The 119,821-nt window shown below is 33.6% G+C and overlaps 13 protein-coding genes and 1 pseudogene across 13 annotated transcripts; 5 read left to right on the top strand and 9 right to left on the bottom strand.

Moving 5' to 3' along the window:
- The first annotated feature begins 7,641 nt into the window (after window positions 1-7,641).
- Window positions 7,642-8,601, top strand: LOC107499106 (olfactory receptor 1044). Its single transcript, XM_016122978.2, has one exon. The coding sequence runs from the start codon at window positions 7,642-7,644 to the stop codon at window positions 8,599-8,601; it is 960 nt and encodes a 319-aa protein (XP_015978464.2).
- A 2,655-nt stretch (window positions 8,602-11,256) lies between these two features.
- LOC107498997 (olfactory receptor 5AL1-like) lies at window positions 11,257-12,237 on the top strand. The gene has a single exon (XM_016122735.2). It carries the CDS (start codon window positions 11,296-11,298, stop codon window positions 12,235-12,237), a length of 942 nt encoding a protein of 313 aa, XP_015978221.2. The 5' UTR covers window positions 11,257-11,295.
- Window positions 12,238-21,725: 9,488 nt separating this feature from the next.
- Window positions 21,726-22,718, top strand: LOC107499111 (olfactory receptor 5AL1). The gene is given in 1 exon segment (XM_016122991.2): window positions 21,726-22,718. A coding segment is annotated over 1 exon segment (993 nt).
- Window positions 22,719-27,631: 4,913 nt separating this feature from the next.
- On the bottom strand, window positions 27,632-28,606 carry LOC107499118 (olfactory receptor 1038). The gene has a single exon (XM_016123001.2). It carries the CDS (start codon window positions 28,604-28,606, stop codon window positions 27,647-27,649), a length of 960 nt encoding a protein of 319 aa, XP_015978487.2. The 3' UTR covers window positions 27,632-27,646.
- Window positions 28,607-30,371: 1,765 nt separating this feature from the next.
- On the top strand, window positions 30,372-30,490 carry LOC118603636 (annotated as a pseudogene).
- A 9,909-nt stretch (window positions 30,491-40,399) lies between these two features.
- Window positions 40,400-41,356, top strand: LOC107499126 (olfactory receptor 1038-like). The gene has a single exon (XM_016123015.2). It carries the CDS (start codon window positions 40,400-40,402, stop codon window positions 41,354-41,356), a length of 957 nt encoding a protein of 318 aa, XP_015978501.2.
- Window positions 41,357-46,957: 5,601 nt separating this feature from the next.
- On the bottom strand, window positions 46,958-47,902 carry LOC107499000 (olfactory receptor 5M9). Its single transcript, XM_016122748.2, has one exon. The coding sequence runs from the start codon at window positions 47,900-47,902 to the stop codon at window positions 46,958-46,960; it is 945 nt and encodes a 314-aa protein (XP_015978234.1).
- A 5,437-nt stretch (window positions 47,903-53,339) lies between these two features.
- LOC107499131 (olfactory receptor 5M3) lies at window positions 53,340-54,374 on the bottom strand. Its single transcript, XM_016123029.2, has one exon. It carries the CDS (start codon window positions 54,337-54,339, stop codon window positions 53,407-53,409), a length of 933 nt encoding a protein of 310 aa, XP_015978515.2. The 5' UTR covers window positions 54,340-54,374; the 3' UTR covers window positions 53,340-53,406.
- An 8,564-nt stretch (window positions 54,375-62,938) lies between these two features.
- Window positions 62,939-63,874, bottom strand: LOC107499138 (olfactory receptor 5M3-like). The gene has a single exon (XM_016123043.2). The coding sequence runs from the start codon at window positions 63,869-63,871 to the stop codon at window positions 62,939-62,941; it is 933 nt and encodes a 310-aa protein (XP_015978529.1). The 5' UTR covers window positions 63,872-63,874.
- Window positions 63,875-69,254: 5,380 nt separating this feature from the next.
- Window positions 69,255-70,205, bottom strand: LOC107499144 (olfactory receptor 5M8-like). Its single transcript, XM_016123056.2, has one exon. The coding sequence runs from the start codon at window positions 70,188-70,190 to the stop codon at window positions 69,255-69,257; it is 936 nt and encodes a 311-aa protein (XP_015978542.2). The 5' UTR covers window positions 70,191-70,205.
- A 5,658-nt stretch (window positions 70,206-75,863) lies between these two features.
- Window positions 75,864-76,818, bottom strand: LOC107499159 (olfactory receptor 5M8). The gene has a single exon (XM_016123078.2). The coding sequence runs from the start codon at window positions 76,800-76,802 to the stop codon at window positions 75,864-75,866; it is 939 nt and encodes a 312-aa protein (XP_015978564.2). The 5' UTR covers window positions 76,803-76,818.
- Window positions 76,819-86,809: 9,991 nt separating this feature from the next.
- Window positions 86,810-87,751, bottom strand: LOC107499008 (olfactory receptor 1030). The gene has a single exon (XM_016122760.2). The coding sequence runs from the start codon at window positions 87,746-87,748 to the stop codon at window positions 86,810-86,812; it is 939 nt and encodes a 312-aa protein (XP_015978246.2). The 5' UTR covers window positions 87,749-87,751.
- Window positions 87,752-96,959: 9,208 nt separating this feature from the next.
- LOC107499013 (olfactory receptor 1030-like) lies at window positions 96,960-97,898 on the bottom strand. Its single transcript, XM_016122773.2, has one exon. It carries the CDS (start codon window positions 97,896-97,898, stop codon window positions 96,960-96,962), a length of 939 nt encoding a protein of 312 aa, XP_015978259.1.
- Window positions 97,899-111,594: 13,696 nt separating this feature from the next.
- On the bottom strand, window positions 111,595-112,625 carry LOC107499164 (olfactory receptor 5M10). The gene has a single exon (XM_016123092.2). The coding sequence runs from the start codon at window positions 112,562-112,564 to the stop codon at window positions 111,626-111,628; it is 939 nt and encodes a 312-aa protein (XP_015978578.2). The 5' UTR covers window positions 112,565-112,625; the 3' UTR covers window positions 111,595-111,625.
- Between the last annotated feature and the right edge of the window lie 7,196 nt (window positions 112,626-119,821).

Raw genomic sequence — 119,821 nt, forward strand, 5'->3', positions numbered from 1 at the left:
TTTCTTGTCCTAACGTCTATTTTTTAATTTTTTGACTTTAATATAATTATTCCAGATTGAGTCAGGAAGCTCAAAGTTCTTTTGAATTTTGAATTTATGCAGGGCAGCTAAGGTCCCTCAACCTTCCATTTTCTTATATATCTAAGTCAAGGTGATTGGCACATAAAGGGACCTTGCATTTAAAAGATGTAACAAATTTAAGGCAGCTAGTATTTAGGAGTTAAAACATAACTAATTTTGCTTTTAAATTAGTCCTAAAGTAAAATAGTATTTGCAATCCATACTATTAATGCTTCTTCCATGAACCATCTTAGATTTCTTCTCAAACTTGAGCATATGTTACTGTCAACTGGAAGATTTGTTAAAATGTAGACTGCCAGGTCAAACCCTTCGGGTTTCTTGTTTAGTAAGTCTACTGTGGAGCCAAAGAATTTGTATTCTCAACAAGTTCTCAAGTTCTCTTGATTCTGCTTGTCCACAAACTTCGATAAACACTGTCTCATATAATTTCTTCACCGTATCTGTATACAGATCCTGGTGTGATTTTGTTCTCAAGAGACAGTGCCTATTCCTCTGCTGGAGAACTGCTCCAGGCTTCCTGAAGCTGTTTTCTGTATGCCAAGTGAGCCATAAGTTGCTGGGAATTTGTATTCCATAGGAGACAGCTCTTGGCCAACGACAGAAACAAGTACAGGAGTATAAATACCCAACTCCTTTTCCTAGCTTCTCATTGAAGCTGTTCCAAAGTTTGACCTTCCTTGTCCCCAAAACTCTCCCATGGACTCTAACCAGAGTCCTATTGTGGGACTTCGATACCATGCTATTGCTTGGCCTACTTTCTTTCTAAGTTCCACTTCCCATTCAATGTAATACCTGTTCTTGGAACAATAATAAACCTTATTTACACAAAACATTGATTCTGTGTCTCCTTTTTGGGAAACTCAACTCAAGATAGTACTACAATTTCTATATACTATATTATTTGTATAATTTTTTAGAAAACAGTGCTTTTTGATAATAAACATATTTTGAAAAATTCTAATTGTTTGACATTCATCAACCTTCCTCAAAGATTGAGTCTTAATTGAGTATTTTCAGCACTACTTACTCTTACATGATGACTTAGAGGTTTTAAAACAATATTCTGAAAAAATAAAAGTCTGAAGAATTCTTTAGTATATATAATAATGCCTAGTTTGCTTTTAGTCACAAAGTTTTGGGTTCTTTTTCTTCAGGGAGATAGAAATGAATACACATGGATGTCAGTAGGTATGAACCTGAATCCTGTTGGAACCACAAGCTGTATTACTTTTGGAAATTCATTATTTTCCATTTTAGGTGTGAGTTTTCTCATGGAGAAAATGATGGGATTGTGTTAGGTATGTAGTTTTAAATTTTTTTATAGACTTATTTGCTCGCAAATGAGTTCTTAATATTATTAATAACTAGAATACAGTTATCTTTTTAAAAGTGTTAAGAAGTATAATTTTTCTTTAATAATGATGCTAGTGAAATCATGACATTGTGAAAATTATTGTGTGGGTCAAATTAAAGTTCTGATCTCATGTGTTATGGAAATGAGGTCAATTTTAATAACATACTCAGGGTTCATGGATTTCCATTGTCATAATGTATCATAATTTGTTGTCATAATTTATTTCACAGTATGAAAAAACTAAAAACTGTTAATATAGCTACTTAATTATAGAGACTCAACCCTTAATTCTCACAATGCACCCTCTTGTGGCAGCTCAGAAAGAAATATGAGATATAAATGAGTGCCAGTGTTCTTTTCTCATGAGAGATGCCATAAAACCTTCTTTCAAGTTCTCCTGAGCTTTCAAATGTGGATTAAGAGAGGAAAAAAAGAAAAATAAATTCCCAGACTCACACTAAGAAGTGAAAATCACAATGTTGAGGAAAAAATTTCCAGCGAAGAACCTGAGTAAGCACGGTGTGTATCTTAATCCAAGCCTGAGTTTAGTCTGATATCATTCATTCTAATCCTGTACCACAGGAATCATTCTAGCCTTAATTTCATGCTTATCTGTAAAGTCTCTCCCCAATAGCAAAAAAACCTAGATTCTTCCACTTAAAAATCATTTACTTATTTATTCAACTGCAATATACATTTACACCAATTTCAGAATTAACTTGAAACTCCATGAGAAACAAATTTACAAACTAGAACAAGGAATTCATCTACAGTTCCTTTTGTGTATAACTTTAGACTTTTAAATGAAAACACCAATTGTCCAAAGTTATTTAAGTCAGTTAATACACACACTTTAGTTTGGTTGTATCATATATTTATAATACAGTTAAATACATTTGTTATAGTATACATATCTTCCTGGCATTTCTGACAATGTGGTTCATTTTTTACTAGTTTACATATAAACCTTACTCTTTGTGATGTACGGTTCTATGAACTTAAGACGACTGCATAAATTCAAGGAACCACCACCTCGGTAAGGGGCAGAATAGTTCTTTGACCCTAAAACTTCTATGTGTCTCCTAGTCAAATACTGTCCGCTCCCCCAAACTTTGATCAATTACACTGAACTCTTTTACCTAAAGATTAAGAAAAGGGAAGATGAAAACACTGGGAAGAACATTTGATGACATATACAAAACTAATGTTGAAATAACATTATAAAAACACAAGTCTAACAAATCGTGTGTAATAACTTCTCTTCATTGTCATTTGAAGTCAATCTAATTTATTTATGCACATGAATTTTCCTAGAAGATTTCTTCTTAGTTATTGTTCAAACATCTCAGCACCAAGTACCAAGTCATGGCATTTTATAGCAAGATATCAAGAAAAATAGGACATTTTTCATCTATATTATGTTTGCCATTTTACAAAAAAAATCGAGTACCGTGCATTAACAAAATGATTAATGTTTCAAACGTAATTCATGCTCATAGACATATTCTGATTAACACTTACACAATGTAACCATGTGAAGGTGTGAGCTCTAAGGACTTGTTTCGGATGTGTTAAATACATCACACACAATGTTAGATACTGATAGTTCCCACTCCAATGTATTGAAGCCCAGTGATAACTGAAAATTTATTTTATAGCAAACTATGTGTTAAATTTTATATTCAAAGCCAGTATATGAAACAGACAGGCCATCACTAATTCTCCACAAACTATACTTGTGATAATTTGCTTATCCTTCATCAAATCCAAAGTCCCTAAGGATGTAATCTTCTATTTGTTTTGGAACCCAGGGTTTGTACCAAATGCCTCAAAGAACCTCTCACATAAAACTTTTAAGTTCACCATGTATAGCTCACTTGTGTTTTTCACCCACCCTGTGCATCTGAAACGTCTTGAAGATATACCTATGGTATCTGATGCATCCTCTGTTTAATTCTGGCCTCCCTAAACTTCCAAAAAGACAACAGAAAATACACTATGCTGGAAAAAGAAAACTAATTTTTTAATTTATTTCCTTTCCCCCTTTTTCAGTGGAGAGGATTATTTTGTTTCCTCAGGTATGTTCCCTTTTACAGGTCGAGATGCCATAACAAAATTCCATAAACTGGATGGCTTAAACAACAGAAATTTATTTTCTCAGTTCTCAAAACTAGAAGGCCCAAGATCAAAGTTCTGGCTAGTTTGGTTCCTGATGAAAGTTCCTTTCTGCTTTGTATGTTACCACTATCTCACTGCGTGCTCATGTGGCCTCTTCCCTGTTAGTGTGTGTAGGAAAAAAGAGAGAATTCTTTAGCATCTCTTCTTATAAAGACAATAATTCCATCACATGGGCTTCATCCACATGACCTCCTCTAACTCTAAGTACTTTCCAAAGGTTCCATCTCCACATACCATCATATTAGAGGTTACAGATTCAACACAAGAATATAAGAACTTGGGAGAGATATAATTCAGTCCCTAGCAGATCCTTGTTCTCTAGTTACATATTAAAACCATGTTCTACTTGTGCATTTTTGTTATGGCCATGGATTGACTAAGAAAATAATCTCAAGAGAGCTCCTTAGACCAGATTGCCAAGGAAATTGCGTAATAACAGATAGTGACTACCTAGAAGAGGAAAAACACTTCAAGAACTTTTCAAAAGCAAAGCCAAAGAATGTTATGAAATGTTCAGAAATAGGTGCTTGGGAGAATTAGATATTCACTTATTTGAGAGATATGTTGCAAGAAAGTTCACAAGGCAAGTCTTATTTTTCCTTAAAAGGTAAATTTAAACTCTGTCACTAAGCAACAACAATATGAATAATTAAAACAAATAAATAATGTTCAAAAAATAGGGAACGTTAAGGTAATAATGTCACACTATAAGCAGAGCTGTAGATGTGTGGTTCCTCAAAACCAGTGATAATGTTAATTGATCTCCAGCCTGCCTTGGGATCCTTAAGGGGTGTGGACTGTAATTTTTCTGATGATCTTACTTGCATCATATTCCTAAGTAAGATCCCTTGGGGCAGAGTCACTGACAAAACCCTGCAGTTTGCAGCAACCCAAACCCACTTGGAGAAGTAATAGGAACACCCTCTGCGCAGGTAGTTTCCAAGGCTGTATTTTAAAATTGGGATCAATCAGCATTTTTAAAATAAAGTAAGAGAGAAGAGAATGCTTTTAAAATAAAATGTTTTAGGTGGAATTTTTAAAAAATAGGGTAAAGAGTCTTTTCTCTAATTTTATTTCCATATGTATGTATGTATGTATGTATGTATGATATTAGGTAAGATGTATTTCTTATTAGTTTAAAATGAAAAAATGATTTGATATCACCTAGTTAGAATCTATTATGCTGTCAGGCACTTAATTCACTAAACCATAATCTATGTCAAAACCCTTCCCATTTTTGCAAAAGCTAGTCATTTTATCTGTGATAGGAAGTGAACATATTAGAATCAAGACATCAATATATTCTTTCATACATTTAACATAAGTAAAGGGAATGAATTATGAGAAAGGGGAATGAATATCAAAATATTATTATAAAAATTAATCTTTAATTCTCCATTACCAAGCATCTAGAAGGGGTTATAGGAAGCTATGAATGAAAAAGTCATGACTTTTACCTATGAAGTCTATAATCTACCAAGAGAAAAAATATGGAAATTAATGGCTGCAAAAATGTGAAATGTTATATCAATCAATGAGTTATGCATAAGGTGTTTCTCAAATACAAAGATGAAAACTGTTAAGAACTCTTATTTAAAAAAAAAAAAAACAGAAAACTATGAAGTATCAGAGCATGGAAATTAGAAATCAGGGAGGACTTCATAGGAGAAGTGGGATTTGGGGTAGGCCTTAAAGAATAATTAAGAGTTTTCTCTCCAATTCTCTATTCACCATACATCTGGTAGAGAGAGTTGAGCATAGGAAAAAAACATGTGTGAAAGTAGGGAAGAAAGTAAGGTCAGGTAGTAATTAAGGACTGCAAAACAATTATTCTGATTAGATTACTGTGTGTTGTGGCAGAAGAGTTGTGAATATAGTTTGAATATAAAATATTATGTATTTAATGGTAAAAGGTCATATATAATATGCTTCCAAATATATTTGCATGTATATGCACCAAGTTAAGATGAGATGGCATACTGAAGTTTTTACAGCTGCTGCACAGTGAATTAAGGCTTACCTGGTGTTTTGGGACTTGAAACCAAATTTCCAATCAAATGGTTGTTTATTTGTTTCAAAATGCATTTTATATATTTATAAGACCACTAATTAACCTTCTAAAAGCTTTAATGGTTTACCCATCCCATGTAATGGTAACTGGCAGCAGTGACCAATAATTAGTGTTTTTATTTTCTTCAAATAAATACCCAGAAGTGAAATTGCAGGATCATATGGTAGTTCAATTTTTAATTTTTAGAGGAAACTTCATATTGTTTTCTATAGTGTTTGTACAGATTTACTTTTTCATCAATAGTGCATAAGTGTTCCCTATTCTCCACATTCTCACCAGCCCTTGTAATTTCTTGTCATATTGACAATAGCCATTCTAACTAGTGTAAGATGATATCTCATTATGGTTTTGATTAGTGTTTCCTGTTGATTTTTTCTGTTGATTAGTGATATTGAGCATCTTTTCATGTGCCTTTTGACAATCTGCATGTCTTCTTTGGAAAAATGTCTAATATTTCAATCTTCTACCCATTTGTTAATTGGATTGCTTTGTTTGTTTGTTCGTTTGTTTGTTGTTATTGAGTTGTACGAGTTCTTTAGATATTTTGGATGTAAATTCCTTAATATATATGATTTGCAAGTAATTTCTCTCTTTCAGTAGGTTGCATGAAAACTTTTTGAGATTATCTGAGCAAGAGTTGTAGCAATAAAAGCCATTAGTCATTGAAAAGACAGTTAGGAAATGTGAGTTATTTTCTCTGTATATTATTTATATCAAGTCATGTGCACTGCATGAAAAACAATTTATTAGTTTCCTCAAAGTAGTTTTTAATGTTTTATATGGAGAAAGACAAAGAGAAATATGACATGACATTAAAACTGAGTAACAGAATCTTTATTTCTATATATGTTACCTTGCCCTAAACTAAACCTTATATTGATGCTCATATTCTAATTATGAACAACAGTCCAAAAAGGATAGGTAAAACATTTAAAGATATTCCACTTAAAATAATATAATCAATAAACAAAAAATAACATAAAAATAATCCGCATCTACGTGTCTTAAAATAAATGGTAAAGAGGTAGGAGCGATGTACATTTATATAAATCTATTCAAAAGCAGACAGCATTTTTATTTTAAGTAAGCAAAATGTTTTGAAATTTTGCATGTATTCATTGCATTTGAACAGGTAAGTTGATGCTTTCCATATGAAGATAAGTGTGAAATGCTATAATGAGAAACACCTGGAGAAATTGAGGCAGGCAAGAACACAATTCATTGGGTATATTGAGAATATAAGTGTAGGTGGCATCAGAAAAACACAGACTAGCTGTCTGAGCTTTACCATACGGGCTTAACCTCTCTGAAGGGTCTATGTCTCACCTGTAAAATGGGCACGAAAGGATAGAAAATAAATAGACACCTTCAAAACTGTGTCTTTCATAAAGTTCTCCATTTTCAATATTTTCATTATTAATACAATTACGAATTGTAGAGCAACCTGTGGTGACCTCTCTCCAGATAGAAATGAGAACAGAATAGACTGTATCTGTCAGCACCGCAGCAATGTGGAGTTTGTATTACACAGGCATGATGACAGGTTTGTCAGAGATGTCACTGCAGAAGATTCATTGTTTCTTTTGGTTATTAATGTTAAGAGTTTTTTAAATAATAGTTTTCAAGTTTTGAAAAATTAATATTAAATTTTAAATAATGTAATACACAAGAATTTGGAACAGAGAACCAATGTGGGCTGGATCCTTCATATAGCTCTTTATTAGTGCAATTGATTTGAGTGAAAGAAATGTCTTTCTTTCAAAATATCTACTTTTGCCCTTTCTCCCATCCCAGACTCCAAGTATACTATTAATCATTTTAATATTAATACCTTATGTTAATAATAAAATTGTTTTTCAAGATTCTAAGGTATAAAAAAACTATTATGAAGGTTTACGATTAATTTAATTAAGCTGGATTTAACTTTCCTCTCTTTATCCAGACACACTGAAGATACATGGCCCAGATCAATTGCACCCAGGTGACAGAATTTATTCTTGTGGGTCTGACAGATCGTCAAGAATTAAAGATGCCCCTCTTTGTGATTTTCTTATCTATTTATGTCTTCACAGTAGTAGGCAACCTGGGTTTGATTATAGTCATTAGAACAGATGCAAGACTCAAAACACCTATGTACTTCTTCCTTAGCAACCTGGCTTTTGTCGATTTCGGTTATGCTTCTGTCATAACACCCAAAATGCTGGGAAACTTCTTGTACACACAAAACATTATCTCCTTTAATGCATGTGCTGCTCAATTAGGTTGTTTCCTTGCCTTCATGACAGCTGAATGCTTGCTTCTGGCTTCCATGGCCTATGACCGGTACGTGGCCATTTGTAACCCTCTCCTCTATATGGTTGTAATGTCTCCAGGAATCTGCATTCAGCTTGTGGCTGTCCCCTATAGCTATAGCTTCCTAGTTGCCTTATTTCATACCATCCTCACCTTTCGCCTCTCCTATTGTCACTCTAATATCATCAATCACTTCTACTGTGATGACATGCCTCTTCTCAGGTTAACTTGCTCAGACACTCACTCCAAACAGCTGTGGATCTTTGCCTGTGCTGGTGTCATGTTCATTTCCTCCCTTCTGGTTGTCTTTGTCTCCTACGTGTTTATTATCTCTGCTATCCTGAGGATGCGCTCGGCTGAGGGTCGCCGCAAGGCTTTCTCCACATGCGGCTCGCACATGGTGGCAGTCACCATATTCTATGGAACTCTGATCTTTATGTACTTACAGCCGAGTTCTAACCATTCCCTTGACACAGACAAGATGGCCTCTGTCTTCTACACAGTGATCATTCCCATGTTGAATCCCTTAATCTACAGCCTAAGGAACAAAGAGGTGAAAGAAGCCTTGAAGAAAGTCGTCGTCAGTAGAAACCAGGCTTTAGTGTTCATGAAGTTAAGAAAGTGACTTGAGTAAATAAACGTGAATTTTCTTCATGGTCTGATTTCTATCTTCTCAAAAAACCATGAGAAGTTCTAGTCTTAAAATGTGGCTTCTCTATATCTGTTCATTGTATAATAAAATTTCTTAAGATGTTCACTTAGAATGAGATTTAAGATGTAAAAGTAATCATAAAAATTTATACTCATTCTCTCATTTTTCAAAAGGAAAATGTATTAAAAGTAATTAATTATTTGGTCCATAAGAATCTATATCAATTTTTCCATTTCTCAAATGAAGAATTGTGTAAAAAACCATTTACTGGATATATAACTAGTTAAAGGCAAAACAAAGACTAAAGTTCAGGCTCTCCACCTCTCCAAAGCCCCTGTTCAAAATTCTCTGGGTCCATTAATAATATTCTATGAGAAAAGCAAAGATGGATAGTCTAAATATTTTTTTTAATTGCTCATTTCTTGAAAAAAATTAAGACAATATAAAATGTTTCGTATTTACACATTTTACAAATCATCTTTATTAAAGAGAACAGTACCACATCCTAACTTTACTTACAACACTGATCGAACATGGCTTTCAACTGACCTGGAAGTCTGGTTTGAGCTCAAAAGACTAACTCTTTAAGAGAACTCTTTTTTTTTTTTTTTTAAATGCCTGTGAGGCCTCATTATATTTTTTCCAGTTATCTTAAAAAATAATAATAATGTAATTAGAATCCCAGGGGGCATCATACTTTCCAAACAAATATGTTTGAAATAATTGAAACATAAACCATTTTGACAGTAACAAGGCTCAGATGCAGTTATATTGGGCAAACCTTAGGTAAGTTGGTCATTATTAAGTTATAGCTTATGACACAATGAACCCAGCAAACAAAGTAACCAAGTGAAAAGAACATATGCTTGTAGTCAAAGAATGGCTTTGTACTGTGTATGGGCTCTCATAAGTTAATCAATTAAATGACAATGTTAGTTAATTTAGAACTTTTATAAGATCAACCAGTATGAAAAAAGTAATAGTAAATAGTAGGCACTTAGAAATCAACTCCTTTTCTTCTACGAGTCTAAAAACCTGATTTCTTGTCCGAACTCTGCTAATGAACTTGAGGGAGCTATTTATAAATGAGGATTACCATACACAACAAATAATTATCACGTAGGAAGATTGCTAGAGATAGATATGTGTATATAATAAATGCAATGATAATTTTACAATTTTCAATTACACAGAAAATGGTTTAGAGTTTGTGATTCATTCATATCATTTAACGATTTGTTTCAAATCTAAGGACCACTCGAATGCTTAATGACGAAAGACTAGAAAGTTATTTTTAATGTTCCAAGAGTGAAGATTATTTTCTTATAAAAATATTTTTTAAAAAAAGTCTTAGGTCAGGGACCACTTGGATTTTACTATATTTTTTGATGAATTATAGAGACACAGAGTTAGTCTGATCCACAGTTCTCAAAAGTTCTTTCCTCATCTTTTTTTTAACCACATTTACCTACCATTTAAAGATTTCAGTGGCTCCCTGTTTTCTCACAAGTCTCCTGTAACAGATTTTGAGTCTGTAATCTGTATGCTGAAAACTTATCATTAAATCAAGGGAATTCACAACCTCCTATTGCATTTCAATATGTCACAGCCATACTATTAAAGACCATAGGTTGTTTGGAGCCTAAAAACCTAAAGGTGAATACTGGATCTCACATTTAATGAATCAAAAGATCTCAGACAATTTATTCCACTTATGTATGATTGAGTCTCCTCAGCAGTATGAAAGGTGAAGACAATATCAGCTTTTAAATCTATTGTCATAGAATCAAAAGAGACAATGGATTAAAAACATTTAAGAGTTAAAGACTTTTTAAATTGATAATTTTCACATTTCTGACTTCTAATTTTAAAATGCTGAATGTTTATAAAATTATCCAAAGTAAAATTTAAGAATTTCAAGTTAAAACTGAAGACTTGCTACATAACTATTAATACAGGAGGAAAAAAAGGTGTCATGATTTTTTCTTAAAATTTGATGATGATGTCTCTTCATTATTTAAAGTTGTTTTGCAATCTGGAAAATTATTCACTGGTGTGTATTTTGCCAAATGACAAAGCCAGAAAATTCACAATCTTATTTTTCCTTAATATCAATATTATATGTATACTAGAAAAAAAAGAAAAATTTAAAATTATACCAAATAGTATGCTGAAAGATAAATAGTGTTAATATTTTGAGTTTGACTTTTATTTTCCATCCTTTGTACTTGATTTTAGTAATTTTTAATGTTCTTATGAAAAAATAAAATAATAATTTTATGATATAAATGTACGACATAAGAAATTTTATATATTCTGTCAAAACCACTTACATTCTTAATATTTTTTAAAAAGCATAACACAGACTTTGCTATTGTATTGTTTATAAAATTTTAATGGACATACTCTTTTCTTTTACAGCTCTGTAATGTATTTCCTGTCTTGGAATTTCTGCCTGGGCCAAATCCTTTAACACAGTAAACATAAGAAAAATCCACACATAATCCAGAGCTCTTGCTTATCAGGAGTCTGCTCTGACTGAATTTAACACACAATCTTGGTAATCCGGGCTATCTTCTCATATTTAATTGATTATATTTTACAGAGCCAAGATTATTCAGAGTGTGTGCTCTGGAAGAGTTTATTGTGGAATCGTTTATCTATTTCATGGCAAGAGGTAATCATTCCGCAGTCACTGAGTTCATCCTCTTGGGCCTCACAGATAATCCAGAGCTCCAAGCCGTTTTCTTTGGTGTTTTTCTACTAATTTATTTAGTTACTGTTTTGGGTAATCTTGGTTTGATTATGCTAATCCAAATCAGTCCTCAGCTTCACATGCCTATGTATTTTTTCCTCTGTCATCTGGCTTTTGTTGATTTTTATGGTACCTCCACTATCATACCAAACACCCTTGTGAACTCTCTCCGTGAAATTAAAAGTATGTCATATTATGCATGTGCCACTCAAGTGTGTTGCTTTATCACATTTTCAGTCTGGGAATTATTCATGCTCTCTGTCATGGCTTATGACCGGTATGTGGCCATCTGCAGCCCTTTGCTCTATGTAGTTCTCATGCCTAGAAAACTCTGCATTCAAATGGTCACTAGCTCTTATATTTATGGCTTAACTGTGGGACTCGTACAAACAGTAGCAACATTCCACATGTCTTTCTGTGACTCTAATGTGGTCAACCAGTTCTACTGTGATGATGTTCCTTTGATTGCTCTGGCCTGTTCTGACACCCAATTTAAAGAGCTAATGTTGTTAATCATTGCTGGATTTAATGTTTTTGGTTCTCTCATCGTTGTTCTCATATCCTATGTGTTCATTGTTTTTGCAATCTTAAGGATCAATTCTGCAGTAGGAAGAAAGAAAGCTTTTTCTACCTGCGCTTCTCATCTGTTTTCTATTACTATGTATTATGGGACCCTCAGTTTTATGTACCTGCAGCCCAAGTCAAGCCATTCACTAGATAAAGACAAATTTACCTCAGTATTCTATGCAGTGGTGATTCCCATGCTAAATCCGTTGATCTATAGCTTGAGGAATCAAGAGGTAAAAAATGCTTTGAAAAAAATTATTGAGAAAGTTTATTCTAGTAATCGATAATGAATTGTGTTGCTGCTAAAGAAATGCTGAATATGGAGTTAGGAAATTTTAAATAAAAGCTTATGCAGTGGTATAGGGCAATAACTATTGGAGATTTTGTCCTCTGAGACTCAGTTTCCTGATCTCTAGTTCCTTTGAAATAAATATTTCATTGGTTTTGCTTACACATAGTAGATATTTCATAAATATGTGTTTAATTGTTGAATTTGTAAAAAGAGATAAAATAATCTATTCTCTTTGACCATGAAATGTTTCAACAATGGAGATGAAGAATAAAGCACATTAAAATCATAACATTATCACGTTTTACTGTGATATTGAGAATTTTAGGTTGTCTTGAGAGATGAGGAACTATGCAAATATTTCAAATACCAGGTAAGATTTTCTCCCATACTTGAAAAGAGGGAAAAAAATAACAAGATGCTGATTTAAGGGTTTTTATTTGAAAATGTCAAAAAAAAAAGTGAATGTACTCTTTATTTTACAATGCCCCTATTGATATAGTTTAACATTTGTGGTTTACAACGAAACTGAGAGAGAGGTACAGAGATTTCTTGTATACCTCCTACTGCTACACATGCATCGCCTCCCATTATCAACATCACTCACCAGAATATGGTTTATTTGTTAGAATGAATGAACCTATATTGACATATCATAATCACTCAAGGCCATACACAGTTTAGCTTAGGGTTCACTCTTGGTGTTGTATACTCTACAGAGTGAGACAAATGTATAATGCCTTACATTCAACATTGTAATATTATAGAGTATTTTTATTTTTAATGTTCTAAAAATCCTCCGTGCTCTATTCATCTCGCTCCTACTGCCCCCACCTCTGGCAACCACTGATCTTTTCATTGTCTCCATGGTTTTGTCTTTTCCAGAATGTCATAAAGTTGGATTCGTGCAGTGTGTTACCTTTCTTGCACTTAGTAATATGCATTTAATTTTCCTCTGATCTTTTCATGGCTTGATGGCTCATTGACTTTTTGTGTTGAATAATATTTCATTGTCTGGATGTACCAGTTATTTTTACTCATTCACCTACTGAAAGACATCTTGGTTGCTTCAACTTTTGACAATTATAAGTTAAACTTCTATAAACATCCATGTGCAGATTTATGTGTGGGTACATTTTCAACTCACTTGGAACACAATTGTTGGATTGTATGGTAAGAGTATATTTGATTTCATAAGAAACTGCCAGCCTCTTTTGGCTGAACATGTGAACCTAATCATTCAAGCACCACACTTCCTAGATTTTTCTCAGATTCAGCCAGCACTTTAGCCATACTGATTACTTCTGGGTGGAGTGATACAAACTTTAATCTACATGGTTTTTGAGAACCTAATTGCCTTGATGTTGTTAATTTAGTTTTTGCACTTGGCTATTGGCAGCGATGTTATCCCTGGACATGCAAGTTCTAAAGATGTCCTATGAATTCCCGTGTCCCAGATACGCTTTTCCTCACTCTACTATGCATCACCATCCTTAATTTCTTATATTAATCAGAGTCGATTACCTTCACCAGCACACTAACTTCTTTATTGCCTACTGGCCCACTGGCATGAAGTACTCACAGATTCTAGTTTACCAAAACATTAATGTGTAAAAATATTAGCCCTCTGAAACCTGAAACCTATAATCAGAAGAGCCTGATATTGTAAGCCAGGAGGCGCAAATTCAACAATTGAGTAATGGGGTGTAATAATAAAGGACCGATCCTACCACAACCTCCTTGTTTTCAGATCTATAATTTCTTGCTATTGTAGACAGTATAATCTATATTTCCTTTGATTCATAACCTACAGTGTATCATAGAGGCTTGTGCTCTAATGCTACAAGTTCATTTTCTGAGCTGGTGACTTTGCTGAACTGTCAATTTACCATTTAAATTTCCTATCAAGGCAGCTGATGTTGGTGATGAGATACATGTCATGACCATTCATTATTTGGCACGGTCATATCAAACTTTTATTGCTGTAAAATGTATACCTTCTTCTGAATTGTATGGTTTACTATTCTAATAAATATGGCATTTTAAGTTGTGGGAAGATGATACTCCCTTAGACACTGCTAGTTGAGAAGGAAAATATTTATTTAACCTATTGATTGTGATAAATACTACTTGTTTTTCCCTCTAATACTGAAGAAGTCAGATATAATTAACTTATCACTATGTTTCTTACTTGCCTCTCAAAAAAAGGATGCTGTATTTAAGACTCAGCATAGGTCTCTGCTTTTAACTGATGGGACACTCAGTGCTGATACTAGGAAAGAGCCCATGTCACTGGATACATGTATAAGCTTTATTCCTGACATTGTGCCTACTCTGCTCATGGTGTCATGGAATAAGCCTGGGATTGCAAGAGAGAAGAGAAAGTGACTGCTTATGTATATGATAGGTTATCCACTCCTCCTCATTGTTGCACATCTCCTCTGCTGTGGTTATACTTTAGTGGTTAAAAAATTAAATCAGCAAGCTTTGTGCCCACTCCTACAAATTCACCTAAAATCCTCTCCGCTAGAATGCCATGTTCTTGGAGACTTGTTACTGTCAGCCACCTAACTAACTGTCCAACATTATTGCAGGCTATGAATCAGTGTGTATTTATTCCTTACAGCCACATTTTCTTCATATGAAGGGAAAGTCAAATGTTCCACCCATCAGAACAATTTGCTTTCACCACTATCCTTCAGGGCTCCTTCTCAGTGGGTCCATAATTAAGCACAAATCCATTTCTGACTGTTTTGTACACAATGTAGCTGCCCTTTTTTGCAATAGGCTCAAATATTATTTAGAATTTCCTCATTTGAAACCTCTACATTATGAAACCACAGCATAGCTTGATAGAAAGGAGTCTGTGCAGTGAAGTTAAGTGATATAAAAATATGGACAACTTGTTCATATAATCTGTTAATGTCATTTTAACCAGGTTATAAATAAATCATTTCCATTTACAATAAATTGCCATCTGAAATTATGAATTAGTGGATTCTGTAACACCCATCATATGATAGACAACCGATGTTAATTTTTCACTTAGCTTCTACTAGGGTATGATAGAATATGAAAGCTATTTTATTTATTCATCAGAACGTCTGGCTTTACTCCAAGTTCTATGTGGTGATGTGGATGTGGGTTTTCCAAAGTCACACATTATCCTTTTCCAATACAGATGTCTCCAGCATCATTGGATTACTTGCAGAATTTCCATTTTCTTTGACACCGAAGGCTGAAATACCCAATAAAGACTCAGAGCTATAGAATCATAGCATATGATGCCTGATAAGCTTAAAATAAAGAGTCCAAAAAAGTGCCATACATATTTCTGAGTTATAGTAAATCTATGGTACAATAATGCATCTTTTACTTTGAAGGGAATTTGCAAAGAATACTACTTATTTAATTTAAAGCAAATACACCGAGAGAAACCATTGGACTCTGAATCCTTGTGGTTGCCCCCCCTATCTTTTGACTCTTTATGTTACTAAGGCATAGAGGGATTTTGCCATTCACAGCTCAGCAGGTAAAATTAGCAAGATGCTATCAATATGGTGAACTTGCATAACGATGTGTGAAATACAAAATGACTAAAGTCCCCATGAACAAAAATTTAATTTTCATTGAGGTGTAACTGATAAATAAAAACTGTATATTTAGGATGTATGACTTGTTTTTCTTTATGCAAACATCGTGAAATAATTGCCAAAATTAAGCTAATTAATATATTCATCACCTTACATAATTGCTATTTTATTTCTTTTTATAGTGTTTAAATTTTTCAATTATGGTTGACATACCTGAAACATATTATATTAGTTTCAGGTATATAACATAGAGATTAGACATTTATGTAACTTATGAAGTAATCACTCTGATAAGTCTGGTACCCATCTTTCTTTTTCTCTTTCTTTCTTTCTTTCTTTCTTTCTTTCTTTCTTTCTTTCTTTCTTTCTTTCTTTCTTCCTTCCTTCCTTCCTTCCTTCCTTCCTTCCTTCCTTCCTTTCTTTCTGTCTTTCTGTCTTTCTTTCTTTTCTTTGTTGTAAGAACTCTTAAGAGTTAAACTATACAATACATACAGCATTGATAACTGGAATCACACTGCTGCACATATATGTCCAGCTCTTATTCATCTTGCATGACAGAAATATTGTAGCCCTTGACTAACATCTCCCCATTTCCTCCTCCCCACCCCCAGACTCTGGCAATTACCATTCTCTGCTGCTAAGAGTTCAACTGTTTTAGAGTCCACATGGAAGTAAAATCTGTAGATTATCCTTCTGTGTTTGGTTTATTTGACTTAGAATAATGTCTTCCAGGCCGATGCACAACACTTTGAAAGAGAAGAGTTTGTGTATCTGAGGAAGATTCTTTAAAGTAATTTAATTCTTTCTCTTTTTCTTCCCTTCTTTTTTGGTAGAGAAACTAAGGTTAAGAAAATTATTTGATGTCACGTTTGGGAAATAATTATTGTAAGATTTTTTTTTTCTTTGATTAGATCATTAGTCATTGGTAGACACAAACAAAGCAAAATATTTCAATTATAAGAAAATGATAGGTTGGTTCATAACACTAAATATATGATTATAAAGCAAATAAACTTTATGTATTTGTATTACCATATATTATTATTCTCAAGTGAAGTAATTGTAGTGAATCTTTTTACCTATGTTCACACACATGTATAGTTAGTTACCTCTCTTATGGACCCTGATTCTATGACATTCTTAATACAATAGAATGCTCAAAAGTGATGTTATGTCATACAACTTTTAAAGTTAGACCTTTTTGCTCCATTGGAATGCTTTTTAACCATGATAATGTTAAATACTCAAACCCAACTTCCATGTTTTTGAAAGTACAACCTAGATACATAGAAACATCACATAAATAAAAAATGAAGCAGAAGGTATCACACTGCCTGACTTCAAATTACGCTCAATGACAATAATCAAAACAGCATGGTATTGGCAGAAAGACCATTGACATGCAGAGAAATAGAACAGAATTGAGAGCCCCCAAATGTACCCACATATATATGGGCAAATAATTTTCATGAGAGGAACTAAAAATATCTAATGGAGGAAAGAAAGCCTCTTCAATAAATGGTGCTGGGAAAATTGGAAAACCACAAGCAAAATAATGAACCCAGATTGCTATCTGTCGCCATATACCAAAATTAACTCATAATGGATCAAAGGCATAAATATAAATTGCATAGAAGAAACCATAGGTACTAACTCATGGACCTTGGATTTAGAGGGGATTTTATGAATTTAACCTCAAAGGCAAAGGAAGTAAAACCAAAAATAAATGAATGGGACTATATCAAACAAAAAGCTTCTGCACAGCAAAAGAAACCATCAACAAAACAAAGAGGCAACCTACTGAATGACAGAAGATATTTGCAAATAATGCCTTTGATAAGGAGCTAATATCCAAAATCTATAAAGAATTCATACAACTCAAAACAATAAAACAAACAATCCAATTAAAAAATGGACAGAGGACCTGAACAGACAATTCTCCCAAAAAGACAAAGAGCCAACAAATATATGAAAAGATGTTCAACTTCACTGGCTATTAATTGAAATAATAATAATAACAGAATGAATTGTAAATTTTTAAAATTATATTAACTCTAAGAAGTAATCCTGAGAATAAATTTTATAATTTTAGTAGAAAGAAAATAAAGTAAAATATCTTTTTAAAACAATTGATGAATATATTCTCAGATGCCCATAGCTGTGTACACGATGATAGATGTCACTCAAGCTTTCTTGAATTTCTTTTGTCTCTGAAAAGGAAAAAAAAAATTTAGTATAGTCATTACAGATTAGCTAAAAATAAAAATGAAAAATAAATATGGTGACTTATGTACTATTTATGTTTACAATTTTTTGTTATTGCTATTTTTAATTCTGTTACACAGAATAGTGTTATAAAAATTAAAGAATTTGGGGTAAAATATTCACGTTCGGTAAGATTTGATTCTTTTATTTTTTTTTGTAAAAATAAGGAATCGTGTATGGCTTTTCTATCAGTATATCTATCATTCTATTCATATGTGTGTGTATAATAGGGATAAATAGTTCATTAGATAGTTGAAAGAGAAGACGCATAAATTGCTCTGTGATTTAGGTGCCTTTAAATGATTTCCAACTGACTTCAAGAAACAAAACAAAGTTTATTTTAAACAATTTTTATCTATAAACTGAACTTTCCGACAACAATTTTCTGTATTTTAACTAAATGTACTTCTAGGATGATAGGAACTTCATGGTTTAATTACTATACGCTCAAAAGATTATTTAGTTCAGATGTAGGATTGGATCTTTGGTGCAATCTAAATCATTACTTGCATCTTTGTAAAATATAACAGCAAGTTAATTCACTTTGACCTCTTACTAAAATTCAAAATTTAATAAACTCCTTACTAAAACATAAATGAAAATAAAAAATATTTTGTGAATTGTTTCCCAATGTGTTAAAATAATTTTTGCTGCTAGTTATTCATTCTTTTACATTTCTATTCAACACAACGATCTTAAATTTCAAGTGATTGCTTCTTACCTGTTAAGCAAATTGGGTCCCAAAAGATTAACCACAGCATGATTGCTCATGCTTGTGAGATATTTTTATGTTCACAAATTGTTTAAAATGATGTAATACAAGGAAAATGTTTTAGAAGAACCAACAAATAGTATAAAATAAACTCAATACTTAAGTAATGTTAAGTATTGTTGGCATTCACAGTGTCTCAAGTCTATTGTACTCTTTTTGGTTTTGCTGTGGATTACTCAAAGGCAGCATTCAGTGGAGAAAAAATTCAAGGTAATCGAGGTAGTACAAAAGGGTTTGAAAGAACACAAACTTTGTATTAATTTGCTCCATTATTCTACTAGTATATTTGGAGCATCTATTAATTACTGAGTCTAACTCTGTGTTGTATAAAATGGAAAAATATAGAACTATTTCTGCTTACCAAAATTTGAAATTTAAAGTAGATAACAAACAGATTAACAAGTAAATGGATTATTGAACATAATAACACTGGAAAGATAATGAAACACTTCTAAAAGAAAGTAAAATTTCACCTGAGATCTGATGGATAAATAGATCTAAATAGTAACCAACTAGAGGAGTGAATATAAAGGGAGGAGTATTCTGGCCCAGCTATGTACAAAATCTGTGGTAACATCTGAGAAACATATAGTATGCAACATGGCTAGAACATGGAGATTACGTGAAGAATGTCACAAGAGTTGAGACTAGTCTGCAAAGAAGGATTTATTTATCAAAGGAGGAGTTAACCACATTAAGAAGTTTGGACTTTAAGCTAAGATTTGCACATTAAATAGTACACTCGAATTGTTATATGCAGAGGAAGGGTGGTGAAACATATGTCTAAGAGAAATATTAGAGGGCAATAATCCAGAAAATTGTGATAGAAATCTAAATAAATGAAAGAGTACAGAATGTGTTAGAAGTAGACAAATTAAAAAAAAAAGATTAAATAATTAGTAGTGTCCAATAATTAATTGTTTACTAGTGGAAGTTAGAGGGATATATGAAAAATGTTTTCTTGGTTTCTTACCTGGATAACTAGCTGGAAGATGACACCATTTACTGAGTTAGAAAATATATGCTCCAAGGCATATGAGTGGAATAGGTTGGATTCTCTTTTGAACATGTTCAATTTAGGTAACTTGGGAATATCTAAATGAACTTGCCTGGGAATTTTTAAAATATATGTACCTAGAGTTTAGAGAAAAAAATCAGCTCAAGAAATTTAGGATTCTGCACCACCAGCATATAAATGACAATTGTCCCCAAAGTGTTAGATGAGAGATCCCAAGAAGAATGTGCAAAAATTGACATGATTTGGCTTAGGAAAGAACCATAAAGTAAATAATAGTTTATTTAAATCGTAAACAAAGGAAGCAAAGGAACCATGGTAAGTTAAAGTAGACAGGAAGATGGGAAAACCCAGAGATGATGGTGACTTAGAAACAAACAAAGCACTTGTTCTCATGATGAAAGCTGATCTTAATGGTATCTAGTGCTACAGAGATGTCATAAAAGATCTCATCACCGTCTCTGGGAATAAAGAGAGTGTTGGTGAACTTGGAATAAACTTGAAAATCTGCTGAGAACATATACTGAAGTATAAATGTGAAATATGAAGCAAAAGACTTTTCCAGGATGTTTGGTACTGAAAGGATAAAGAGAAGAACAGAAGTTAGTGGATAAAGGTAAAGGAATAGAAGTCAGAGGTCACTGCTGAGACTTCTCGCTTGTATCTTATTTTTAAATTAATGGGAAAGTGAATAAATTAGTAGAAGGAGAAGATATGGAATTCAAAAGAGTCTGGAAACTAAAAATATAATTTTAGATATTTGAAAAAAAAACACCCTTCCAACCCCACCCCTAAATAAGTTGAAAGATAGTTGTAGAAGCAGGTAGTTTTGAGCAACTTGTGTCAAAAATTTGAGAAATGTTTTATTTTATTACTTTGTCTCCCTCTGATGTTAGAATTGTTTGCAACTACTGAGAGTAACAGGGGTGTTATGTGGGATTTTATAAGTATCCAAAAGGATTATTATTTTTTGTGCTAATAATCAGGCAACATGAAGAGGGCTTAAACTCTCACCCTGTTTCCATATCTGAAAATGATAGCTACATTATGAATCTGTAGGGTTGATGGAAAGATAATTGGAGATAAAATCATGAAAAAAATTAAATTTATCTGTCTATTGCTCAGATAAACATCATTAAAACTAGTTTGTATTTCTATAAACTCATTCTTGAATTTTTTTTCTTCTGCTTTGCATTTGGATATTTGAAGATACATGATAACTTGTTTTCTGAATCACTTAATGTATTTTTAATCCTTTTATGCAGATTTAGAAATAGCAGGACTACCTACATTCCTAAGGATTTTTTTTCTCCCTTTTATCACAAATACCACTTAACAATTAAAGAAAAACTAAGAATCACATTAAGAGAACAAAATACAGTAAAAATATCCTGAATATTTAGTATGGTGATCATCAGTAGTCAAAATTTTGTTTATGACCTTTCATATTACTGCTTCTAGAATTAATTTTTTAAAATTTATCATTTCCTGCTTATTAAAAAATTTCAAAGAAATTACTAAATTTTTGTTAAAACATTCCAATAACGAAAAGAATATTTTTGTTATTTGTGTTCAAATAAGTCTCCATCTTTATATTCTCTTATAAAGTAGTTACAAAATAGATTAGTTATATAAAATTTTAAATAAAATATCATCTTTCTATCTTTACAAATCCCCACAGAGTTTTGTGTTTTGGAATTTCTGCCTAGAACAAATCGTTTCATTCTGAAAACAGAACGTGAAGATTCTCCTTTGAATGCGTTCAACATAAGATGATGGTGGGTCAGAATCAGCTTCGAGCATCTACTTGATTATTGCCAACGGAGACAGGAATACTCAGAATGTGTGCTCTGGGGAGTTTTAAAATGTAAAATAACTTTTAAATCTGTTCTATGGCCAAAGGCAATCATTCAGCAGTGTTTGAGTTTATCCTTTCAGGACTCACAGATAATCCAGAGCTTCAAGCCATTCTCTTCTGTGTATTTCTAGTAATCTATTTAGCTAGTGTCTTAGGTAATTTTGGTTTGATTGTGCTAATTCAAATCAGTCCTCAGCTTCACACACCCATGTATTTTTTTCTCAACCATCTGGCTTTTGTTGATTTTTCTTTTACTTCAACTGTCACCCCAAACACCTTGGTGAATTTTATGTGTGAAGTTAAAAGTATAACATTTTATGCATGTGCCATTCAGGTGTGTTGCTTCATCACATTTGTAGTTTGCGAACAGTATTTGCTCGCAATCATGGCCTATGATCGATATGTTGCCATTTGTAACCCTTTACTCTATGTCATTGTCATGCCTAGAAAAGTCTGTAATCAAATCATTGCTAGCACATACATTTATGGATTCACTGTGGGTCTCGTACAGACAGTGGCAACTTTCCACTTGTCTTTTTGTGACTCTAATGTGGTCAACCACTTCTACTGTGATGATGTTCCATTGGTTGCTCTGGCCTGCTCTGACACTCACATCAAAGAGCTGCTATTGTTAATTATTGCTGGATTCAATACCCTTTGCTCTCTCCTGATTGTACTAATTTCTTATTTTTTCATCCTCTTTGCCATTCTGAGGATCCGTTCTGCCGAAGGAAGACAGAAAGCTTTTTCCACCTGTGCTTCCCATCTGACTTCCATCACAATATTTTATGTGACAATCATTTTTATGTATCTACTGCCCAAGTCAAGCCATTCGCTGAACACAGATAAATTTGCTTCGGTGTTTTATGTGGTAGTGATTCCCATGCTAAACCCATTCATCTATAGCTTGAGAAATCAGGAGGTAAAAAATGCACTGAAAAGGATGATGCAAAAGTGGTGTTTGGCTATTAAATAACTAAAAAATCATTGCACAGGGTATGACCAGAGAACTTTGAGTTGTGTTTTACCTAGAGTCACATTGCTGAGAAATGCTAGGGCCAAATCCCTCACTTATGTGCTCAAACTCATTCAGAATATGTCTGACCCACAGTTTTCCTTCTCAGCGATTTCCATATGAAAGGTGTTTTGTAAATTTAGTTATCGAATTGTAAAGTGGGTAGGGGCTGAGAGAGAGAAATCTGAATCTTGTTTAACCATAATTTCAGAGAGAGAAATCTGAATCTTGTTTAACCATAATTTCTTCATAGTTAAAGAGAAATACACAGAGAATTGGGAAATATTGGCTTTATCTGATTTCTGTGTCATATTGAGAAATTTGGTCAATAATGAAATATATCAACATCTTTTATTTCACGCTTGCTATATAGATAACCTGGAAAACATGTCAAAGTTCAATAGTAAGGAATTTTTGATTTTAACACTCTGAATAATTTTCTTAACACTTCATTTCATGCCTTCAACTCAAAGAATAGCATCAGCTGGACCACCTTGACATTGAGCATGTAGTGACCCTGATCCTGTATCAGTTTAGTTCTTTGGAGACACTTCACACCATTGGTATTCACTGCCTGTTCTATAAAAGTGTGTGGTTAAGAATGTCAGACTAAATCTTCATTCAGTTTGCTTAATAATTTTAGGTTTTCCAAGTAATAACTGTTGTCTTTGGTAAATTATTGCACATTCTATATTTTGGTTTCCTCATCTGCAAAGGGCAGTAATAATTCCTTTTTCTCTGACTATTTGTGATGCCTAAATAAGATTATAAATAAAAAAGGCATTGCGCAGTTCCTAGCACATAGGAACAACTTCATAAAGTTGACTACTGTATTTAATTATTAGCATTGTTATTGCATCAATGATCCTTTTTATTTGAGTTCAGGTAATAGGGCAATAACCTTTTAAAAAATCATTAGCAACATATGCTTCATTTTAAAATTAGCAAAATGAAAAAATAAAAGCTATGTGTCTATAAACGTATTTTAAGATAAATTTTTTTAGGTTTCTCAGTTACTGTTGTTAAAATAGCATCTTTTCTCTTGAAAAATGAAGCCACTTTTGTTACAAATAGTAAAGATTATGTTAATAAATTATAAATTATTTAGTTTTAAACTTTTCAAAGTAAAAATAAAGCTAACATCTATTGAATGTTCTTCTGTGTATCAGGTGCTGGGTGAGATGCTTTAACTGAACCACCTAAGCTAATTTTTATAACATCTTACTGAGATGGGTATTGAAAGAACAAAGAAATTCAGAACAGTGTATATAATTGATTAACACACATGTAGTTAGTAACCAGCAGTGAGGAGGGGGAACAAGATTAGAGTTAAATTTTGTCCAAATTATAAAGCTCAGTTTTTTAATGATTATCCTCTATTTTCAACTGTAGTTATACAACATTGAGATCTAAAACAAATGGTGATTCACAAATAGTAACCCAAATACTAGATTTAAATTAAATTAGTCTGAAATTTAAAAAAAAAAAAATGATTGGAAAAATGGGAGCCTGATTCTGGCACAAAAAAATGGATCCCCCACTTTGCTAATATATTCTGGAAAAAAAGTAACAGGAAAAGTCACCATATATGGGGCAGAGGACCTTCTGCATTCATTATCTCCTTGTCTTCCTACTAGTAATGTTGATTTCAAATGTTTCTGAGAATATCCCATCTCCCCTCAAAGTCAGATTCTTAGCTGTTCCTGTAAATACTAACTATATGTCGCTGCAGTACTTCGATGTCACTGAGTCCCCTTTGCTACTATATAACTGCCTTGATTTAGAACCCAAGGAAAGAACCTTATCTTTGGGGCACAATTTTCCATTACAAGTCAAGACTTTTGGAGAATTTATCTCAATCGACCTCAGCCTGTGTGATTATTTATATATTAAATACCCCCTGTTTGATTTAATTACTGAAAGAACACATTAAGCATCAAGAAAGTCAGAGGTAAAAAAGAAGCCTATTAATATATAATGACTAGTGGTTCTTCATAGATTATACTCTAATGTACTTGATGAGGTCAAAATATGTAGGAAAATATGAGTATCTCTGAACAAATACATAAATGAGATATATAGTTTAGGGAATATGAGTGAATTACAGAAAAATATTAATTAAATTCACCAGAATACTTACATTTGAGATGCATTTTTGGAAATCTTATACTTCTAAAACTATCGATTTTTTAAAAATTAAATTAAAGCAAGTTTTCAAGGAATTTTAATTTCACGCATTTTTAAATTATCCTTTTTTGATGGTGAAATGGGTTGAAGTCCATTTAATTTATCTATTTTGTAAATCCTGATTTTCACATATTAAACTTGGATATCTATGACTTATCTCTTATTACTAATAAGAGGATTTAAAAAGGTTAATAAGTATTACACTCATAGAATTAGGCCAAACAATGGCAAACACTCAATAATTATTATCTATTTTTATCCTTAATGCTATTGTTAGTATTAGTGTGGAAATTTTAGAACTGGTCTTTTATTCAAGTAAAACATTTAAAAACAAGTTATACGAACAGGGAGTTATTCTTTTCACCTTCACTCAATAAGCTGAGAAGAATTGAAGAAAAGCTAAATTAAAGGAAATCTAATACAAAGTTGAAAGTTCTTGGTATTAGTATGGAAAAACAATTGCTTGAATTTTTATTCAAATGATCACTAATTAGTTGTTGGTATAAAAAAGAAAAAAAGAAAAAAAAAAAACCCTACCTATAGCAAAATGTCTTCCTGATGGTCCAGGTCGCTGACAATCATGATTATAAAGCTGATATTTCCCAACCGTATATTAGGTGTCAACAATTGTGCTTTGGTCCTATATGTATTTCTATCTAAATGCTCATACACTAACGTGTGAGATGAACATTTTCCTTGTTATATAAGTAACTGGAGCCCTACATGCCACAAAAGCAGGAGTAAGCATATCTCAAATTTGAGGCCAAACTTTCTGAAATGAGTCATGTTCTTCACTAATTATTGGACATTGCCAAAGATGGATTGTTTTCACTTTTTTTTTTTTATCAGCCTCTTGATTCTATATTCAAATGCAAAAACATCATGGAGACCACAGAAGGTGGAGTGCAAACATTTTATTTAAATATACCTGGAGACAAAATGAAAAATGTTGATTTTGATATTTTGACTAAGGGACCGACGTTTGTAGAGAAGCCCAGCCACCAGGAACAATGGCTGGAGCATAGTGTCCAAAGCCTCACAAAGTGTTGTGCACCTAAGCAGGAAGAAACTGAATAATTTGTCTCCCAAGTACATTTGAATTTCTTGGTTCATTTCTCTGAGGAAAGCTGGATATACCTGAAGAAGTGATTGCTAATAGCAAGGGATTAAAATTATGCGAAGATGTGGAATTTCCATTCCATTACTGTTTAATTTTTTGTCGTAAATAATTTTATGAAGCAGAAAGTTGCAGCGAAACCACAGAAGAGCAGTTTTCCTCATGTGAGGCATCGAGATTCCTCAAGACTGAATTTCTTTACCTGTAAAAACTTAGACTGTCTATGATGCTTCTGTGCATCCTAAGTGTGGTATGTGAGAATATGCACATGTATCTGTCTGTGAAAACACACATTCGCAAGTCAAAGTGTGATGAATAGAAATACCATGTTTGTCTGTCAAATCTGCTTTAAAAACCTGAGAATTCACTCAACTTACAAGATTTTAAAAGTACCTTATGGCGGTATATCTGAGTTATTTACAAATTACGTATAGAAAAGAAAATATTTGCTTTGTATTACAAAACTCCAATTATGTATTTTCTACACAATGACTACAACTATTACGATCTCCTTCTAAAATGGTAAAATAATGACATAATGCTAAATCACTAATTTAATTATTTTTATGAAATGTCAAAATAAAAATATATCAAATCACTGATTTTTAAATTTCATGCCTTGATTCTATTAGGGCGATTAAGTAAATAGCAATTACAGATAAATGACATTTTAACGTAAGGTTATTTCTAGTTGAAGAAAATATATAAACACATTGGATTTATTCATTTAAAAACATGATTTTTTAAAAAAATGTGTTCTTCAAATTATATTTAAAAATCCGACAGTAACTATTTAAGTCTAGATAATCTATATTATAATACCCTTTATTATTAAGACCCATGTATTAGAAAAACAAAAGTCAGATAGACTTAAATTTGCATTTGGAATTTTCATATTCCTAGTTTTGTGACCTTAGGCAATTTATAAATAATTGAAGCCCAGAGGTGAAACCTCACACATCTATTGGTTTGCTTGATTGTATTAAGTAGGACTACTTGATTAAGTGCTTGGCAGGTAAGTAACCAGGTTTTGTCCTCCTTACTTAAAGACTGATAAGCTTTTGAGAGCTCAATGACTTAATCTTCAATTACATATACCAAACATTTATACAACAAACATTTACTTAGTATTTCATAGCTATTAGTCTGTTTAGTCTTCAGAACAAATCAATCTGTTGGGTCCTATTATTTTCCAGAATTGAGAAGAGAGTCACACTGATTTCAGGTTAATTGTCCAAGGCTGCACAGCTAATAAAGCAGAGAAATAAAATTCAAACTCAGGCTGTCTTTGTTCTAGAGACCTGAGTTCTAACAAAACCATAATGCTGCCTTTGTTTGGGATATATTTGTGAGTGTGTTTGTGTTTGTGTTTAAGTATAATTACAGTGGCCTCTAAAGGCCTTAAGGGCTTAAACAAGACTCTTTGAATCATCCTGGTTTTCCAGGATTGGCCCAGGTCCTTGCAGAAAATGTCAAGGTCTATTGAAGTAACAATCATATTTTCAGCTGAAAAAATTACAAGAAATATCAGCAAGAGGAAGCTTGATTTCTTTCCCTTTTTGTATTAATAAAGCATTTAATATTATTATTTTCTTAATTTTAATATCTTTAAGGTTTCACAACCTTTATCCAAGGCTTTCTTTGAGGCACCTTTTACCTCTTTATTCCTTAGACTATAGATAAGGGGGTTCAACATGGGGATCACCACTGTGTAAAATACAGACGCCATTTTGTCTGTGTCCAGGGAGTGGTTTGATTTGGGTTGCAAGTACATAAAGATCAGTGTGCCATAGAAAATAGTAACAGCCACCATGTGGGAGCCACAGGTAGAAATGACCTTGCGTCGCCCCTGAGTGGAGCGGATCCTTAGGATGGCGGCAATGATAAATATGTAGGAGGTGAGGACAATGGAAGAGGAACAGATCATATCAAAGCCAGCAAAGGCAAAGATCAGAATCTCCTTCATGTGTGTGTCTGAGCAGGACAAAGCCAGGAGGGGGAGGTCATCACAGTAGAAATGGTTAATGACATTGGGGCCACAGTAAGTTAGTCGGAAAGTGATAATGGTATGGAATAGGGCAACCAGAAAGCTGTATATATATGGAACTGCCACCAATTGAATGCAGACTCTCTTTGACATCAGTGTTGAGTAATGCAGGGGATTACAGATGGCTACATAGCGATCATAGGCCATGGAAGCTAAAAGAAAACACTCCGTGATCATGAAGGTGAGGAAACAACCCAGTTGTGTTGCACAAGCATTGAAAGAGATAGTATTGTATTCCACAACAAAATTCACCATCATCTTTGGCGTGATAGCGGAGGAGTAACAAAAGTCAACAAAGGCCAAGTGACTGAGGAAATAATACATAGGTGTGTGAAGTCGGGTGTCAATCCTTATCAAGGTTATCAGTCCGAGGTTACCCAGCACTGTGACCAGATAGATGACTAAAAATACCACAAAGCATGCAGCCTGAAGCTCTGGCCGGTCTGTGATTCCCTTGAGGATGAATTCAGTGACATAAGTCGTGTTAACTTCAGCCATTTATTCTGGAGGATTTTGTAACAAGTTGAAGGACAAAAATGACACTTTTCATGGCTCCTGCTAGTGTCGTGGAAAGGCGATTGCTGATGTTTTCTTGCCTTGAATCATGTCATCTCGTGGGCACAAGATACACACCTTAGCTCTCTAATGACATGCCATTCTTGTCCCAAGGGGAGGAGTCTTATATTCTCAAAATAGTCTTCTTAACATGGTAATTTTAGAAAACAAGAAAGGCTGTTGGTTAAAGTGAAATATTATCTGAAAAAAAATCTCCTAAGGCAACTAATATTTTAGTGTTTTTGCTGCCACTATCTTTTTTTTGTATATATAAACATAGCAGCACAAAATTATATAATTCTTAAATGAAACTATATTAATATTTTTCTATGTTTCAATTTTGCACCTGTTCCCAAAGCTTTAAAATACATCAAAATCACCTATCATGATTACCCATTTTCCTATATTCCTCCCCCACTTATAAAGATTATGTACTTTAAACTATAATAACTAAAAAATTAATCATAAATATGTGAAAACATACATACAATTTTATTTATATAGAAATTAAAGAGACTTATTATTCTTGTCCAATTCAAAATTTACCACATTTTGAAATTCTTTGCCTAAAAAGTTGTGTTTATTAGATAGCTAATTATTCTAAATTACATCTTTCCTCTTAAACATGTGTCAATCTATTTCAAGGGCTTCAAATATCCAAAGAACTTACCCTAATAGGTTTCACTTTTAGCAATATATCCCAAAGAAATATTCAGTTGTAAGCAAAATTTTATGGAAACATAAATAGGTAAATCAAGTTCTTGATGCAGGCTTCTAAATAATTATTATTATTTGTATTTCTGCCAGCCCTGAAAAAGAGGACTAGACTCATTAAGAGCAGTATTAGACTATTTGAATTTTATCTTTTATCCTGGCTTTATTTTCCACAAAGTGGAACCACAACATGTTGACAAAGAAAAGGACTTGAGACATCATCATATCTAACTCCTTCATATTTCAAATTTTATTTATTACTGCAATTATTATTTATCTGTTGCAATTGAGTGCCATGCTTATCAGATACTCAGTGTAATACATGAATTTATTATAATCTCTTGTTAATACTATGATGAAGCTTCTATCCCATTATCCCTAATTAAGAATTGAAAAAACTCAGGCTTATATCTATGGCCACAAAGAATATAGCATGGATATAACTGGGTTTGTTTTACTACAGAGCCCATATTCCTAACCATCGAGCTATGCTGTCTAAAGTGTAGTCACTTGCTCCTTCAGCTTTACTCACTAGGAGAAAATAACAATGCGGACAGATGCATTTATTTTTATTTTTTTTTTATAGTGTCAGGCTTTAATGTTAAAGTTTAGAGAAGACAAACATGAAACCTGCAGTTTCCTAAAGACTGCTAAGCTTTCCATGGACTTTGCCAAGATAAAATTGCAGGAGATTGAGCTTTTAAAAAAAGTTATTATGCAATTCTGTGCTTCCTGGTAAATAACTGTTTCACTCAAGAATATTCGGAATAAAGGGTTCTCTTTCTTTAGGGGCTTGAACATATTTAACTCTTTCTCAGTCTTTTATTTCAATTCTAGTTGTGAAGATGTGATTTGAATTCTAATTGAGAATAATTATAAGGCTACCATACAGTGCCAAATTAAGCAGACTACCTTCATTGAAAAATGATATCAGAAGAGGTTTGTTTATAATTTTTTATAATATTTTACTTAAAATAACAAAGATGCGCATAACTTCTACGGCCATGCCACCCTGAATAAGCCCAATCCTGTCTGATCTCGGAAGCGAAGCAGGGTCGGGCCCGGTTAGTACTTGGATGGGAGACCACCTAGAAAAACTAGGTACTGTAGCCATGAAAAATTAAAAGAATTTAAAAAATCAGGAACTGTAAGCTGACAAGGTCCTTGCAATCTGTGAGGTCAATCAAGGGTTGCCTCGCCCAAAAAATATAATAAAATAAAATAATAAAATAAAAGAAAGACTCTCATCACACTAACAATATGTATTTCAAAAGAAAATTAGATTTATGTTTAATGATTATTCATTAAAATTGGAAATATAAAAGATATTTTATACTAAGAATAATTGTGACGATAACTCAAACATAAATATTTTACTATTAGAGCATATAAAGCCTATAGAACCTTACAGATACAGGAACAAAATCCCAATCAGTGTGTTTGTGTGTGTGTGTGAATTTTAGAGAAGTGAGTTTAAGTAACAAGACAAAATAACCAAAGAAATAGTTCCAGTAATAAGAGCATATTACTTTTGTACAGAAATGCTTTGCACACAAAAGTGTTCAGTCAAAAAAAAGAAGAAAATGGTCATTGGGAAACGTCTTTTTCTCTTATTCTCTGCTCTATTAATCAAGACATTTACTGACATACTCACTGTTTAGTGTTAATCAGGTCCTACCCTGTGCTTTTCCAGGGTCTACCTGGCTTTTCTAAGCCAAGCATCCATTCCAGGATTTACCCATCAGCTTGTAGAAGCACACTGTGGATCATCAGTGTACTCCAGGTGTGCAGATATGGTGACTTCTTAAAACATGAGAGACTTCCTCTGTGTATCCAAGAGCAAATACAAATGAAAAGACATGATATGAATAAAAGACTGGAAGAATGGTTTGAGTCTGATCACCTTAGAGCTCTGTTTGAAGCCAAACATCTTTTTTTGAGAAGCAGTATTGTAGAAATCAGATCTCAATAGATTTGTATTTTATTTCAAAATTCAAAAATTATAGTGAGTAGTCACTTCTAATTTAAGAGGAAATTTATTACGTTATGTTTGGTGTGTCAAAAAGCCAAGAATGGACTTAGAAAAGCAGTTTCTGACACTTTAGTATAGAGCCATTCTTGGTGATCCATCCTCACATTTCTCCTTTATGACTGTAGAGTAACAATTCTCTTTGGTGGGTACCACTGCAGGAAGGAGGATAATTCTAGAAAATTATATGATTAACTTAATTATAGGCTATTTAAAGAAAGTGGTGAGGGGAGGGAAGAAAGGAGGGAGAGAATTGGAGATTGATGAAGTAGTATTTTAAGTACAAATAGATATCCTTTAAAAAGTACTAAAAAGCAAAAAGTATGAAAGTAAGAAATGAAGTTAAGATGTTAGAGCTATTATCTCTTAAAGCAGAATGATTCTATTTAATACCACAGCTCATTAAAAAGGGAGGTTTCTAACGAAAAGCTAGGTTAGGGTAGAGGGTTGGTGATTCACTCTTTACGCAAACCTCATATAACTCACCTGCTTAGCCATGATCCTGGCTCCTAGTGAGCTCATTCTGTAGTTACTTGGGTGATTTATTAGTTCCTAGCTCCCTTTGGGTCTAAACTTGAACCTCCAGAGATATCTTAAAGCTGTAATATCTTCCTTGTTTTTTTTAAAATATGATGAGCTAGACAGATTATATTGGGGGTTAAGAAACTTTTAGTTATATATTTTTAAATTCAGGACCCATACTTTAAGTATATCAGTTATGCAATTTCTATGAAGGCAAAAATAGGCCATACTACTGGGGGGAAAAACATAAAAAAATGATAAACTTTGGTTTATTTGAATAAGGACACAAGTTTTGTGAAAGAGTAAGACCACTTAAATACTGAATATAGCAATATCCATATTTTTTCCTCAATTTTCTCAATAATAAAATCAAGTAAAATGTTACATCTTTTATGTTTGTCAGTATTGAATAAATAAATATATGTGAGGAACTCTATGATAAGTTATAGTAAATGTTCAAAAGATATTTGCTTTAAAAAAAAGTAAGATGAATCAGAATCATAAATAAAACCAAGATATTCCAAAAACCCTACCTGAAAAATAGAGCTGCTTCTACCATAATTTCAGACCCTATCTTGGTGAATCTATACAAGAAGAGGTATATGTTTTTATTAATGGTAAAATCAAGTTTTTTGTTAAATTTCAAACTAGAAAAATATTTTTAAATCTGATATATATCATATATGCTAGATATGTGTGTGTGTGAATCAAAACTCACAGCAGTAGCCACACTTCTTGAAAAGTTGTCTACTGCCTCCAATTTATCACAATCATTTGCCTTTTCTAATCCAGCTTTTCTCTTTACCACTAAAGCCAGTTCTTTATAGCTTATCTGACTATCATGTCATTGATAAATACAATGAACATTTTAAAAATTTTAGTTGGATTTCCTCTGAAATTTGAAAATGATATACATGGTCTCATTCCTTTTAATTTCTTGTAGCACACTTTTTTTTTTGGTCTGTATTTCCTTTTTTAATGGTGGTAAGAACACTTAAAATGAGATTTACCCATTAAACACATTTTGAAGTGCACAATACAGTATCGTTAATTACAGACAATATGTTGTGCAGAGACCTCTATAACGACTTCATCTTATGTAACTAACCCTTTCTCTCCATTGATCAAGTCTCTCTTCTCCCTCCTCGTTCCTGGCAACCACCATTCTACTGTGTTTCTATGAATTTGACTATTTTAAATACTTCGTATAAGTGAAATAATGCAGTATTTATCTTTCTGTGACTGGTTTATTTCACTTAGTATAAAGTCCTCTAGCTTCATTCACGTGGTCACATATGGCATAACTTCCTTCTTTTTTAAAAGCTGAATTAAATTTTGTTGTGGGTATATATCACATTTTCTTTATCCATCACGCATCGATGGACTTTTAAGTTGTTTCCATATTGTGACTATTGTGAATAATGATGCAATGAACATAGGAGTGCAGATATCTCTTCTAGATCCTGATTTCAATTCTTTTGGATATATATTCTTTTGTTGCTTATGCTTTCTGTGTCATATCCAAAAAATTATTGCCAAACTCAATACCATGATTTCCCCGGTAATTTTTCTAAGAGTTTTACTGTTCCAAGTCTTGCATTTAAGTCTTTAATTCATTTTGAGTTGGATATCTGGTGTTCCCAACATTATTTGTTGAAGAGACTGTCCTTTTCCCACTGTTTACCTGAACACCCCTGTCCAAGATCAGTTGACTATCTGTGGGTTTACTTTTGAGTGTTTTATTCTGTTCTATGCCTACACTGTTTCAATTAAGCTTTAATTAAGTTTTGTAATACATTTTGAAATCAAATAGTGTGATGCCTCTAATTTTGTTCTTCTTTCTCAAAACTTCTTTCAACATTCAGGGTCTTTTTGCAATTCTCTATGAATTTTAAAATTGTAAAATCTACCATCGGAATTTTGGTAGAGATCACATTTTTTTGTTTGTGTTTCTCCTAACCAATTGACCTTACTTTTAGCCTCTACTTTTATGCAATTTCTTCTAGTTCTTCCTCTTTTCTAGACCTCTTTTTATACTCATAACTTCAGTTATCAATGAATCTCAAATCACTTGTTTATCTCAGATACCTCCTTCCAACTCCAGAATTTTATATCTAAATGTCTAATATTGACTTTAAGTTGGGTATCGTAAAACTCCTCAAGTTCTACATGCCAAAAAACAAATTTTCAATATCTTGCCCACAAATCTGATTTCCATCCTGTGGGCTTTATCTTAGTGAATGGTACTACTATTCATCCTACTATGAAGGTCAAATAATATTCATCGTTGAACTTCTTATATTGTTTACGTTCCAAATTTTATATTTGTTTTATATTTTAGATAGTGCCTTTTCCTTTGCTTCTTTTCAATCTCTACTGCCACATTCTAATCTCAACATCATTCATCATTTCTTATTTTGAAATATATATATACTAATTTATCTTTAAAATCGATTCTTGAATACAAGTATATATTTCAAATTGATTTTTGAATCTCTGTTCTAGCCACGTATTTATTAGGCATGACTTGAGGCAAATTATTTAAATTCTCAGTCTCTATTATGTAAAATGTGAGAACTTTATTCCTTACACTATAGTATTTTGTACAAATTACTGATATCATGTATGTAGACTTTTTTAGTACCTTGCCTGGCACATAATAAGTATCAATCAGTTTTAATCACTATTTATTATTATTGTTTCCATTATTTTTCTACTCCTAATCATTACAGCATCATCAATGTACAGTTTGCAAAGCAATTTTATAGCCATTTTACATTTATTTCTCAAAATTGTCCTGTGCTGTGAGTATTTTCATTTCTTAATCAAGGCTGAGCTTATGGCTTTCCCAAGAGTATATGAATAGATAGTAGAAGAGCCTGAACACAAACCTAGATTTGACTTCGAATTCTCTTCTCTTCCCATTACATTTTCGTGTCTCCCAAAGGAAGATACTTCAAGGTAGAGGAAATAGCCCTCCCTGAGGAATCAGATAATTATCTCTCCATCCTCAAACTAAACTGCATATTCATTAATCTTGAGTTGAGACTTGATGTTTGTTGGGACTGGTTTCAGTTAATACGTGCCTATCCACCAAAACAAAAAACAAAAAAAATGAGAAAAGTCAGTTTAATAATGCCCCTTGAAACTGATTAGTAAGTAAACCCACTTTTACAATTACAGTAGGGAATTTTGTCTGTAATGAAGAGTTTTGTAATAAGACCCAGAGAGACAGTTTCATCATCAACACTTAAGCAAACTCTGACTTCAATTTCTCTTTACTTAATGATCAGTAATTATTTAATTAAAATCAAGGGATGAAGAATAGTAGCTACAGAAAACGACATTTTTTCTTAGTTTTCCTAGACATTCTGAACTTTTGCAGCCTCACTAGAAATAGAAATGCTAACAAAATTGCTTTCATTTTACATAGTTCGGGCAGGCAGTAGGCTCTAGGGAACTTCTGAATTCTGTGGCAAGGTACTGCATATAAACCAGTTCCAAATAATTTGGGAATATAATCACTGATTAATTTTTTTTTCAAATTCAATTTCAAACTGCCACTTTTTTCACACTTTAAAATTTTTTTATGTGCTATGACCTAAAAGTCCTGCTAGAATGTTGGTGCATTTTAAGATACCTAAGGATATAAATGGATGTTTAATTCTTCCCTGAATAAAGAAACCCAAAAGAGTCAGCTAGATAAAGGCCTACTCAAATAGAAATAGGATAAAAATATCAAATGTAAAGTGTACATTTTAGCAATATAAGATAACATAGGTCATATGTGCACAGTTTGATTGGAAATGATGGTCTGTGAGTTGCAATAAGTAGGCAAAGTATTGGTTTCTGTATACTTTCATAAGCTGAACTATATATAATAAAATGCTTATGACTAGAATTTTACACAGAAATCTTATCACACTGCAAACATTATATTAAAAGATATCAAATTAAGTCACTCCAAGAAAATCAAATAAAATAAACTTTCAATTTAAAGTTATCAAGGAAATAATCGCATAAGTGTGTTTAAATAAAAATTAAAGGAACACAAATGAAGGCACGTGCAGAGGATTATTCATGCATAGTCAGAGGAATTAAGAACTGAAAATTAAGTAAATGATTTTTAAAAGCCTATGTAAATTAAGAATGAAAAATAAAAGCAAAATAACTAGATAAAAGTCTCTTTTTAGCTTCCTTATTTGTGATTTCTGATACAAACTAAAAACTCAATAAGTCATTGTTAAGCCATAAAAAAAAATCCCTTAGAAAATTTTCATCACTTTGACTTTCAACAGTTCCAAGTTTATTAATTAAAAATAGAGTTTTCTCTTTTATGTATATTTATTAATCATTGGTAAAATATATCTATGTTGATAAATTATATATAGTATAAACATTATATATACATATATGTACATATATTATGTATACCTATATACATATATAAATTTATATATTTACTCCTTAGTAAAATATAAATTTTACTAATGATTAATATATATCTTACTAAGGATTAAATAAATATACATGAAAGAAAAAACACTGTTTTTAAAAAATGAGCTTGGCAAAGTGAAATATATATAATTATTAATGCTAGTGAAGAAAAAAATGTACATTCTCACAGTACTGTTGGGAGTTTAATTGCCAAATCTTTCTGAGAAATTCATTTATTGTTCAAAAACAATTTATCGAGTTCCCACTTTGTGTCAGAAACCACAGATAAAGTGGCTTGAAGAGACTAAAAGTCCTTCCCATACAATAAAAAACAGATAACAAACAAACAAAGCAAGTAAAATATTATGTAGTGATAAATGATACTGAGGAAAAAAAAGTAAGTTGGGGAAAGGAGGTAGTAGTAACAGCAATTAATGCTTTACAGCATTTATGATAGTTCAGACAGGATTCTAGGTCTTTACACACTTTAACTCATTTAATCCTCAAAGCAGTACTTAGGGCAGTTACTATTACTATTTTTGTTTTAAAGATGATGGAAACAAGACACAGGATGTTATCTGACCAAGTATTGTAATAGCACATAATGGCAGAGCGAGAATTTTTACCCAGATAATCTGGCTCTTGTGTTCTCAAGCTTCGCCCCTATGAAAGACTCCAAGGGAGAAAGAGAGTGTGACATCTAAAAAAAAGTATTCCAAGTAGAGGGAACAAATACAAACACCTAAGGCAGACATGCCCTGGAGTACTCAAAGTCAGTGTGGATAGAAGGATGGGAGTGGAAACATAAGGATTAAATTAAGATCACTGAGGTCAGAAGCCAATAACCAGATTATTCAGATCTGGTGGACTCTTGTAAGAATTCTGGATTTTACTCTGGATAAAGTGCACAACCTTTGCAGAATTCTGTGCCAGGAAGTGAGATAACAAAATTTCTAGTTTATTACTATTTTAAAAAATTATTCTGTTTTAAAAATCATCTGAAGAGGGAGAGGATGGAAAGAGTGAATCTATTTGGAAGGATGGTGGAAATAATAATATGAATTATTAAATCAGAATCCCTCTGATTCAGATCACAGGAAAAAGACAGGACAAATATAAATAAATGACGACAATACATTAGAAGTGGTTGTAATATTTAAATTGTTCACCATTTGTTTTTCCTTCTCTTTGTTTTGTTTATGTAAACTGGATTGGACGTATATCACTAAGACTAGTGATTTCATGGTGAAATCATTATAGTTCAAATAATGGTCTAACTTTACTTTGTATTTATAGTCTAATCTTTTTTTCTAATTGGAACTTTCTAATCACAGTTGTACCTTCAGGGTCAGTGACCCCGGGGCAGTCATGTCTGGGGAACATTAAGCATTAACTGTCTAGGGAATAGAAACTCCATTATATAAAGGCCTGTATCATACATTCACATATCCTCACTGTCCAAGAGTCATTGGAAAGAAGACCCTTGTGGAAACACTCAGGGAAGAACCAGGTAGGTTAACAGGCCCTGTTGGTTATTTCCATAGCCTCCTTCCCCAAGGCATCCACAATCTTGACCATTACAAAGAAAGTAGATGATCCTGTTTTTTTCTGTTCCAACTGGGTAAAGCTGATGTCTATTCACAAGAATGAAAAAACCTTCGTAACTCTCCCAGAATAAAGTATCTCCCTCAATTACTCCCTGAAATTTGGGACTCCTTTAGAAAAAGAAAGCATTTGTTATCTGTTGATAAACCTTCAGAAGCCAGTTCCCATGGAAAATCATTTGTGCTGTGAGAGAGTTGTCTTTGGGGAGAAAATTTTGATGGTTTAAAAAAAAAAAAGGTCTGTATCAAAGAGACTTTCACAGGTGAAAGTAATACAAGAAAATGGAAACTGGTCTTTCCAAAATTTGAAATTGATGAGAATGTATGGCTTTTCAGTTTTCCTTTTATTATGGATGTATAAAGAAGGAAAATAAATCTAATTCCAGTGTCTGTGCAAAGAAAAGTGACTCAATACTGTAACTTCCACTAATTATCTATCAAACATCTAAAGTGATGTTTATCGTGAAAGATCAAAAGTGGGATCAAAGTCAATATGTCTGAAAGTGGGTGAATGCTGGCCAAGTGAGTACTTCCTCATTTCCTCTTTTATTCTACACAAACCATAGTGAGCTGAGTGCTAATAGCTGTATTAGGATATCCTTTCAGGAAGACAAGTCAGTTCAACAATTTTAGCCAAACACACCTCTCACAAAGTGGGCTTTGGCTCCAAAGAGAAAGTAAATGGATTTAAGGGAAATCTTCTTTATGTCGAATTTTATGTATATGTTTGTGTGTGTGTTTGTTTGTATATGTATGTACATATGTATATATGTATATATATATATGTATGTGTATATTTGTTTTATTTTTGGAGAACACATTAGGTACAAGTTATAGTATTAACTGAGTAAATTGAAAAAAAAAGGGAAAATTGTAAGGACAGATTTTCTGACCGCTTATATCAAACCATTAAAAATGTTTCACTTTGGGCTATAAGTTTAGAGGGAAGATAATTATTCTTTCTGTTTTGTATACTTTAGTTATTTATTCAAATTTAAGATGATAAGAATTTCTTAGCCTTTACTTTCATCAAAATTAACGTTAGCTTTCTCAGTCACTCTCAGAGGTGGAAAGAGTATTGTAATTCTCAATAAACACACCATGCAGGCTGTTATAACCATAGACGAGTTATAGGTGGAGAAGTAAGATAAATTAAATCTGCTGTGAAGGGGGAGGTGGGACGGCAGTGAGAGCCAAGGATCTAAGGAGACTTCATGAATTCGGTGGTAATTGGAGGATGATATGGCTTTGTATTTCCTATGAATCTATATAGAATGCAAATACAAGAAAGTGACTTTTAGGAACCTAAGGAAAAGTGTCATGACTGGCTCTGTCTCATTTCTCTTCTTCCTATAGTTGCACAGGTTGCAGACTTGACTGACAGCTTGGACCCCTAGGCATGGACCAAGAGGCAATACTAACATATTCACAATTGCAGATTTCAAGGTCATTGTTTTAACAATGATAACTTTCCAAACATCATAAGACCGATGTATCACTTCCTGAAAATTATTCTTCCTCTTGTCAGAGTTGTCCGTTGTCTAAAAGCAGAAAGTTATGTTGTTTTACTAAAAATTTACCAGAGATTGAAGGAAATATTTTTGATTATAATTGTTAGACGTAATGAAAATAAAACACTTTAACCTAGAGAACTACACTTTTTAAAATATATATATTCTCATGTTTCTTTAAATTATATATGAAAATGAATTCATTATATACTTATTCAAAATTATTGCCTGATCCACCAGTAAAAACATTTAATGACCCCTTTTTTTCTTCATTAAATATCCTGCTTACCTTTTTATTTGACAAATAGAAAAAATATTTATTCAAAAATGTTTTTAAAAATTTAAAAAAAATTTTTTTAATTATGGTGATATTGGTTAACAATATCCAGTAAGTTTCAGGTGTATGATATAACAGTAAGGCATATATATATATATACATACATATATATTGCATTGTGTGCTCACCACCCATAGTTGGATATCTTTCTGTCACTACATATTTGACTCCCTTTACCCCATCTGTACATTGAGGTTTTGCTCCACCAAGAAGAAAATAAGGGAGCAAGAAATTTTAAAAAATTATTTTCTTTTTTTCTATCCCAAAACATTTTAAATGACCTAAATCTAAAACATTAGATATAAAAAATTTTTTTGTTGTTTATGTTTTCTTTACTATGTGGCTGTCAATGGGTTTATATTTTTATTGGATCTCATATTTTGGCCTTATAAAATTAAATGTAGTGAGAAAGAGACAGTTTGAAATGGCATACATTTGTTTCTTCTGATATTCTACTTCAACAAGCAATCGTTTCTGAAGCTAAAACACACTAGAGTTGGCATCCAATGATCATTCCTTCATCTCCATAATTTGTTTCTGGCCCTATCTTGTCTTTTCTCAGCAATTGAGACGCTGGAACAAATGGCTGAAAGAAATAGCACCAAGGTGACAGAATTCATCCTTTTAGGCTTTTCAGTCCCAAGAAATATCGAAATCATTCTCTTTCTGCTTCTTTTAGTGGTATACACTCTAACTTTGGTAGGAAACATTGGGATGATTTCATTAATCCGGCTAGATGCTCGGCTTCACACACCCATGTACTTTTTTCTCAGTCATCTTGCCTTCGTAGACCTTTGTTACTCCTCTTCAATAGCCCTCAAGCTCCTGGACACTCTCCTGACCAAGCACAGGTCTATATCTTTCTATGCATGCGCAACACAGCTGGGCTTTTTCCTCAACTTTTTGATTTCAGAAATGTTTCTTCTTGCAGTAATGGCTTATGACCGCTATGTGGCCATCTGCAATCCTCTTCTCTACACGGTGATTATGTCCCAAAAGTTGTGTATGCAGCTGGTGACAGGCCCCTACTTATACAGCTTTTCAGTTGCTTTGCTCCACACAGTTGTTACTTTCCAATTGACGTATTGTGGCCCCAATATCATCAATCACTTCTACTGTGATGATGTCCCCTTAATGGCCCTTGCCTGCTCAGATACCAGCCTCAAAGAGATTTTGATTTTCATCTTTGCTGGATTCAACATGATAAGCTCTTTGATGACTGTCCTTATTTCTTACATATATATCGTGGCTGCCATCCTGAGAATACAATCTACAGAAGGGAGGTACAAAGCGTTCTCAACATGTGCCTCTCACCTGACCACTGTGACTATATTCTATGGGACTCTGATTTTCATGTATCTGCAGCCCAAATCAAATCATTCCCTTGACACAGACAAAATGGCCTCTGTGTTCTACACAATAGTCATTCCTATGCTGAACCCCATGATCTACAGCTTGAGGAACCAAGAGGTAAAAAGCGCCTTGAGAAAAGCCATAGACAAGTGTCACATCTTGTCTCTAACAAACTTTAAAAAGTGATTTGGAACAACACTTGACTTGGAATAATGCCACATGCAGATACATTGTTTTGTAATCTTTTGATGAAGTAAATTCATTTTCACCATTTTTCACATCTCTAACATTATTTTGTACGTGAGCCCTGTTTTTTGATATACACTGTGATGAGACAAAATATTAAAAGGAGTAGAACTTAGATTTTTAACGCATTGCTACATTTAGGTATGGTACCTTTGTTATGAATAGTTTCTATTCAACTGATAATAAGGTAGAACTGTTCTTTCTACATGTTTCTATTTTGTATACTGGTGGAGGACATATAAGGGGCAAGGAAGATGATGAAGTAAGTTTCTTGTCCATCACCATGCCATTTCAGGCAATGGCCTGCTCCTCAACTATAGCCTGTCTGTTAGCCATTATTCCTCACTGTGCTTCTGACTTCCACTAGATTTATCACTGATCACTCCCTGGAATTACTCAATTATCGTGGATTCTCAATAAATCAATCTGCTGAATTGTATGACTGTGCTACAATAACCTATATAATGTGGTAAGTGTTAAAATTAATCCAGTGACCCAGGAAATATATTTTGTTGATTTGATAATACAGTTATGGCAGCAAATAATAAAAAAAAATGAACAAATGTGACAAAATTATAAATGAAAAAAATGAAGATTCTTTTCAAGTAAACAAAATTAAACCATGCCAATGGTGTGTGTCAGAGTTATGTGTTAAACCTTTCCTACCATAAACTAATTCCCCTCTTTATTCTCCCTGTCATTCCCTCTTTCATATCACCAAAGACTCATGATGCAAACCCAGGCATGACAAGTAACCAAAATCTGTCTGTATTTAAGCTATGGCATCTCAGTAAAATAGAAAGAAGTTAGTTCTTAGAATCTTATAGTCTTGGGTTCAAACCTAAATTTTACTACTCTTAGCTCAGTGACATTGGTTAATATCTCTGACTTCTATCAAACAGGCTCCTCAAAACCACATCTTAGTGGTGGGGAAAAGATGAAAAGTTGCTTTAACATTATTGAGTTCTGGGTACATGGTACTTAGAATGCTCAGGAACTCTAGTTGGTTCTGCCCTAGAAACACCCTGGCTACCTGAATTCCTTCCCATTCTGTAAGAATGTAAAATGACTAAAATGAACTCATAGTGTATCTATAGAGACTTTCACAACAGACTTACTGGATTTTATCTTACTAGAATCACTTAATAGTCTTAGACATTGCAGAAATCATTGAACTCTGAAAAAATTAAAGTGGTGAGGTATATTTAAACCCCATGAGAAGCTGTGCCTCAGAAGCAGAGTTACTGTATTTATATATGTATATATGTATATATATATGTATATGTATATATATGTGTGCATATATATATATATAACAGTAACTATAAATACATATATATAATTGGTGTGGGGGGAGGAGGGATTCTGGTGACTTTTCACAAAGTTACATTCTTTTTTGTTCTTATTATGCTTTTATTATTATTTTTCCTACATTAGCATATCGGATTTATTATTTGCTTAATATATTATTTCTTAAATTAACTAATACTTTATTTAAATATATCTGTAAACTAAACTCTATGTAACCACTGCCAATGAGAAAGAACTGTACTAATCATCATAAATAGGAAGTAACAAAAATTATAAATATTCTAACATTGAAAATAACCAAAAATATGTGTACTACATAAAATTATCTCATGTATACTATTTTGGGAAATACTGGCAAGTTAATCAGAAGTTTTTAATAACCAGTTTCACCTAATCATTCCAAATTATCTTAGTATAAGTTTATGGTTGTTTAGATTTTAGATTTATATGAAGATATCAATAGTGTCATATTAAGCTATGTATTTTTTACACCTTTATATTTATTACTCTATTTATAAAACCAAATTTTAAATTTTTTGCATTTTATTTTATTTTATTATTAGTTTTAGTTATACAGCACATTGGTTATAAATTTATATAGTTTACGAAATGATTCCCCTGATTACTCTATCTTCCCTCTAGCTCTACACATTAGATGACTGGATAAAGAAGTTATGCTTCATATATACAATGGTATAAACTGTGTATTTTAAAAATTATTTTTACGTCTGCCTCACCCAATCCCAGCACCATTATTAAAGCAGCAATAAGGTGTTCTAACCGGATGCAAATGGCACAAATTCTGGAGAGAAAGGACTGAACTATAATTATGAATTTCAAACTTTAAATTGATATACTTTTTTTGGTAGTGGGGGCATGTACCATAGTGGAGAAACTGATCTTGAAAACTATGCTTATCAACTGTCAAGGCCAAGAACTCAAGAAAGGAAAACACCTTTGTCATTTCGGTTTTACTTGTTTTGTAATTCCAAAGCATAACACTAAATGGCTAAGAAAATAGCACAGGGCTTATGAAACGTCACAGAGAAGTGGGAGAGAACTTGTAAGGACCAAACAGCCATATTTCTGATCATGAGCAGTAAGGGCTCAACCTGAGACTGGCAAGGTGAGTAGGATTTAAAGACCAGTGAATAGATCGTAAAGGAATCTGGTCACCCTTTCTCTTGGTAGCATACTGGATTCAGGTGAGGTTGCTGCAAAACCACACAGCTACCAAAAGTAAGCTCAGATAAGTTTAAGCAACCAGAACACGAGGAATGAGGCTTACCTTCCCAGAGTATAGGCAGGGAGACTAACAAAGCGTCATAAAAAAGTAGAGTGCCATCATGGAAACTCTGAAATTAGTAAAGTAATGTTTGTTTCGTCAGGCTACCTCGACAAGGTGCAACTAATTGCTGGCTTAAAACAACAGAAATGTATTCCCTTACAGTTCTATATAGTCTAAAAGTATGAGATCAAGGTATTGGCAGGGCCACATACCCTATGAAGCTCTGGGGAAGGATCCTTCCCTGTCTCTTCCAACTACTAGTGGCTTCAGACATCCCTTAGCTTGTGGCAGCAACATTCCAGTCTCTGCCTCTGTCTTCACATGGTCATCTTCTATCTATATCTATGTCTAAATTGCCCACCCTATGCCAATATAACTTCATCTTATGTAAGTTATTACATAAGTAATTCTATAACTAATTACATCTACAATGACTCTATCTTCAAATAATGTCATTCGGAAGTACTCGGGCTTAGGACGTCACCATAACTTTTTGAAGGACATGATTCAGCCCCTAATAAGCAACAATAGCTAAAGACGTATGTTAGATAAAATATGGAAGCTCACTTAGCCTGTAACTACAAACACAGTGTAGAGAAAATGACTGAAAATTCTCAAGAAAGAAGCTTATAAGTATCTTAAAATGCTAGTAGTGAGAAGTGGCTTGGAAGTTGGAACCAAAGGGGTTCAAAATCAACTAAGGTGACAATTGGAGCCCATGAAAAGTCTAAGAACTCATCAAGCAGGGAGACAAAAGGAATAAAACCTAATATCTAAGACCTGAGGGTTGACTTTTTACCTGGTTCTGCTTAAGACAGGAGATCAGATATAATTCACTCAATACCAGGAAAATAGGCAGGTATCTGATGAAATTTAATTATCTTCAAAGAAAAATTTGCCCAAAGGAAGTAGCAAAATGTAGAAGTGAGATACTAAGATCATGTCTCTGAAAAGTATTATAAAAATGCTTTGAGAGAGGATTAGGATATTGGCCAAGTGCTAATAATGAACACTCAAAATACAGTGACTTAATAAGATAGGGTTTTCTTTCTTTTTCAAGCAACAATGTGAGTTAGGGGCTAAGGTAAGGCAATTAAACCCTCAATACATGGCTTCTAGGTCTGGGTATAGGGCAACCATTTCAGTGGGAACATTTTTGAATGAGAAAGGGAGAGAAAAGTCCAGGTATAGTGGCTTTGACTTTGAGAACATGACTCTCAGGTTTTATACATAACTTTCAACTGACAGCTCATTGTTAAAACTTCATAGCGAGGTTGCAGACCAGGCTGATAAGAGAAGATGGATACTGTGGTCAATAGCTGGATGACCAGTCTTTTATTTCTAAAATAAATAATAGGCATATCTCTCCCTAAGGATCTCAGAAAATATGGTCTTAGAAGCTCAGATTATAATGTCGGTCTCTGTGAAACCAGTTGTTCCTTGATCAGTCCTACTTTTGGTACTTGATAGTAACTCTTTAGATAGAAGCAAATTTGAGTGGTTTAAAACATTTTTAAAGAATCTTTTTTAACCTAGTTTCCAGTATCAACCAATGTTACCCTTTCCCTCTACTCAGAATCTAAAGTTATGAAAGAGAATTGCCCTATTCCTACCATCTGCCTTTCCTCAGATCCATCCCAAGGGAAAGTTGTCCATGGTTAATTTGTACATTAGCCTGAGTAACAATACTCTCTGTCTTTGAATTAGTTTACCTTACCAGCTGTATGCTGCTTCTCAGAGTTCTGCACATACTCAAATGTGCACCCCTTTTAATTTTATTAGCACCTATGCAAGAATAAACTAGCTTATCAGGAATCACTTCTATTTTCCATTTGGCTTTCTGCTGATAAGTTAACAAGAGTCATCAGAAGTAGACAAATTTGTATTTTACCTGTAGCAAGAAAGGAATGCAGATTAGGTAGGCTATAGCTACACTGATGTAAATAAATTGAGCAGTGAGCTTTTGAAGGTTTTTAACTAGGCCCCAAAGGATACCATTTTGAATTATATTGATTGAATTAGAATGCATGTCCAGTGCAATAACATTCAGTCGAACAGTACTTTTTATCTGGTTAATTCATTCCAGGCACTGAAGGCTTGATTGAAGCTGCTAAATACAAAACCAAAACATGTAATGTTAGTAGGAAGAAACTGAAATGAAGCAATATTTTAAAATCACACCAATCAAAATTTAATAGATCAAAGGTCCGATTTTAAATAAAACATTTATTCCAGTTCATTTTTTTTTATGATGAAAAAGTCTTTTGCTATAAATATTTCACCCTTTTAACATCAGTAAATGTAGAATCTAAACCAAGGAGAAGAGTTAGGGTAATTAAACAGATTATTAAAACACAAAAATCGTTAACTACCAAAAAATGCAGATTGAAGACAAACCTTATTATAAATAACTAGATTGTAACATCAACATATTAAGACACTAGTTGAAGGTTTTGAATACAATTTTATTTTCAAAAATCATGTGTGTATGAATATTATAGAACACTTTTTGGTAAATTAAAGTCCCTCAACATTCTGTAGATATAGATGAATTCTTATTCTTTTTCTCATGAAATTATCCATTTCATATGAAACCAAGTTGGAGAAGCATGCGCATATAGAAAAAAATCATGTTTGACTAACAAAGTTACCTCCAAATTACAATCTATCTATCTAAACTTATTTATGAATTTTTTCTATGACTACATTTAGCACAATTTCATTACCAATGTGAATAACACTAATATTTCAGTTTTAAAAATATATTTGTGTAGTAGCATAAAACAAGCTTAGTTATTTGAGCCTGTTCATGGAGTAAAGTATCTCTATGATAGATTAAATCTTTTATTGTATGTAAGAGTTGCCCTTAGGAAATTCTTTATGAGCCAGGACTATTATGCCTGGACATTTACAATAGGCAGCAACACATCACAAAAAAATATCTATTGTAGTTTCACTGCCCCCAAGTTTGCCTTAAAGATCACTTTGTTGACTGCTTCCTTCACATCCTTGTTTCTTAAACTGTAGATCATGGGGTTCAGCATGGGGATCACTGTGGTATAAAACACAGCCACCATTTTACCCTGCTCCACAGACTCTTCAGTGGGTCTCCTGAGATACATGAATATGAGAGTCCCATAAAACATGGTAACAGCTGTCAGGTGGGATCCGCATGTGGAGAATGCCTTCCTCCTTCCGTCAGCAGAGCGCATGCGTAGCACGGCTACTACAATGAGGGTGTAGGAGATTAGAACCACTGAGAGGGAATATGTGAAGTTAATTCCAGCAATAACAATCATTGTATATTCTTTGATGTGGACACCCCCACAGGCAATCTTGATGAGAGGAGGGTCTGCACAATAGAAATGGTTGATTTCAAAGTTTCCACAGAAGTACAAGCCATACGTCCATAGTGTGCATATTAGACTAACAGAAAATCCATAGACATAAGGCACAGAGATGAGCCGAGCACAGACAGTCCTGGACATTTTACTTCCATAAAGCAAAGGGTTACAGATGGCCATGTAGCGATCAAAGGCCATCACTGCCAAGATATAGACCTCCACGTGAACAAGGGCAATGAAAAAGTAACACTGTACCAAACACCCGACATAAGAAATGGTTTTTGTCTCTGATAATAAGTTTTCTAGCATTTTGGGGGTGACATTAGAAGAGAACCACACGTCCACAAAAGACAAATGACTCAAGAAAAAGTACATAGGGCTCTGAAGCTGGGGACTGATGCTGATCAAAATGATCATACCAATGTTCCCTAACAGAGTGATCATATAAACTATTAAGAACACCACAAAGAAGAGAAGTTGAAGCTCCTGACGACTGGTCAACCCCAGAAGAATAAATTCTGTCACATCTGTGAAATTTGGCATTGTCTTTACATATAGATGCAGTTTGTAGGGCCTATGGAGAAAAAAAGAACATAAATGGATTTGTTATATCCTTGAAATTTTTGAGTCACATTTATCTTTATTCTAATCCAAGTAATTTAAAAATCAATGGAGGTTTTGCACAATGTCCAAGATAAGAATATATTGGCATAATTGTTTCCTTTGATGTGTCTTATAAGTAGTTACTATCAATATTGATCAGTTTCTTATTATAAAAGCTGCAATTACAGTTATTGCTAACATATTATTAAAATTAGACATTCATGTTTGTTAGATTATAATGCTCATGTTAAAATTAGAGCACAGATATGAATAAAGTCATATTAAGAGTTGTCAAAGAATGTCAAATCCAATCCAACATGATTACCAAAAATTCTTTCTACAATATTCATATATACATGGATTTTTAAAAATAAAATTGTATTCAGAATCTTCAACTAATGTCTCAATATATTGGTGTTATAATCCAGTTATTGATATATCTGTTCTACTTTGTGACAGCATATGATGTAATATGCTTTTGACATATAAAATTTCTAGCTGCATTTCATTTTCTTTAGCTAACATTATGTGTGTTTGATTGCCAACACTGGCAGGGTAAGGTAAGAGGGACTTAATAGTATACATTCTACCAGTTTTACAGGTATGTCAGAAAAATAAACTATAAGTGATTTAATCACCTAGCACTATTCAATTATGTCAATAGATAAATAACATGAGGTAAAATTTAATTAACAGAGTACAATTACAGATTCCACTGCTTTTTACAACCAATCAATTATATGCCTTATTAATCATATTTGAATGTAACATCACTGCAAGGAAAAGGTTCCCAAACAATATTTTTCTCTTTTACTACACTTCTTTCATTTATTTCTTCTGAAAAGTATAAACTTGCCATGAGTTCTTAAGGATGTATCTGTGGGATAAGCACAATCTTGGGAATTTAAGGTCTTCATAATAATAGTGTTTGAAAGATATATTACTGACATATAAATTAGCCTTTCTTTATAACTGCTTGTATTAATTTTTTTATAAACACCAAATCCAATTATGTGTCAGATGTATTTCTTGTATCTAGAAGTATTTTAAATTTTAGAAATCTAAGAGTAGAAAACTGTACAAGATTCTGGTTTCCATTATATTTTATTCTTCTTGAAAAGGAATAAATAATTAAAAATATGTAAATAAGATAATACATGGAGTGGAATTATTGTGACAACATAACAGCATGTTAGTAAAATAAGAAATAAGGGGAGGAGCTGGGAAAACTTGAAAGCCACATGCAAAAGAATAAAACTAGACTGCTATCTGCCACCATACACCAAAATTAACTCAAAATGGATCAAAGAGATAAATATATGACCTGAAACAAGAAATTGCACAGAAGAAAACATAGATACAAAACTCATGGACTTTGTATTTAAAGAGGATTTTATGAACTTGACTTGAAAGGCAAGGGAAGTAAAAGCAAAAACAAATGAATGGGAAGATATTGAATGAAAAATCTTCTGCACAACAAAAGAAACTGTGGACAAGACAAAGAAACAACCATCAAAATGGGAGACAATAATTGCAAACAACTTCTCTGAAAGGGCCTAATGACCAAAATATATTTTAAAAATTCATACAACTCAAAATTTAAAAAAAAAAATCAATCCAAGTAAAAAATGGGCAAAGGAACTGAATGGACAATTCTCCTAAGAAGACATACAGATAGCCAATAGACATATAGAAAGATGCTCAACTTCACTATCAATTAGGGAAATGCAAATTAAAACCGTAATGAAGTACCACCTCACACCTGTTAGAATGGCTATCATCAACAGAATGGTAATAACAAATGATGGAGAGATTGTAGGGGGAAAACAAACCCCCATACACTACTGGTAGAAATGTAAATTGATACAGCCACTATGGAAAATGGTGTGGAGGTTCTCAAAAAATAAAAATAAGAATAAAAGAGCCATATAACCCAGCAATCCCTCTTCCAGGTATTTAATAAGATTTATTCATAAAAATATATGTGCCCCAATGTTCAAAGCAACATTGCTCATAATGGCTAAGATGTAGACTTAACTAAAATGTTCCTCAATCAATGACTTAATAAATAGGATGTGATTGATATATACAATGAAATATTACTCAGCCATAAAAAGAGATTAAATATTGTCTTTTGTGACAACATAGATGGATCTTGAGATTTTCATGCTCAGCAAAATAAGTCAGATTGAAAAAGTTGAGAACCATATGATTTTACTCATCTGTGGGCTATAAAAATAGAAAGCAACAAATGAACATGACGAACAAACAGAAACTCATGGACATGAACAATAGTTTAGTGGAAAGGGGGAGAAAATGTAGGTAGGTAGGAGTAAAGAGGGTTAAAGACATGGTGATAGAAGAAATTTTACTTTGAGTGGTGAACACACAATGTAATAGAAATGCGGCGTATTATGAATTGTGCACTTGAAACCTATAGAATTTTATTAACCAATGTCATCCCAATAAATTTCATGAACAAGGGGGAAGATGGAGTGCAGACAGTCATCAAAGAAGCTCTCTCTGAGGAGGTGACCTCTGAGACAGTGAGAAGTAGCCAGCTACATAGGAATAGGAAAGAAGAAGGGGATGCAGATGCAAAAGCTTAGAAGAGGAAATATTACCTTGGCATGTGGGGAAAAAAAACATTGCTAGAGACATTCCTTTACATATTAAAAAGTATGAACTCTATGATTATATCATGGCCCCTCCAAATAGGAACAGGGCACATTAATTACCTCTATGAACTATTTTCTTACCCCTACAATGCTTAATACAGGATTTAAGTATACCACATATAAAGAGAATTGAGCACATAACATAGTAGACACTGAAGTTTTAGTTCTGATCTCCCTTAGTTCTCCCTTACTACAGATGTCCATGATTGTAGTTCATCTGTTTGGGCTTCCTTACAGTGTGGAAATAGTCAAATGGTGGGGAAATAGAGCTAAGGTCAGGAATTTCCAATGTAAAAACTCCTCACCCCACTGATTAACAGAGTTCCACTGTGGTTGATGTTATTTCTATATTGTTTTAAGTATAAAATACTTTTTAAAAAAAGCATCAAAATATCTAAGAAACATTAATTACTACCACTTCTCCAATTTTGTTTTAGTCCCTGAGTGATGTGTATATTTCTCTTCTCCTACACATAATCATTAGCTCTGTGGTAGTAGAGTTTGTCTCATAAATCTTGGAACTCTTTAAAATACCTAGTTTGGATGTTATATAGAACAGATATTCAAAAATATTTGCACATATGATGTTTTAAAAAAGTTTTCTGATCTCTATATTAGCTTCATGTAATGTATTCCAATATTATTAAATCATTCTAAGAAAGAATGTTCTGGTGACAATCACCTCAAATTTATAATATCGGTAAGAATAGTTATTTGTTATTTGAATGCTTACAACACATTTTGCATGCAAATGTTATGAAACGGGTTGTACTAGCATCATCACTTTATAAATGGGGAAACTCACACTGAAAAACTAAAAAGGTCTCTGTGGGTCAGACATCAAATAAATGACTAGATTGGAATGCAAATCAATTAATTTAACTTCAGTGTTGTACCCTTAATAACCTATATTGCCACCCCTTTGATAAACTGTTTTTCTATTGCTTTACATTTAAAATTTAGTTTGATTAGCCTCCAAGACAGAACAAAACTATCTCTTAATATTTCACCTTTGATGAACTAGAAGAGCTTTGCGTGACTGGAGAGCAGGCTGAACTATGGCAACACTAGACCAAGGCTTTTCCCTGCGCCTCAAGTTAAGGTGAATCCATAGACCTAGGATCAGATGACCAAGTGAGTCAGAGCCAATTTATTACACGGGTGTGTATTATCTATCAAAACAATATAGAATATAGAATATGTAATTTATAAATAACAATACAAATTCATTTTTATTAACCTTTTAGGAGTTTTCCTTAAAGAAAAACCATAAAAGTATAATTACCGGTTCATTCATTCCCACTGAAACAATATCCTCAATTCTATTCACAGATATTTTAAGACAACGACATGCAAATCAATGGAATTTGTAGAGTAGAGGGAAAGGGAAAAAATAAGGTATAAAAAATTTGTCAATACCCACTCTCATAAATTAATTCTTACAATGTTTTTAATAAGCTCTAGATAGAAATAAGAATATTTCACACAACAAAAGACTGTAGTAAAAATAAGTCTACAAATAAGGTCTTGGTCTTCTCTTCATAATAGAAATGAAAAATAAAAGATTTGACCTTTTATTCTGTACTGCAGAGTGAACAATTTGTAGACCTACCTTCAGCAGAGGAGAACAACAGAAGATCATTTCTCACTACTTATAATAGAATTTGGAAAACTGAGAGCGCCTCCCCAGGGAACTGAAGAATTATTTTAAAAATAATGATTAAAGTTCCTGAAACATCTCAAGGGAAGGAGATGTTAAAGAGTGTTAACTGGAAGAATAATTTTGAAAATAAAATTAGCAAATCAAAATCTTGATATCATGCTATAATCTCTTTCACCTTCACATGGATTCTGCTCTCTTTCATTTATATTTGGCAATTATGCATGTCAAAAATTTATCTTGGTTTGCACCAAGTAAAATTTCAGTACTTTCTTTTTTGTTGTGCTACAGTTCTAACAAACACCAACTGTCAAGATGCACAATGGCAGAAATTTATACCCTCTGCATCTATTTTTTTATAGATGTCAAACACCTCCAAGATGTAGATCACTTGAAAACATCGAGGGAGAAGGACTACAAGTGAAGGCTTTTGGTGAAGTTGTAGTAGAATAATTTGTCTCACTGAGTTTAGGCTTTTCTGGGAGTCGGCAGAGAATCAGCTTTGAAGTCAGACAGATCAGGAATTAAATATTGGCTCTATCACCTTATCTACATGACTTTGGGTAAATGACAATTCTCAGCCTCAATATTCACCTGTAGAGTAGGGCAAGTATTATCTCAGTGTGGTGTGATGACATCAGATGACATAGGGATAACCCCTAGTACAATGCCTGACTCATATGACAAACTAAAAAAAAATTGAAATTATTTGTGCAGTTTCACCTCTAAACAGTTTATAAGTATGATCTCACCACCTCTATAGGACTATAACTAACATTTCTCTGTTGAAAAATAAAAATATGCATATGTAAAATAACTGGGAAGTTAAGTTTTTCTATCAAATTTAGATAGCTGGCAAGTTAAAGATCCAGAATGCCAATCAAGGTTGTTCATAAGACTCTCTCGATTTAGTCCAGAAACTTATGAGCAGAATTGTGCATACAAACTTTTCTTCTGCATTCCTCGGTACCAAAGTACCCAAAGCTCCTGAGTTCCTTCTTACTTATTATGGAGAAAATAAACCACTCTTTAACTATGTACTGAGCCATAGCCTGTGGACAAGCAAGTACTTATAAAACATAGAAGACAAAATTAACTGTTTTATTTTATTTTGTTAAACACATTCTATGGATCACTTTGTTCATGGCTTCTTTCACATCCTTGTTCCTCAGACTGTAGATCATGGGATTCAACATGGGGATCACTGTGGTGTAAAACACGGCTACCATTTTCCCCTGCTCCACAGACTCCTCTGTGGGACGTCTGAGATACATGAATATGAGAGTCCCGTAAAATATGATGACAGCTGTCAAATGGGACCCACAGGTAGAAAAGGCCTTCCGCCTGCCATCCGCAGAGTGCATTCGTAGGATGGCGATGAGAATGAACAGATAAGAAATGATGATTACAGTCAGAGAATACGTGAAGTTAATGCCTGCAAGTATAATCATTGTATATTCTTTTACAAAGGTCCCAGCACAAGCCATTTTGATGAGAGGTGGGTCTGCACAGTAGAAGTGATTGATCTCAATTTTCCCACAGAAGTATAAGCCATAAGTCCACAATGTTGCTGCTAGGCTGGTCAGAAAACCATATACGTAAGGGAAAGAGATCAGTCGAATGCAGACAACCCTTGACATTTTGCTGCCATAGAGGAGAGGATTTCCAATTGCCATGTATCTATCAAAGGCCATCACAGCAAGGATAAAAATTTCTACATGGACGAGGGCAATGAAGAAGAAACACTGCACTAAACATCCAGCATAAGAAATAGTCTTTGTCTCTGATAACAAATTTTCTAACATCTTAGGGGTGACGTTGGAAGAAAACCACACATCGACAAATGACAGGTGACTGAGAAAGAAGTACATGGGGCTGTTGAGCTGTGGACTGACCTTAATTAACATGATCATGCCGATATTGCCCCCTAGGGTGATAATATAGACCACAAGAAAAATGATGAAGAAGAGAACTCGCCATTCCTGATGACTGGTTAGTCCCAAAAGAATAAACTCTGTCACATCGGTGAAATTGAGCATTTTTTCAGTTCTAAGGCAATGTTAGTTACAAATCTCTGTGATAACAGAAAGGAAATAAATTTAAAAATTAGGTATTGCTCATTTATTAATTTATACTTTTATCCATGCCCACTTCCATTATTTCTTTTAGCAGGTATCTATGACTTCACTTTGCCATTATTTTTAGCAAATCTTTTCTGAGAACTAGCTATGTAACAGGCTCTCTGAAGTTCATTATGCTGAATAAAAATATAGACTTTATTTTATAATAGTTATACAAAATATTGTGATTGAAACATGCTAGTACTAAATATTGTGATTAACCATATTTCCATGAAGACGTTTTAAACATCTCTTGTTTCCAATGCTGGGATGTTTGGTTGTTTCCCATTTTTAAGGTATTTATGGAGAGTTATAATTCTTTTTTGACCAAATGCAAAAATATTTTTTTACTTAATCTGTTGTTCATTATAAGCATATTCTCTATGATTTGAGATGAAAGCCACTTACCTAAATAATTCATCAGTCCTAAATGTCAGATAAAAATATGATTTTAAACTAACCTCATACTTGTTCTCATTTAAATTGAAGAGGGACAAACTGACCACAGTTATCATCAAAACCCAGGAAAAAGGGTGAACTATTTATACACGTGCATACATATTCATACATCATGCATATTTCCTGCATACAGACACTTTAATATCTGATACGTAATTATAATCTACTAGATATTATCCACTCTTATGTTCTGGAGATTCAAAGATAAGTAAGACAAGGAGATTAATTGTCACTAATTATAGCGGTATTAATAGAAGTAAATTTTTAAAACCATGTTATATTCTTATAAAGTTATACTCGGGCAGAAAGTGAAATGTAATTGGTTCTTTTTTGGAAATCCAATGGATTTCTAGAAAAGCTTTTTGGATACTTTGCAAATTTATTTTCAAATATAGTTTATATCATATGAAATGTTTTCCAGAACAATATTTTACAAATTAATTTCTTGAGAAGACCCTATTGCCTTGCATGATGTTAACAGGTATTATGGAGAAAGAGTTCATTCATCAAATAATAATGAGAAATCGTATATCCTGTCTACTCTCTTAGAGATACACAATCTACCTAGTAAAGTTAAACCTTGAAAAGTTCTGTGGGAAAGAATTCTATAATTCTTAGTCTAGATCACATTCACTTAGCTTGTAAATGAGAGAAAGGGGAGGGAGAGAGAAGAGAGAGAGAGATACTATTAGGACCAGTGAGCATTTATTTATGTTCTATAGGACACAGTGTAATTCTATCAATAAGAATCTTGAGATAGTTTTTCAGAGGCACAATAAATTTATTGGAGATGGAATTGTGTCGAGCCTTCCAAATGCTAAATGTCATTTATAGGGCAAATTGTTATTCTCGAAACCCTTACTTTAACCTCCAGGATTACACTTTGTTCAAATACAATTTGAAAGACCTTATTCACAGTTATCACTGGGTAGTGGCTAGGTAAGATAATAGCAGACAAGACGATAAACTTTATTTCCATTATGAAAATGAACAGACACTTATCCATAAAGGTAATCCACTACCTTCCACTCACATCCTTTAGAAAGCAAAGTTTTCTCAGGAGAACGAAGAAAGCTACCAACCAAAGTAGATTAGGCTGAGATTACATGACTCCAGAGTCTCAGGCTAATTAATGAAAATTTGAGGCATTAATTAACAGCTTAAAAATTTTAGAAATAAAAATATTACCTAAAATTACATACTCTAAATTTTTTTTTTCCGATATAAAGACTATCAACCTTTGTATAATCTTAGTGTCTTCTCCCCATTTACCCCGAGTCCCAAGGCTTCATGCCACCTGCATGGGACTTATTCTTCTCTTCAGGAGTTTTTCAATGTTCAATTTGACATGACCATATGGATTTAAGGATATGCAGACATATAGATATAAATTAATGCTTAAAGAATATATGTGATCATATTGATTTATAGTTGAGCATCAATCTATGCATAAAGCAGTTTCTTTAAAATTATATTAACACTAAATCAACAGTACTTGCTTTGTTATTGTTCAGCTCACATTCATAGTATAGGATGTGTATTAATAAACTGGCTAAAGTGATTTCTCTACCAATTCATAATTAATGTTAAATGACTTCCTTAAAGTTATATATTTGCAAGTCTTCAAAAAATAGTAATATGAAAGTTTTATATAAATACATTTATATTAATTTGCGTTTTTTTTACAAAAGTTCTGAGATATTCACATTAATTGTGTGTGTCACTTATGCAACTCCCGTAAAGCAAAAAAAAAAAAAAAAACACTAAATGCAAAGAAAATTATAAATCAGTTGCATTATGAGTAGTAACTAAGTGAATATGATGAATGGTGGCATTTTACTCTCACAGTTGAGGTATCGATTACCTAAGATGACTCAGTTCTTCCTTGATTTCAGATTTGATTGCATTGCACCACAGACAGTTCAGCTCAAAAAGGGATATAAAAGATGGTTGGCATTAATACTTTGCAAAAGCTAAGTACAAGTGGTGGTTAGCCAGGTAACAGAGAACAGTGATGAGCTTATGGGAAAAGTGGAGTGGTTAGTCTGATCTTAAAGAGTCTGAGGTCTGGAAAGAAATACACAGTTTGGGGACCTCACAAGCCCTGAGAGAATTTTCCTCACCATCTAAAGGCAAAATATACAGACAAACTTCCCATATTGTATCATTCTGTATTTCAAATTAAATTACCAAGAAATGTGGATTTTTTTTGTCCCCCAAACAATAAATATTCCAGTTAAAAGAATTCTGTTTTTGTTGTCAGACCATGGTTGAATTCTGGCTCCATGACTTATTTTATGAAATTGGGCAGTTTTTTCTTTTTTTAGTTTCTACAGGCTTTAATAGAATATGACAGTAAAAACAATACTCATTTCATTTTTTAAAATTTATTTATTTAAATTAGTTTCAAGTATATAGTACATTGGTTAGACATCTATATAGTTCATAAAACTATCCCCACCATTGCTCCTTTCCTCCCCTGACTCTCCATTTAATGAGTATGAAAAGAGATATTATACATTAACACTTAATAAATATATAAGGCACAATTACTATTAAATGAAATGGAAATTGTAGCTTCCATTAATAATTTGTACTAATTGAATCTCGGTAGAAAATTCCTCTCTCGCCATCTCTCTCTCTTTCTTCTCTCTCTCTCTCTCTGTTTCCCACTTTGTCTCTCTCTTCCTCTCTCTCTGTCTCTCTCATTTCTATTTCTCTTTCTCATACACAAATAACACCCCTACACACATAATAAGTATGGAATAATTAATGTTAATTAATAAAAGAATAAAATCCAAGATGCAATCTTCATCTAACAGTCCAGATAGATAAATTTGTATACCAACCTGAGAATGAGGAGAAATACTCCCAATAAGGATATAGAGTTGAAAACCGAATATTGTATAAGGATGACAAAAGAGAAACCAGGAGTCTATGTTTCCCTCAAATCTTTGCCTTAAGAAAAAAGAAGCAATTAAAAAGCTTTTGTCTAAAAGTGACCCTGGGGAAAGTACATCTCTAGAGGAAGAGATGACTGTTGAGTTTTGTTTTTGTAAATAATAGATTGGCACCATTTTATTTTCCTCAAAGGTATAGGCTCTTTTGAGTGTGTCTTGGGATCAAATAACAAAATTTGCTTTGGATGTTTGCATCACAATAGACTTGGCAATATTTAACCTGCATAAACCAGTCTTGTGTCCTCTACTTCACAGTCTATCCCACTTACCTCTTCCAGTGAAATAAGTATTATTACCTATAATTAAGATTATAACTTATCAAAGCAGGAAAAGATATATCTGCTTTAACTTGCTCACTTTATAAATGTGGAAAACTAAGAACTTAATTATAGCAACAATAAAGCATTTACTGAAATTAGCAAATGCCAGAAACTATGATAATTTAATTCTCATAACAACTTCTTGTAATCATTATTATTCCCATTTTACAGACAAGAAACTTAGAGTCTTAGATTCAGTGACTTACTCAAGGTCACACTTTCAATAAATTGAAGACTAGATTCTTGACTCCAGAGTTTAATTCCAGAGTTTATACCATTAATTATCATTAACAAGTATCTTTTAACAGGTCGGACCAAAAATCTCAATTCCTAACCTAAAAAGAGTGTACCATTCTAGGAGTACATGATATTTTCTATCATAGTCTTTATAGAATTGAGGGAAAGAAAAAAACAGAGTAAACATATCTCTACATCTCCTCCAAATTTTCTAAAGAAAACCTTTAAAAATATATTTATGGAAATATACTCTAACTTCCAAAATATCAATGAGATTGCGTTATAACCTTCTGATAGTCATTACAAGGTGAGACATAAATAGGATCTTAAATGGAAGTCATAGGATATCAAGTATGTTCATGTATAAATGACATTTATTTAATCAATATACATTTGAAAATGTAAAATCACATAGTATGTATTTATACTACTTAACATTGCTTAGAGTTTATAATTATAGCAAAACATGGCGAATTCCTACTAAATTTAAATATTTTTAAATAATATCATATAATCACAAATCAACACCTATTCTAGGTATATAAAAGAATATTAGAGTTCTTTTATTTTTCTATTTTTATTTATTTATTATTATTAAAAATTATTCAGTCACATACTGGTACACAAAGATAGCCTCAACAAATATAAGAGGGTTGAGATCATACCAACCATATTCTATGATCATAATGTTCTGAAACTAGAGATCAACTGCAAAAAGAAATTAGGAAGAACCACAAATACATGGAGATTAAACAACACGCTACTGAAGAATAACTGGGTCAGGAATGAAATAAAAAGAGACATCAAGAGATACATAGAAATGAATGATAATGACAGTACAGCGTATCAACACTTCTCGGACACGGCAAAAGCAATAAAGGAGGAAAGTTCATATCATTACAGGCCTATCTCCAAAATAAAAGATTGAGCCGAAATAAACAACCTAACACTTCATCTTAAAAAACTAAAAAAGTAAAAACAAATGAAGCCTAAAGTCAGCAGAAGTAAAGAAATAATCAAAATTAGAGCAGAAATAAATAAAATTGAAAACAAACAAAAAAAGATAGAAAAAATAAATGGTTCTTTGAGAAGGTTAATAAAATTGACAAACCCCTGGCCAGACTCACTAAAGAAAAAAGAGAAAGAACACAAATAAACAAAATCAGGGATGAAAGAGGGGAAATTATGACTTGCATTGTAGAAATACAAAGGATCATACAAGAATACTATGAAAAAGTATATAACACCAAATTTAATAACCTAGAAGAAATATAACAGTGCTTAGAAAAATATAATATTCCCAGACTAATCAAGATCTGGAAACTCTAAATAGACTGATCAGCAGCATGGAAATTGAAACGATCATCAAAAACCTACTAAAAAGTAAAAGCCCAGGACCAGATGGCTTTACCAGTGAATTCTTCTACCAATCATTCAACGATTTAGTACATATTCTCCTCAAACTCTTCCAAAAGATTGAAGAGGAGGCAATACTTCCCAACTCATTTTATGAGGCCAATATTACTCTGATACCAAAACCTGATAAAGATAACACACACACCCAAGAAAACTACACACCAATATCTCTCATGAACACAGATGCAAAAATTCTAAGTAAGATAATAGTGAACGGAATACAGCAACATATTAAAAAGATTGTACACCACGATCAAGTGGGCTTCATCCGAAGGGCACAAGCATTGTTCAACGTATGCAAATCGATTAATGTGATATACCACATAAACAAATTAAAAAACAAGAATCATATGATCATATCAATAGATGCAGAAAAAGCCTTCATCAAGATATAGCATTTATTTATGGTCAAAACACTTAACAAAATCTGTATAGAAGGAAAGTAACTTCACATAATAAAGGCCATTTATGACAAACCCTCAGTCAACATTATCCTTAATGGTGAACAACTAAAAACCTTTCCTCTAAGATCAAGAACAAGCCAAGGTTGCCCACTATCACCACAGTAATTTAATATAATGTTGGAGGTCCTAGCAAGTGCAATCAGACAAGAGAAAGATATAAAAGGCATCTAAATAGGAGATGAAGAAGACAAACTGTGACTATTTGCAGATTACATGATTCTCTATATAGAAAACCCTAAAGACTCCCCAAGAACACTACTAGAAACAATAAACAAATACAGTAAAATCTGGATACAAAATCAACATTCAAAAATCTATAGTGTTCCTATGCTCTAATAATAAAGTGTCAGAAAAAGAAGTAGAAAAAGTAATTTCTTTTGCAATTGCATCAAAAGAATAAAACATTTAGGAATAAATTTAATGAAACATGTGAGGGACCTGTATAATGAAAACTACAAGACCCTGTTAAAAGAAATCAAAGAAGGTACAAAGAAATGGAAAAATATTCCGTATTCTTGAATTGGAAGAATCAACATAGTTAAAATGACCATATTATCTAAAGTATTATACAGATTTAATGTAATCCTCATCAAAATCCCATCAGCATTTTTTTAAAGAAATAGAACAAAAAAATCATCAGATTTATATGGAAGCACAAAAGACCCCAAATTGCCAAAGCCATACTGAGAAAAAGAATGAGGGTGGAAGCTTCTCTCCATCTGACTTCAAATTAAACTACAAAGTGACAGTAATCAAAACAGCATGGTATTGGCAGCAAAACAGACAAACAGACCAGCGGAACAGAATTGAGAGTCCTGAAGTAAACTCATATTTATATGGGCAAATAATTTTTGATAAAAATACCAAAAAACATACAATGGAGAAAGAAAAGCCTCTTCAATAAACAGTGCTGGAAAAACTGGAAAGCCACCTGTAACAGAATTAAACTAGACTGTTATCTATCACCACACACCAAAATTAACTCAAAATGGATTAAGGACCTGAATGTAAGACCTGAAACAATAAAGTACATAGAAGAAAACATAGGAACTAAACTCAAGAACACTATTTTATGAATTTGACCTCAAAGGAATGAGAGGTAAAAGCAAAAATAAATGAATGGGACTACATCAAACTAAAAAGCTTCTGCTCAGCAAAAGAAACCGTCAACAAAGTAAAGAGACAACCATTCAAATGGAAAAATATATTTGCAAGCAACACCTCAGATAAGGGCCAAATATCCAAAATATACAAAGAACTCATACAAGTCAATAATAACAAGAAAAAGTCCAATAAAAAAATTGGCAGAGGATCTGAAGAGGCACTTCTCCCTAGAGGATATACAAATGGCCTACAAGCGTATGAAAAGATGCTCCACATCACTAGCTATTAGGGAAATGCAAATCAAACCCACAATGAGATACCATCTCACACCTGTTAGAATAGCTATAATCAACAGGACAAGTAATAACAAATGCTGGAGAGGATGCGGAGAAAAAGGAACCCTCATACATTGCTGGTGGGACTGCAAATTGGTACAGCTACTATGGAAAACAGTATGGAGGATCCTCAAAAAACTAAGAATTGATCTACCACAGGATCCAGAAATCCCTCTACTGGACATTTACTCCAAAGACTTGAAAACTCATATCAGAAAAGACATTTGCACACTGATGTTTATAGCAACATTATTCACAGTGGCCATGATGTGGAAGCAACCGAAGTGTCCTATGATAGATTGGCTAAAGAAGCTGTGGTACATATATACAACGGAATATTACGCAGCCATAAGAAGAGATGAAATATGGCCATTTGCAACAACCTGGATGGACTTCGAGATAATCATGCTAAGCAAAATAAGCCAGACAGAAAAGACAGAAAAGGTTTAAAATCACATGATATCACTTATATGTGGGATATAAACCTAAAAGCAACAAATGAACAGGACAAACAGAGACCTATGGGTATGGACTATAGACTAGTGGTTACCAGAAGGTAAGAGGTGGGGAAGGGGGTGGAGGAGGTAGACGTGGTAAAGGGGTCAACTATAGGGGGAGGGTGAAGTGGGTAAAGGGGATCAAATATATGGTAGCTGAAGGAAACTGCACTCTGGGTGGTAAACACACAATAGAATATACAGATGTAAAATTATAATGTACACCTGAAAGTTATATAATTGTATTAACCAATGTTACCCCCAATAAACTAAATAAAAAAATTATTAGGGTAATAATGATCAACAAAATCCAATATGTTTCAAGTGTATGATTTAACAGTATGTCACAGAGTTCTTTTAAACAGTATCCACACTAGAGTTCTTTTAAAATCAGATTTGAAAGAATAGACTTGTGTGCAATATTAAAGATCCATGAAAAAACTTTCCCAGTTACAAATAACACAGAATTTAACATTTTGTGGAAAAGTAAAAGAGTAGATGATGTTTTTCGACATGTTTTCATTGTGTTAGATTTCATAGACCCAGAGAGTCTTGTTTACAATGTTTCTCTGACTGTACACCATTATTCCCTTTTCAATTATACATCTTCTTTGCCTATTCACTGAAAACATAAATAACAAATTTCCTCAAAATTATAAAAGAAATGGTTACTTCCCACCCCTTCTATTAAACTATGTGTCTCATAATACGTTTTAAGTTTGTATTTTATTTAGTTAAAAATGTTCTACTGATTGCTTTGCTCATGGCCTCCTTTACATCTTTGTTTCTGAGACTGTAGATCATGGGATTCAACATAGGAATTACCGTGGTGTAAAACACAGCCACCATTTTCCCCTGCTCCACAGACTCTTCAGTGGGACTTCTGAGATACATGAAGAAGAGAGTTCCGTAAAATATGATGACCGCCGTTAAGTGGGATCCACAGGTGGAGAAGGCTTTCTTTCTTCCTTCTGCTGAGCGCATTTTTATGATGGCAATAAGGATGAATATGTAGGAGATAATTATGACCAATAAAGAATAAGAGAAGTTAAGACCTGCTAGTGTGCGCATGGTGTATTCTTTAATGAAGGTTCCTCCACACGCCATTTTGATGAGAGCTGGGTCTGCACAGTAGAAATGATTGATCTCAATGTTTCCACAGAAATACAAGCCATGAGTCCACAGTGTTGAGATCAAACTGATAAAGAACCCATATATGTAAGGGAAAGAGATCAGTCGAATACAGACAGTCCTTGACATTCTGCTACCATAGAGCAGAGGGTTGCCGATAGCCATGTATCTATCAAATGCCATCACAGCAAGGATGAAGACTTCCACGTGGACAAAGGCAATGAAGAAAAAACACTGCACTATACAACCAGGGTAGGAAATGGTTTTGATTTCAGATACCAAATTTTCCAACATTTTAGGAGTGACATTGGAGGAGAACCACACATCTGCAAAAGACAAGTGACTGAGGAAAAAATACATGGGGCTGTTGAGCTGGGGACTGAGTCTGATTAATATGATCATACCAACGTTCCCAATCAGGGTGATAATGTAGACCAGTAGGAAAACCACAAAGAAAAGGAGTTGTAATTCAGGACGACTAGTTAATCCCAAAAGAATAAACTCTGTCACATCAGTAAAATTGAGCATTTTCTTAATTCTGTTCCCAGTAGAGATGCATTTTATCTAATAGAATAAATAGAAATCAGAAAGTACACATACTATATATAGCCATTCTTCATTTAGGCTACCTTTTCCTAACCCATTCTCTTTGAATTCCTCTGCTATTTTTCTTTTTATCTCTCCTCTCTTCTTTCTCATGTCATTTCTTAGCAGCTTTCCTTCTCTTATGTGTGTATAAATATTTTTACAGAGAAAGTATAAAATAATATAAAATCAAAGAAGTATAGTGACAGAGCTTACTGCATATAGTTTCACTTGCCTACTAACAAAAAATGTCAGAGGAATGATTTTTGTTCTTGCTATCTCCTGAAAAAGGAGAGACCTTTTTCCACTGTCCCTGATTTTTAGAACGTGCATTCATTACATCTAATTACCAGATTTGTAGAGTTTAGGTCTATATTAGAAATTTAGTCAAGCAAAGAAATGTTATTCTATAGTTAAAAAGTTTCACTGTACCTACATTTATTAATCTCACAAATTTGAGATCTTTATCATAAAAATGACAATAAAACTGTATAAAACAGGTTAAAACAAACTAATTTTCCTTATCAGAAAATAAGAAAGGAAAACTTCCTAAAGTAATACATGGATGTAGCAATTTTTAAATTTGTTAAAATTAACTGCAAAAGGAATCAAATTCTTTCCGCCACTGTCCTCAAACAAGTCTAATAAAAATAAGTTCAAGTTTACTTCCTCTTTTTAGAAACTTCTTCTCTCTTAGGTTTTGAAGTATTAAGAAATTCTAAGACAGTCTTACTTCCTTTTTCTTCTGCCTTAAAACTTTGAATAAAACAAGAGCAGTAAAATAGTGAGTGAAGGACTATATTATTCTTCTAAATTAATAAAATTTCCTAAATACACCAGAAAGCCAAGAAACATTTTGAGGGGGTTGAAGAAAGTTTTAGTTTTTGATTGTATCAGATTAAGATAGCTAGGTATCTGGATTCCAGATATTGTCTAGAACGTTTTAATATTCTAGTTAAAATATTTTGAGCTAATTTGCCAGCAGTGATTGTCTACTTATGTTCTATTTATTTATGGGCTGGGGGATTGCCCAGCTGATGGTTCTTCATAAAACTATCCTACAATTGTCACCAAAGTATGTTAGAGAAACATTATTATCATCATTTTTATATTCATTCATTCATTCATTCATTCATTTATGTAGTAAATACTTTCTAGAAACATCATTGGTTCTCTAATTTATAATAAGTCATTACAGCCAACTTGTTTCTTGTCTAGGAAGACTTATAACTTTTAATACCCTTTATCATCTGAAATCTGCTTGTCCCTTCTTATCTCTAGGATTTGTTTCTATCATAGTTTTCTTCTTCTATCTCTGCCTCTCACTACTCATCTACTGGTTGAAATTTATGTAATAGAAATAAAATGGAGATTGGAAAAATATTAGATGATTTCCATCTTTTTCTAGAATATTGGTGGTGACTGAAGTTAAGTTAAAGGAACTACATTACAGGTTGTCTCTGCCAAAATGCCAAATACAAAAAGCTGGTGCCTCATCTAACTATGACCTTATAAAAGAAAGAAATAAACAATCCTATTTGCACATCCTCTTTGCTCTGCAGGAAGATCTACATGACTTTTTGACCTTTTGAGAATAACTTGCCATTTTTCACACATTTAGGCAAGAACCTGTTGATCTTCTCAGCCTACTCTATCCAAGCACTTCTAAGAAACATATTTCACTTTATTGATTTCTTTGGTTATTACTAAACCTTATCTAAAAAATGAGAACATTTTCAACTACTTCTTTTTCACTTAAGGCAAATGTGGTCAAGAAATATAAGAAAAAGGTAAATGGTCCTCTGGGGGAGGAGGAGGGAGGTAGACTAAGTAAAGAGGGTCACATATAGGCTTTAGGGGGAGGGCGAAGTGGGTAAAGGGAATCATATATATGGTAGCAGAAGGAAACTGGATTTTGGGTGGTAAATACATAATAGAATATACAGATATCAAATGATGATGTACACTTGAAAATTATATAATTATATTAACCAATATTATCCTAATAAACTTAATTTAAAAAATAAAAATAAATTAGAAAGGTAAATGATATTAGTCTTCAAGCTCTTGGGTAAGGGGTATATAAGTGAATAAGTCAAGTCATATGAGCTGAGTCTTCAGATCCAAAAGGCCTCAAATTTAGTAGCTGTTGAGTGACAAATGTGGACAAGGGAACAAGCAGAATGAGAGTCAAATGGTTAACACTCTAATGAAATTCATCTATGTCTGCCACCAGCTCTATCTGTGGTGAGATATATGTAGCATAGACAACTGTTACCCAGTTTGCCCTGGTTTAGGAAGGTGAGTTTTGCATCCTTGGAAACACCTCAGTCCTAGGCAAACCAAAACCACTGGTCACCCTAAGAAAAACTGGGTCTTATAGACATCTTCAGATGCTATATATAACAAAGCAGAAAATTATAGAAAAGCATATTCAGAGTCAAGCTGTTTTCTCAGGCTGTCTCCATGTTTAATTCAAATCATTTAGTATGCAGAAGGAAGCATGAGGAAAGGTTTCCAGTGGTTTCAAGCAGTGCAGGGTCATTTATTAATGTCTTATGAACAAGCAGGCTTGTCAATTAATGGTGTTTGAACACATACTGTTGATATTGTATAGATGCTACTACTATATAAAAGTGTAATTCAATGACTAAGTCCATGTATACAAGAAAGAAAAAGAGAGAAAGGAGAGATAAGGTGAGAAAAATTGAGAATGACACTTGTACTAAAGAGAAAATGTATTTAGTAGAGAAAACAGAAATAACAACTATTTGATTACTGCTTAGTGACATTTGGGGTGGGGAGGATTCCCATTGTTTGCTAGGTAAGATGGTGTATATTTCTGCCACTGAACGATTGCCATTCTGGGACCAGGGCATAAGCCAAAGGCTTCATTCATAATTGGCATCTGCTGCCACAGTGAAACCTCCCTAATCCCATTTCCTAATTATCCTTTCCAGATCATTCCCTTTCTACTCAGAATAACAAGGAAAACCTAGAGGGCTATCACTTCAGACTGATTTGATAAAAACACATTGATTCTCCCTATACATGAACCTACCTGTGCATGAAGCAAAAGTGTTCTCGGGAACATCTCATCTGTTATCAGCGATGGATAATTCAGAAGGATTTATCAGGGCTGGATTTTTTGCTATGGGGCTTTCTCACTGGAGAATATAGTCAGAAACCTCAAGAGGTAATTAAAATGCTAAATATTGCATCATCTCTAATGAAAAACACATGTCAAGAGCAAAAAAAAAACTCAGAACAATTAGAGTTTTCTTCCTGTTTTAAAATGTTTTATCTGTATCCTGGGGTTTGGGGGAAGGGGTGTCTTAGTTTCTCACATGATAAAAATCATGTCAGTATTGCACTAGCTGCAAAATACATATTTTAAGTTGCATATACTTCATAAACACAATTCTTGGTATTAATTCTTGATATCCAGGAAGTTTTGCAATTTTGCTCAGATCTCACTGGCCATAGGTGCATGTCACCTTTTTTAGTGGAAACTATATTTTAATCACTAATTATATTTTAATTCTAGAATTGTGCAGCTGGGCCAACTGAGACAACTAATATAAAAATATAGCCCTCCCCAAGAGTCCTGTCCCATCTATTGAAATTGACACATTAGCATGGCACCCACTTCTGATGAAGTCTTCCATATTGCCTTGTGTTACTTTCTCCACAGCGCTTACCAACTCTTGCCATATTTTTTCTATTTGTTTAGGTGCCTTACTATCCAACACCCTTCACTCCCTAAAATGTAATAAAGGACTTTTTTCTTGTTTCTTGTTGAATCTCCAGTTTGTAACATAAGGCCCAGTAATCAACATACGTTGAATGAGTGAACATTTTAAACTAATGGTAGCAATCACTATCTCCAGATAACACATCTGCAACAGGCCTTGACTGCAACTAGTGCAGACACAACAGGAGGACAGATGGCTCCTATGGAGGAAGCATGTAAATAATGGATCATTAATTGCTTTGTCTCTATAAGACATGCCTCATAGTTCTGTGAAAGTTTAGGGGAAAATAGGTACAAAAAAAAGACAACTAAAAAAAACTATTAACTCTATGAAAATCAAATAATTGTGCAGGAAGAAGAGAATTCCATTCACAGTATTACTCATAACATTAGTAATTACTATCAGTATTAAAGGCTCATAGTGTTACTCATAGTATCATTCAGATATTACTAATGACATATTCATAGTGATTTTAACAAAAATATTAGTTTAAGGAAAATTTCAAATGTGACCATATTGCGAACATGAGGAAGAAGGTGTGGTGGTGCTTGGGTAGAGATGCAGGGGTGGGTGGAAAAATTTTAATACTTTATCTTTAATAAAAAAAGCTTCAATCAACCTTGTCTGTGATTGAAAAATCAATAACTAGACATATAATCACATAATTTAAAATGAGTTCATTGCCAAAAGAAATATCAAAAAATTTTATCTATGGAGAGATAAGGGTGGGGGAGAAGTAAGACAGGAGTTTATATGTTTTGTGATACTGACATTTTGTAATATTGACATTTAAAACAATGTATGTGTTTTACATTAGTAATTTTGAATAATAATTATAAGTAACTTTAGTTAAACATGTGCACATATGTAAAAACAAAGAAAAGTCTAAAACCCATAGAACAAAATGTAGAGTGTGATATTTTAAGGGTTGTGTGTTTAATTTCTATATTGTATGCATCTGCATGTTTGAATTTTGTATAATTAATATTTTATTAATGAGAAGACCATGGAAAAAGCAATTCAATATAGTGTAGCAGCTCATAAAACCAAACGACATTTCTCATTCATTCTACATTTCCTTTGTGAGTTAGCAAAAGACTCTACTCCATGTCTCTTCACTCAAAAACCCAAGCTTAAATGTTGAATCTTAAATCTTTCTGGTCACCATGGCAAGAAAAGAAAATCCCACTGAAGGGTTCTCTCATCAAACATTAAATGCTCAGCAAAGAAAGAACCCAATGAATTCTAATCTAATTGTCCAGAAATAGCCACACACTACCATCTAAACCCAAAGGTTCATTGGAGGAGCATAATGCTATAATGTACACAAAGGACAAAGAAAGTAAAATAACTGGTGAGCAAAATGAATGACAAGTACAAAAATGTAAACTTGTGTAATGAAAATTTTACTTTCTGTGTTTGAAATTTTTTTTAATCATTAAAGTTTTGAAAAATGAAAAGCAGTGTTTTCCATTGGTATACTACATTTCTCATTTCACCATCAATTCAGTCCTGTCACTTAGAAAAGAGGTCTGTAAAATGTCTGGGGACCAAAAGAATAGCTATCTCATTTATGAAAGTACTTTTTTCTCTAACAGCTCTCTGCTTAATGCTTCTTTCACATCTTTATTTCTAAGACTATAAACCATGGGGTTCAACATGGGAATTATCGTGGTATAAAATACAGCAACCATTTTTCCTTGTTCCACAGAGTCCTTTGAGGGGGACCTGAGATACATGAAGGAAAGAGTTGCGTAGAATATGGTGACAGCTGTCAGGTGGGAGCCACAGGTAGAGAAAGCTTTGCGCCTGCCTTCTGTAGAGCGGATCCTCAAAATAGAAGAAAAAATATATATGTATGAAATCAAGATGATAAGAAGAGAAAAGAAAAGGTTAAATCCAGCCACGACAAACATCGACAGCTCTTTGTTGTAGGTGTCAGAACAAGCCAGCTTAATCAGCGGGGGGTCAGCACAGTAGAAGTGATTGATTTCATTGGGGCCACAGAAGGCTAGGTTGTAGGTCCACATGGTCTCCATCAGCCCAGTGAGAGCACCATACACATACGGCACCGTGATGAGGGACGTGCACACACTCCTGGACATCTTGCTGCCATAAAGCAGAGGGTTGCAGATGGCCATGTACCGATCAAAAGCCATCACGGCCAGGATATAGATCTCCACGTGGACCAAGGCAATAAAAAGGTAACACTGCACCAGACAAGCAGGATAGGAAATGGTTTTCTTCTTTGATAAGAAAATCTCCAGCATCTTTGGGGTCACATTGGAAGAGAAGCACAGATCCACAAAGGATAAGTGGCTCAGGAAAAAGTACATGGGCGTGTGGAGCCAGGTGTTGACCTGGATGAGGACAATCATGCCCACATTCCCTGCCAATGTGGCCATGTAAATGGCCAGAAACAGCAGGAAAAGGAGAATCTGCAATTCCCGGCGTCTGGTCAGTCCTAGGAGAATAAACTCAGTCACTGAGGTGTACTTTCTTCTCATAATTTCCTTCAGTGAGAGAAGGGAATTGACCGTTTTATTGGATTACAGTAAAATGAAAGAAAAATAAATATCACTAGTACAATAATGATCTTCATTTTCCTTCCTAGCATATTTTTTCCCTGTTTCTACTAGTCTTTCTTTATTCTCGATAAACTCCATCTCAGCCAGGCATTGGAAACCATAGACATTCAAAACAGCTTTCTGCCTTTTGTGATGTGGATTCTATTTTTCTAGTTTTATTCACTCTTTATTTTCACTCCCTTCTAATTGTGCTTCTCTCCCTCTTATATCTTTCTCCACCTCTTCCTCCTCTTCCTGTACTTCTGCCTTTTATTTGACAAATGTATTCTATGGCCAGATCCACCCCACATATAGTCTTCTGTATTAAAGAATTTACTTATCCTTGATTATTATAAGAGCAGAGAATAGGTTTAGAGACAGAAAAGGATCACATATCAAAGAATAATATTTTCCCAAATGACCTTATTCTTTTTTAACAACTTTCACCTAATCGTTCCTTACTGGAGCGATTCCTTAGCAGTGAAGTTGGGCTAGTTCAATATTTTTCTTTTTTTTCAGATTCAATAGAATTGGGACTTTCCAGGTGGAGCATGAGAATTTATTTCTTCTTCTTTTTCTTCAAAAAATGCATGCATAATTGCATTTTGGCCATTGCCCAACTTTTAAATTCTCCAGCCATTAGAATTCTTTTGGGAGAATTCCATGGAGTTGAGAGTGATAGATATTCTCTCCTCTTGGTTCCACTGTGAGGGGTGAGATCCCTGACTCAGAAAGGAGTAGGCATGAATCAGATGCATGCCCCTTGTGATCTAATGTGAGTAAGCTAGTGATTCACGATGGGCACAATTTTTCACATCAAATTGATTGCAGTGGACCTTAAAGACCTGACTGATCCTACAAAGGAACACAGATTTTGTGAATTTGAGCTGCCAAGTATCCAGATCTCCTTGAATTGCTATCTGTGTTCTCTAAGTCTAGTATTTCAGCTACATACTGATTTAGAAAACCACATATCCTTCCAGAACAGCTTCTTTTTGTATGAGATAAAGTAGACATCTGTTGATTGTAAACAAATTAAAAACTGATACTACCAATATTAACTAAAATGTGCATGCCAATTTTTCTATATGGAAGTCATCAGTATTCACTAGAACATCCTATTCAAAGCTAGTCTTTGAATATGAATGTCTGCAGCAAAGTTTAATTTGTGATTATTTATACAAAATCAAGTTTACCTCTGTTTAATCATCATAATGACATACTCTCATAGCTTCTCATATGTCAAATTATTTCCCTTTTCACCTTTGTTTCGTTGTGTGTTTAGTATTCTTTTGAGATGAAATTTACACACAGTGAAATTCATCTTCTGTTAGTGTATAACCTGTGTGTTTGGGTAAATGAATATGCTCATGTAACTTCCAATTATTAGGATTAGGTTAGGACTAGAGCATACAAACAGATTGATGTCTCTATACACACCGCAGCCTTAACACAAATCAATTCATTTCTGATATTAGTCATTTCTGAGATGCTTCTCTACTTCTTAGACAAGTTCCTTGTTCTGAATTTCAGTTTATTATCAATTTATTTACTTAACAAACACATAGTATGTCTTACATACCAAGCTCTGATCTGAGTGTTTTATAAATATTAATTCATTTAACGCTCAAACCAACCTTAAAGCATTCTGTCCTTCATAAATATAAATAATAATGTATTTCTCAAGTTTAGTACACAGGAAATAATATTATGGACACTAGAGAGTACTGTTAAAAACATGGGCTATGAAGTCAATTTGTTGAGTTCACACACTGGCCTCAGCACTTTTAATCCCAGTCGTGTGTGTGTGTGTGTGTGTGTGTGTGTGTGTGTGTGTGTGTGGCGGGGGGGGGCGTGTTTCTTATTAGTTCAGAACTTCAGTTTCTTCTACTGCAAAAGGGTTTAATAAACCAGAAGAGCTATTTTGTGGATAAAACAAAATATAGTATGCAATATGCATAGCACTGTGCCCAATACATAGCAAGCCCTCAATAAATATTAGCTATCAGTCAATTAAGTGAAGGGTCTTAGAGAATACCATTCACTATATTTTGATTCCCTTATCATCTATCTTTATTATTCAGTCACTTTTATAAGTAAAATACCTTAAATAGTAAATGTCTACACTTTTCTGGAAATGGGCATTCTTCTTTCCATCTAGTCATTTATAAATGATAAATCTAATCCTGATAATACATACGATTTCATAAATAAGTAAATAGAGATGCATGTGTATAAATGTCTGTATAATAAAGAAACCTACTTACCTATTGGGGAAGAGTGATCTTCTGATGAAACATGCAGGCAGAATTTATGTGGTTTGTATTGTTAACTTCATTTCCCTAGGAGATTACACAAATAGATGAAGATGAAGCAATTACTTTGTTAGATAACTTTTTTTCACTGAATGAGTTCTTTGGAGGAATAATAACTGGTGCAATACAAGTTTAACACGGGAACCAACCACTGGCTTGAATTTTCTCCGTTGTGTTCAGTCTCAGTATTTTTCTTCATATATCGGCGAGTCCCTGCAGTAACACTGATGTCAACAGTGGATGCTCACATTACATTCCGTTTATCATATTAACTTCAACTCATCCAATTTTCTGATACAATTTCTTCCACACCGTTATCTGAACTTTGCGTCACAATTCTATTACCATCTCACTTTGTGTTACAGCCTGAATCATGTGCCACCACAATTCATATGTCATTGTCCTGACTCCTGGTACCTCAGAATGTGGCTGGATTTGGAGATAGGGTCTTTAAAGAGAAAATTACAGTAAAATGAGATTATGTGAGTGGGTCCTATTCCATGATAACTAGTGAATAAGAGGTGATTAGGACACAGACACTCACAGAGAAAAGAACATGTAAAGACACAGGAGGAATATGACCATCTATATGTCTAAGAGGGGGCTTCAGAATGAAACCAACCCTACCAACTCCATTTTGTATTTCTATCCTCCAGAAATGTGAGGAAATAAATTTCTGTGGTTTAGGTCACCCCATTTGTGGTATTTTGTAATAGCAGCTCAATGTGTTACAGATAAACAGAATGCTTTGATATTGGTTTGAAGCTGGTTTGAAGACTAATAATATTATTTCTAGCAGTTTTAAGTAAACTTTATGTCGAAGTCTAATATACACATAGAAAGTGTACACAAAACATAAAGGTATAGCTTTGTGAATTTTTACTAAGTGAACCTACTTGTACGACCAAGCTCTAAATACAGAAATAAAACATTAACAGCACTCCAGAAAATCTCCTCAGGACTCTTCTTGGTCACTAACCCTCCAATTACTGCATATTCATTTTTAACACTACTGGTCAGTTGTGTCCATCTTTGAGTTTTACATAACTAGAATTACATGATACATTTTATTTTTGTTTGGTCTTTTGATGAACCCTGATGACATCTGAACACTAAGTTGGTGATCATTTTTGTTTGTTCAGGATGTTATAAAAAAAACACTGTAGACTGGGTGGCTTACAAACAACAGAAATTTATTGCTTACAGGTCTGGAAGCTAGAAGTCCAAGATCAGGTTATCAGTATGGTTGAGAGTCCTCATCTCAGATCAGAGATAGCTGTCTTTTCTCTGTGTCCTTACATGGAAGAGGGGCCCAGGGAGCTCTCTGGTGTCTCTTTCATGAGGGGACTAATCCCATTCATGAAGGCTCAAACCTCACGACATAATTCCTTCCAAAGGTCCTATATCCAAATATCGCCACATCGGGCATTATGTTTCAACATAGAAATTTGGGGGGAACACAAGCATTCAGTCTATAGCAGTGATTTTCATTCATGTTGAATGTAATGGATACAGCGATAATTCTTTTATTTGCATTCCTGTGTAGTAACTATTGTATGACTATACCAAAATTTATATATCTTTTCTATTCTCATAAAACATTTAGAATGCCCAGATGTGACTATTATGAAATATTTTCTTGCATATATCTCTCTATGAACACATTTATGTGTATCTTCTTGTTAGAATTCTGGGTAGAACTGCTGGTTGACAGGCTATGCATATGTTTGGATTAAGTTGATACTGCCACATAAGATTTACAAACTAATTATATCAATTTATACCACCACTAGCACTATATAAGTGGTTCAGTTATTTCACAGTCTCATCAATACTTAATATTACTTTTGTAATTTGTGGCAAGTCATTTAATATCCCTTCACTTCAGGTTTTTATAGGTATAAAATTGGGACAATAACACCACGTGTCTCAGCTGTTATGATGACTATTGACAAAATATCTGCAAATATAAGTAAAAAAATCTGCAATGAGTTTTGAATATTATTTGGCACATAGTCAACCCTCTATAAATAAGTGTTATCTTTTAACCTTCTTTCTCCTAAATATTTGCAAAATACATTTTAGTAGTGACACTTGGTATTTTCATAGCCATGCTAAATTTAATAAACTCTGAAGTTATTCAGTATTTTTACTGTCCCTTCAACAATGCTAATTTCATCAGAAATCTTTGTTCAAACTCCCTACCACATGCTCACCTCATCATTCATTGGCCTCCCATCTTCCATGGAGATTATTACCTTCAAAGCTTTAGGTACCTTCAGTGGAGCTGTTGGCCTCAACACCACTCAACACACACCTACGCAATTAGAAGAGGTTGTACTGGTCAACATTCGAGCTACCGTGTCTTCATCTTTAAAATAAGGTAAATAATTTTAGTCCCACGGGTTGCCATTGAAAATAAATATTATTTCCTCTTACTGTTCAGTAGAATGAGGATGAAAAGTTCTAAAGGACTGTGGAATTCACAAATTGCTATCAAAATATGAGGTGATATTATTGGCATAAATGTATTTTATATCCTATGGGTTGATGCAATAGATATAAACATTCATCAACATATGATAAATTACCTTGTATCTCCTCACACAGACATTTAGGTAACACTCAACTTTGATATAAATGAGTCTTTTTAATTTTTTTCTCAAAAGACTCAAAAAAAAAAAAAAAGTCCAGAGATGGACCATAAAGATAACTGTGCTTCACTGTGGACCAGGTCCCTGGTGTGTTTCAGGATGAAAATGGAGTTGATAGAAGCAGGGACTAGAGTCGAGCTCACAGGTAAATGCAAAGAGATAAAGCTTACATTGTGGTGGAGGAAAGTCAAGGGGATGCTGGTTTCCACGGGGAAGGGCGGCAAGCTTCCTCAGTAAAGTTTAACAGGAACAATTTTTTTAAAAAGCTTATTATTAGCCATATATAAAATAAATAATTCCCATTGAGAGACAACCTAAAACTATAAGACTCCTTCCCAAAATAAAATACTGTGGCTTTAATGATTTTATTCCTTATGATGTAAATTAGGGTTTTTACAAACATTGATTCCTCAATACACAGGTCCTTACTTTGGGTGAAATTTCTCGAGGAGTTCAAAATTCTTATCAATTGACATAGGCACTCAGATTCATTTTACTAAAAATTCTACCTGGGAAATTACCTAATTTCTTTTTTTTTTTTTTTAAGAAAAAAGGATATAAATGTGAACAAATTATTCTTGGACAAAGCCTAAGAATAAGTCATAGCACATATACAATCAAAACAACTAAGTCAGTACTGAAGTTTATTTAGAAAGCAATCTCCTCTTGATCAGTTCCATGATTAAAGCTTCTTTCACATCTTTATTCCTCAGACTGTAGATCATAGGATTCAACATGGGGATCACAGTGGTATAAAACACGGCCACCATTTTTCCCTGCTCTACAGACTCTTCTGAGGGGGGTCTAAGATACATGAAGAAAAGAGCTGCATAGAATATGGTGACAGCTGTCAGGTGGGAGCCACAGGTAGAGAAAGCTTTGCGCCTGCCTTCTGTAGAGCGGATCTTTAAGACAGCAGGAAATACATAGATATACGAAATGAGGATAATAAGGAGAGAATAGGTGAAATTGAAACCAGCCACGACAAACATCGACAGCTCTTTGTTGTAGGTGTCAGAACAAGCCAGCTTAATCAGCGGGGGGTCAGCACAGTAGAAGTGATTGATTTCATTGGGGCCACAGAAGGCTAGGTTGTAGGTCCACATGGTCTCCATCAGCCCAGTGAGAGCACCATACACATACGGCACCGTGATGAGGGACGTGCACACACTCCTGGACATCTTGCTCCCATAAAGCAGAGGGTTGCAGATGGCCATGTACCGATCAAAAGCCATCACGGCCAGGATATAGATCTCCACGTGGACCAAGGCAATAAAAAGGTAACACTGCACCAGACAAGCAGGATAGGAAATGGTTTTCTTCTTTGATAAGAAAATCTCCAGCATCTTTGGGGTCACATTGGAAGAGAAGCACAGATCCACAAAGGATAAGTGGCTCAGGAAAAAGTACATGGGTGTGTGGAGCCGGGTGTTGACCTGGATGAGGACAATCATGCCCACATTCCCTGCCAATGTGGCCACGTAAATGGCCAGAAACAGCAGGAAGAGGAGAATCTGCAATTCCCGGCGTCTGGTCAGTCCTAGGAGAACGAACTCAGTCACCGATGTGAAGTTTCGTCTCATAACTTCCTTTAGTGAGAAATGAGAACTTCAGATCAGTCATGATAATTTTTAAATGCCCCCCCCAAATCGTATTTTCTTTTGATATTGTTTGTTTTTTCTTTCTCTTAATTTTTTTCCTTTCCTTTTCTATGACTGTTTTGTCCCTGGAGACACTAGAAATAATAGCTTAATTAAAACAGGATCTAATTAAACGTTAGCAAACACACTCAAACTGACTCTGGGTCTCAGTCACTTGTCAATTTCAAGTCTTTTTCTTTGATAATTGTCTCCTTATGTCTCTTTGTCTATTTATGTTTTTTTTTTCTTGTTTCTGTCACTACATTTCTCGCCCATCTCTATTTTTACTTTATCTATTTTCCACATTTTACTTAATCCTACATCAATTAATTTAGCCCAGATTTTGCCAATCAGTGGCAATAAACAAATGAATACTCATCATTTATCTAAAAGAATTTACCAAATAACTTAATTAGAAGTTGAGAATCATATAGTGGAAGTTCTTTCCTAATGGCAGATCCTTCTTCCAGGACATATCAAATGCAATCTTTTGTTTCTTTATAAAAGACTAATAAGCGATGAACTAGAAGATGCATCTCGATTTATTTCTTGTAAGAAAAAAGAAATCTTTGAAAAGATGAACAATTGCAAATCTTTTATCATAAATGGAAATCAATATAATGCACAGAAATCTTTCAAAAAGTCTTCCAACCTTTTTCTAGTCAATTCAATAAAATGTGGAGCAGCTAAGTTTTCAGTCCTTAGAAATGACTTAGTTCTGCATGTTGTCTATAGTGATGAAAACAGATCGAAGAGCAAAGAGACAGCACCAAGCTGCGAGAAAGTGGCCACTTCTTTATACTCATCCTCATGCTTGCTTCTTGAATCCAGAGTTGTCTCCGAAACAGCACTTAAACAAACAAAGGAAAACCAAACTAAAGAAATAAATTACCATAGTAAGTCCCTTTTCTTTGTTTATTCTCAAATTGGATTTACTATAACCAAAGAGTAAATTCTAGCTGAGAGAAGGTGATGAAGGGGTGAGATTTTGAACAATGTTTACAATTTTGTCTGTCTCTTTATACCCTAGCTTGCCCTCTGCTTCCTCTTTTCTGCCTCCCGTGATGGTAATATGGGTGTTATGCTGAGCCACTCAGGGTCATATAGATGAGATGCAGAAAAATAAGAGCGAATATGCTGAAACTCCTAAAATTGTGATAGTACTGAACTGACATACTAGCTCAGAATTTTATATGAAACTTCTAACTTGTTTAACTGTTATTTTGTTTTGCTCTTGCCGAAATTGAAATCATTATCCAATTAATAAAAAATCTCTAGGATCAGTGCTCGACATGTTCTAAGGCTGAGTGGTGCATATGATAAAACTATATCAAGTGAATTATTAGAACTTAAATAATCCCTCAGGAATGAAGGACTGTGCTATAGCTTCAAAAATGTGATGATAATGCTTAGATAACCACAGCGTTAGCCTCTTGAGACCTTTTAAAATTGCTTTGAACTTTCTATCCATCTATTTCATGTCATTTAGAAATCCAAAACACACACACACACACACACACACACACACACACACACACACACACACACACACACACACACTGCAATTCTATGGAATGCAGGTGAAATAGTATCCATAGCCAAAAGAATTTTAAAAATTAAATTTAAACTTTGGGCATATTTACGCTTTAAATTCCCCTCCTGTACTCTAACCACAGAGGATGTTTTCTCCAGTCTACTGTATAGTACTTAATTCTCAACTTCATAACACATTTCTGGTTTCTCTTATTTCTTCCCCTGTCCTATTTCTCACTTCTATCTCTTCCTTCCTGGAATGACCTCAAGAACTCTGCATTTTCTCCTCCATGTTATTCTGAACAGCTCATCTTTCACTCCAGTGTGTATGCAGGTATTTTCAAGTGGGTTGGGTAATGGGGTTTCTCACTATCATTTTTTCATCTCCTACCAGACAACAATGAAACATGCACCATTATACTTGTTCATGCCCTAACCTTACATCCAACCTTGCTTAATAATGGTCCACAAAGTTATCTTTGGGCTTTCTAAAAATTTTTTTAAAATTTTGTGCCAAAACTTTTCTGATCTTCTGAATGCTGTCATTCATCTCAAAAATCAACCATATGTTTTGAAACTGGGAAGATTTGATTTGAAAAATTACAGCCAGGCTGCATGTAGCTCTACAATTGGTCTACATTCAACTTTTTATGAGCCTCAGTATTCTCTCCTTGAAAACATCATTGCAGGGGTTTACTCTGAGGATTTTAAAAGTTGTCATGTATGTAAATATCTGACCATGTGTGAGGTACATAAGGCCATCAGAGGAAATTTTAATTTCTACCTCTGCTTTGCTTAGTGTTTAGAAGAAATAAAAATTCTCAAATTATGAGCATTGGTGCTTTTCATATAGTTAACCCTAATTCTTCAACTATTTCTAACATGCACATATTCTTATCAAATAAGAAATAGGATTCCAAGTGTAAATAGTAACACTGTGGATGGTTTTTAACACATATGAAATAGACAGTCTTACCTATAAAGAAGTAGGAAAACCAATGAGCCTTCAGAAATAATAAGTGAGGGAAATTGTTGCTTTATTTATAAGGTTGATTCTTTTCCCTGTGGTATTTCTTAAATTGAGCTTAAGCAATCAATTCTGCCAATTAAGAGTTCCTTGAAGATAGCTCAGGGACTTTGCACAATGAAGTTAGGAGTGGCTTAAGCATCTCTTCTGCATTGTCCTCTTCATCTCTCTCGGTAATAACTTCAGTAGTGACTTTGTCCACTGCTTGCCATATGTTGCTGGGCATCATACTTTCTCCCTGTCTTCAGTTCTCAGCAGAAAGAACTGCATTCTAAAAAAGTAACATTCATGCATTTCATTTGAGTACCAATTTAGTAAGAGCGTGTTCTACACATGGTCTCGTTGCAGTGATCATACATTCATTTGAAAAAAAGGGGATATTTTTAGCCCTTTTTATTACTTGTTTTATATTGTTTTATTTTGTTTTTTGAAAAGTCCTAGAGCAAAATAAAAAGCAACTGAGAAAACTAAAGTACACTCACAATTTACTTTCTTAGGCCATGATGTACTACAGTAAATTTTATAATGGTTAATTTTTTTAAATATATTTGGTTAACAAAGAAACTAACTTTTATTAAATTAGATGTATTAAACATTTTTATGTACAATTTTATTAGAAATCCATTTAAAAATCTTAGGTTAATATGCAACCCATTTTACAGTTGAAGGAACTGTCTCAGAGACAATGATCAATTTTCTCAACTTCAAAGAGCTGCTAAGTGACCAGGCTGAGATGAGAAAACAGATGTCAGCTTTCCTGTCTTTAGCCATTTACGTTCATGGCTTCCCTCGCAGTTAGTTCATCTCACTTCATGAGATGAATTAAGCAGTATCTCATTTCATGAACAGATTAAACACATGCATCAAAAATTCCCATGCATTCTAGGTTCATGGAGTAATTTCTAATAAATCCATTGCATTTGGCTAGAGAGATAACCTAGTATAGTGGATTTAATTCCACCAAGTAATTCTGTGTACACAGGCGAGTCCATTCATTTTAGACAAGTTAGCATCTTACAACTTCTTTATCTTTAAAACATTTGAGTATGTACTTCAGTATATCCTAAGTCACTTCCAATTCAAATAGTCTACACTTTACATAACATAATATCAATATAATTGAGAAAGTCAAGTGCGTATTTTGGTGTCTTGCCTGGGAGTTAGGAGACACAACTTTTTTTTTTTTTCCTGAGATCTTCGTGGAATTCAGTTTCTGTTGGGCAGTTTGGGAAATAAGGAGACATTTGTCACCAGGTGCTTTAGGACCTTGATAACAGCAAAAGAAGCAGCATAGCGCTGAATCCGTAAAGAAATGGGGTGCTTGAAAGGTAGCAAAGACATGATAACAGATAAATTAAGACTAATTATATGTTTTTCCTAACATTAATCCCTAGATGGAAACGAAAAGCTAGAAATCTTGGACAGGAATAAAAATGGCCTAGGACAGAGATGCCTATTTGCCGGACTGATGATGGTGGCCAGTCAGGTAGTCCCTGTCTACCTTGGTTAAAACAAAATCATTGCTCTTTACAGAATTCTCTCTCTCAGGCACATCTTGAATCATGACTGGACGTCAGAGTTCCTTCATGTCACTACTTAGGGTAAGAAGTGTTGATGGTCACCCATCTATGTCAAATTAAGTCGAAACACGTCAGCAAGGTGTTTCTTCCCTCCCCCCTCTGATCTGTTTACTCTGCAGCTTCACCTTTTCTCACTTTCTACTCAGGATGGCTCCCCAGGCCCACCCGAGTGATTCTCCTTGGACCAAAGCTTCCTTCTGTAGTAAGTGTCTTTACTCCCATCCTCAATTCTTTGAAACTCTACTCAATTTCCAAAGCCAATTTCAGTGGCCACATCCTCAGCGTAAATTACCAGAAAAGTTTTCATCAGAATTCATTTTTTCTTCCTCTGTGGTCACAAAACAATTTTTTTTAAAATATTTCAACCGTTCCTAGCAAGTCTTATGGTAAAATAGTTGTGGGTGTTTTTCCATATATAGACACTGTTCTTCATAGGCAGTTTTTATATATTTAATCATTTTTAAAGCCTAAAGCACCTTGCCTTTGATAAACCTCAATAACTTTGTGTTGAGTAGAGTTATATTACATGTGACCCCAAACACATGAAGATATTTCTGTCAGTTGAGATGTGAAGTGAGAGGAAATCTGTCCTCAACATAGTCTTGTCCATGTAGAACAGGCTGACATTAAAGTCAGTAAATAGAGCAAGTCCTCAAGCAAAAATACATTTTTTTGGAGGAGATCTTCCACACAAATGCCATCATAATAAATAATGATTTTATATACATTTTAATTCCTGAGTCAATAGCTATTTTTACATGCAGTCTGATATTCTAAGTTCATTTATGAGAATGTCACATCACTTCTAAAGTGTTCTCTAAAACTCAGGAAAATTAATTCAACACTTAAATCATTATGTAACATTTCCTTGTGGAATGTGAGACAGATAAGATTTATGAACTGAAGAATCAAGACTTTAGAGCTAAAGATCTGAAGTAAGTAAATCATTTACCCAGCTTTTATTCTTAACTCTTCATTGGGCATTCTTTGAAGATTTATTTTTTAAAATTTTATGCTATTGTCGAAATAAGAAATCACCTTCTCTCAAGAAACACAAATAAAAACTGTCACGTTTTACATTATTCAATAATAAAAGCACAATCAAATACAAGCCTTTCAAATCATTTACATAGTGATTCTGATGCCGAAAAGGATATAAAGGCAGTTTGTGTTATAATTCAACTTTGGAGTTTCTTGTTTTCAAATATTACATTTTTTCTCTATTTATTTGGCAGTTTAAAAGAAGAATCACAAACATACAGGAGAGATACTATTTATGTTTTGCTATTGATAATTTTTAGGGAATACCGTTACCTAGGTATGTTTATAAAAAATAATTTAAAATAAGAGATGTTTTTCTGGTTTACAAAGATTGGAAAGATTGAAGAATTTTTGGAAAAATGCAAACTTGAAATTCCCATATACTCCTAAGCATATTCTAGAGTTCCAATATGATTTCTGATAAAATCCAATTTATTTGGGCTGAGTAGCTATGAAGTGGCAAAATATAATAATGCTCCATGTTGCCAGTTCTGGAGAAAACAACTAAGGTGTTAAGTCTACATAAAATCACTTAAATAGACAATGGTGGCCATATAAATGTAGAGTACTTTAGACCCTATATTGTAACTACATGAAAGGCAGATGACAATGTGGATATGATTGTCATAGAAAACACAAGATACAAAACATTGAGTTAACAGAAATGTGATCATGTTATACTGGTCAAATAAATTGATCGAGGAAATTATCTTTTTAAATTAAAAGTTAACCAAAACATATGGAATTGGCAGATTGGTAAGAAGACAGTATGAGGTATGGCTCATGATTTCCACAAAAAAAGAGAATAATGATAGATAAAGACAAGAGGAAGAGAACAAGTTGCAACACCAGACAACTGGTCAACCTCAGGAAGCTAAATTCCTCCTCTCTTGTTCAATTTATTCTGAATATTTCCAGATAAATTCTTCCGTTTAAAAAAAATAAAAACAGACTTATTATATATATATATATATATATATATATGAATAAATCATACACATTTACAATCCCATCAGGGCATTTTATACTTTCTAATTCCTATCACCTTACAAGACATCATATAATCTCCAATTTGTAAAACTTATCTATCGATAATCTATCTATCACCTATCTATCTATCTATCTATCTATCATCTATCTGTTTTTTAGGAGGTACAGACTTTACATCAGGCTAAGCAAAGGAGAAATAATTGTTTTCAAACATTATATTTCACCTCGTGGCATTTACAATATCGTGGAGAACACAGTCAATAAAATAACCAAATCTATAAGGGTATTATATCTAAAAAGTGATAAATGTAATAACAAAAAAATACACAAAACTCTGAGGAAACTGAGTTTCTAAGGTGAAGTAATGTTCTAGTTAATGATAAAAATGAGTTAATTTTATTGAGTAAATACTATATGTCCGGCACTGTGCTGGGTACTTTACATGTATTAATCCATTTCTGCTATGTAGCTTCCCTAGAGATAGTATTATATATTAGTCTTATAGAGGAGAAACTGAGGCTGAGAGAGAATGAGAGAAGTTGAGTAATTTACTCAGTAAATCTCATTCTAGAGTTCATTCTCTTAACTATTAATTTAGTTGATAAATGATGGAGTCAGGATCTGACTACGAAGATCACTTTAATGGACAAGTTGAATTAGTCTATATATTACAAAGTAGGAAGTTTTCTCATAATTGATTATATCATTCAGTGTGCATGTAGTTGTCAAATACCCGATCAACAACATTTTTGGAAAACAGAAAGTAATAGTTTTTTTTACTCCATGCTTTTTCCCTTCAATGAAGTATAGTGGAACAAATATAGTAGAAAAACAAAAAGTAATACACTTTAAAGTAAGACACATTTGAATTTCTCTTCTATATGATTTTAGATTAATAATAATCTGTGAGTTTCTGTTAATATGTAAAGTGGGAATTATAATACAGAAATAATAATATTGGTGGCCGCATTATGTAAAACATGTATTAAAACAATACCTGAACTTTGGTAAGCATTATTATTTCTTTTTCTCTCCTTCATGTGTATATGTGTGAGTGAGAGAGTCTAAACAGTCTTACACTATCCACTGCTCCCAAGAAAATATACAACTCATGAATAAAAATGTTAGGCTTTTAACATTACCATCACCTGGAACATTTGTTTATTTTTTCTAAATATACATGGAGTCATTTTTCTAAAAAAGCCACCAATTAAAATATTTAACTTTTAGATAGGTGGGGAGAAAATATATAAAATATCATCACTATTGTTCCTTAGGAAAGTACAGAAAATATTGTCTATTTTTACATTAATTATTTAGCATCACATTGCTCAATTTTTTTAAATAAATATGGAATACAGAAGAATTAACTTTCAAAGGAGAAGAATGAAAATTTAGAAGCCTGTTTCTAAAATCCCTCACGAGAGACATTATCATTAATAAAGGAATTCTTTAACTTTTAGATAAAAATGCAGGGTCTACTGAAATAATCTACTAATACAAAAAGCATTTAATTAGCACGTATTTATTCTATGTCCAGCACAATGAAAAATAAACTGTTTTAACACACTGATGGTGTAATTCTAGCCAGCCAGTGAAAGCTTTCTCTATAACTCCTCTTATCTTAACCTTGTGTGTATGTGGACATCACTATGGCCTCCATATTGCTACTGTCTGTCATAAATCTCGATGACATTATTATGGGTTACTTATATTTGTGAACAATTATGTTGGTTTATAACTAATGTATTTCCTCAGTCTTTTGTTGGTCTAAAAATAAAGGCAATTGTTCACTTTCAAATAGGAAATTCATTTATTATTTTATGCTGCCATCATTATCAAAAATTCATTTGGTTCCAAGCTAGGCTGTAAGGAAAGAGACATGAACCCTGAGATCAGATAATTTGGAATAATAAAGGAATTGGTTTTACATAACTGAATGTACGTGTCTGCTTAAATAGTAATAATAGATCTACGTATGTGTTTAAGTGCAATTCAACAAACTTTCAATTGAATGTTATGTGTTACAAAAATAGTTATTTGTTTATATGTGTGTTTTAACAAAACTTATAGACAATCTGACTTTCAGTATAAAGTTATTAAATGACAACATAAGAAAGATCGAAATAATTGTAAGGAATAATAAAAAAATCAATGAACATTAAAACGTTACCCTACAGGAAATTTTGAGCAAAAATAGGCTCTAAGCCAGAAAATACAACTGAGAAAAATGTTCCAACTGGGGGAGTGAATAATTATAATTCTATGGTTTTTTCTTTTTTCACTGAAAGTAGCATTCACATATGAGATCACAAATTGGTTCTACCCCTTATTTGGTTCAGCCCCTGCCTGATCTGATATAACATTGTACTAGGTGCAATAAGTATGTTGAAGCAGGAGCATAAAAGATGAACAGTTTTTGTCTGTACAACCATAAGACTAACTTCAATTTACTCAGAATAAATTGTTTCTTTCCTCTTTTACATCAGCACTTTCATTTTCTTATATTATAGCACTTAACCAATTGCATTGGTTTTTCTCTTTATAGTTTCATAAACTCTACAAAACTATATAATCTTAGAGCTTCTTGAAGTTTCCTTGGTACTTGGAGTAGGACTTGGCTTATTGTAGAGACTCAGTAAACATTCATTGACTTTGTTTTGGTATGTAGCTTCAAAGCCACCTGAAATGTTAACATCTTTAAAAAATCAACTTATCATTTTCATTCTTTAGCATTAAAATATATTTAATTTAGTCAACATTTAATTCTGAAATTAGATATGTAATAATTAATTGTGGCAGAGGACAATTGTGGGTAAATTTGAACAAAAAGCAAATATCTATCTCATCATGAGTAATAGGTTAATATACAGAGATGAGAGAAGACATGAAAATCCCAGACACTAGAAGGCTAGAATGTCACTAATAAACTCTACAGAAGTCACAACTTCTTCTGAGATATGGGTTATGCAAGAGCCATTCTTTACCTGCTTTGGGAATTAATATTTAAACAAATAATTGTTTGGAGGTTTTTATTACTTGTAATGGCAGTAGGAGGAAAGTATCTTATTAAAACTGAGTCTCACAAGTGGGGAGAACTAAAGAATGTCACGGGGACATTATTGTAAGTTTTCCTTTCTGGAAGTGACAGCAAATCTCATCACCATTGCGGTCACATTCCCCTGTTTCATGAAATCGAAGACCCTGCATTGTAAATGCTACAGAATTATGAAGTGCTTAAAATTAGCTCATGACAGTCAACATGTATATTAACAATTTTGTCTATATGTGTATATATAAACCCATACTGTGACATATTGGTTTGGAGACATATAAAAATTTTATGGAAGCAAAAAGAAAGCTGTTGATAGTGGTAACTTTGAGAAGTGAGAATGGCAGATCAGGGTGAGGTAAGAAAAGGAAATATTTTACTCTTTTACTTTACACTCTTCTAGAAATTGGACATTTTACTACAAGAAAGTATAATTTGCATAATGTAAAAGTAACATATAAAGTTATAAATGTAAACATGTATAAAAGAAGAGAAAATAAGCCTCATATCTCTACGTATAACTCCCATCTCTCTACACACACAATGCACTCACATGTTACATGTAAGACTGTAAATCTTATATGCCCATGCCTTTTATGTTTTGTCATTAGATTATAGATTTTTATTATCGATTTAAAATTAATTCTACTGCAAGGCAGTTAAAGTCAGATCTAGTTCTCATAAATACATTTTTTATTTAATTTACAAAGAAAGGTACACTGCGATTTTACTTCAAAAGTACATTTCTTCTGATCAACTTACAAAAAGCTTGTTTTACATCCTTGTTCCTCAAACTATAAATGATGGGGTTCAACATAGGGCTTACAAAGGTGTAGAAAACAGCAATGATTTTGGACTGCTCCACTGACTTGTCTGTGGGAGGTCTAACATACATACAGAACAGGGTCCCATAAAACACAGTCACTGCCACCAGATGGGACCCACAGGTGGAAAAAGCTTTGTGCCTGCCTTCAGCAGAACGCATTTTCAGGATGGCCATGAGAATGAAGACGTAGGAGATGAGGATTATGAGGAGGGAGTTGGAGAGGTTAAATCCTGCTACCACAAACATGGATGTCTCCTTAATGAAAGTGTCAGAGCAGGAGAGTCGGATGAGGGGTGGGTCAGCACAATAGAAGTGATTAATGATATTGGAGCCACAGAAAGTCAAACGGTAGGTCCACATGGTTTCCATCAGGCCACTAAGGAACCCATAGGCATATGGACCAGCGATCAGACGAATACAGACTCCTTTGGACATCTTGCTGCTATAAAGCAAAGGGTTACAGATGGCTATATACCTATCATAAGCCATTACACCTAGCATGTAATATTCAGTGATCACCATGGCAATGAAAAAATAACACTGGACTAAACAAGCAGCATAAGAAATGGTTTTCTTTTCTGATAAGAAGTTCACCAACATCTTAGGAGTCACATTAATGGAATAACACAAATCCAAGCAGGACAAACTGGCAAGAAAGAAGTACATGGGAGTGTGAAGGCGTGAATCTATCCTGATCAGTACCAACAGGCCAAGGTTCCCTCCAACAGTGATCAAGTAGATAAGCAGGAACAGCACAAAAAGGATAGGTTGAAGTTCTGGACGATCTGTCAATCCCAAGAGAACAAATTCAGTCACCAAGGTGGAATTTCCTCTGACCATTTTCTTGGGTGTCAGCCTTGTTCACTTAGATGAATTAAAATAAATTAAGAAGTGAATGAGAAGTTCATCATATGTTTCTTCTCTCCCTTTCTCTCTTTCTCCTCTCTCCTTCTTCTGCTCTCTGTCACCCTCACACATAGCTATTATTTGACAGAGTTTGAGACTGTAGGAACTGGGACTGTTAAGAAGATGATGGTCCCTATTAGCTACGTGTATTATGTGCAGATTATTCACAAAGAAAATAGCTCCTGTGACGCTAACTTGTTTTGGAATGGGGGTATTATGACCCAAGCTTGTCTAAAAATTGGTTGAATTACCAACTACGACTTGCAGTTAACATTGGGCCCAGGAATGATTCTGGATAAAATGGCAACATATATTTAGAAATATTTTTTCAGTCATTAATAGTATGTGCATATCTACAAGTTCAACTTTTGAGAACTGCACACCCTACCTGCTATAGAAGAGAGCCTCAAATTATAGAGGTTTAAAGGAAATTCTCTGGGATCTGTTTTACTATTATATGCATGAAATGTAGGAGATTGTGGAATAGATCAAAGATAAGGACGCCAAATTTGGAAATAAAGCCCTATGTGAATTATTGATAAAGGAATTTTCATTCAGAAGAGTTTACATGAATAAAAACAAGAAAATCATGCATAGGATAAAAGAGAAGTGGCCAAAACTGAGATCATAGTTTTGTTTGTTTATTCATTTTTTATCATTTGACCAAGAAAGCATTTAAGAGATTTATAGCATATAACAAAATTGACAAATTTATGCTGCAGGTGGAACATAAATTTGACTCTAAGCTTTCTAGAGAGATACATAAATAGTTCAGCCTTCTTTATTTTAGAACTATAATGTCCAGAGTTATAAAAAACTAATTAAGAGCGAATTAGTCTTAGCACAGAGTTCAAATGATACTAATTACAATGTAAGGATTATACATTCAGATAATATTATCAGTTCTGTTAATATCGATTACAATGAAAAAATAAAATGAGAAATAATTGTGCCAGAAGTCTAGAGAATATTGTTTTCATTATGGATTTTTAATGTCATCATGTGTTATTACATAAGTAATAAACTAAATAGAATAAAGATTCAAAATTCAAATGCTTATGGGAGCCATTTAGATAATAAGTTGAATGAGTTGAAGTGGTCTGGGTGGTCCCAGGATACAGTCAGCAGACATTCAAGTCAGCTGAATTTTTACTATATGGCAACATAGCCCCTGTTCCAAGATCTTAAGACCCTTCAATTTTAAAGAAATACCAGAATTCATCATGCTTATTTGAAAACTATCAGATACAGTTTGGCAAATAATACAATTTTTAAACCTATCTTTAACAAGGGCATAAAGAAAAAAACCTGTAGCCTTGATCCACAGAAGTGCAAATGACAATCCCATGCAATGTCAATGTCGTCAACTTTATATCTAGTGTTTAAGCTGTTCCTAAGATAGAACCAAGGACTCTTAAAAATTTGCTACTTTGACTATGATGCTTCCAGGATGTCACATGATTTCATCATTATAACAATATAACCTTTGCACACAAACAGCATCGAACACTACATGCAAGCAAGTCACTTCACCAGGAAAGCAAATATAACTGGGAACAGTGCTTGTCTTGAAAGAGCTGCTTAGTGTCTTCTTGGCAAACGAGACATATGAAGAAAAAATTAAGGTTAAAATTGTAGTTCAATAATAAAGATTTGAACGCAGTAACTAATCAAGTTCAGGAATCAGGATAAAATCAAAGAACAATAATCTTTAACTGGGGCTTAAAGGATAACTAAGAATTTTCTGGGAGAACAAGCTAGAAATAATTTTCATATATTGTGAGCTAGGTGTACGTGCAGTAACAGGAGGCTTTGTGGAGAAATCAAACATATTCCTCATAGACGCTGGGATGAATTTTCTACTATGTCAAATAAAACGTTTAGAAAGTAGCAAGCAGCCAAGAATCTGAAAGTCTCCATCACAGGCTAAGACATGTGAACAGTTCTGAAAGCTACAAGGTAGCATATCATTGAATTTGTCTTTGATATTTGTTTGGAGTGTGTATTGTGTTACACTCATGTTGCTGTGATAAATTAGATTCACATTCCCATTAATCTGAAATAAAGTTCGCAGGGCTTAAATGTACAACTTTGGTCTCTGGGAGGAAAATACAATAATTAGACAATCAGGATTTATGTAGACAGAAAAAGTGTTCTTTCCTTACTCACTAGAAGGAGGAGTCCATATGGAAAATATTTGTCTTAGTCATGTAAATCCTCCATTGTAACGACATGAAGATACTCATCTAATCTTTAAATAAGGACAACTGTGCCCTAAATAGTAGCACCAGTTCAGTTATCATATTACTTTAAATAAATAATGAAGACTATAAAAATATTAAAAAGAGATTGGAATTTAGTCTGCTTATTTCCTACCCTTTCCCGTAAGCAAGTTTAGCAACCACACTCTACAGTTTAGGAAGAAAAGTCTATATTTTGATAATAATATTTTTCCCATATGCACAGGCATTTCAGTTTTACAAAAGCAATTTATGCTATTCTATTATATTTTCTTTTAGACTGACAGGGCAAGTACAATTAGGAATGAAGAAAATGGAGTAAATAAACAAACATTAAGCTGGCCATCACCTGAGTTTTTAGATTAGTGTTTTCAAAATTGTGTTCATTGGAACAACTGGATATCAGGCAACAAAACAAGTTTATGGTAAAAATAAGTTTGAAAAATGCTGAGTTTGGGGAAAAGAGAGAGGATGAATTTACTTCTTGCAGGAAGTCTCAGAATCTTTTATATGTTCACATACATTTAAAGCTACAAAAGTTGGACAAGAATGGGCAGCCTTTCTTGAGCTTAATTGTTCAAAAACCCTGGAGCATCTCAAATGTTCTCTTTAGGGTAAGAAAACCTCATTTCACAAAAAGCACCAGAGTCTGCTGGAATCATTGCACCCTAAAGTTAGAGAAAATACAGGGAAGTTAAATATATTCTGTATTACATAGAAAACCACCTTCATTCATAGTGCCACTGGTAGGGTATTAAGCACTTTTGAATTTCTCATTGATTCATGTTCTCAAAAAAAAAAAAAGTTGCTTGCAGGAAATACTGAGCATGGAAAAGTTACTCCATACGTGAGGAGGGAATAGAAACAAACAGAAAAAATCTAAGCTCTCTGAAGAAAATAGACTACGATGTAACGCCAGAGCTCTCTATACATCAATCACACTTGAACTCAAATCTTTTCTACTTTCAAACACATCATCTGTACACCTGGATCCTAAATACTAACACCTGTCTGCTCATCATTTCATATCAAGCAAATAATAACAGTTGCATAACTACGCATCTATTTGGGATAAGGCATATGGTAAACTAATATACACGTGGATATAAGATAAGACAAGTCACAAATATTTTCTTTTTTTTCCCCCCCACCTCTTCAATTTTCCCCCACCCAACTTCCACCCCTGACCTACGGATGTTGTCATTTCCTCTTAAGAACTGGCTCTCTGAAGGTGGAGCATCTCCTCCCACTGGCTCTGTTGTGTACCTAGGACCTGGGGCACCAGAGGCCTGGCGCACCCTGTGTACTCAGAGGGCCTGGCACACCTGGGGCCTGGTCCATGGCTTCACCTGGGGCACAAACTCAGAGCCTTCTGTGTGTAAAGCAGACTTGATAACCATTACACTATGGAGCCACCCCAAGTCACAAACATTTTTAATGCTCTCTTATAACCTGCACATATTTTAATTTTTCTATGTTGAAATTACATGTTTAGCTCTTTTAAAAATTATGCCTCTCTAGTTTTTTCCACTGAAAGTAAGTATTTCAATGATTTTGGAATACTTAATAGAAACCCAACTAAAGATTATTTCTCTTTCTATAAGCAAATTCTTATAGAGCTTACACTTCTGGGATGTGTCAAAGCCTCACGCTTAATGGCTATGGGAACTGCCTTTTATAGCTTCTTATTTAATTTTTATTGTGAGCTCTGAGTTTAAGATTGTTTATTTATGTGATATTTATGCGAAAATTAACAAAATTGATCCTTCTTGACTCTTACCATTTCCTAATTCCTATTCTAATGTAGAATGCCAAGTAATACATAGTTAATTAATGAAGAGACTATTGAAACAGTTTGTAATAGCTATGAATAATTTGTTCTCTGTATGAGAAATATCATACAAAAAAATTAGTGAAACTTCAGTGAGGCAGGAAAGCAGACTTTCTTCTAAACAGGGTTTTCCCTATGACGTTGGTGCCCAATTCAAAATTTCTTGGTGTTTAGGAGTCAGTGTATGTAGCAATGAGTTTTTTTAAATCTATGTTTGTTATTTCAAGAAATATAACCAAAATAAAACTACACATTAGGTTTCACTGGCCAATAATGTCAAATTGCTTTCCTTTGGGTTGCAATGATCATAAATAAACTAGATAATGGAAACAATGTAGATTGTATATGCTGATGAATTTGATTCACAGGATACCTATACATGTATAATGTTTATTTTTAGATATGTGAAAATGCAAGAAAAACATTACTTACAGTTTAATAGAGATTATTAAACAAGGAAACATATTCCTCTTATGCTAAATTGGTAAACATGAGAAAATATTTGGTGAAAATTTGTAGTTCCAAGAATATCCTATCCTCCCACTCAAAAAAAAAAAAAAAAAGAAAAAAGAAAAAGAAAAAAGGCAACCAATCAACGAAAGTGCGAAGCTCACCTCTCCAAGTGTCACTGGTACCTGAAATACTTATTGTTGAAATGTCATTTCAGGAAAAGTTTGCTGTCTTCAGGTTCCAGTTAAAATGCAAATGTCCTAGGTAGCAGGATCACACTAAACTAATGTCACTTTTATTAACTATTGCTAAGCATATGGTGACCATTTTTATTCTCCTATAGAATGGATTGAGTGAGAAACTAAATGCTATTGAAGACAAAGAAAGGACCACACACACACACACACACACACACACACACACAAGCCAGAAGAGTTATTGAAGTTTTAGTGGTTCAGTCTAGAAATTACCTTCACAAGTCATTAAGACCAATATAAATGTGCAAGAATAGCTGAGCAAAATGATATTTTAAGGGAGGAAATGGAGAAAAAGCTAGCTGGGTCATGGAGTTGGTGGAGCTACACATGTCATGTGCCTGTGCTTTCCCGAGAAGGAGCACCTTCACAGTCCACTCTGCCATAATGAGCTCCAGCACCTTCCCCTAGTCTTGGTCTTCCATTCCAGTGTCTCACAAATATAAACGCAGGGACACTGCCTGATTACGACGTGTGAACCTAAATTATAGATCATGATACACATGACTTCCTACTAGCCAATGACATATCAGTAAAAACTCTTTTTTGAGTCTTCATTTAGAAAGGTTTTTTTTTCACCTTGATAGAGTGGATTTCTTTCTATAGTCTGCAGAGTCTTCATTTATTCACTGTCAGACTTGAACAAAATAATTTTGAAAATTCCTGGTTTTTATACATTTCTGATTCACTATGTATGTAATTACAAATCTTACACTCATTATAGTCATGTATCTCTTAGTTAATATTAAATTGCTCCTAAAGTTTCTCTCTCCAATAATTTAAAGAAAGATTTATAAGTTCTATGAGAGTTTTATTTTTGCTAGAATGGTATAGCTTCTTGAATTTGTCCATCTTCTGAATTGTTTGCCATTTTTTTGATGGGAGAACTATTCTTTCAATAAATATTAATCTAAAACATGTTTAATATTGTCGTGTTTACTTCATTATGGTTATTGAATGAATAGAAAGATTGCTATTTGTAAAGTAAAATGATTATTGTAAACACATTATTCCAACAAAATTTTCCCATTTTCTAGTACTAATCTAAGAGAGAAAATACAGGCTAAAAATTATGCCAACATTCAAAGCTGCTTCTGTTCTTACCTGAGTCCTATTTGTGAAGGTACAAAACGAAATAGGAAGAGAAATGGCAAGCATAGAAGTCAGAATTTTCATTCCTACCTGACTCTGGGAAAGATTTTCTCAGAGACACTAGTGGCCCAAGGGATGAGTTGTTAGAAATGATTTATACCCAACTTGTAATTTGAAATTTTTTTCCCTAAAGTATTTTTCAACACACCCTGGAAAAATAATTATAGTGTTATTATAAGAGAGAACTCCAGGGATATAGTAATTTATGTAGATTCATCATCATTAAAATCTTGGGATTTGCACAATGTGATTGCATCAGTTTGTCATCATTTTGATCTGATCCTTTGGATGACCAGCAGGAGTTTATCTTCATGGAATTTTTGCAGAATTGATAACCATTTATTTCAATCGGATCAGTTGAAAATTAATAAAGGTATAAAATAATGACATAACTCACAGACTTTGATGTTCTGTGATGTTTTCCCAGTCTGAATTGTGTTTCGTACAGTCTCTTCCACAAAATTACTACTGAGTGTTTATCAAAAAAACTTTTATATCTAGAATAAAGTGGTTAAATTACAAAACCCCATAAGTAAAATCACTTGGACAAGATATTATAATGAGTTGTAATAGAGTTAGATCAAGGAGTTAAGTCTAGGAGTTGGAAAGTAATGTCATGAGAAACCTGGTAAGCATGGAACTTATCAATGTTATTTATTTTCCCATGAAAACAGAATGAAGGCAAAAAATAGTAATCTACTCTTTCTTTTCATTTACCAATTATCCAATTACATATACAACAAAAAAACATTGTACTTATGTAAGATGATAGATATGTTAACTAATCCTATTGTGATGATTATTTTCAAATATATGGTTGTAAAGCATCATGTTGTACACTATAATCTTATACAATGTTATATGTCAATTATATCTCAATGAAGCTAGAAAAAGTAAATAAATTTTCAAGAATAAAATCAAGCAGCTAGTACTCTTTGACATAAGAACTAAATTACAAATATATAACAATGAAATATATTTTAAAGTTCCAAATATATGATAAATAACCACTCTCTGCTAAATGACTTATAGATTAAAAAAAGACATCACTGGAAAAATATAAAAAATTGCAAAGTGAATTACAAAAAAATTAATAGTTTCAACTAAATCTGTGTTCAGGTAAAATGTATAAACACTTACAATGACAAAAGAAAGTGAGAATGAAATAAATAATCCAAATGTTCATCTTAAAAAAGCAAGAAAAGAAGATAAATAACCACTTCAGTAGGTTCTAAATCTTTAAAATCCAAGTGATGCAGAAAGCAGTCAATTTTTCTAGACCTGAGTTTGTGGATCCGGGGTTGAAGGTCAGAGGGAAGAAGTGAGACCCTATGGTTCAGAGGCCACAAACTAAATCCACAAACTCAGGTCTAGGAAAGAATCTTCATTCTATTCCCCTCTCTTCCTATTCCCACACCTTAAGAAGAAACTTCAGAAGCACATTATACAAGCACGTTCACAGGAAACAGGAAATTACTATCATGACCCAAGTCAGGAAGAGTACAGAGGATGTGCTTCTTAAAGATTCCTAGTCTTGAATGAGAGATGATAATAAGAACAGTCTAGATTCAAGACCTGAGCAGAGAGCATATTTCATGCCGTCGACCATGCAAAACAATAAGAGCACATCAGCATGTCAAGAGGAATTTTTGCACCATTAAAAGATTAGTATCTAGCACAGAATACTTAAGAAGCTATTATAAATGTAAGAAATAAAAATGAAATTGCCTTGTCAAAGAGTGAAAAATGAATATAAACATACAACTGAAAAAAAGAGACATCTTCGATTATCATCAAAACATTTAAAAATACTGAATTTCACTGTAATGACAATCAAAAACTTATACAGGAAATGAAAATCCATTTTGCACCATCAGATTAGAAAACATTGTGAAAGTCTGACAATATATTGTGTTGACATGAATGTGGAGTAAAGGGCACTATCACATATTATTGGCAGAAGCGCAAACTGATAAAGCAATTTGCCTATATCCAACAAATTTAAAGATGCTTATATCTTATGACTCAGAAATTAACATCCTATGTATGTGGATGAGAGGACCTCTTGAACTGTAGACATTCAGAATTTCATGAGAAAATTTATTGCTAGATTTTTATATTAAAAACTGGAAAAATGTAATTGTCTATCAATAAGTATAATAGACAAATATATTGTTACATAGTTATATGTCAACATAGAACATACCAGTAAAAATTTCTGCTACAAAAGTCAGAATGAATAAGTCTGACAATGTTTAGTGAAAAATAAAATAAATTGTAGAAGGGCACATAGAGTCATTTCATTTATGTCAAGTTTAAAATCTACCAAAATATTATATAATTTTGTGGATGCATAAACATCTAGCAAATGTTTAAAGAAACATTAAATTACATCGGAGTTCAATGCAGAAAATGGGGAGAAGAACAGAACCAGGCTGAAAGCACTCAGTTTTAGAATATCTGAGCATCTGAAACATCAGAAATAAAGGTGGCACTATGTGAGGACTTCGTAATGATCAATTAAGCTTACACAGGTGGCTTTCTATTACTTTCTATTTGGGGCTAATATGTTGGAAATAGTACATAATAAAAAATTCACAAAAGAAACCACAAAACCCCTTTTATAATGGAGATGCACATTGGTAATAACGAATCTTCTAAAAGAAATTGATATTCCATGAAAAACTTTGTGAATGAAGATTCCATTGGACTAGCACTATCGTTCTAAAGATACTCCTCAGAGTAATAATCTGAGATACACATTGATCATCATTGCAACATGATTTGCATAAAGAGAAAAAGAGGGAGAAAAACCATTCTCCTGTCACAATTGAGAAGTTTGTGGAATATAGTTTGGAAATTATTAAGCACTACAAAAATCTAACAAATGGTCATCGCGGTAGCATTATTTGGTAATTCTGTCTTTTATAACTTTGTATCTATATGAGTATTATGGATGAGACCACCTATTCTGTATTTATTTTAAAGAGCAATAATAATGGCTTCTGGTTAGAATTTTAAATTTCCATGCACTATTTTTTAACTCACTGGCATAGTACTGTAAATGCTAGCAAATAGTTTAACAGATTTGTCCAAGTCTATTATATGAATTATAAAAAATAAAAAACATTTAGTGACAGAAAGTGATCTCTTAATTAAAATGCTTATAATTGGGCAGAAAATTGGATATGTTCATATCTATGACCAAAATGCCTATTTTATTTACCCAACAATTTCTTTTGGACAACTTTCCTTATTGCTTCTTTAACATCTTTGTTCCTCAAACTATAGATCAAAGGATTTAACATAGGACTCACAAAGATATAAAACACAGCCACAATTTTCCCCTGTTCTACAGCTGCCTCTGAAGGGGGCCTAAGATGCATGCAGAACAGTGTCCCATAGAAGATAGTGACAGCCGTCAAATGCGACCCACAGGTGGAGAAAGCCTTGCGCCTCCCCTCAGCAGAGCGAATACGCAAAATGGCTGTGAAAATGAAAACGTAGGAGATGAGAATCAAGGTGAGAGAGCAGGTGAGGTTGGAACCTGCCACCACAAACATGGCAGTTTCTTTGACATAGGTATCAGAGCAGGCAAGGACTAACAGAGGTGGGTCCGCACAGTAAAAGTGGTTGATTTCATTGGGTCCACAGAAGGAGAGACGAAGCATCAGGACGGTCTGTACCAGACCATTTGCAAAGCCATAACCATAAGAAATAGCAACGAGAGAGATGCACACACATCTGGACATTTTTGGACCATATAGCAAGGGCTTGCAGATGGCCATGTAGCGGTCATAAGCCATTGTTGAGAGCAAATAATATTCTGTGATCACCAGGGCAATAAAAAAGTGGAATTGTATAAAGCAACCAATGGCAGATATGGTTTTTCTCTTGGATAAGAAATTAACCAGCATCTGAGGAGCGACAGTGGTGGTGTAACAGAGATCCAGGAAGGAGAGGTGACTGAGGAAGAAGTACATGGGAGTGTGAAGTCTCGAGTCACTTCTGATTAGCAAAATCATGCTCACGTTGCCAATGACTATGACCAGGTAGATGACGAGGAACACCACAAAAAGGACAGGCTGCAGCTCTGCTCGATCTGTCAGTCCCAGGAGAATAAACTCAGTCACCGCTGTGTAGTTTTCCTTTAACATTGTGGTTGCTTCCCTTCAACTGAGGTCTAAATAAAGGAAACAGAAATTCATGTCTTTTGGTCATTCATCCATTAGTTCATTATGTCACTTAAGATATCTTCCTCTTTTCTCAAACTTATAAATACATGTGGTATAAGGAAGTAGCCTAGTAAGCAGGCAATTGATGTTTGAAATATCTAATAGAACTCCTTTATATAAGGCAGTCATATTTTTCAATGCTTTTCTGCAAGTCTTTTCATGTTTGAAAAACCTTTTTTCTGCAAGTGATTACTACATTTGTTCATGTACGATTTTCTTAAACAATACTTTTAAACACTATTTTACTTTTAAGTTGTAATCTCATATTTTTCCAATTTTTTTTTTTGGAGTATCTAAAGCATCAAAATTGGAACTCATCTGTTTTTTCACAGCTTAATGGATTTAGGGAAGTGAAACACATCCTTACAGAACAAGGATCTATTTACCTGCCCCTCTAAACTCGTTTGTTTTCATGCTGTTCCCTCCTCCTGCAATGCTTGTCCATTTTCCCCACTCTGGTTTACCGCTGATGGTTTTCTTGTCACTAAATTTTACTTAATTTATAAATACTTACCTAAGATCTCCTTTGCTTTGTATATTATTCCCAAGGGAGGCAAAAATCAATTTGTGGGGCACAAAAGCAAATCTTAGTGGGTTTTTGGTATAAAAACAGATGTACATACAGTACATAAACAATACACACATATATATGTGTATATACAGATATACACATACTCATATATTGGTGGTATTAAATGTTCATGGCGGTGGCAGTTAGGGGGGAAATAATATATTAAAGGCTCCCCGAGTGAGGAAGATGATAATGAAAAAAAAGGCTGACAAACATATCGTCAGACGATAATGATTTCGTTGTAACTCTACCTCATTTTAACTCTTGAAAATTTGAGAAAAACTCTATAACATGCATTCTATTAAAATTCTTTAAAACATAAAAGTTAACACAGAAAGAATAATCATATTACCCATTTAAATAAGAGTACATAAAATATCATGAAGTGCCATCTCCCAACATTTGCGCAGGACACAAGTGACCATGAAAACCATCATGGAAAAATCTACATCCTCCTTCAATAACACATACACAGCCATGTTGATGTTATAGTGACTCTTGTCAATGGCTGCAATGCCAAGGATAAACACAGGCCACTCTGTAAGGCCCTTTGCAAATGCACCACTCCAATATTGTTCATTCCATGATCCCATCCTACCCTTGAGGACTTTGAACTTATTGACTAGGACAATATAATTCAAGACAAGTCAACTAAATCTGCAAAATCATAACTGATTTGCATTTTTTTAAATTTTTTAAGATTATAGTTATAGTCACAACGGACAAATACTTTTTGTGCCGGGATGGTATTTTAATAGTATTTATTTATTGAAACATTAATCAAGAGTCAAAATAATATCTCATTCATTTTCACTGTGGAGAAATGAGGCAATATAAGCAATAGGTTTTTTCATATGATCCAACAGAGTACGTCATGGTAATTATCTTTCTTTAAAGAAACAAAACACATCTTATGTGATTTAAGGAAGGAAAACTCAGAAATAAGTATTTATGAGTGGATAAAGTTTGCACTCACTCTGTGGCTTTTCCATGTAATACTTGCTGCCACTCCCCAGTCATGCAGAGAGTCTAGAGGTTGATCTTTAGCTTTAATGAGGATGATGTTTCCTTAGCATGTGGTCATAGTTCAACTTGAGATGAAAAAAAAAAAAAATTAGAGAAAGCATCTTCATTAAATGCATTTTTAATAATTTTAAATAATAGAGGTTATAAACCTAAAAGTGGACACTTTCTATAGAGAGGGTACAGAACATCATATAATGGGATGTTTATTATTATAAAGAGTAGGGTTGTTAACTCAGAATGAACCATCCCTTTATTTTTCTTCATGAAACGAGAGAGAGAAAGCATGCCTAATTACTGAAAGTCAGCAGTGTTTAATAGTTACTGCACTGGAAATTCCATATCCTCTAACTCCCATCTGAGGGCTTGGGCACGTTATCCATCTTTCCGTGCCTAAGATGCCTCATGCATAAAATTGGTTACTAATAGCAACTCCATCCATGTAAGAGAGTTAATCAAGTTCATACTTTTTAAATATGTCTGAAATGGAGTGAACACTCAGCAAGTTGTACCTACTATTATTTTTTGGTAAAATGTCCAGGTCTGGCCTAAAACAAGACTCAGCAACATCAAAATGTGAGCTCTTCAGGGATGAGGAGTTAACTGTAGCAAAAGCCTCAGTGGCACCTGGAACAGTGCTTTCTGAATGGAGGCAATCAGTGATTACTGAGGGAATGGATGTTCTGTTTGGTCTAGTTCCCATCATAAATATCACTCCACTGTACATTTATAAATACTTGTACTCTGAGAAGAATAGTAGAATATAAATCAGGACATTTACTTGTTTATCAGCATATGTTTCGGCCTGTAATTTATTTTGATTGATTAAAATATCTATTTCTAGATTCCAAAATACATTTTAGCAATAGCTAATCCTACCTATGAAAGAAGAGCAACTTTCCGATGACAGCATGGAAATAAAGAACCTGAAGGCTTTATAAAGACTTGTCATATAGCGACCAAATCCCTAGAGTTCAATTATTTCTAGCAGAAAGTCATTCAGACTATAAATAACCACTACTATTTTATTCTTTTGAAAACCCTAAGCTCATTGAGGACATAATTTTTGCACACACCCCCAGATCACATGGAAATTAAATCTCCCAGAAAGATAAAGACAGGAGATTTGTTGTTTATTTTAACTTATATTTGAATGTCTTAATATTTTTTTTACTTTGAGGGAATATTGACTTTTCTTTTTTACAACATGGAAGATAAAGTAGTGCATGGCATAGTGGACACGTTTTGAAGTCTGGAAAACCATTGGAAGATCAATTAGCTTTTATTGAAACTGGACAAGTTATTTCCTGATCACAAGCCTGGTGATTTATTTTTTAATAGGAAAAATAATGCATAGCAATGTGAACACTGTGGATATATAGATAATAATAGACGTAATGGTCATTCTCGCTTTGGTACCCTACCCAGACCTATTTTCTGTTCTTCTCTATTTTCTTTTGTTTACCTAAAATTTAATTTTATGGAGAACATCATTAGAGTTCCTTTGATAACTAGTTTCTAGTCGAGTTTGGCCAATGAGAGAAACCAGCAGACGTCAGAGAGTGGGAGGAAGAGACAAGTAGCTCAGTGTTCTCCTCATTCTCTCCAGCTTCACAATGAAGGTGCTAGAGTGGTTACCTTCTTCCAAGAAAAACTCATGCTGATGTGTATGTTGCAGAAGAAGTATGCCAAGGACTTGCTTCCTGGTCTAGCTCTTATTGGGCTCTGGTGACAGTAGCCACTACCTGGCCACTGCAGAACTAAGAGTAGTAATTGCTTCTTTCAATTACCCTCCAGGGATCATTGATTGCTATTTTTTTTAACACTGCCTGTATTATGTCTTTTCATTAAAGTCCATTCAGTTAAAACACCTGAGTAAAATTTTGTTTTATGCTATGTCCCTGCCTCAGGCCACAGCAGCACACAGCAGTTAATGTTTGAGGTTATTTCTGGGTTCACCATTTTTGGAGATTAAAGGGGCCATTGAATCACCTTCCTTCCGGGTCTTGAATCAATTGAGGACTACATGTACCAGCCAGATATTAACAGTAGTAACATCAATTAGAGTAAACGTGGATTTAAGAATGTGGCTTAGACTTGTTTTTCTGTTTCTTTCCTCTGAAGTGAAGTCACCTGGACACAGCAGAGCAGTGGGATAATTCTTGCTTCCTCCTCCCTTTCTAAAGCCATGACCAATAAACCCATGTGATTGAGATGAGACATGTATATCAGTCACAGAGAGGAAAAAAGGATGCCTTGTGTCAACAGGCATGCAACTGTAATAAATCTTTTCATAATCTCACCAACCTCCATTTATTTTATCAAGGTAAGTATGTGGAGGTATGGTGAGAGGAATCCAAAGTGGACTTCAAAATATTCCCCTCTAAAGTCATTTAGAAACTTTTGCTTCAATCCTTTTTATCATAATTGGTACCTTGTTTTATCAATTTATGCGCTTCAGAAATCTCAGGGTCATTCTTGATTTCTTCCTCTCAGTCTTACTCCTTCCCATAACCAATTATATCATCTCCACGACTTTTTAAATATCTCAAGTCAATTTTTTGTGCATGAAGGAGGAGGAGGAGGATATAAGGCTATGCTTCCCTCTGGTCTTTCTTGTCCTCTAATTTGCATGGTTGCTGTTCTGCCGTTGTCCACCATGACAAGTGCATCTTGGGGTCATTAACGCTCATGGATAGACAGACTGATAATCTTTTCTGCTCACCCACCTGCATCTTGGCTCTTGAGGGAACTACATACCCCACCTTTGGTCTGCCCCTTATTTTCGTTCAGACCTCACCTGGGATGTCCGCTGTGTGCTACCTCACTGGTGCAACATATTCCAGTCATCGAGTCTCAGATATTTCCATACTCCCCTATAATAGACATGCTGGAAACTTGGACTTTAAGGTATTGGCCATGCCTCATGGAGACTAAAGAAACTGAGACAGCATTAACTTAAGTTCAAGTAAATACTGCTGAAATAAGCTGAGTCCAAGGTTTATTTTGCTTTGGCCACTCAACAAGTTGATTCGGGGCCAAAGCTTCAACAAGGAGAATGGGAAAGCCTATCTCAGAAATATCTCCTAAGGCTGTAAATCTTCTTTTGCTTTCATCTATTCTCTGTCATTTGTACACACAGGTAAGGTGTTGGGCTCTTTGTTTTCTCTTTGTCATAATCAACTTTTTTTTTTAATTCAAGCATTAATGGTGGATGCATTTCAAAAGTGGAAGATTAACTCAATCATATGAAAGATATATAATATAAACTACTGTATTTTTATTGCTATTCATAGTAGTATTATTATGATCCTGGATCAGAAGTGCTAGAATTTTGCTCAACTTTCAAATGCTAACATAGAGACAATCAAATGCAGAAATGTTATGTGAGTTATATATACATATCAGGAATCAAAATCTAAATATATCTTTTTGTAAGTGATTTGTGCTAAGAGGTCTACTTGAACTAATTTCACTTCAACTATCCTTCATTTGGATCTGAGTATCAAAAAACTGTTCCATTAAACTTAAATCTCCAGTTCTCTGCTTAGCATCACTGTTTAGTCAGTCATTCAATATTTCTTCAGTAAACATGAACAGTGCACCCAAAATAATGCACAGATCTTTACAAAAAAAAATCAAATGAATTGTCATTAATTCTGTCCTCAGAGCACTTACCGTCCTGTTAAAGAAAAAGGAAAGTTATAAAAGGAAGCAAGTACCATAAGAGAGGCAGAGAAAACCACCGTGGACATGAAGAAGAAGGAGAGACTATTCCAGCTGAGGATATGATGAGCAGACTCATGACAAAGGCTCTTTAATTTTAAAGAATGGAATACCTTTGTATCTTCCCTGAATTAATCTTGATATCAAAATCTGTACTACATGTTTTTACATTTACTGAAAGACTATATGCATCTAATGATTATCCCATAAATTAGGATCCAACCCATTTAAATGTTACTTTTGTAAACACCTCCACAGGAGTCCTAATGATGTTCCATAGGCGACTGATGAATGTTTCAGGAATGAGTCTCCCAAAGTTAGTCATTCTGGTATAAATCCTCTTACTTGGGGGACATTCAAGGAGGCTAAGAAATCACTATACCTCCATAGGTAAGTCTGGTAGTTTTGAAAAAATCAAGAACTCATAAGAAATATTGATTGATTTATCACTATTTCTTTGTTTGAACATAAAATGGAATTGGTAGTGACCATAAGTATTGCCACGTTAAGACAAAACCATGGGCAAACAGACCTCAGGCTCTCTCCCACAAAGATAGCAGATGACTTATGGTGCATTAGGAGGTTGGAGAAGCCTTCAAACTATCCCTGACCTTGGTTACAGATCGCTTTCACAACACAGCTAAGATTAAGAGCAGGTTACATATTGAACTCTAGCCAAATCTTTAGCCACATCCCTTTTAACTCGTTTATCTTCTCCAAATCTAGAGCCTGAGAATTTGGCCCAAGAAAAATATACTCCTACTCCATATGCCTTTAATGACTTCATATGCTTGTCGCTAAGAGAAAAGTTTAAAGAAATTTGGGTAGATGAGTGTAGGATTAAGGGTGGGGAGAAAAAAAATTTTAACGCGAACGCCTTTTCTTCCTCATTTGAAGGGGCTTCTCTTAAGTTTTTCCAATTAGGTGTGAACTGAAATCTGGTAGTATTGTTATATCCAGGATCATCAGAACAAGTTACAGTGCGTTGTTCAAGGAGAATCCACTTTTCTCTGCCGTGTTTGTGTTCCTCCCCAATACTGCTATGGATTTCACTGACTTTCTAGCTGAGGCATTCATTTTGGTCAAAGTTCTCAGAAAAGATTCCATAGGGCTTAAAGTTGTTTATATCTTTCCCCTGCATTGTACATAGATGTTTAATTCATACCATACCTTAAGCATAATTGAGGTTCTTTTCAATAATTCTATTATTTCATCTGTAATGATTTTATAGATTTAATTAATATCTTCTTTTGGATATTTTTATCCCTCTAAGTTTCTCGCTTGTCTTCTTCCTCTTGGAATGAGAGAGAAGCACTGAATGAAGGCTCCCTAACAATTTGGTGTGTATCCCTCTGGTGGAGGCTCATGACATTGCAGACAACACTATGTGATATGAGACTGAAAAGTTGCCATTCAACTCCAACAATCTGTGCTGGCATTTTTATAATTCTAAACACTTTAGTGAGAATGCTAGCACACAGGTTCTTCTCTCTCATTCCCTTATTTTAGCTCATAACTTGGAATATAATTATACTAAATTTACTTCCACCTTGTGTTTTTTTTTTCATGTGCATTCCAGAAATCAAGCCCTGGACTGTGTGTGTGATAAATAAGTTTTCTTTCTTTCCCTTATGTTGCTTGAGTACAAAAAGATGAGATAGAATTATGGAGACTTTTGGGGAGATAATTTCTTTTCATTCTTTCTCAAACCAGCAGAATACTAGGAGGGCTAAAGTCAGTGGTTGGCGTTTTTCCCTCTTCAAACTAATAGAGAAATATTTTGTATACATTGATGACAGCAAGTTCTATATTTAGGGGGAATTTGTGACACTGTCTCAGAATCTAATGTAAGTGGAAGTTGTAAGCTATATCAGAGGATAAAATGTCTTTATTTAGTTTAAACATTTCAATTGTCTAATTCAGTGACTCAACTCTAGTTGTGCATTAGTTATGTGGAAACTTATTAAATATATATCAGTGTGTGTGCTCCATCTGAGCTGAGGTAGCCCCCAAGTATCAATATTTTTAAAAACTTCACACCTGATTCTAATGTGAAGCCAGAGTTGATAACCACTGATCTAAGTGTTACATTTGTGAATATATTATTTCTTTAAACAGATATTGTTTGGAAACAATATCTGTTTCCAAAAGTCCAATCTACAAGTTTTAACCAGCAATTATCAAGATTTTAGGTCAGGCACCATTATCACTAGCTTGTGTTATTACAGGAAACCCCTAACTGTGCTACCTCTTGTACATTGTTTATATGGCAGCTAGAGTTTTCTGTAGTAACTCCAGCTCTACTGGTATTATCAAGGAAGTAAGACATAGTATGAAAAATCGGCTGGTGTGAGCTGGCAAAGTTCTCTCACTTATTCAACAAATTGATACTGCGTATTGGTTATGATTCGGGCATTCACCCAAGTTCTGGGAATATGACGCAAATAAAGTTCCTGCCCTCGCATGGCTACCTTTATAATTGAGGGGCAGACAGCAAAATATATTGATAAAAATTATTTACATAAATAAATAATTTCTGAAGTGATATATGATATACAGAAAAAAATAGATCATGGTTGATGATTACAGAGCTATTTGGAATGAAGCTTAACTTAGACAAGAGGCCAGGCAATGCCTTTCATAAGAGGTGTTTTCAGAAGAGAGATCTCTTAGAAGTGATGAAATGCATCACTGAAAAGTCTGGAGAAAGAGTATTCTAGGCCCAAGAGAACAATGTGTGCAAAGGCCTTGATATAAGAATGTGCTCAGCTTGTTCAAAAAAAAGCTAGGAAGGTGGTCAGTGAAGCAGGAGAAGGAGGACTGAAGAGAAAGTGATCGAAGGGTTTGGAGAGCGAGTAGGAAAATATCAGTCCCTCTAGACTCTGGTAACAACTTTGAATTTTAACTCAAGTTGATAGAAAATCCTAGACTATTCTACAAAGTCTGTAGTAACATGCTATGATCATAAAAGATCACTGACTTGGGTTGGGAGATTGAATATTTCAATAATGAAAGAGGAAGTTCATTATTGCAGCTTAAGCAAGAGATAATTTTTTCTTAGACCATACTGATAGCGAAGGAAATACTGAGAGGCTGTTTTAAGATTCAAAATGTAATATTTTTAAATTTATTTATTTATTTTAATTAGGTTGAAGTACACAACACATTGGTTAGACATTTTTATAGTTTACAAAACGATCTCCCTAATTGCTCCTTCTCTCCTCTGGTTTTCCACCTAGCCAATATATTAATGCTGACTGCATTCCCTATGCTGTACTCCCCATTCCTGTGACCATCTATCAACTAGTAATTTGTACTTCTTTAACCCTTCACCCCATTCCCCTAGCCTCCTAAGCCCCACTCCTCTCTGTCTGTCAAAAATTGTCCACTATATTTCTGAGTCTGCTTTTTATTAGTTTGTTCTTTTTGTTACTTAGATTCCACATGTAAGGGGAAATTATGTGGTATTTATTTTTCTCTGTTTGACTTATTTCACTCAGCATAGGTCCATTGATTTCATTGCACATGGTTGAATTTCATTGTTTTAATGGCTGGGTAATATTCCATTGTATATATAAACCATACCTTCTTTATCCAATCATCTGTTGATGGGCATTTAGGTTGTGTTCATATCTAAGCTATTGTAAATTGTGCTGCTATGAATATTGGGGTGCATAGATCTTTACAAATTATTTCTAAAGTAGAGCAGATAATATTTCCTGATAATTTAAATATAAAGTGTGAAAATAAGGGTTTGAGATCAATGAAGATACAAATATGAAATACACTTATAAAATATGAAATAAACTGAGATATTTTGTGATAAAATATATTAATGAGATCAAAGATGACATTACATAAAGAAGCAATACAGACTATTATTTCTTGATTTGGAATAAAAGAAATGGGATGGACAGATCACCAAAAGACCAGGAGAAGTTCATTGCTCTTGGAGAATAAATAAGAAACAAGGAAGAAACTAAACATGAATAAATATACAATAGGCTCTCTAGAAGTATATGCTACCAAATACAGAAGGTTTGCCTTCACTGACGATGGTCAGAGACTCGCCTGTTCTTCCCACTTCCCAGTCAAACATTGATGTCACAATCAGACTGTGATGGCCATGTTTGACATCAGGAGTTCCAATTCCATGGTCTGATTAGGGACGCCAGTAAGCTAAGCCAAATTCCATGTGTGCTAGCAAAGTTAAGGTGGAAGTTGCAAGGCAGCCAGCACAGTATGGTGCATAGACTTGAAATATGTTTCTTAAATGTATTGTCCACTTTAATCAACACCAACAAAAACCTAAGGCATCTATTGAAACTCTTTCATCTCTAAGAAAATAACCTCTTTACATCTCTCTTTTCAAAACCAGTTTCTTTCAGTGCCCATTAATTTTGTCCTTCTTAGATTGCATACAATTGATTTCTTTTTGTATCTGAAAAATTATTCTTTTTGTATCAAAAAAATTATTTTTTGTTAGAGAATATGAAGATGAAGATTGTCCCCCAGCACCACAGCCCTGAGGCAACCGAGTTTATTCTGCTGGGACTGACCAGCCAACAAGAGCTGCAGCCCATCCTTTCTGTGCTGTTTCTTCTGATTTACCTCATCATCACATTGGGAACTTCGGACTGATTTTATTAATGAGATCCACTCCCTGGCTGCAAACCCCCATGCATGTTTTCCTCATCCATTTAGCATGTGTGGAAAATTTTTATTTCACTAATGTCATTCCCCAGATGCTTGTTACTTTCTTATCTGAGAAGAAAATCATTTCCTACTTAGGGCATCTGGCTCAATGTCTTATTTTGGTGACTCTGCTCTTCACTGACTACTACACACTTGGTGCCATATCCTATGAGGTATGTGGCAATCTGCAGTCCTTTGCATCACAACAGCAGAATGTCCAAGCCACTGTGCATCTGCCTGGTCACTTTCCCTACCTCTGGGGATCTTTTTTATTATTATTAATTTTTATTATGGTGGCAGTTTACAAAATCTAGTAGGTTTCAGATGTACAATTTAACAGTAAGGGAGATATATATATTGCATTGCGTGTTAACTGCCCATTGTTAGATTTCTTTCTGTCATCGCATATTTGACTCCTTTTACCCCATCTATGATGAGCACAATGCAGGTAATATTGACCTCTCACTTGTCATTTTGTGAGCCCAACACCATCAACCATTTCTACTGCACTGACCCACCCCTCTTAATGTTGACGTGTTCTGACACTTACATAAAGCAGACTGCCCTGTTTCTGTCTGCAGAGATTAACCTCGCATGTGCCCTACTTAGAATGACTCAGTCGAGGCATACGTGTGATTCTCTCAGTTCTTTGGGGGAATATTTGCCGGCAAAAGGAAAATGTATTTAGGGATAAGATTCTGTATTTAGCTAGATATGTTGAAAAAATATGTTCATTATAGAAACCGATCTGGTACAAAATGAAATGTTTGTGTCAAAGCATTAATAAATAAACAGCTTTAATGTGCCAAGGTTACATGTTTTTCTCCTCATCAATAGGCCACAAGCATCTTTCTGCCATTCTGGAAAAACTTTTTAACAGACCCATAACTTTTCAAATCTAAGTGGAACTCTCGCGGACCTCCATTCCATACATCTCCCCACTGGATCTGGAGACCGAGCTATAACAATACTGTGAATACCTAATATTTTTCACATTTTCCAAATAATTTACAATAGATGTATGTGTAGCCATATTTGATTTTATGTATCTGTATGCATACACTTTATAAATTGAACCATTATTGCATAATTTCTGGGTCAAAAATATTGGATATCTAGGAGACTCTGATTTGCATTCTCCTGAGATAAATTTGAAAAAAAAAAAAGGTAGAATTTCTCTACTAGAATTTAAAATATTTTAATCTACATTAATTAAAAGAATTTGGCTTAAAATACATATACAGATTGGTCAAAGAAGAAATAGAAATAAATTTATTTAGTGTGCAATGAAGATAGCATTACAAATCAGTGCAAAAATAAATGGTTGCTTAATAAGTGGGTTAAAATGTGAGGGAAAATGTTATATACAATATTATAACATCAAAAAATTGCATCTAAAATAATTTAAGATATTTCTATAAAATATGACTGTGAAAAATCAATAACAATATAGACGTTTGCTTATTTAATTTTAGGATGGATAAAAGCTACAAAATGAAAAATAAAAATAAAATATTCTTTATGTGAGTAATCATCAGAAATAACATGAACAGCAATCATCAAACTTATGGATATCTCTTATTCTTAAAACATGTATTTTCATTCTTCTGTTCAAATTAAAACAGATTTCTTTCCAAAGAATTTTAGTTGAGCCAACGAAGAAGCAAATAATCTTACATGGTATTATCTAATAATAAATGTACAGTGAAATGGTTATTTTCAAACATTAAACATCATTAGTGATTAGTGTAAATGGTTGATGCTTTGATGATTTCTGGAGAAAATTTTACCCACAAAAGAATTTAGCAAAAGCTTTAAAAATGTTCAAAGCATTTAAATCAGCACTCTCACATTTAGAAAACTGTCCTAAAGGAACAATTAGAAGGATATGTACATAGAGATATGAGTCAACAGTAACAACAATACATCGATATAATGGCATAATGATTTTGTAATATAATTTAAGTGGAAAAAATATATACAAAAAACACAGAGTAGCTTTTTTTAACAGGAAGCTGCAAGTAAATTTTACTTTTATTCCAAAATTGAAATTGAACTTTATTCTCAAATTGAAAAATATTGTAGTATTTCCAATTCTCTTTCTACTATAGATATGTAATATTTTTGTACTTAAGTTCAAATATGATTTGATGCTGTGCATTATACTACATTAAAAATGATGTACACTAAAATGCAAACATCTTATTATCAAGTGAAAACGATGTTCAATTTTGTTTTATGAATTCTAAGAATATATATACTTATCGATTTTATGAAAAAAACATAACAAAATACAAACAGAAGTCCATTGGTTTAGGACATATAAGTAATAAATGTTACTTTCTCATATCCATCTGTAATTTAAGTATTCATAGTGAACATATTTGATAGAAACAGCCTTATTTAATCAACTGAAACTGAAGAATAGAGCATAATTTTTTAAACCTGCATGTCATCTGGGAAATTTTCTGGTAAATAATTTGAACATATTACAATAAATATAGCTATTGATATCAGATGAGCACTTAGTCTTGTGGTCTTAGTTAAAATCAAAGTGCACAATATTAGAATGCCAAATGTTTAAGGAATTTAAAGAAAGTTAATATGTATTTCAATATGAGGTCATCCAGTTGACTAATAATGCATGATGAATGTGAATGAATTATGTATCTCTTTATATAATTTTCCTTACCATTAATTTTCTCAATAGAAATTTTTAAAACTACTGGAACAAACTTGTCTAGAAAATATGATTCACAGTTTTACAAGCCAAAGTAAATATTGGGTGTTCTACTCCAGAAACATGTATACATATTTACTCATGTGTACACTATTTCAAGGCATTCTCAGGTCTGCAGAAGCCAATCGATAGAGTCTATTACCCTTAATAAGTTGACCTAAGTCTGAGCTACAACAAGAAAAATATATCTAGAATGCCATGATACTATTTGAGGATTAAATTTGATCCATATTTCTGAACTCTCATGAACAGATGCTGACAGTTTATTTTCAAATTTGAGCATAAACAGTATTTAGAAATAGACAAAAGTTTCTCGGAATCAGTATAATGTGAGTTGGGAAGAATAGTACAAAAAGTTTAAACCTGTGGGTGATCCATTTATTAAAAGTTTCTTCAAGGCAATTCCAGCAATTAGTGAAGCACCATTGATATTAATGTATATTATACTGATAATAAACTATTTCATAACTTTTTAAAAATATAAAACTAATCACCTTATTTAAACCTCACTATGGTTCCGAAGACCATACAATTCAGAGAGGATGGATTTCCAATGTTCTCATCAGAATGAGTTAATTACTTCACTCTGAGGTACTTATTTACAAACTTACTCCCTAGGAAGTAAAGAAATGAAAGTATTATATGTAATTACTAAGTACTGACCAATTTATTTTCAGAGATTCTCTGCTAAAGAAAATGATATTTAATTTTAATGTTACAGCTTTTACAAGAACAATTTCTCTTGAAAGTATAAATTTTGAGGAGAATTTGGCTAATATCACTGAGAGTTCATGAAGATAAATAAATCATGACTACAGTGTGGTAGGTGAGTACTCTGAAAGGAGTCACTGTCTTATCACAGACACAGTAATATCAAATTGACTGATGCCTAGACTACAGTTTTACAAGATTTCCCTTAATCATTTGCTGCAAGGCATGGATCACATCCTTGTTCCTTAAACTGTAGACCAACGGGTTCAACATTGGGCTCAAAAAAGTATAAAAGACTGCAATTATTTTGGACTCCTTTACCGACTTCTCAGATGGGGGTCTTAAGTACATGCAGAAGAGGGTTCCATAAAATACAGTGACTGTTGCCAGGTGGGAACCACAAGTAGAAAAGGCTTTGTGCCTGCCTTCAGCAGAACGCATCCTCAAGATGGCTGCAGTAATGAAAAGGTAGGACAGGAGAATGATGAAGAGAGAGCTCGACAGAGTAAAACCAGCAACTATAAACATTGCCATCTTTTTGATGTAGGTGTCATTGCAGGCCAGCATTAGAAGAGGAGGATCAGCACAGTAGAAATGATTGATTTCAAGAGAGCCACAGAAGGACAAGTGGAAAGTCAGCAGTGCCTGAGAGAGTCCATTAAGGAAGCCAAAAGCATAAGGGACCATGACTAAAGAGAAACAAATATCCTTGGACATTCTGGTAGTGTAATGTAAAGGGCTGCAGATGGCTACATAGCGATCCAATGCCATTGAAGCGAGGATATAAAACTCAGTGATCACCAGGGCAATGAAGAGAAGACATTGCATGAAGCATCCAGCATAAGAGATGGTCTTCTGGTCTGAGAGGAAATCGTACAGCATGTTGGGAGTGACATTGGAAGAATAGCAAATGTCTACAAAGGAGAGGTGGCTAAGGAAGAAATACATGGGAGTTTGGAGGTGGGAATTGGTCCTGATCAGCATGATCATGCACAGATTGCCTGCCAGCGTAATTAGGTAGATGACCAGAAACACCCCAAACAGGACCTTCTCTAGTACTGGGTCATCCGTGAGTCCTAAGAGAATGAATTCTGTCACGATTGTGTGATTTCTGGAAGACATCTTCTTTTTCCTTGAAAACTGAAAGTGACAAAGAACGTGAAGAATTCTGTGCGATCCAGATTCCGCATTTATTTTATCCATGTCATCGTTTCATCATTGATTTATTCATTATATGGAAATTTCTCTTTTTCAATAAACACGTCAGAATGTCTGCGTAAATCTGTTCACATTATATCTTTGTGTTATCTCTTTCAATATAACAACACACACACATTCTCTCTCATATGTACATAATTATATACTTATATGTAATTACATATTAATTTATATAATTAATGTAATAATAAAACATATTATGTATATAGCTATACATTTATACCTGTCTTCTTAGAGAACTTCGTATTTGATATATTTTTCAAATATTGTGAAAAATTAAAGCCGAAGGAATAAAACTCAGATATGAAAACACAGCAAGTCCATAACATTATTTAAATGAACAAATGATGATAGTTAGATTTTTAGGGTCCTTCCAGCTCAGATCTGCTATTATTCTAGATATAGACTAGAGGATATATAGTCAGCATAACATTTTCACTTGAAATCCCTAGTAGTCTGACTTAATTTTATTTAGAGGACATTGGTGAAATTTATCTCTTGATACACGGATAAGAATATACAGAATGAGAACTGTTCTCTCTGCTTTGTAAGTGCACCCACTCACTTATTCATGTACACTGAAAATTTTGATATTTTTTTTTGTTCTATGTTCTGGGGTTCCAGCATGAATAAATTCCCCATCCTCATGGAGCATACGCTACAGGAGAAGGACATTATTAAACATATAGACAAAAATATATATCATAACATCAGTTACAAGCATGTATTATAAAGGAAGTGAAGGCAGGATTTTTTTAGATGCTTTTTTTTTTTTTTTTTTTTGCACATTAGTGAGATACTAATCTTCACTCAATAGAACAAAATGTATTTTGGAGAACAAATGTAGAAAATGACCTACCTGTATAGTTGACTTACCATATTTAGTGAAAAACAGGGAGGGAAGATTTATAGTGTATTTTTCAAGTACATTCCCTAGAGTATTTTTTAAATAATTCTGAAGATCAATTAAATTACTCTTTGTTCCTCAGGGTCATAGCCTTAATTTGATGCTCTGGGAACTAGATTCTCCTCTAAAGCTAATACACTTACCCAACATTTAGTATACACTGCTTGATACTGTGCATAGGATCTTTAGCACATAGAAAGAAATCAACCATCACTTTTAATACTCTGGATTGAGAAAAATATGGGTAGATACATTTTGCATTTATAGTATGGTAAAGAGCAGGAAAGTCCAATCAGTAGGCTTCAATGTTTCTGATGTGTGTTAGGGAGAAATTTAAAGAAAGTTTATAAATAGTGAGGTGAGGTCTAATAAGAGTGAGGAGAAGAAAAGTGAGAGTTGTGAGGAGTAGAAAGACTAGGAAAGCCAGAGACTGGAAAAAATGTTCACCTGGTGTCATTCTGACAAAGTATTTGTATTCAGAATGCATGAAGATCTTCCACAATAAACTAATAAGCTCGTTTTTAAATGTCTAGATGAATAGACACTTCATGAAAGAAGATATGCAAACAACCGATAACCACGTGAAGAGAACTTCAACATCTATCATTTTCAAAGAAATGCAATTATATCTACAATGGAATACCACTCCACAACCCCATCAATGGCAAGAATTTTTTAAATTGACAATGAAAAGATAATTCAAATAATTATAATCTCAGAATAAGTCACTTGATAGAGTATAAAATAATTTAAATGCTTTGGAAAACTGGCTATTCCTTATGAAATTTCTTTAAAAGTTGCAGTCCCTATAAAACTATGGCTTAGTAAGTATTAATTATTTATCCAAGAGAAAAAAAGAACATAATCATATAAAGAAACTCAAATATGTATTGGCAGATACAGAGATTTTTAAAAATTGATATATTCATATAATGGAATACTATACAACAATAAAAATGAACAAACTATTAATACAACTTTAAAAAAATCACCAAAACATTGTATAGAGAGGAAGCTCAACTTTCTGAATGGCAGAGTCATTACCTTACAAAACCTGATTCTCCATAAAAGCAATGAGAATGCTGGCAAAAGTTGTCTAAGGAACAAGCATGTGATCCACGCCTTGCCGCAAAGGATTATGGAAAAACTCTTTCATCAGTATAGAGTTTAGGTATCAGTTAATTTGAAATTACTAAGTGTCTGTGATAAGATAGTAATTATAGCCTAGAAATGAATAGCAGGGCTTCTGACTCTAATAGAGTTCCTGATTCCAATTTCCATTTAAAGTTCAGCATGATTTAGTCTATGACCTATTTCTTCTATTCTTTTGACTATACATATATTTTAAGATATACATATACTTTAAACCAAATTATTATAAATATGATTTCAAATATGTTAATTTCTGATGGAGAAATTCTACCTTCATTATTCTTGCCTTTCGAATTTATCTTAGGAGAATGCACATCGGATGCTTCTAGCTAGCCCATATTTTTAACCCAGTAGTTATGTATATGATGATTCATCTAAAAAGTATGTGCACACATATGCATGAAAACCAAATATGGATATATACACAATAATATCTCCTGTAAACTACTTGGAAAATTTGAAAAAATATTTTAGTCTTAGTAGCATTGATATAGCTTGGTCCCCAGATTCGATGAGGAGATGTGTAAAATAGAGACCATGAAGAAGTCAGCTTAGAAATGAAAGTTTACAGGCAGGTTATAATTTATGGCCAGAAAAGCAGAGAGGTGCTCGTAGCGTATAATGCAGAGAAAACATTTAACGTTGGCACATTAACACTGTGCATTTGTTAACACTTTTACACATTTAGTTTTCACTATACTAGTGCCCATAATGCGACATTATTTTTCAGTAAAGATGTCTAAATACAGAATCATATTCCTAACGAGTTTGTTCTTTACTAGCAACTGTCCCCCAAAAGAATTGACATGCCCACAAGTTTTGGAAAATATTTGTTCCAAATAAAGTAATGTAATAAACATTAAGATATGATAAATTCAAAGAATTCACCCAAGGCGCTAAAGCATCACCATGTAAATAAATTTAAAAGTTGAGTATAGAAAATTGATAAATATAGAAAAATGCTAACTCAATGAGACAAAATATTAGTAGCCAAAATGTGAAATAAGATAAGCTTTTGTGTGTTTATATTCAAGAGGATTTAAGAATATTAGCATTTTATGCATTGAGGGTGTCAGGGAAAAGAATAATATACAGTTTTTCTGGAATTCAATTTTACATTATGTTTCAGCGATCTTCAGCCTTTTTGGCACAAGGGACTGGGGCTCCGACAAGAATCTAATGCCTGATGATTTTTGGTGGAGCTGAGCGGTGATGCTAGTGCTGTAGAGCGGCTGCACATACAGATGAAGCTTAGCTTGCTCGCTTGTCGCTCACTTTCTGATGTGCGGCTCAGTTCCTAACAGACTATGGGCAGGTACCTGTCCGCGGCCCAGGGGTTGGGGACCTCTGTTTTAAGGATTCTTAAAAATTTTTGTACCCTTTTACTCAGCTATTTTAATTTTAAGAATGTGCTAAACTCGTAATAAGACACTTGGAAGAAGCTTTTCATTGCAATGTGTGTTTTGTAATTGAGAAAAGGGAAGTAAGTGCTATATTACATATGGGCAGCCCTCACTTTACACACTACCATGTTAACTGCAATTTGTGCAGACTGGAAATACGTCTGTGCTTTGCATGGATCTCCATTACCAAAGCACTGTGCAAAGTGAGGATGCCTGCATTTAATGACCGGCCAAGCAAAGGCAGATGGCAGACAGAACAGAAGCTGGCTACATTACTGGACACCCTGCAAGGGTGTGCTGGCTGGGATCATAGAGGACAGAGTTGCTATCAATATGACAGATTATTACACTAGAACATTATACAGATATTAAAATGAAGATGATCTGTTATGGGAAGGGCAAATGATTTCGTATAGCCTTTTATAAAAAATGAATGGTACAAAAATAAATACATTGTGATAACTTTCTAAAATACTAGGATTAAGGAAAACTGGGACTTGTTCTTTATATACTAATTATTAATGAAAAACAACAATTAATTTTATAAGCAAGATAACAACCAAACAAAAAGTGCATATTTCCAATATCATCCAGATCCCATGACATAAGATTAAAGGATTTTATTTACTAATGTTAGAATTTCAATATGAAAGTAAGACAAAGCAGGAATTCAAAACAGTTCCATAACAGTATTACACTGGATGGTTGTCTAGGTTCCTTCTAATTCAAACTACTATTACTTTGCCCTTGAAATTATTTTACTTATGATTATTTTGAGAGTCTTCGATGATACGTAAAGCTTCTATGTTTGTTAGGAGTGGGAGTTAAGATCAAGTCAATACCAATCTCTACCCACAATGTATTAATCTGGAAACAAAATGTTTCTTACATTCAGAAGTTTACCTCTTAAGAGAGACTTCCTGAAATAAAGGATTTTTCTTCTTTTAATCATTAAAAAAAAATCATAGTAGCTGGCATACTATGGCATTGAGAAATGAAACAAATTAGAGTTCCAATAAATTCTACCTAATGCATGAATGTTTTCTGTGTTAAATTTATATTCACACATACATGCAACAAAATGAACACTCCTAACGTGACTGACTCCTAACATTACTGGTAGTAATTTTACATATGAGTATGTCCAAAAAGAATAACACAAAAAGAAGTACAAACAATACTGTGGAAATCTACCTTGATATAGAAAATGAGCTAAAGCACCAACTTGTATTTATGAAGAGTTTCCTAAAAAGGAAAAATCAAAACCCTCTATATATTGAAAGGAGACTTAAAAACTACAATACGTCGTATTAACAATAAAATATATTATACACTTAAGAAAAAGCCTAATTCATAGAGTATAGTGGACTATGTTTAACACTGTTATTTAGACGTAAAGTCTTATAACCACATGTTTACGCATACAGACCACCTGTTATTTAAAATTGCTTATGGATAGATGAGAACTGATAAGGAATATGCAAATTTTATAACTATAGTTGTTAATATGTAGGAACAAAATGATACATAAAAGTCTTCTGGAGGAAGGGGAAATTTTAAACAAGAACTAGAGTCATAAAAAAATAGAGAATATAGGTTCTTTGTTGAAATAATAAAATACAGATGGTATTATATTCACTATAAGGGCAAGGCTTAGAATCTGTAGCTAACTACTCCAAGTTCAACAAAGTTAATTGATCTTCGAATGGTTTTCCAGACTTCAAAACTTGCTCGCTATGCCTTGCATTATTTTATTTTGCATATTGTAAACAAGAAAACAATATTTCCTGCAAGCCAAAAAAATACTAAGACATCTGGCATAAGTTAAAATAATGAATCCCATTGCTTCATAATTCTTGGGAGATTTAATTCCCTGATGATATGGGGGCATAGGCACAAATTATGTCCTCAATGAGTTTAGAGTTTTTAAAAGGATAAAACAATAGTGGCTCTTTATATTCTGAATGATTTTCTGCTAAGGAATAATTAAATATAGGGGTTTGTACCCTATGTGACAATTCTGTTATAAAGCCTTCAATTTTTTTATATACATGCTGTCATTAGGAAATCACTCTTCTTTCACAGGTAGGATTAGCTATTACTAAAATGTATTTTGGAATCTAGAAATAGATGCTTTTTTCAATAAAATAAAATTATGGGCTGAAACATATTCCTATGAATTAGTAAATGTCCTGAATTAAATTCTACTATGCCATCCTATTCTCAGAGTACATGTATTTTAAATGTACAATAGAGCAATGTTTATAATGAAAAAAAGAAGTAGACCAAAGAGAACATCCATTCCCTCAGTAATCACTGATGACCTCCATTTGTAAAGCACTGTTCTAAGTACCACTGAGGTTGTCACTGCAGATTAAATAACTCTTTGTCCTTACGGAGCTCACACTTCGGTGCTGAGTCTCATTTTAGGTTAGACCTGAATTTTCACCAAATAATAGTAGCTACAATTTATTAAGTCCTCACTATATGTCAGACACATTATCAAAGTTTTACCTGTGTTAGATCCCTCACATGGAGGGAGTTGTTATTATTAATCAAACTATAAGCATGAGGAAACTTAGGCACGTGATGATGAATAATTTGCCCAAGTATTGCTGATAGAAATAAGAAGATATGGGATTTCTAGCCTGGGAGTCTGACAGCAGAGTCTCCCAGTAACGATTAAACACTTTGCAGACTCTCAACAACATACCATGCTTACTCTCTCTTGCTCCATGAAGAAAAATAAGGGGGTGATATTAAATAATCTTTTAGGTTCTTTCTAAGTTAAAGATGCTACTTTTTATAAGCATCATATCATGTAATGTTTTCCACCCCTTCATGGAGAATTGTCGGCTTTGAGGTTTATAATTTATATTATTTAAAATTATATAAAAACATTTCATGAAACTGCCTTCTCTTATTTTTCCATTTCATATCGAACCATGACCACATGCCAAGGAGACATCAGCCTCGTTAAAGCTGAAGACCAATCATCTAAACTCTTTGGGTGACTGAGTCGTAGTGACAAGCACCTACACGAGAAAGTCTCAGAGTGAAGGTAAATGTCAAGAATGCAAAGCCTCAAATGTCCTCAGAGCCACTTTGTTCATTTGCAGATACTTCTGAGTTGTTCTTGCGTAAATCGCTTAAGATATTGTTTTATGTTTCTTTAAAGGAAGGTTCCTTCCATAAAACACTCAGTAAAACTATCTGGAATGTTCATTGCTTGCATTGTCTCATTTCCTCACAGTTAAAAAGTAAATGGAGATATTAGTTATTTTGACTTTTGATTAATATTTTCAAAATAGACACCTATTAATTACACAGCCCCAGTACCAAAAAAGTATCTGCTTATTATGACAATTATTATAATCTTATGAACTTGAACAAAATACAAAATGATTATGATTTTGCTGATTTAGGTGACTTTTTTCACATTTTATTACCCTAGTCAATAAATTCAAAGTCTTCAAATGCAGAACAGGAAAAGAATCCTGGAGTGGTGCCTTTGCAACGGGCCTTACATAGTGGTCTGTGACTATCCTTGGCATGGTAGCTGTTAACAAGAGTCAGTATAACATCAACACAGCTGAGTATGTGCTATCGAAGGAAGATGTAGATTTTTTCATGACGTTTTTAATGGTCACTTTTATCTTAAACAAATGTTGGGAGATGGCACTTCATGATATCTTATGT

Source organism: Rousettus aegyptiacus, unplaced genomic scaffold (genome assembly GCF_014176215.1).
Source record: "Rousettus aegyptiacus isolate mRouAeg1 unplaced genomic scaffold, mRouAeg1.p scaffold_m13_p_5, whole genome shotgun sequence".
Classification (NCBI taxonomy): Eukaryota; Metazoa; Chordata; class Mammalia; order Chiroptera; family Pteropodidae; genus Rousettus; species Rousettus aegyptiacus.

Excerpts from the sequence above, each read along its gene's own strand:
- LOC107499106 (XM_016122978.2), top strand. The coding sequence starts at position 7,642 with ATGGCCCAGATCAATTGCACCCAGGTGACAGAATTTATTCTTGTGGGT.
- LOC107498997 (XM_016122735.2), top strand. The coding sequence starts at position 11,296 with ATGGCAAGAGGTAATCATTCCGCAGTCACTGAGTTCATCCTCTTGGGC.
- LOC107499118 (XM_016123001.2), bottom strand. The coding sequence starts at position 28,606 with ATGGCTGAAGTTAACACGACTTATGTCACTGAATTCATCCTCAAGGGA.
- LOC107499126 (XM_016123015.2), top strand. The coding sequence starts at position 40,400 with ATGGCTGAAAGAAATAGCACCAAGGTGACAGAATTCATCCTTTTAGGC.
- LOC107499000 (XM_016122748.2), bottom strand. The coding sequence starts at position 47,902 with ATGCCAAATTTCACAGATGTGACAGAATTTATTCTTCTGGGGTTGACC.
- LOC107499131 (XM_016123029.2), bottom strand. The coding sequence starts at position 54,339 with ATGCTCAATTTCACCGATGTGACAGAGTTTATTCTTTTGGGACTAACC.
- LOC107499138 (XM_016123043.2), bottom strand. The coding sequence starts at position 63,871 with ATGCTCAATTTTACTGATGTGACAGAGTTTATTCTTTTGGGATTAACT.
- LOC107499144 (XM_016123056.2), bottom strand. The coding sequence starts at position 70,190 with ATGAGAAGAAAGTACACCTCAGTGACTGAGTTTATTCTCCTAGGACTG.
- LOC107499159 (XM_016123078.2), bottom strand. The coding sequence starts at position 76,802 with ATGAGACGAAACTTCACATCGGTGACTGAGTTCGTTCTCCTAGGACTG.
- LOC107499008 (XM_016122760.2), bottom strand. The coding sequence starts at position 87,748 with ATGGTCAGAGGAAATTCCACCTTGGTGACTGAATTTGTTCTCTTGGGA.
- LOC107499013 (XM_016122773.2), bottom strand. The coding sequence starts at position 97,898 with ATGTTAAAGGAAAACTACACAGCGGTGACTGAGTTTATTCTCCTGGGA.
- LOC107499164 (XM_016123092.2), bottom strand. The coding sequence starts at position 112,564 with ATGTCTTCCAGAAATCACACAATCGTGACAGAATTCATTCTCTTAGGA.